Below are 144179 nucleotides of genomic sequence, written 5' to 3'. Positions count from 1 at the left end.
TGCGATCTCCTCAGCCGCACAAGTGTGAACGGGCACTTAAAAAGCTTTGAAATTACCTGGGAAACTGGCATTGTCTGAAACCGGAAGTGACAAACCGGAAGTGACCTCCTTAAAACCGGAAGTGGCATTAAAACACTTTTCTCCTTCACATTTTGGGCTTTAAAGTGTTGTTGTATCCGTTTTGGGGACTTTTGATCCAGTTTTGACACATTTTCTGCCTCCCTCAGCCTTTGGCCAAAGATGTGAACATTTTAAGGGCAAAACCCCCAAAATATGCAAAAATTTAATTTTGGGACCATTTTACCTGTGTTTGCTTCCTTTTACCAAGAAATGACCAGAGAGATGAAAAATGACTGGATTTCAGTCTTAGGCTCGGTTTACACTTGTGCGATGCGGGGACGCTGCGAATATGCAGCGTGTTACCGCATCGCATCCACACATCTAGCAGTTCCCACTGCCATATGCCATACGCAGGGGGTGTCAATTAAAAGTTAACGACACCCCCAGTTTGATTGCATATCGCAATGCGATCTGCAAGAACGCACAGAATCGGATCGCACAAGTGTGAACCACTGTGCGATTTGATTTTGATGCGGCTCAAAAAATGCCTCCTGTGCGTCTTTGGTGCGGATGCAGTGCAAATTCAGCCATACAAAGTGTATGGCTGAAATTCGCACCGCACATGAGATCGCATGTCTTGAAGGAGCAGTGCGCTCCGAATTAAATGCGATCTCCGCAGCCGTACAAGTGTGAACGGGCACTTAAAAAGCTTTGAAATTACCTGGGAAACTGGCATTGTCTGAAACCGGAAGTGACAAACCGGAAGTGACCTCCTTAAAACCGGAAGTGGCATTAAAACACTTTTCTCCTTCACATTTTGGGCTTTAAAGTGTTGTTGTATCTGTTTTGGGGACTTTTGATCCCGTTTTGACACATTTTTCTGCCTCCCTCAGCCTTTGGCCAAAGATGTGAACATTTTAAGGGCAAAACCCCCAAAATATGCAAAAATTTAATTTTGGGACCATTTTACCTGTGTTTGCTTCCTTTTACCAAGAAATGACCAGAGAGATGAAAAATGACTGGATTTCAGTCTTAGGCTCGGTTCACACTTGTGCGATGCGGGGACGCTGCGAATATGCAGCGTGTTACCGCATCGCATCCACACATCTAGCAGTTCCCACTGCCATATGCCATACGCAGGGGGTGTCAATTAAAAGTTAACGACACCCCCAGTTTGATTGCATATCGCAATGCGATCTGCAAGAACGCACAGAATCGGATCGCACAAGTGTGAACCACTGTGCGATTTGATTTTGATGCGGCTCAAAAAATGCCTCCTGTGCGTCTTTGGTGCGGATGCAGTGCGAATTCAGCCATACAAAGTGTATGGCTGAAATTCGCACCGCACATGAGATCTCATGTCATGAAGGAGCAGTGCGCTCTGAATTAAATGCGATCTCCTCAGCCGCACAAGTGTGAACGGGCACTTAAAAAGCTTTGAAATTACCTGGGAAACTGGCAATGTCTGAAATCGGAAGTGATAAACCGGAAGTGACCTCCTTAAAACCGGAAGTGGCATTAAAACACTTTTCTCCTTCACATTTTGGGCTTTAAAGTGTTGTTGTATCCGTTTTGGGGACTTTTGATCCAGTTTTGACACATTTTCTGCCTCCCTCAGCCTTTGGCCAAAGATGTGAACATTTTAAGGGCAAAACCCCCAAAATATGCAAAAATTTAATTTTGGGACCATTTTACCTGTGTTTGCTTCCTTTTACCAAGAAATGACCAGAGAGATGAAAAATGACTGGATTTCAGTCTTAGGCTCGGTTCACACTTGTGCGATGCGGGGACGCTGCGAATATGCAGCGTGTTACCGCATCGCATCCACACATCTAGCAGTTCCCACTGCCATATGCCATACGCAGGGGGTGTCAATTAAAAGTTAACGACACCCCCAGTTTGATTGCATATCGCAATGCGATCTGCAAGAACGCACAGAATCGGATCGCACAAGTGTGAACCACTGTGCGATTTGATTTTGATGCGGCTCAAAAAATGCCTCCTGTGCGTCTTTGGTGCGGATGCAGTGCGAATTCAGCCATACAAAGTGTATCGCTGAAATTCGCACCGCACATGAGATCTCATGTCATGAAGGAGCAGTGCGCTCCGAATTAAATGCGATCTCCGCAGCCGCACAAGTGTGAACGGGCACTTAAAAAGCTTTGAAATTACCTGGGAAACTGGCATTGTCTGAAACCGGAAGTGACAAACCGGAAGTGACCTCCTTAAAACCGGAAGTGGCATTAAAACACTTTTCTCCTTCACATTTTGGGCTTTAAAGTTTTGTTGTATCCGTTTTGGGGACTTTTGATCCCGTTTTGACACATTTTTCTGCCTCCCTCAGCCTTTGGCCAAAGATGTGAACATTTTAAGGGCAAAACCCCCAAAATATGCAAAAATTTAATTTTGGGACCATTTTACCTGTGTTTGCTTCCTTTTACCAAGAAATGACCAGAGAGATGAAAAATGACTGGATTTCAGTCTTAGGCTCGGTTCACACTTGTGCGATGCGGGGACGCTGCGAATATGCAGCGTGTTACCGCATCGCATCCACACATCTAGCAGTTCCCACTGCCATATGCCATACGCAGGGGGTGTCAATTAAAAGTTAACGACACCGCCAGTTTGATTGCATATCGCAATGCGATCTGCAAGAACGCACAGAATCGGATCGCACAAGTGTGAACCACTGTGCGATTTGATTTTGATGCTGCTCAAAAAATGCCTCCTGTGCGTCTTTGGTGCGGATGCAGTGCAAATTCAGCCATACAAAGTGTATGGCTGAAATTCGCACCGCACATGAGATCGCATGTCTTGAAGGAGCAGTGCGCTCCGAATTAAATGCGATCTCCGCAGCCGTACAAGTGTGAACGGGCACTTAAAAAGCTTTGAAATTACCTGGGAAACTGGCATTGTCTGAAACCGGAAGTGACAAACCGGAAGTGACCTCCTTAAAACCGGAAGTGGCATTAAAACACTTTTCTCCTTCACATTTTGGGCTTTAAAGTGTTGTTGTATCTGTTTTGGGGACTTTTGGTCCCGTTTTGACACATTTTTCTGCCTCCCTCAGCCTTTGGCCAAAGATGTGAACATTTTAAGGGCAAAACCCCCAAAATATGCAAAAATTTAATTTTGGGACCATTTTACCTGTGTTTGCTTCCTTTTACCAAGAAATGACCAGAGTAATGAAAAATGACTGGATTTCAGTCTTAGGCTCGGTTCACACTTGTGCGATGCGGGGACGCTGCGAATATGCAGCGTGTTACCGCATCGCATCCACACATCTAGCAGTTCCCACTGCCATATGCCATACGCAGGGGGTGTCAATTAAAAGTTAACGACACCCCCAGTTTGATTGCATATCGCAATGCGATCTGCAAGAACGCACAGAATCGGATCGCACAAGTGTGAACCACTGTGCGATTTGATTTTGATGCGGCTCAAAAAATGCCTCCTGTGCGTCTTTGGTGTGGATGCAGTGCGAATTCAGCCATACAAAGTGTATGGCTGAAATTCACACCGCACATGAGATCTCATGTCATGAAGGAGCAGTGCGCTCTGAATTAAATGCGATCTCCTCAGCCGCACAAGTGTGAACGGGCACTTAAAAAGCTTTGAAATTACCTGGGAAACTGGCATTGTCTGAAACCGGAAGTGACAAACCGGAAGTGACCTCCTTAAAACCGGAAGTGACATTAAAACACTTTTCTCCTTCACATTTTGGGCTTTAAAGTGTTGTTGTATCCGTTTTGGGGACTTTTGATCCAGTTTTGACACATTTTCTGCCTCCCTCAGCCTTTGGCCAAAGATGTGAACATTTTAAGGGCAAAACCCCCAAAATATGCAAAAATTTAATTTTGGGACCATTTTACCTGTGTTTGCTTCCTTTTACCAAGAAATGACCAGAGAGATGAAAAATGACTGGATTTCAGTCTTAGGCTCGGTTTACACTTGTGCGATGCGGGGACGCTGCGAATATGCAGCGTGTTACCGCATCGCATCCACACATCTAGCAGTTCCCACTGCCATATGCCATACGCAGGGGGTGTCAATTAAAAGTTAACGACACCCCCAGTTTGATTGCATATCGCAATGCGATCTGCAAGAACGCACAGAATCGGATTGCACAAGTGTGAACCACTGTGCGATTTGATTTTGATGCGGCTCAAAAAATGCCTCCTGTGCGTCTTTGGTGCGGATGCAGTGCAAATTCAGCCATACAAAGTGTATGGCTGAAATTCGCACCGCACATGAGATCGCATGTCTTGAAGGAGCAGTGCGCTCCGAATTAAATGCGATCTCCGCAGCCGCACAAGTGTGAACGGGCACTTAAAAAGCTTTGAAATTACCTGGGAAACTGGCATTGTCTGAAACCAGAAGTGACAAACCGGAAGTGACCTCCTTAAAACCGGAAGTGGCATTAAAACACTTTTCTCCTTCACATTTTGGGCTTTAAAGTGTTGTTGTATCCGTTTTGGGGACTTTTGATCCCGTTTTGACACATTTTTCTGCCTCCCTCAGCCTTTGGCCAAAGATGTGAACATTTTAAGGGCAAAACCCCCAAAATATGCAAAAATTTAATTTTGGGACCATTTTACCTGTGTTTGCTTCCTTTTACCAAGAAATGACCAGAGAGATGAAAAATGACTGGATTTCAGTCTTAGGCTCAGTTCACACTTGTGCGATGCGGGGACGCTGCGAATATGCAGCGTGTTACCGCATCGCATCCACACATCTAGCAGTTCCCACTGCCATATGCCATACGCAGGGGGTGTCAATTAAAAGTTAACGACACCCCCAGTTTGATTGCATATCGCAGTGCGATCTGCAAGTACGCACAGAATCGGATCGCACAAGTGTGAACCACTGTGCGATTTGATTTTGATGCGGCTCAAAAAATGCCTCCTGTGCGTCTTTGGTGCGGATGCAGTGCAAATTAAGCCATACAAAGTGTATGGCTGAAATTCGCACCGCACATGAGATCTCATGTCATGAAGGAGCAGTGCGCTCTGAATTAAATGCGATCTCCTCAGCCGCACAAGTGTGAACGGGCACTTAAAAAGCTTTGAAATTACCTGGGAAACTGGCATTGTCTGAAACCGGAAGTGACAAACCGGAAGTGACCTCCTTAAAACCGGAAGTGGCATTAAAACACTTTTCTCCTTCACATTTTGGGCTTTAAAGTGTTGTTGTATCCGTTTTGGGGACTTTTGATCCAGTTTTGACACATTTTCTGCCTCCCTCAGCCTTTGGCCAAAGATGTGAACATTTTAAGGGCAAAACCCCCAAAATATGCAAAAATTTAATTTTGGGACCATTTTACCTGTGTTTGCTTCCTTTTACCAAGAAATGACCAGAGAGATGAAAAATGACTGGATTTCAGTCTTAGGCTCGGTTTACACTTGTGCGATGCGGGGACGCTGCGAATATGCAGCGTGTTACCGCATCGCATCCACACATCTAGCAGTTCCCACTGCCATATGCCATACGCAGGGGGTGTCAATTAAAAGTTAACGACACCCCCAGTTTGATTGCATATCGCAATGCGATCTGCAAGAACGCACAGAATCGGATCGCACAAGTGTGAACCACTGTGCGATTTGATTTTGATGCGGCTCAAAAAATGCCTCCTGTGCGTCTTTGGTGCGGATGCAGTGCAAATTCAGCCATACAAAGTGTATGGCTGAAATTCGCACCGCACATGAGATCGCATGTCTTGAAGGAGCAGTGCGCTCCGAATTAAATGCGATCCCCGCAGCCGTACAAGTGTGAACGGGCACTTAAAAAGCTTTGAAATTACCTGGGAAACTGGCATTGTCTGAAACCGGAAGTGACAAACCGGAAGTGACCTCCTTAAAACCGGAAGTGGCATTAAAACACTTTTCTCCTTCACATTTTGGGCTTTAAAGTGTTGTTGTATCTGTTTTGGGGACTTTTGATCCCGTTTTGACACATTTTTCTGCCTCCCTCAGCCTTTGGCCAAAGATGTGAACATTTTAAGGGCAAAACCCCCAAAATATGCAAAAATTTAATTTTGGGACCATTTTACCTGTGTTTGCTTCCTTTTACCAAGAAATGACCAGAGAGATGAAAAATGACTGGATTTCAGTCTTAGGCTCGGTTCACACTTGTGCGATGCGGGGACGCTGCGAATATGCAGCGTGTTACCGCATCGCATCCACACATCTAGCAGTTCCCACTGCCATATGCCATACGCAGGGGGTGTCAATTAAAAGTTAACGACACCCCCAGTTTGATTGCATATCGCAATGCGATCTGCAAGAACGCACAGAATTGGATCGCACAAGTGTGAACCACTGTGCGATTTGATTTTGATGCGGCTCAAAAAATGCCTCCTGTGCGTCTTTGGTGCGGATGCAGTGCGAATTCAGCCATACAAAGTGTATCGCTGAAATTCGCACCGCACATGAGATCTCATGTCATGAAGGAGCAGTGCGCTCTGAATTAAATGCGATCTCCTCAGCCGCACAAGTGTGAACGGGCACTTAAAAAGCTTTGAAATTACCTGGGAAACTGGCAATGTCTGAAATCGGAAGTGATAAACCGGAAGTGACCTCCTTAAAACCGGAAGTGGCATTAAAACACTTTTCTCCTTCACATTTTGGGCTTTAAAGTGTTGTTGTATCCGTTTTGGGGACTTTTGATCCAGTTTTGACACATTTTCTGCCTCCCTCAGCCTTTGGCCAAAGATGTGAACATTTTAAGGGCAAAACCCCCAAAATATGCAAAAATTTAATTTTGGGACCATTTTACCTGTGTTTGCTTCCTTTTACCAAGAAATGACCAGAGAGATGAAAAATGACTGGATTTCAGTCTTAGGCTCGGTTCACACTTGTGCGATGCGGGGACGCTGCGAATATGCAGCGTGTTACCGCATCGCATCCACACATCTAGCAGTTCCCACTGCCATATGCCATACGCAGGGGGTGTCAATTAAAAGTTAACGACACCCCCAGTTTGATTGCATATCGCAATGCGATCTGCAAGAACGCACAGAATCGGATCGCACAAGTGTGAACCACTGTGCGATTTGATTTTGATGCGGCTCAAAAAATGCCTCCTGTGCGTCTTTGGTGCGGATGCAGTGCGAATTCAGCCATACAAAGTGTATCGCTGAAATTCGCACCGCACATGAGATCTCATGTCATGAAGGAGCAGTGCGCTCCGAATTAAATGCGATCTCCGCAGCCGCACAAGTGTGAACGGGCACTTAAAAAGCTTTGAAATTACCTGGGAAACTGGCATTGTCTGAAACCGGAAGTGACAAACCGGAAGTGACCTCCTTAAAACCGGAAGTGGCATTAAAACACTTTTCTCCTTCACATTTTGGGCTTTAAAGTTTTGTTGTATCCGTTTTGGGGACTTTTGATCCCGTTTTGACACATTTTCTGCCTCCCTCAGCCTTTGGCCAAAGATGTGAACATTTTAAGGGCAAAACCCCCAAAATATGCAAAAATTTAATTTTGGGACCATTTTACCTGTGTTTGCTTCCTTTTACCAAGAAATGACCAGAGAGATGAAAAATGACTGGATTTCAGTCTTAGGCTCGGTTCACACTTGTGCGATGCGGGGACGCTGCGAATATGCAGCGTGTTACCGCATCGCATCCACACATCTAGCAGTTCCCACTGCCATATGCCATACGCAGGGGGTGTCAATTAAAAGTTAACGACACCGCCAGTTTGATTGCATATCGCAATGCGATCTGCAAGAACGCACAGAATCGGATCGCACAAGTGTGAACCACTGTGCGATTTGATTTTGATGCTGCTCAAAAAATGCCTCCTGTGCGTCTTTGGTGCGGATGCAGTGCAAATTCAGCCATACAAAGTGTATGGCTGAAATTCGCACCGCACATGAGATCGCATGTCTTGAAGGAGCAGTGCGCTCCGAATTAAATGCGATCTCCGCAGCCGTACAAGTGTGAACGGGCACTTAAAAAGCTTTGAAATTACCTGGGAAACTGGCATTGTCTGAAACCGGAAGTGACAAACCGGAAGTGACCTCCTTAAAACCGGAAGTGGCATTAAAACACTTTTCTCCTTCACATTTTGGGCTTTAAAGTGTTGTTGTATCTGTTTTGGGGACTTTTGGTCCCGTTTTGACACATTTTTCTGCCTCCCTCAGCCTTTGGCCAAAGATGTGAACATTTTAAGGGCAAAACCCCCAAAATATGCAAAAATTTAATTTTGGGACCATTTTACCTGTGTTTGCTTCCTTTTACCAAGAAATGACCAGAGTAATGAAAAATGACTGGATTTCAGTCTTAGGCTCGGTTCACACTTGTGCGATGCGGGGACGCTGCGAATATGCAGCGTGTTACCGCATCGCATCCACACATCTAGCAGTTCCCACTGCCATATGCCATACGCAGGGGGTGTCAATTAAAAGTTAACGACACCCCCAGTTTGATTGCATATCGCAATGCGATCTGCAAGAACGCACAGAATCGGATCGCACAAGTGTGAACCACTGTGCGATTTGATTTTGATGCGGCTCAAAAAATGCCTCCTGTGCGTCTTTGGTGCGGATGCAGTGCGAATTCAGCCATACAAAGTGTATGGCTGAAATTCGCACCGCACATGAGATCTCATGTCATGAAGGAGCAGTGCGCTCTGAATTAAATGCGATCTCCTCAGCCGCACAAGTGTGAACGGGCACTTAAAAAGCTTTGAAATTACCTGGGAAACTGGCAATGTCTGAAATCGGAAGTGATAAACCGGAAGTGACCTCCTTAAAACCGGAAGTGGCATTAAAACACTTTTCTCCTTCACATTTTGGGCTTTAAAGTGTTGTTGTATCCGTTTTGGGGACTTTTGATCCAGTTTTGACACATTTTCTGCCTCCCTCAGCCTTTGGCCAAAGATGTGAACATTTTAAGGGCAAAACCCCCAAAATATGCAAAAATTTAATTTTGGGACCATTTTACCTGTGTTTGCTTCCTTTTACCAAGAAATGACCAGAGAGATGAAAAATGACTGGATTTCAGTCTTAGGCTCGGTTTACACTTGTGCGATGCGGGGACGCTGCGAATATGCAGCGTGTTACCGCATCGCATCCACACATCTAGCAGTTCCCACTGCCATATGCCATACGCAGGGGGTGTCAATTAAAAGTTAACGACACCCCCAGTTTGATTGCATATCGCAATGCGATCTGCAAGAACGCACAGAATCGGATTGCACAAGTGTGAACCACTGTGCGATTTGATTTTGATGCGGCTCAAAAAATGCCTCCTGTGCGTCTTTGGTGCGGATGCAGTGCAAATTCAGCCATACAAAGTGTATGGCTGAAATTCGCACCGCACATGAGATCGCATGTCTTGAAGGAGCAGTGCGCTCCGAATTAAATGCGATCTCCGCAGCCGCACAAGTGTGAACGGGCACTTAAAAAGCTTTGAAATTACCTGGGAAACTGGCATTGTCTGAAACCGGAAGTGACAAACCGGAAGTGACCTCCTTAAAACCGGAAGTGGCATTAAAACACTTTTCTCCTTCACATTTTGGGCTTTAAAGTGTTGTTGTATCCGTTTTGGGGACTTTTGATCCTGTTTTGACACATTTTTCTGCCTCCCTCAGCCTTTGGCCAAAGATGTGAACATTTTAAGGGCAAAACCCCCAAAATATGCAAAAATTTAATTTTGGGACCATTTTACCTGTGTTTGCTTCCTTTTACCAAGAAATGACCAGAGAGATGAAAAATGACTGGATTTCAGTCTTAGGCTCAGTTCACACTTGTGCGATGCGGGGACGCTGCGAATATGCAGCGTGTTACCGCATCGCATCCACACATCTAGCAGTTCCCACTGCCATATGCCATACGCAGGGGGTGTCAATTAAAAGTTAACGACACCCCCAGTTTGATTGCATATCGCAATGCGATCTGCAAGAACGCACAGAATCGGATCGCACAAGTGTGAACCACTGTGCGATTTGATTTTGATGCGGCTCAAAAAATGCCTCCTGTGCGTCTTTGGTGCGGATGCAGTGCAAATTAAGCCATACAAAGTGTATGGCTGAAATTCGCACCGCACATGAGATCTCATGTCATGAAGGAGCAGTGCGCTCTGAATTAAATGCGATCTCCTCAGCCGCACAAGTGTGAACGGGCACTTAAAAAGCTTTGAAATTACCTGGGAAACTGGCATTGTCTGAAACCGGAAGTGACAAACCGGAAGTGACCTCCTTAAAACCGGAAGTGGCATTAAAACACTTTTCTCCTTCACATTTTGGGCTTTAAAGTGTTGTTGTATCCGTTTTGGGGACTTTTGATCCAGTTTTGACACATTTTCTGCCTCCCTCAGCCTTTGGCCAAAGATGTGAACATTTTAAGGGCAAAACCCCCAAAATATGCAAAAATTTAATTTTGGGACCATTTTACCTGTGTTTGCTTCCTTTTACCAAGAAATGACCAGAGAGATGAAAAATGACTGGATTTCAGTCTTAGGCTCGGTTTACACTTGTGCGATGCGGGGACGCTGCGAATATGCAGCGTGTTACCGCATCGCATCCACACATCTAGCAGTTCCCACTGCCATATGCCATACGCAGGGGGTGTCAATTAAAAGTTAACGACACCCCCAGTTTGATTGCATATCGCAATGCGATCTGCAAGAACGCACAGAATCGGATCGCACAAGTGTGAACCACTGTGCGATTTGATTTTGATGCGGCTCAAAAAATGCCTCCTGTGCGTCTTTGGTGCGGATGCAGTGCAAATTCAGCCATACAAAGTGTATGGCTGAAATTCGCACCGCACATGAGATCGCATGTCTTGAAGGAGCAGTGCGCTCCGAATTAAATGCGATCTCCGCAGCCGTACAAGTGTGAACGGGCACTTAAAAAGCTTTGAAATTACCTGGGAAACTGGCATTGTCTGAAACCGGAAGTGACAAACCGGAAGTGACCTCCTTAAAACCGGAAGTGGCATTAAAACACTTTTCTCCTTCACATTTTGGGCTTTAAAGTGTTGTTGTATCTGTTTTGGGGACTTTTGATCCCGTTTTGACACATTTTTCTGCCTCCCTCAGCCTTTGGCCAAAGATGTGAACATTTTAAGGGCAAAACCCCCAAAATATGCAAAAATTTAATTTTGGGACCATTTTACCTGTGTTTGCTTCCTTTTACCAAGAAATGACCAGAGAGATGAAAAATGACTGGATTTCAGTCTTAGGCTCGGTTCACACTTGTGCGATGCGGGGACGCTGCGAATATGCAGCGTGTTACCGCATCGCATCCACACATCTAGCAGTTCCCACTGCCATATGCCATACGCAGGGGGTGTCAATTAAAAGTTAACGACACCCCCAGTTTGATTGCATATCGCAATGCGATCTGCAAGAACGCACAGAATCGGATCGCACAAGTGTGAACCACTGTGCGATTTGATTTTGATGCGGCTCAAAAAATGCCTCCTGTGCGTCTTTGGTGCGGATGCAGTGCGAATTCAGCCATACAAAGTGTATGGCTGAAATTCGCACCGCACATGAGATCTCATGTCATGAAGGAGCAGTGCGCTCTGAATTAAATGCGATCTCCTCAGCCGCACAAGTGTGAACGGGCACTTAAAAAGCTTTGAAATTACCTGGGAAACTGGCAATGTCTGAAATCGGAAGTGATAAACCGGAAGTGACCTCCTTAAAACCGGAAGTGGCATTAAAACACTTTTCTCCTTCACATTTTGGGCTTTAAAGTGTTGTTGTATCCGTTTTGGGGACTTTTGATCCAGTTTTGACACATTTTCTGCCTCCCTCAGCCTTTGGCCAAAGATGTGAACATTTTAAGGGCAAAACCCCCAAAATATGCAAAAATTTAATTTTGGGACCATTTTACCTGTGTTTGCTTCCTTTTACCAAGAAATGACCAGAGAGATGAAAAATGACTGGATTTCAGTCTTAGGCTCGGTTCACACTTGTGCGATGCGGGGACGCTGCGAATATGCAGCGTGTTACCGCATCGCATCCACACATCTAGCAGTTCCCACTGCCATATGCCATACGCAGGGGGTGTCAATTAAAAGTTAACGACACCCCCAGTTTGATTGCATATCGCAATGCGATCTGCAAGAACGCACAGAATCGGATCGCACAAGTGTGAACCACTGTGCGATTTGATTTTGATGCGGCTCAAAAAATGCCTCCTGTGCGTCTTTGGTGCGGATGCAGTGCGAATTCAGCCATACAAAGTGTATCGCTGAAATTCGCACCGCACATGAGATCTCATGTCATGAAGGAGCAGTGCGCTCCGAATTAAATGCGATCTCCGCAGCCGCACAAGTGTGAACGGGCACTTAAAAAGCTTTGAAATTACCTGGGAAACTGGCATTGTCTGAAACCGGAAGTGACAAACCGGAAGTGACCTCCTTAAAACCGGAAGTGGCATTAAAACACTTTTCTCCTTCACATTTTGGGCTTTAAAGTTTTGTTGTATCCGTTTTGGGGACTTTTGATCCCGTTTTGACACATTTTTCTGCCTCCCTCAGCCTTTGGCCAAAGATGTGAACATTTTAAGGGCAAAACCCCCAAAATATGCAAAAATTTAATTTTGGGACCATTTTACCTGTGTTTGCTTCCTTTTACCAAGAAATGACCAGAGAGATGAAAAATGACTGGATTTCAGTCTTAGGCTCGGTTCACACTTGTGCGATGCGGGGACGCTGCGAATATGCAGCGTGTTACCGCATCGCATCCACACATCTAGCAGTTCCCACTGCCATATGCCATACGCAGGGGGTGTCAATTAAAAGTTAACGACACCGCCAGTTTGATTGCATATCGCAATGCGATCTGCAAGAACGCACAGAATCGGATCGCACAAGTGTGAACCACTGTGCGATTTGATTTTGATGCTGCTCAAAAAATGCCTCCTGTGCGTCTTTGGTGCGGATGCAGTGCAAATTCAGCCATACAAAGTGTATGGCTGAAATTCGCACCGCACATGAGATCGCATGTCTTGAAGGAGCAGTGCGCTCCGAATTAAATGCGATCTCCGCAGCCGTACAAGTGTGAACGGGCACTTAAAAAGCTTTGAAATTACCTGGGAAACTGGCATTGTCTGAAACCGGAAGTGACAAACCGGAAGTGACCTCCTTAAAACCGGAAGTGGCATTAAAACACTTTTCTCCTTCACATTTTGGGCTTTAAAGTGTTGTTGTATCTGTTTTGGGGACTTTTGGTCCCGTTTTGACACATTTTTCTGCCTCCCTCAGCCTTTGGCCAAAGATGTGAACATTTTAAGGGCAAAACCCCCAAAATATGCAAAAATTTAATTTTGGGACCATTTTACCTGTGTTTGCTTCCTTTTACCAAGAAATGACCAGAGAGATGAAAAATGACTGGATTTCAGTCTTAGGCTCGGTTTACACTTGTGCGATGCGGGGACGCTGCGAATATGCAGCGTGTTACCGCATCGCATCCACACATCTAGCAGTTCCCACTGCCATATGCCATACGCAGGGGGTGTCAATTAAAAGTTAACGACACCCCCAGTTTGATTGCATATCGCAATGCGATCTGCAAGAACGCACAGAATCGGATTGCACAAGTGTGAACCACTGTGCGATTTGATTTTGATGCGGCTCAAAAAATGCCTCCTGTGCGTCTTTGGTGCGGATGCAGTGCAAATTCAGCCATACAAAGTGTATGGCTGAAATTCGCACCGCACATGAGATCGCATGTCTTGAAGGAGCAGTGCGCTCCGAATTAAATGCGATCTCCGCAGCCGCACAAGTGTGAACGGGCACTTAAAAAGCTTTGAAATTACCTGGGAAACTGGCATTGTCTGAAACCAGAAGTGACAAACCGGAAGTGACCTCCTTAAAACCGGAAGTGGCATTAAAACACTTTTCTCCTTCACATTTTGGGCTTTAAAGTGTTGTTGTATCCGTTTTGGGGACTTTTGATCCCGTTTTGACACATTTTTCTGCCTCCCTCAGCCTTTGGCCAAAGATGTGAACATTTTAAGGGCAAAACCCCCAAAATATGCAAAAATTTAATTTTGGGACCATTTTACCTGTGTTTGCTTCCTTTTACCAAGAAATGACCAGAGAGATGAAAAATGACTGGATTTCAGTCTTAGGCTCAGTTCACACTTGTGCGATGCGGGGACGCTGCGAATATGCAGCGTGTTACCGCATCGCATCCACACATCTAGCAGTTCCCACTGCCATATGCCATACGCAGGGGGTGTCAATTAAAAGTTAACGACACCCCCAGTTTGATTGCATATCGCAGTGCGATCTGCAAGTACGCACAGAATCGGATCGCACAAGTGTGAACCACTGTGCGATTTGATTTTGATGCGGCTCAAAAAATGCCTCCTGTGCGTCTTTGGTGCGGATGCAGTGCAAATTAAGCCATACAAAGTGTATGGCTGAAATTCGCACCGCACATGAGATCTCATGTCATGAAGGAGCAGTGCGCTCTGAATTAAATGCGATCTCCTCAGCCGCACAAGTGTGAACGGGCACTTAAAAAGCTTTGAAATTACCTGGGAAACTGGCATTGTCTGAAACCGGAAGTGACAAACCGGAAGTGACCTCCTTAAAACCGGAAGTGGCATTAAAACACTTTTCTCCTTCACATTTTGGGCTTTAAAGTGTTGTTGTATCCGTTTTGGGGACTTTTGATCCAGTTTTGACACATTTTCTGCCTCCCTCAGCCTTTGGCCAAAGATGTGAACATTTTAAGGGCAAAACCCCCAAAATATGCAAAAATTTAATTTTGGGACCATTTTACCTGTGTTTGCTTCCTTTTACCAAGAAATGACCAGAGAGATGAAAAATGACTGGATTTCAGTCTTAGGCTCAGTTCACACTTGTGCGATGCGGGGACGCTGCGAATATGCAGCGTGTTACCGCATCGCATCCACACATCTAGCAGTTCCCACTGCCATATGCCATACGCAGGGGGTGTCAATTAAAAGTTAACGACACCCCCAGTTTGATTGCATATCGCAGTGCGATCTGCAAGTACGCACAGAATCGGATCGCACAAGTGTGAACCACTGTGCGATTTGATTTTGATGCGGCTCAAAAAATGCCTCCTGTGCGTCTTTGGTGCGGATGCAGTGCAAATTAAGCCATACAAAGTGTATGGCTGAAATTCGCACCGCACATGAGATCTCATGTCATGAAGGAGCAGTGCGCTCTGAATTAAATGCGATCTCCTCAGCCGCACAAGTGTGAACGGGCACTTAAAAAGCTTTGAAATTACCTGGGAAACTGGCATTGTCTGAAACCGGAAGTGACAAACCGGAAGTGACCTCCTTAAAACCGGAAGTGGCATTAAAACACTTTTCTCCTTCACATTTTGGGCTTTAAAGTGTTGTTGTATCCGTTTTGGGGACTTTTGATCCAGTTTTGACACATTTTCTGCCTCCCTCAGCCTTTGGCCAAAGATGTGAACATTTTAAGGGCAAAACCCCCAAAATATGCAAAAATTTAATTTTGGGACCATTTTACCTGTGTTTGCTTCCTTTTACCAAGAAATGACCAGAGAGATGAAAAATGACTGGATTTCAGTCTTAGGCTCGGTTTACACTTGTGCGATGCGGGGACGCTGCGAATATGCAGCGTGTTACCGCATCGCATCCACACATCTAGCAGTTCCCACTGCCATATGCCATACGCAGGGGGTGTCAATTAAAAGTTAACGACACCCCCAGTTTGATTGCATATCGCAATGCGATCTGCAAGAACGCACAGAATCGGATCGCACAAGTGTGAACCACTGTGCGATTTGATTTTGATGCGGCTCAAAAAATGCCTCCTGTGCGTCTTTGGTGCGGATGCAGTGCAAATTCAGCCATACAAAGTGTATGGCTGAAATTCGCACCGCACATGAGATCGCATGTCTTGAAGGAGCAGTGCGCTCCGAATTAAATGCGATCCCCGCAGCCGTACAAGTGTGAACGGGCACTTAAAAAGCTTTGAAATTACCTGGGAAACTGGCATTGTCTGAAACCGGAAGTGACAAACCGGAAGTGACCTCCTTAAAACCGGAAGTGGCATTAAAACACTTTTCTCCTTCACATTTTGGGCTTTAAAGTGTTGTTGTATCTGTTTTGGGGACTTTTGATCCCGTTTTGACACATTTTTCTGCCTCCCTCAGCCTTTGGCCAAAGATGTGAACATTTTAAGGGCAAAACCCCCAAAATATGCAAAAATTTAATTTTGGGACCATTTTACCTGTGTTTGCTTCCTTTTACCAAGAAATGACCAGAGAGATGAAAAATGACTGGATTTCAGTCTTAGGCTCGGTTCACACTTGTGCGATGCGGGGACGCTGCGAATATGCAGCGTGTTACCGCATCGCATCCACACATCTAGCAGTTCCCACTGCCATATGCCATACGCAGGGGGTGTCAATTAAAAGTTAACGACACCCCCAGTTTGATTGCATATCGCAATGCGATCTGCAAGAACGCACAGAATCGGATCGCACAAGTGTGAACCACTGTGCGATTTGATTTTGATGCGGCTCAAAAAATGCCTCCTGTGCGTCTTTGGTGCGGATGCAGTGCGAATTCAGCCATACAAAGTGTATCGCTGAAATTCGCACCGCACATGAGATCTCATGTCATGAAGGAGCAGTGCGCTCTGAATTAAATGCGATCTCCTCAGCCGCACAAGTGTGAACGGGCACTTAAAAAGCTTTGAAATTACCTGGGAAACTGGCAATGTCTGAAATCGGAAGTGATAAACCGGAAGTGACCTCCTTAAAACCGGAAGTGGCATTAAAACACTTTTCTCCTTCACATTTTGGGCTTTAAAGTGTTGTTGTATCCGTTTTGGGGACTTTTGATCCAGTTTTGACACATTTTCTGCCTCCCTCAGCCTTTGGCCAAAGATGTGAACATTTTAAGGGCAAAACCCCCAAAATATGCAAAAATTTAATTTTGGGACCATTTTACCTGTGTTTGCTTCCTTTTACCAAGAAATGACCAGAGAGATGAAAAATGACTGGATTTCAGTCTTAGGCTCGGTTCACACTTGTGCGATGCGGGGACGCTGCGAATATGCAGCGTGTTACCGCATCGCATCCACACATCTAGCAGTTCCCACTGCCATATGCCATACGCAGGGGGTGTCAATTAAAAGTTAACGACACCCCCAGTTTGATTGCATATCGCAATGCGATCTGCAAGAACGCACAGAATCGGATCGCACAAGTGTGAACCACTGTGCGATTTGATTTTGATGCGGCTCAAAAAATGCCTCCTGTGCGTCTTTGGTGCGGATGCAGTGCGAATTCAGCCATACAAAGTGTATCGCTGAAATTCGCACCGCACATGAGATCTCATGTCATGAAGGAGCAGTGCGCTCCGAATTAAATGCGATCTCCGCAGCCGCACAAGTGTGAACGGGCACTTAAAAAGCTTTGAAATTACCTGGGAAATTGGCATTGTCTGAAACCGGAAGTGACAAACCGGAAGTGACCTCCTTAAAACCGGAAGTGGCATTAAAACACTTTTCTCCTTCACATTTTGGGCTTTAAAGTTTTGTTGTATCCGTTTTGGGGACTTTTGATCCCGTTTTGACACATTTTCTGCCTCCCTCAGCCTTTGGCCAAAGATGTGAACATTTTAAGGGCAAAACCCCCAAAATATGCAAAAATTTAATTTTGGGACCATTTTACCTGTGTTTGCTTCCTTTTACCAAGAAATGACCAGAGAGATGAAAAATGACTGGATTTCAGTCTTAGGCTCGGTTCACACTTGTGCGATGCGGGGACGCTGCGAATATGCAGCGTGTTACCGCATCGCATCCACACATCTAGCAGTTCCCACTGCCATATGCCATACGCAGGGGGTGTCAATTAAAAGTTAACGACACCGCCAGTTTGATTGCATATCGCAATGCGATCTGCAAGAACGCACAGAATCGGATCGCACAAGTGTGAACCACTGTGCGATTTGATTTTGATGCTGCTCAAAAAATGCCTCCTGTGCGTCTTTGGTGCGGATGCAGTGCAAATTCAGCCATACAAAGTGTATGGCTGAAATTCGCACCGCACATGAGATCGCATGTCTTGAAGGAGCAGTGCGCTCCGAATTAAATGCGATCTCCGCAGCCGTACAAGTGTGAACGGGCACTTAAAAAGCTTTGAAATTACCTGGGAAACTGGCATTGTCTGAAACCGGAAGTGACAAACCGGAAGTGACCTCCTTAAAACCGGAAGTGGCATTAAAACACTTTTCTCCTTCACATTTTGGGCTTTAAAGTGTTGTTGTATCTGTTTTGGGGACTTTTGGTCCCGTTTTGACACATTTTTCTGCCTCCCTCAGCCTTTGGCCAAAGATGTGAACATTTTAAGGGCAAAACCCCCAAAATATGCAAAAATTTAATTTTGGGACCATTTTACCTGTGTTTGCTTCCTTTTACCAAGAAATGACCAGAGTAATGAAAAATGACTGGATTTCAGTCTTAGGCTCGGTTCACACTTGTGCGATGCGGGGACGCTGCGAATATGCAGCGTGTTACCGCATCGCATCCACACATCTAGCAGTTCCCACTGCCATATGCCATACGCAGGGGGTGTCAATTAAAAGTTAACGACACCCCCAGTTTGATTGCATATCGCAATGCGATCTGCAAGAACGCACAGAATCGGATCGCACAAGTGTGAACCACTGTGCGATTTGATTTTGATGCGGCTCAAAAAATGCCTCCTGTGCGTCTTTGGTGCGGATGCAGTGCGAATTCAGCCATACAAAGTGTATGGCTGAAATTCGCACCGCACATGAGATCTCATGTCATGAAGGAGCAGTGCGCTCTGAATTAAATGCGATCTCCTCAGCCGCACAAGTGTGAACGGGCACTTAAAAAGCTTTGAAATTACCTGGGAAACTGGCAATGTCTGAAATCGGAAGTGATAAACCGGAAGTGACCTCCTTAAAACCGGAAGTGGCATTAAAACACTTTTCTCCTTCACATTTTGGGCTTTAAAGTGTTGTTGTATCCGTTTTGGGGACTTTTGATCCAGTTTTGACACATTTTCTGCCTCCCTCAGCCTTTGGCCAAAGATGTGAACATTTTAAGGGCAAAACCCCCAAAATATGCAAAAATTTAATTTTGGGACCATTTTACCTGTGTTTGCTTCCTTTTACCAAGAAATGACCAGAGAGATGAAAAATGACTGGATTTCAGTCTTAGGCTCGGTTTACACTTGTGCGATGCGGGGACGCTGCGAATATGCAGCGTGTTACCGCATCGCATCCACACATCTAGCAGTTCCCACTGCCATATGCCATACGCAGGGGGTGTCAATTAAAAGTTAACGACACCCCCAGTTTGATTGCATATCGCAATGCGATCTGCAAGAACGCACAGAATCGGATTGCACAAGTGTGAACCACTGTGCGATTTGATTTTGATGCGGCTCAAAAAATGCCTCCTGTGCGTCTTTGGTGCGGATGCAGTGCAAATTCAGCCATACAAAGTGTATGGCTGAAATTCGCACCGCACATGAGATCGCATGTCTTGAAGGAGCAGTGCGCTCCGAATTAAATGCGATCTCCGCAGCCGCACAAGTGTGAACGGGCACTTAAAAAGCTTTGAAATTACCTGGGAAACTGGCATTGTCTGAAACCGGAAGTGACAAACCGGAAGTGACCTCCTTAAAACCGGAAGTGGCATTAAAACACTTTTCTCCTTCACATTTTGGGCTTTAAAGTGTTGTTGTATCCGTTTTGGGGACTTTTGATCCTGTTTTGACACATTTTTCTGCCTCCCTCAGCCTTTGGCCAAAGATGTGAACATTTTAAGGGCAAAACCCCCAAAATATGCAAAAATTTAATTTTGGGACCATTTTACCTGTGTTTGCTTCCTTTTACCAAGAAATGACCAGAGAGATGAAAAATGACTGGATTTCAGTCTTAGGCTCAGTTCACACTTGTGCGATGCGGGGACGCTGCGAATATGCAGCGTGTTACCGCATCGCATCCACACATCTAGCAGTTCCCACTGCCATATGCCATACGCAGGGGGTGTCAATTAAAAGTTAACGACACCCCCAGTTTGATTGCATATCGCAATGCGATCTGCAAGAACGCACAGAATCGGATCGCACAAGTGTGAACCACTGTGCGATTTGATTTTGATGCGGCTCAAAAAATGCCTCCTGTGCGTCTTTGGTGCGGATGCAGTGCAAATTAAGCCATACAAAGTGTATGGCTGAAATTCGCACCGCACATGAGATCTCATGTCATGAAGGAGCAGTGCGCTCTGAATTAAATGCGATCTCCTCAGCCGCACAAGTGTGAACGGGCACTTAAAAAGCTTTGAAATTACCTGGGAAACTGGCATTGTCTGAAACCGGAAGTGACAAACCGGAAGTGACCTCCTTAAAACCGGAAGTGGCATTAAAACACTTTTCTCCTTCACATTTTGGGCTTTAAAGTGTTGTTGTATCCGTTTTGGGGACTTTTGATCCAGTTTTGACACATTTTCTGCCTCCCTCAGCCTTTGGCCAAAGATGTGAACATTTTAAGGGCAAAACCCCCAAAATATGCAAAAATTTAATTTTGGGACCATTTTACCTGTGTTTGCTTCCTTTTACCAAGAAATGACCAGAGAGATGAAAAATGACTGGATTTCAGTCTTAGGCTCGGTTTACACTTGTGCGATGCGGGGACGCTGCGAATATGCAGCGTGTTACCGCATCGCATCCACACATCTAGCAGTTCCCACTGCCATATGCCATACGCAGGGGGTGTCAATTAAAAGTTAACGACACCCCCAGTTTGATTGCATATCGCAATGCGATCTGCAAGAACGCACAGAATCGGATCGCACAAGTGTGAACCACTGTGCGATTTGATTTTGATGCGGCTCAAAAAATGCCTCCTGTGCGTCTTTGGTGCGGATGCAGTGCAAATTCAGCCATACAAAGTGTATGGCTGAAATTCGCACCGCACATGAGATCGCATGTCTTGAAGGAGCAGTGCGCTCCGAATTAAATGCGATCTCCGCAGCCGTACAAGTGTGAACGGGCACTTAAAAAGCTTTGAAATTACCTGGGAAACTGGCATTGTCTGAAACCGGAAGTGACAAACCGGAAGTGACCTCCTTAAAACCGGAAGTGGCATTAAAACACTTTTCTCCTTCACATTTTGGGCTTTAAAGTGTTGTTGTATCTGTTTTGGGGACTTTTGATCCCGTTTTGACACATTTTTCTGCCTCCCTCAGCCTTTGGCCAAAGATGTGAACATTTTAAGGGCAAAACCCCCAAAATATGCAAAAATTTAATTTTGGGACCATTTTACCTGTGTTTGCTTCCTTTTACCAAGAAATGACCAGAGAGATGAAAAATGACTGGATTTCAGTCTTAGGCTCGGTTCACACTTGTGCGATGCGGGGACGCTGCGAATATGCAGCGTGTTACCGCATCGCATCCACACATCTAGCAGTTCCCACTGCCATATGCCATACGCAGGGGGTGTCAATTAAAAGTTAACGACACCCCCAGTTTGATTGCATATCGCAATGCGATCTGCAAGAACGCACAGAATCGGATCGCACAAGTGTGAACCACTGTGCGATTTGATTTTGATGCGGCTCAAAAAATGCCTCCTGTGCGTCTTTGGTGCGGATGCAGTGCGAATTCAGCCATACAAAGTGTATGGCTGAAATTCGCACCGCACATGAGATCTCATGTCATGAAGGAGCAGTGCGCTCTGAATTAAATGCGATCTCCTCAGCCGCACAAGTGTGAACGGGCACTTAAAAAGCTTTGAAATTACCTGGGAAACTGGCAATGTCTGAAATCGGAAGTGATAAACCGGAAGTGACCTCCTTAAAACCGGAAGTGGCATTAAAACACTTTTCTCCTTCACATTTTGGGCTTTAAAGTGTTGTTGTATCCGTTTTGGGGACTTTTGATCCAGTTTTGACACATTTTCTGCCTCCCTCAGCCTTTGGCCAAAGATGTGAACATTTTAAGGGCAAAACCCCCAAAATATGCAAAAATTTAATTTTGGGACCATTTTACCTGTGTTTGCTTCCTTTTACCAAGAAATGACCAGAGAGATGAAAAATGACTGGATTTCAGTCTTAGGCTCGGTTTACACTTGTGCGATGCGGGGACGCTGCGAATATGCAGCGTGTTACCGCATCGCATCCACACATCTAGCAGTTCCCACTGCCATATGCCATACGCAGGGGGTGTCAATTAAAAGTTAACGACACCCCCAGTTTGATTGCATATCGCAATGCGATCTGCAAGAACGCACAGAATCGGATTGCACAAGTGTGAACCACTGTGCGATTTGATTTTGATGCGGCTCAAAAAATGCCTCCTGTGCGTCTTTGGTGCGGATGCAGTGCAAATTCAGCCATACAAAGTGTATGGCTGAAATTCGCACCGCACATGAGATCGCATGTCTTGAAGGAGCAGTGCGCTCCGAATTAAATGCGATCTCCGCAGCCGCACAAGTGTGAACGGGCACTTAAAAAGCTTTGAAATTACCTGGGAAACTGGCATTGTCTGAAACCGGAAGTGACAAACCGGAAGTGACCTCCTTAAAACCGGAAGTGGCATTAAAACACTTTTCTCCTTCACATTTTGGGCTTTAAAGTGTTGTTGTATCCGTTTTGGGGACTTTTGATCCTGTTTTGACACATTTTTCTGCCTCCCTCAGCCTTTGGCCAAAGATGTGAACATTTTAAGGGCAAAACCCCCAAAATATGCAAAAATTTAATTTTGGGACCATTTTACCTGTGTTTGCTTCCTTTTACCAAGAAATGACCAGAGAGATGAAAAATGACTGGATTTCAGTCTTAGGCTCAGTTCACACTTGTGCGATGCGGGGACGCTGCGAATATGCAGCGTGTTACCGCATCGCATCCACACATCTAGCAGTTCCCACTGCCATATGCCATACGCAGGGGGTGTCAATTAAAAGTTAACGACACCCCCAGTTTGATTGCATATCGCAATGCGATCTGCAAGAACGCACAGAATCGGATCGCACAAGTGTGAACCACTGTGCGATTTGATTTTGATGCGGCTCAAAAAATGCCTCCTGTGCGTCTTTGGTGCGGATGCAGTGCAAATTAAGCCATACAAAGTGTATGGCTGAAATTCGCACCGCACATGAGATCTCATGTCATGAAGGAGCAGTGCGCTCTGAATTAAATGCGATCTCCTCAGCCGCACAAGTGTGAACGGGCACTTAAAAAGCTTTGAAATTACCTGGGAAACTGGCATTGTCTGAAACCGGAAGTGACAAACCGGAAGTGACCTCCTTAAAACCGGAAGTGGCATTAAAACACTTTTCTCCTTCACATTTTGGGCTTTAAAGTGTTGTTGTATCCGTTTTGGGGACTTTTGATCCAGTTTTGACACATTTTCTGCCTCCCTCAGCCTTTGGCCAAAGATGTGAACATTTTAAGGGCAAAACCCCCAAAATATGCAAAAATTTAATTTTGGGACCATTTTACCTGTGTTTGCTTCCTTTTACCAAGAAATGACCAGAGAGATGAAAAATGACTGGATTTCAGTCTTAGGCTCGGTTTACACTTGTGCGATGCGGGGACGCTGCGAATATGCAGCGTGTTACCGCATCGCATCCACACATCTAGCAGTTCCCACTGCCATATGCCATACGCAGGGGGTGTCAATTAAAAGTTAACGACACCCCCAGTTTGATTGCATATCGCAATGCGATCTGCAAGAACGCACAGAATCGGATCGCACAAGTGTGAACCACTGTGCGATTTGATTTTGATGCGGCTCAAAAAATGCCTCCTGTGCGTCTTTGGTGCGGATGCAGTGCAAATTCAGCCATACAAAGTGTATGGCTGAAATTCGCACCGCACATGAGATCGCATGTCTTGAAGGAGCAGTGCGCTCCGAATTAAATGCGATCTCCGCAGCCGTACAAGTGTGAACGGGCACTTAAAAAGCTTTGAAATTACCTGGGAAACTGGCATTGTCTGAAACCGGAAGTGACAAACCGGAAGTGACCTCCTTAAAACCGGAAGTGGCATTAAAACACTTTTCTCCTTCACATTTTGGGCTTTAAAGTGTTGTTGTATCTGTTTTGGGGACTTTTGATCCCGTTTTGACACATTTTTCTGCCTCCCTCAGCCTTTGGCCAAAGATGTGAACATTTTAAGGGCAAAACCCCCAAAATATGCAAAAATTTAATTTTGGGACCATTTTACCTGTGTTTGCTTCCTTTTACCAAGAAATGACCAGAGAGATGAAAAATGACTGGATTTCAGTCTTAGGCTCGGTTCACACTTGTGCGATGCGGGGACGCTGCGAATATGCAGCGTGTTACCGCATCGCATCCACACATCTAGCAGTTCCCACTGCCATATGCCATACGCAGGGGGTGTCAATTAAAAGTTAACGACACCCCCAGTTTGATTGCATATCGCAATGCGATCTGCAAGAACGCACAGAATCGGATCGCACAAGTGTGAACCACTGTGCGATTTGATTTTGATGCGGCTCAAAAAATGCCTCCTGTGCGTCTTTGGTGCGGATGCAGTGCGAATTCAGCCATACAAAGTGTATGGCTGAAATTCGCACCGCACATGAGATCTCATGTCATGAAGGAGCAGTGCGCTCTGAATTAAATGCGATCTCCTCAGCCGCACAAGTGTGAACGGGCACTTAAAAAGCTTTGAAATTACCTGGGAAACTGGCAATGTCTGAAATCGGAAGTGATAAACCGGAAGTGACCTCCTTAAAACCGGAAGTGGCATTAAAACACTTTTCTCCTTCACATTTTGGGCTTTAAAGTGTTGTTGTATCCGTTTTGGGGACTTTTGATCCAGTTTTGACACATTTTCTGCCTCCCTCAGCCTTTGGCCAAAGATGTGAACATTTTAAGGGCAAAACCCCCAAAATATGCAAAAATTTAATTTTGGGACCATTTTACCTGTGTTTGCTTCCTTTTACCAAGAAATGACCAGAGAGATGAAAAATGACTGGATTTCAGTCTTAGGCTCGGTTCACACTTGTGCGATGCGGGGACGCTGCGAATATGCAGCGTGTTACCGCATCGCATCCACACATCTAGCAGTTCCCACTGCCATATGCCATACGCAGGGGGTGTCAATTAAAAGTTAACGACACCCCCAGTTTGATTGCATATCGCAATGCGATCTGCAAGAACGCACAGAATCGGATCGCACAAGTGTGAACCACTGTGCGATTTGATTTTGATGCGGCTCAAAAAATGCCTCCTGTGCGTCTTTGGTGCGGATGCAGTGCGAATTCAGCCATACAAAGTGTATCGCTGAAATTCGCACCGCACATGAGATCTCATGTCATGAAGGAGCAGTGCGCTCCGAATTAAATGCGATCTCCGCAGCCGCACAAGTGTGAACGGGCACTTAAAAAGCTTTGAAATTACCTGGGAAACTGGCATTGTCTGAAACCGGAAGTGACAAACCGGAAGTGACCTCCTTAAAACCGGAAGTGGCATTAAAACACTTTTCTCCTTCACATTTTGGGCTTTAAAGTTTTGTTGTATCCGTTTTGGGGACTTTTGATCCCGTTTTGACACATTTTTCTGCCTCCCTCAGCCTTTGGCCAAAGATGTGAACATTTTAAGGGCAAAACCCCCAAAATATGCAAAAATTTAATTTTGGGACCATTTTACCTGTGTTTGCTTCCTTTTACCAAGAAATGACCAGAGAGATGAAAAATGACTGGATTTCAGTCTTAGGCTCGGTTCACACTTGTGCGATGCGGGGACGCTGCGAATATGCAGCGTGTTACCGCATCGCATCCACACATCTAGCAGTTCCCACTGCCATATGCCATACGCAGGGGGTGTCAATTAAAAGTTAACGACACCGCCAGTTTGATTGCATATCGCAATGCGATCTGCAAGAACGCACAGAATCGGATCGCACAAGTGTGAACCACTGTGCGATTTGATTTTGATGCTGCTCAAAAAATGCCTCCTGTGCGTCTTTGGTGCGGATGCAGTGCAAATTCAGCCATACAAAGTGTATGGCTGAAATTCGCACCGCACATGAGATCGCATGTCTTGAAGGAGCAGTGCGCTCCGAATTAAATGCGATCTCCGCAGCCGTACAAGTGTGAACGGGCACTTAAAAAGCTTTGAAATTACCTGGGAAACTGGCATTGTCTGAAACCGGAAGTGACAAACCGGAAGTGACCTCCTTAAAACCGGAAGTGGCATTAAAACACTTTTCTCCTTCACATTTTGGGCTTTAAAGTGTTGTTGTATCTGTTTTGGGGACTTTTGGTCCCGTTTTGACACATTTTTCTGCCTCCCTCAGCCTTTGGCCAAAGATGTGAACATTTTAAGGGCAAAACCCCCAAAATATGCAAAAATTTAATTTTGGGACCATTTTACCTGTGTTTGCTTCCTTTTACCAAGAAATGACCAGAGAGATGAAAAATGACTGGATTTCAGTCTTAGGCTCGGTTTACACTTGTGCGATGCGGGGACGCTGCGAATATGCAGCGTGTTACCGCATCGCATCCACACATCTAGCAGTTCCCACTGCCATATGCCATACGCAGGGGGTGTCAATTAAAAGTTAACGACACCCCCAGTTTGATTGCATATCGCAATGCGATCTGCAAGAACGCACAGAATCGGATTGCACAAGTGTGAACCACTGTGCGATTTGATTTTGATGCGGCTCAAAAAATGCCTCCTGTGCGTCTTTGGTGCGGATGCAGTGCAAATTCAGCCATACAAAGTGTATGGCTGAAATTCGCACCGCACATGAGATCGCATGTCTTGAAGGAGCAGTGCGCTCCGAATTAAATGCGATCTCCGCAGCCGCACAAGTGTGAACGGGCACTTAAAAAGCTTTGAAATTACCTGGGAAACTGGCATTGTCTGAAACCAGAAGTGACAAACCGGAAGTGACCTCCTTAAAACCGGAAGTGGCATTAAAACACTTTTCTCCTTCACATTTTGGGCTTTAAAGTGTTGTTGTATCCGTTTTGGGGACTTTTGATCCCGTTTTGACACATTTTTCTGCCTCCCTCAGCCTTTGGCCAAAGATGTGAACATTTTAAGGGCAAAACCCCCAAAATATGCAAAAATTTAATTTTGGGACCATTTTACCTGTGTTTGCTTCCTTTTACCAAGAAATGACCAGAGAGATGAAAAATGACTGGATTTCAGTCTTAGGCTCAGTTCACACTTGTGCGATGCGGGGACGCTGCGAATATGCAGCGTGTTACCGCATCGCATCCACACATCTAGCAGTTCCCACTGCCATATGCCATACGCAGGGGGTGTCAATTAAAAGTTAACGACACCCCCAGTTTGATTGCATATCGCAGTGCGATCTGCAAGTACGCACAGAATCGGATCGCACAAGTGTGAACCACTGTGCGATTTGATTTTGATGCGGCTCAAAAAATGCCTCCTGTGCGTCTTTGGTGCGGATGCAGTGCAAATTAAGCCATACAAAGTGTATGGCTGAAATTCGCACCGCACATGAGATCTCATGTCATGAAGGAGCAGTGCGCTCTGAATTAAATGCGATCTCCTCAGCCGCACAAGTGTGAACGGGCACTTAAAAAGCTTTGAAATTACCTGGGAAACTGGCATTGTCTGAAACCGGAAGTGACAAACCGGAAGTGACCTCCTTAAAACCGGAAGTGGCATTAAAACACTTTTCTCCTTCACATTTTGGGCTTTAAAGTGTTGTTGTATCCGTTTTGGGGACTTTTGATCCAGTTTTGACACATTTTCTGCCTCCCTCAGCCTTTGGCCAAAGATGTGAACATTTTAAGGGCAAAACCCCCAAAATATGCAAAAATTTAATTTTGGGACCATTTTACCTGTGTTTGCTTCCTTTTACCAAGAAATGACCAGAGAGATGAAAAATGACTGGATTTCAGTCTTAGGCTCAGTTCACACTTGTGCGATGCGGGGACGCTGCGAATATGCAGCGTGTTACCGCATCGCATCCACACATCTAGCAGTTCCCACTGCCATATGCCATACGCAGGGGGTGTCAATTAAAAGTTAACGACACCCCCAGTTTGATTGCATATCGCAGTGCGATCTGCAAGTACGCACAGAATCGGATCGCACAAGTGTGAACCACTGTGCGATTTGATTTTGATGCGGCTCAAAAAATGCCTCCTGTGCGTCTTTGGTGCGGATGCAGTGCAAATTAAGCCATACAAAGTGTATGGCTGAAATTCGCACCGCACATGAGATCTCATGTCATGAAGGAGCAGTGCGCTCTGAATTAAATGCGATCTCCTCAGCCGCACAAGTGTGAACGGGCACTTAAAAAGCTTTGAAATTACCTGGGAAACTGGCATTGTCTGAAACCGGAAGTGACAAACCGGAAGTGACCTCCTTAAAACCGGAAGTGGCATTAAAACACTTTTCTCCTTCACATTTTGGGCTTTAAAGTGTTGTTGTATCCGTTTTGGGGACTTTTGATCCAGTTTTGACACATTTTCTGCCTCCCTCAGCCTTTGGCCAAAGATGTGAACATTTTAAGGGCAAAACCCCCAAAATATGCAAAAATTTAATTTTGGGACCATTTTACCTGTGTTTGCTTCCTTTTACCAAGAAATGACCAGAGAGATGAAAAATGACTGGATTTCAGTCTTAGGCTCGGTTTACACTTGTGCGATGCGGGGACGCTGCGAATATGCAGCGTGTTACCGCATCGCATCCACACATCTAGCAGTTCCCACTGCCATATGCCATACGCAGGGGGTGTCAATTAAAAGTTAACGACACCCCCAGTTTGATTGCATATCGCAATGCGATCTGCAAGAACGCACAGAATCGGATCGCACAAGTGTGAACCACTGTGCGATTTGATTTTGATGCGGCTCAAAAAATGCCTCCTGTGCGTCTTTGGTGCGGATGCAGTGCAAATTCAGCCATACAAAGTGTATGGCTGAAATTCGCACCGCACATGAGATCGCATGTCTTGAAGGAGCAGTGCGCTCCGAATTAAATGCGATCCCCGCAGCCGTACAAGTGTGAACGGGCACTTAAAAAGCTTTGAAATTACCTGGGAAACTGGCATTGTCTGAAACCGGAAGTGACAAACCGGAAGTGACCTCCTTAAAACCGGAAGTGGCATTAAAACACTTTTCTCCTTCACATTTTGGGCTTTAAAGTGTTGTTGTATCTGTTTTGGGGACTTTTGATCCCGTTTTGACACATTTTTCTGCCTCCCTCAGCCTTTGGCCAAAGATGTGAACATTTTAAGGGCAAAACCCCCAAAATATGCAAAAATTTAATTTTGGGACCATTTTACCTGTGTTTGCTTCCTTTTACCAAGAAATGACCAGAGAGATGAAAAATGACTGGATTTCAGTCTTAGGCTCGGTTCACACTTGTGCGATGCGGGGACGCTGCGAATATGCAGCGTGTTACCGCATCGCATCCACACATCTAGCAGTTCCCACTGCCATATGCCATACGCAGGGGGTGTCAATTAAAAGTTAACGACACCCCCAGTTTGATTGCATATCGCAATGCGATCTGCAAGAACGCACAGAATCGGATCGCACAAGTGTGAACCACTGTGCGATTTGATTTTGATGCGGCTCAAAAAATGCCTCCTGTGCGTCTTTGGTGCGGATGCAGTGCGAATTCAGCCATACAAAGTGTATCGCTGAAATTCGCACCGCACATGAGATCTCATGTCATGAAGGAGCAGTGCGCTCTGAATTAAATGCGATCTCCTCAGCCGCACAAGTGTGAACGGGCACTTAAAAAGCTTTGAAATTACCTGGGAAACTGGCAATGTCTGAAATCGGAAGTGATAAACCGGAAGTGACCTCCTTAAAACCGGAAGTGGCATTAAAACACTTTTCTCCTTCACATTTTGGGCTTTAAAGTGTTGTTGTATCCGTTTTGGGGACTTTTGATCCAGTTTTGACACATTTTCTGCCTCCCTCAGCCTTTGGCCAAAGATGTGAACATTTTAAGGGCAAAACCCCCAAAATATGCAAAAATTTAATTTTGGGACCATTTTACCTGTGTTTGCTTCCTTTTACCAAGAAATGACCAGAGAGATGAAAAATGACTGGATTTCAGTCTTAGGCTCGGTTTACACTTGTGCGATGCGGGGACGCTGCGAATATGCAGCGTGTTACCGCATCGCATCCACACATCTAGCAGTTCCCACTGCCATATGCCATACGCAGGGGGTGTCAATTAAAAGTTAACGACACCCCCAGTTTGATTGCATATCGCAATGCGATCTGCAAGAACGCACAGAATCGGATCGCACAAGTGTGAACCACTGTGCGATTTGATTTTGATGCGGCTCAAAAAATGCCTCCTGTGCGTCTTTGGTGCGGATGCAGTGCAAATTCAGCCATACAAAGTGTATGGCTGAAATTCGCACCGCACATGAGATCGCATGTCTTGAAGGAGCAGTGCGCTCCGAATTAAATGCGATCTCCGCAGCCGTACAAGTGTGAACGGGCACTTAAAAAGCTTTGAAATTACCTGGGAAACTGGCATTGTCTGAAACCGGAAGTGACAAACCGGAAGTGACCTCCTTAAAACCGGAAGTGGCATTAAAACACTTTTCTCCTTCACATTTTGGGCTTTAAAGTGTTGTTGTATCTGTTTTGGGGACTTTTGATCCCGTTTTGACACATTTTTCTGCCTCCCTCAGCCTTTGGCCAAAGATGTGAACATTTTAAGGGCAAAACCCCCAAAATATGCAAAAATTTAATTTTGGGACCATTTTACCTGTGTTTGCTTCCTTTTACCAAGAAATGACCAGAGAGATGAAAAATGACTGGATTTCAGTCTTAGGCTCGGTTCACACTTGTGCGATGCGGGGACGCTGCGAATATGCAGCGTGTTACCGCATCGCATCCACACATCTAGCAGTTCCCACTGCCATATGCCATACGCAGGGGGTGTCAATTAAAAGTTAACGACACCCCCAGTTTGATTGCATATCGCAATGCGATCTGCAAGAACGCACAGAATCGGATCGCACAAGTGTGAACCACTGTGCGATTTGATTTTGATGCGGCTCAAAAAATGCCTCCTGTGCGTCTTTGGTGCGGATGCAGTGCGAATTCAGCCATACAAAGTGTATGGCTGAAATTCGCACCGCACATGAGATCTCATGTCATGAAGGAGCAGTGCGCTCTGAATTAAATGCGATCTCCTCAGCCGCACAAGTGTGAACGGGCACTTAAAAAGCTTTGAAATTACCTGGGAAACTGGCAATGTCTGAAATCGGAAGTGATAAACCGGAAGTGACCTCCTTAAAACCGGAAGTGGCATTAAAACACTTTTCTCCTTCACATTTTGGGCTTTAAAGTGTTGTTGTATCCGTTTTGGGGACTTTTGATCCAGTTTTGACACATTTTCTGCCTCCCTCAGCCTTTGGCCAAAGATGTGAACATTTTAAGGGCAAAACCCCCAAAATATGCAAAAATTTAATTTTGGGACCATTTTACCTGTGTTTGCTTCCTTTTACCAAGAAATGACCAGAGAGATGAAAAATGACTGGATTTCAGTCTTAGGCTCGGTTTACACTTGTGCGATGCGGGGACGCTGCGAATATGCAGCGTGTTACCGCATCGCATCCACACATCTAGCAGTTCCCACTGCCATATGCCATACGCAGGGGGTGTCAATTAAAAGTTAACGACACCCCCAGTTTGATTGCATATCGCAATGCGATCTGCAAGAACGCACAGAATCGGATTGCACAAGTGTGAACCACTGTGCGATTTGATTTTGATGCGGCTCAAAAAATGCCTCCTGTGCGTCTTTGGTGCGGATGCAGTGCAAATTCAGCCATACAAAGTGTATGGCTGAAATTCGCACCGCACATGAGATCGCATGTCTTGAAGGAGCAGTGCGCTCCGAATTAAATGCGATCTCCGCAGCCGCACAAGTGTGAACGGGCACTTAAAAAGCTTTGAAATTACCTGGGAAACTGGCATTGTCTGAAACCGGAAGTGACAAACCGGAAGTGACCTCCTTAAAACCGGAAGTGGCATTAAAACACTTTTCTCCTTCACATTTTGGGCTTTAAAGTGTTGTTGTATCCGTTTTGGGGACTTTTGATCCTGTTTTGACACATTTTTCTGCCTCCCTCAGCCTTTGGCCAAAGATGTGAACATTTTAAGGGCAAAACCCCCAAAATATGCAAAAATTTAATTTTGGGACCATTTTACCTGTGTTTGCTTCCTTTTACCAAGAAATGACCAGAGAGATGAAAAATGACTGGATTTCAGTCTTAGGCTCAGTTCACACTTGTGCGATGCGGGGACGCTGCGAATATGCAGCGTGTTACCGCATCGCATCCACACATCTAGCAGTTCCCACTGCCATATGCCATACGCAGGGGGTGTCAATTAAAAGTTAACGACACCCCCAGTTTGATTGCATATCGCAATGCGATCTGCAAGAACGCACAGAATCGGATCGCACAAGTGTGAACCACTGTGCGATTTGATTTTGATGCGGCTCAAAAAATGCCTCCTGTGCGTCTTTGGTGCGGATGCAGTGCAAATTAAGCCATACAAAGTGTATGGCTGAAATTCGCACCGCACATGAGATCTCATGTCATGAAGGAGCAGTGCGCTCTGAATTAAATGCGATCTCCTCAGCCGCACAAGTGTGAACGGGCACTTAAAAAGCTTTGAAATTACCTGGGAAACTGGCATTGTCTGAAACCGGAAGTGACAAACCGGAAGTGACCTCCTTAAAACCGGAAGTGGCATTAAAACACTTTTCTCCTTCACATTTTGGGCTTTAAAGTGTTGTTGTATCCGTTTTGGGGACTTTTGATCCAGTTTTGACACATTTTCTGCCTCCCTCAGCCTTTGGCCAAAGATGTGAACATTTTAAGGGCAAAACCCCCAAAATATGCAAAAATTTAATTTTGGGACCATTTTACCTGTGTTTGCTTCCTTTTACCAAGAAATGACCAGAGAGATGAAAAATGACTGGATTTCAGTCTTAGGCTCGGTTTACACTTGTGCGATGCGGGGACGCTGCGAATATGCAGCGTGTTACCGCATCGCATCCACACATCTAGCAGTTCCCACTGCCATATGCCATACGCAGGGGGTGTCAATTAAAAGTTAACGACACCCCCAGTTTGATTGCATATCGCAATGCGATCTGCAAGAACGCACAGAATCGGATCGCACAAGTGTGAACCACTGTGCGATTTGATTTTGATGCGGCTCAAAAAATGCCTCCTGTGCGTCTTTGGTGCGGATGCAGTGCAAATTCAGCCATACAAAGTGTATGGCTGAAATTCGCACCGCACATGAGATCGCATGTCTTGAAGGAGCAGTGCGCTCCGAATTAAATGCGATCTCCGCAGCCGTACAAGTGTGAACGGGCACTTAAAAAGCTTTGAAATTACCTGGGAAACTGGCATTGTCTGAAACCGGAAGTGACAAACCGGAAGTGACCTCCTTAAAACCGGAAGTGGCATTAAAACACTTTTCTCCTTCACATTTTGGGCTTTAAAGTGTTGTTGTATCTGTTTTGGGGACTTTTGATCCCGTTTTGACACATTTTTCTGCCTCCCTCAGCCTTTGGCCAAAGATGTGAACATTTTAAGGGCAAAACCCCCAAAATATGCAAAAATTTAATTTTGGGACCATTTTACCTGTGTTTGCTTCCTTTTACCAAGAAATGACCAGAGAGATGAAAAATGACTGGATTTCAGTCTTAGGCTCGGTTCACACTTGTGCGATGCGGGGACGCTGCGAATATGCAGCGTGTTACCGCATCGCATCCACACATCTAGCAGTTCCCACTGCCATATGCCATACGCAGGGGGTGTCAATTAAAAGTTAACGACACCCCCAGTTTGATTGCATATCGCAATGCGATCTGCAAGAACGCACAGAATCGGATCGCACAAGTGTGAACCACTGTGCGATTTGATTTTGATGCGGCTCAAAAAATGCCTCCTGTGCGTCTTTGGTGCGGATGCAGTGCGAATTCAGCCATACAAAGTGTATGGCTGAAATTCGCACCGCACATGAGATCTCATGTCATGAAGGAGCAGTGCGCTCTGAATTAAATGCGATCTCCTCAGCCGCACAAGTGTGAACGGGCACTTAAAAAGCTTTGAAATTACCTGGGAAACTGGCAATGTCTGAAATCGGAAGTGATAAACCGGAAGTGACCTCCTTAAAACCGGAAGTGGCATTAAAACACTTTTCTCCTTCACATTTTGGGCTTTAAAGTGTTGTTGTATCCGTTTTGGGGACTTTTGATCCAGTTTTGACACATTTTCTGCCTCCCTCAGCCTTTGGCCAAAGATGTGAACATTTTAAGGGCAAAACCCCCAAAATATGCAAAAATTTAATTTTGGGACCATTTTACCTGTGTTTGCTTCCTTTTACCAAGAAATGACCAGAGAGATGAAAAATGACTGGATTTCAGTCTTAGGCTCGGTTCACACTTGTGCGATGCGGGGACGCTGCGAATATGCAGCGTGTTACCGCATCGCATCCACACATCTAGCAGTTCCCACTGCCATATGCCATACGCAGGGGGTGTCAATTAAAAGTTAACGACACCCCCAGTTTGATTGCATATCGCAATGCGATCTGCAAGAACGCACAGAATCGGATCGCACAAGTGTGAACCACTGTGCGATTTGATTTTGATGCGGCTCAAAAAATGCCTCCTGTGCGTCTTTGGTGCGGATGCAGTGCGAATTCAGCCATACAAAGTGTATCGCTGAAATTCGCACCGCACATGAGATCTCATGTCATGAAGGAGCAGTGCGCTCCGAATTAAATGCGATCTCCGCAGCCGCACAAGTGTGAACGGGCACTTAAAAAGCTTTGAAATTACCTGGGAAACTGGCATTGTCTGAAACCGGAAGTGACAAACCGGAAGTGACCTCCTTAAAACCGGAAGTGGCATTAAAACACTTTTCTCCTTCACATTTTGGGCTTTAAAGTTTTGTTGTATCCGTTTTGGGGACTTTTGATCCCGTTTTGACACATTTTTCTGCCTCCCTCAGCCTTTGGCCAAAGATGTGAACATTTTAAGGGCAAAACCCCCAAAATATGCAAAAATTTAATTTTGGGACCATTTTACCTGTGTTTGCTTCCTTTTACCAAGAAATGACCAGAGAGATGAAAAATGACTGGATTTCAGTCTTAGGCTCGGTTCACACTTGTGCGATGCGGGGACGCTGCGAATATGCAGCGTGTTACCGCATCGCATCCACACATCTAGCAGTTCCCACTGCCATATGCCATACGCAGGGGGTGTCAATTAAAAGTTAACGACACCGCCAGTTTGATTGCATATCGCAATGCGATCTGCAAGAACGCACAGAATCGGATCGCACAAGTGTGAACCACTGTGCGATTTGATTTTGATGCTGCTCAAAAAATGCCTCCTGTGCGTCTTTGGTGCGGATGCAGTGCAAATTCAGCCATACAAAGTGTATGGCTGAAATTCGCACCGCACATGAGATCGCATGTCTTGAAGGAGCAGTGCGCTCCGAATTAAATGCGATCTCCGCAGCCGTACAAGTGTGAACGGGCACTTAAAAAGCTTTGAAATTACCTGGGAAACTGGCATTGTCTGAAACCGGAAGTGACAAACCGGAAGTGACCTCCTTAAAACCGGAAGTGGCATTAAAACACTTTTCTCCTTCACATTTTGGGCTTTAAAGTGTTGTTGTATCTGTTTTGGGGACTTTTGGTCCCGTTTTGACACATTTTTCTGCCTCCCTCAGCCTTTGGCCAAAGATGTGAACATTTTAAGGGCAAAACCCCCAAAATATGCAAAAATTTAATTTTGGGACCATTTTACCTGTGTTTGCTTCCTTTTACCAAGAAATGACCAGAGAGATGAAAAATGACTGGATTTCAGTCTTAGGCTCGGTTTACACTTGTGCGATGCGGGGACGCTGCGAATATGCAGCGTGTTACCGCATCGCATCCACACATCTAGCAGTTCCCACTGCCATATGCCATACGCAGGGGGTGTCAATTAAAAGTTAACGACACCCCCAGTTTGATTGCATATCGCAATGCGATCTGCAAGAACGCACAGAATCGGATTGCACAAGTGTGAACCACTGTGCGATTTGATTTTGATGCGGCTCAAAAAATGCCTCCTGTGCGTCTTTGGTGCGGATGCAGTGCAAATTCAGCCATACAAAGTGTATGGCTGAAATTCGCACCGCACATGAGATCGCATGTCTTGAAGGAGCAGTGCGCTCCGAATTAAATGCGATCTCCGCAGCCGCACAAGTGTGAACGGGCACTTAAAAAGCTTTGAAATTACCTGGGAAACTGGCATTGTCTGAAACCAGAAGTGACAAACCGGAAGTGACCTCCTTAAAACCGGAAGTGGCATTAAAACACTTTTCTCCTTCACATTTTGGGCTTTAAAGTGTTGTTGTATCCGTTTTGGGGACTTTTGATCCCGTTTTGACACATTTTTCTGCCTCCCTCAGCCTTTGGCCAAAGATGTGAACATTTTAAGGGCAAAACCCCCAAAATATGCAAAAATTTAATTTTGGGACCATTTTACCTGTGTTTGCTTCCTTTTACCAAGAAATGACCAGAGAGATGAAAAATGACTGGATTTCAGTCTTAGGCTCAGTTCACACTTGTGCGATGCGGGGACGCTGCGAATATGCAGCGTGTTACCGCATCGCATCCACACATCTAGCAGTTCCCACTGCCATATGCCATACGCAGGGGGTGTCAATTAAAAGTTAACGACACCCCCAGTTTGATTGCATATCGCAGTGCGATCTGCAAGTACGCACAGAATCGGATCGCACAAGTGTGAACCACTGTGCGATTTGATTTTGATGCGGCTCAAAAAATGCCTCCTGTGCGTCTTTGGTGCGGATGCAGTGCAAATTAAGCCATACAAAGTGTATGGCTGAAATTCGCACCGCACATGAGATCTCATGTCATGAAGGAGCAGTGCGCTCTGAATTAAATGCGATCTCCTCAGCCGCACAAGTGTGAACGGGCACTTAAAAAGCTTTGAAATTACCTGGGAAACTGGCATTGTCTGAAACCGGAAGTGACAAACCGGAAGTGACCTCCTTAAAACCGGAAGTGGCATTAAAACACTTTTCTCCTTCACATTTTGGGCTTTAAAGTGTTGTTGTATCCGTTTTGGGGACTTTTGATCCAGTTTTGACACATTTTCTGCCTCCCTCAGCCTTTGGCCAAAGATGTGAACATTTTAAGGGCAAAACCCCCAAAATATGCAAAAATTTAATTTTGGGACCATTTTACCTGTGTTTGCTTCCTTTTACCAAGAAATGACCAGAGAGATGAAAAATGACTGGATTTCAGTCTTAGGCTCAGTTCACACTTGTGCGATGCGGGGACGCTGCGAATATGCAGCGTGTTACCGCATCGCATCCACACATCTAGCAGTTCCCACTGCCATATGCCATACGCAGGGGGTGTCAATTAAAAGTTAACGACACCCCCAGTTTGATTGCATATCGCAGTGCGATCTGCAAGTACGCACAGAATCGGATCGCACAAGTGTGAACCACTGTGCGATTTGATTTTGATGCGGCTCAAAAAATGCCTCCTGTGCGTCTTTGGTGCGGATGCAGTGCAAATTAAGCCATACAAAGTGTATGGCTGAAATTCGCACCGCACATGAGATCTCATGTCATGAAGGAGCAGTGCGCTCTGAATTAAATGCGATCTCCTCAGCCGCACAAGTGTGAACGGGCACTTAAAAAGCTTTGAAATTACCTGGGAAACTGGCATTGTCTGAAACCGGAAGTGACAAACCGGAAGTGACCTCCTTAAAACCGGAAGTGGCATTAAAACACTTTTCTCCTTCACATTTTGGGCTTTAAAGTGTTGTTGTATCCGTTTTGGGGACTTTTGATCCAGTTTTGACACATTTTCTGCCTCCCTCAGCCTTTGGCCAAAGATGTGAACATTTTAAGGGCAAAACCCCCAAAATATGCAAAAATTTAATTTTGGGACCATTTTACCTGTGTTTGCTTCCTTTTACCAAGAAATGACCAGAGAGATGAAAAATGACTGGATTTCAGTCTTAGGCTCGGTTTACACTTGTGCGATGCGGGGACGCTGCGAATATGCAGCGTGTTACCGCATCGCATCCACACATCTAGCAGTTCCCACTGCCATATGCCATACGCAGGGGGTGTCAATTAAAAGTTAACGACACCCCCAGTTTGATTGCATATCGCAATGCGATCTGCAAGAACGCACAGAATCGGATCGCACAAGTGTGAACCACTGTGCGATTTGATTTTGATGCGGCTCAAAAAATGCCTCCTGTGCGTCTTTGGTGCGGATGCAGTGCAAATTCAGCCATACAAAGTGTATGGCTGAAATTCGCACCGCACATGAGATCGCATGTCTTGAAGGAGCAGTGCGCTCCGAATTAAATGCGATCCCCGCAGCCGTACAAGTGTGAACGGGCACTTAAAAAGCTTTGAAATTACCTGGGAAACTGGCATTGTCTGAAACCGGAAGTGACAAACCGGAAGTGACCTCCTTAAAACCGGAAGTGGCATTAAAACACTTTTCTCCTTCACATTTTGGGCTTTAAAGTGTTGTTGTATCTGTTTTGGGGACTTTTGATCCCGTTTTGACACATTTTTCTGCCTCCCTCAGCCTTTGGCCAAAGATGTGAACATTTTAAGGGCAAAACCCCCAAAATATGCAAAAATTTAATTTTGGGACCATTTTACCTGTGTTTGCTTCCTTTTACCAAGAAATGACCAGAGAGATGAAAAATGACTGGATTTCAGTCTTAGGCTCGGTTCACACTTGTGCGATGCGGGGACGCTGCGAATATGCAGCGTGTTACCGCATCGCATCCACACATCTAGCAGTTCCCACTGCCATATGCCATACGCAGGGGGTGTCAATTAAAAGTTAACGACACCCCCAGTTTGATTGCATATCGCAATGCGATCTGCAAGAACGCACAGAATCGGATCGCACAAGTGTGAACCACTGTGCGATTTGATTTTGATGCGGCTCAAAAAATGCCTCCTGTGCGTCTTTGGTGCGGATGCAGTGCGAATTCAGCCATACAAAGTGTATCGCTGAAATTCGCACCGCACATGAGATCTCATGTCATGAAGGAGCAGTGCGCTCTGAATTAAATGCGATCTCCTCAGCCGCACAAGTGTGAACGGGCACTTAAAAAGCTTTGAAATTACCTGGGAAACTGGCAATGTCTGAAATCGGAAGTGATAAACCGGAAGTGACCTCCTTAAAACCGGAAGTGGCATTAAAACACTTTTCTCCTTCACATTTTGGGCTTTAAAGTGTTGTTGTATCCGTTTTGGGGACTTTTGATCCAGTTTTGACACATTTTCTGCCTCCCTCAGCCTTTGGCCAAAGATGTGAACATTTTAAGGGCAAAACCCCCAAAATATGCAAAAATTTAATTTTGGGACCATTTTACCTGTGTTTGCTTCCTTTTACCAAGAAATGACCAGAGAGATGAAAAATGACTGGATTTCAGTCTTAGGCTCGGTTCACACTTGTGCGATGCGGGGACGCTGCGAATATGCAGCGTGTTACCGCATCGCATCCACACATCTAGCAGTTCCCACTGCCATATGCCATACGCAGGGGGTGTCAATTAAAAGTTAACGACACCCCCAGTTTGATTGCATATCGCAATGCGATCTGCAAGAACGCACAGAATCGGATCGCACAAGTGTGAACCACTGTGCGATTTGATTTTGATGCGGCTCAAAAAATGCCTCCTGTGCGTCTTTGGTGCGGATGCAGTGCGAATTCAGCCATACAAAGTGTATCGCTGAAATTCGCACCGCACATGAGATCTCATGTCATGAAGGAGCAGTGCGCTCCGAATTAAATGCGATCTCCGCAGCCGCACAAGTGTGAACGGGCACTTAAAAAGCTTTGAAATTACCTGGGAAACTGGCATTGTCTGAAACCGGAAGTGACAAACCGGAAGTGACCTCCTTAAAACCGGAAGTGGCATTAAAACACTTTTCTCCTTCACATTTTGGGCTTTAAAGTTTTGTTGTATCCGTTTTGGGGACTTTTGATCCCGTTTTGACACATTTTCTGCCTCCCTCAGCCTTTGGCCAAAGATGTGAACATTTTAAGGGCAAAACCCCCAAAATATGCAAAAATTTAATTTTGGGACCATTTTACCTGTGTTTGCTTCCTTTTACCAAGAAATGACCAGAGAGATGAAAAATGACTGGATTTCAGTCTTAGGCTCGGTTCACACTTGTGCGATGCGGGGACGCTGCGAATATGCAGCGTGTTACCGCATCGCATCCACACATCTAGCAGTTCCCACTGCCATATGCCATACGCAGGGGGTGTCAATTAAAAGTTAACGACACCGCCAGTTTGATTGCATATCGCAATGCGATCTGCAAGAACGCACAGAATCGGATCGCACAAGTGTGAACCACTGTGCGATTTGATTTTGATGCTGCTCAAAAAATGCCTCCTGTGCGTCTTTGGTGCGGATGCAGTGCAAATTCAGCCATACAAAGTGTATGGCTGAAATTCGCACCGCACATGAGATCGCATGTCTTGAAGGAGCAGTGCGCTCCGAATTAAATGCGATCTCCGCAGCCGTACAAGTGTGAACGGGCACTTAAAAAGCTTTGAAATTACCTGGGAAACTGGCATTGTCTGAAACCGGAAGTGACAAACCGGAAGTGACCTCCTTAAAACCGGAAGTGGCATTAAAACACTTTTCTCCTTCACATTTTGGGCTTTAAAGTGTTGTTGTATCTGTTTTGGGGACTTTTGGTCCCGTTTTGACACATTTTTCTGCCTCCCTCAGCCTTTGGCCAAAGATGTGAACATTTTAAGGGCAAAACCCCCAAAATATGCAAAAATTTAATTTTGGGACCATTTTACCTGTGTTTGCTTCCTTTTACCAAGAAATGACCAGAGTAATGAAAAATGACTGGATTTCAGTCTTAGGCTCGGTTCACACTTGTGCGATGCGGGGACGCTGCGAATATGCAGCGTGTTACCGCATCGCATCCACACATCTAGCAGTTCCCACTGCCATATGCCATACGCAGGGGGTGTCAATTAAAAGTTAACGACACCCCCAGTTTGATTGCATATCGCAATGCGATCTGCAAGAACGCACAGAATCGGATCGCACAAGTGTGAACCACTGTGCGATTTGATTTTGATGCGGCTCAAAAAATGCCTCCTGTGCGTCTTTGGTGCGGATGCAGTGCGAATTCAGCCATACAAAGTGTATGGCTGAAATTCGCACCGCACATGAGATCTCATGTCATGAAGGAGCAGTGCGCTCTGAATTAAATGCGATCTCCTCAGCCGCACAAGTGTGAACGGGCACTTAAAAAGCTTTGAAATTACCTGGGAAACTGGCAATGTCTGAAATCGGAAGTGATAAACCGGAAGTGACCTCCTTAAAACCGGAAGTGGCATTAAAACACTTTTCTCCTTCACATTTTGGGCTTTAAAGTGTTGTTGTATCCGTTTTGGGGACTTTTGATCCAGTTTTGACACATTTTCTGCCTCCCTCAGCCTTTGGCCAAAGATGTGAACATTTTAAGGGCAAAACCCCCAAAATATGCAAAAATTTAATTTTGGGACCATTTTACCTGTGTTTGCTTCCTTTTACCAAGAAATGACCAGAGAGATGAAAAATGACTGGATTTCAGTCTTAGGCTCGGTTTACACTTGTGCGATGCGGGGACGCTGCGAATATGCAGCGTGTTACCGCATCGCATCCACACATCTAGCAGTTCCCACTGCCATATGCCATACGCAGGGGGTGTCAATTAAAAGTTAACGACACCCCCAGTTTGATTGCATATCGCAATGCGATCTGCAAGAACGCACAGAATCGGATTGCACAAGTGTGAACCACTGTGCGATTTGATTTTGATGCGGCTCAAAAAATGCCTCCTGTGCGTCTTTGGTGCGGATGCAGTGCAAATTCAGCCATACAAAGTGTATGGCTGAAATTCGCACCGCACATGAGATCGCATGTCTTGAAGGAGCAGTGCGCTCCGAATTAAATGCGATCTCCGCAGCCGCACAAGTGTGAACGGGCACTTAAAAAGCTTTGAAATTACCTGGGAAACTGGCATTGTCTGAAACCGGAAGTGACAAACCGGAAGTGACCTCCTTAAAACCGGAAGTGGCATTAAAACACTTTTCTCCTTCACATTTTGGGCTTTAAAGTGTTGTTGTATCCGTTTTGGGGACTTTTGATCCTGTTTTGACACATTTTTCTGCCTCCCTCAGCCTTTGGCCAAAGATGTGAACATTTTAAGGGCAAAACCCCCAAAATATGCAAAAATTTAATTTTGGGACCATTTTACCTGTGTTTGCTTCCTTTTACCAAGAAATGACCAGAGAGATGAAAAATGACTGGATTTCAGTCTTAGGCTCAGTTCACACTTGTGCGATGCGGGGACGCTGCGAATATGCAGCGTGTTACCGCATCGCATCCACACATCTAGCAGTTCCCACTGCCATATGCCATACGCAGGGGGTGTCAATTAAAAGTTAACGACACCCCCAGTTTGATTGCATATCGCAATGCGATCTGCAAGAACGCACAGAATCGGATCGCACAAGTGTGAACCACTGTGCGATTTGATTTTGATGCGGCTCAAAAAATGCCTCCTGTGCGTCTTTGGTGCGGATGCAGTGCAAATTAAGCCATACAAAGTGTATGGCTGAAATTCGCACCGCACATGAGATCTCATGTCATGAAGGAGCAGTGCGCTCTGAATTAAATGCGATCTCCTCAGCCGCACAAGTGTGAACGGGCACTTAAAAAGCTTTGAAATTACCTGGGAAACTGGCATTGTCTGAAACCGGAAGTGACAAACCGGAAGTGACCTCCTTAAAACCGGAAGTGGCATTAAAACACTTTTCTCCTTCACATTTTGGGCTTTAAAGTGTTGTTGTATCCGTTTTGGGGACTTTTGATCCAGTTTTGACACATTTTCTGCCTCCCTCAGCCTTTGGCCAAAGATGTGAACATTTTAAGGGCAAAACCCCCAAAATATGCAAAAATTTAATTTTGGGACCATTTTACCTGTGTTTGCTTCCTTTTACCAAGAAATGACCAGAGAGATGAAAAATGACTGGATTTCAGTCTTAGGCTCGGTTTACACTTGTGCGATGCGGGGACGCTGCGAATATGCAGCGTGTTACCGCATCGCATCCACACATCTAGCAGTTCCCACTGCCATATGCCATACGCAGGGGGTGTCAATTAAAAGTTAACGACACCCCCAGTTTGATTGCATATCGCAATGCGATCTGCAAGAACGCACAGAATCGGATCGCACAAGTGTGAACCACTGTGCGATTTGATTTTGATGCGGCTCAAAAAATGCCTCCTGTGCGTCTTTGGTGCGGATGCAGTGCAAATTCAGCCATACAAAGTGTATGGCTGAAATTCGCACCGCACATGAGATCGCATGTCTTGAAGGAGCAGTGCGCTCCGAATTAAATGCGATCTCCGCAGCCGTACAAGTGTGAACGGGCACTTAAAAAGCTTTGAAATTACCTGGGAAACTGGCATTGTCTGAAACCGGAAGTGACAAACCGGAAGTGACCTCCTTAAAACCGGAAGTGGCATTAAAACACTTTTCTCCTTCACATTTTGGGCTTTAAAGTGTTGTTGTATCTGTTTTGGGGACTTTTGATCCCGTTTTGACACATTTTTCTGCCTCCCTCAGCCTTTGGCCAAAGATGTGAACATTTTAAGGGCAAAACCCCCAAAATATGCAAAAATTTAATTTTGGGACCATTTTACCTGTGTTTGCTTCCTTTTACCAAGAAATGACCAGAGAGATGAAAAATGACTGGATTTCAGTCTTAGGCTCGGTTCACACTTGTGCGATGCGGGGACGCTGCGAATATGCAGCGTGTTACCGCATCGCATCCACACATCTAGCAGTTCCCACTGCCATATGCCATACGCAGGGGGTGTCAATTAAAAGTTAACGACACCCCCAGTTTGATTGCATATCGCAATGCGATCTGCAAGAACGCACAGAATCGGATCGCACAAGTGTGAACCACTGTGCGATTTGATTTTGATGCGGCTCAAAAAATGCCTCCTGTGCGTCTTTGGTGCGGATGCAGTGCGAATTCAGCCATACAAAGTGTATGGCTGAAATTCGCACCGCACATGAGATCTCATGTCATGAAGGAGCAGTGCGCTCTGAATTAAATGCGATCTCCTCAGCCGCACAAGTGTGAACGGGCACTTAAAAAGCTTTGAAATTACCTGGGAAACTGGCAATGTCTGAAATCGGAAGTGATAAACCGGAAGTGACCTCCTTAAAACCGGAAGTGGCATTAAAACACTTTTCTCCTTCACATTTTGGGCTTTAAAGTGTTGTTGTATCCGTTTTGGGGACTTTTGATCCAGTTTTGACACATTTTCTGCCTCCCTCAGCCTTTGGCCAAAGATGTGAACATTTTAAGGGCAAAACCCCCAAAATATGCAAAAATTTAATTTTGGGACCATTTTACCTGTGTTTGCTTCCTTTTACCAAGAAATGACCAGAGAGATGAAAAATGACTGGATTTCAGTCTTAGGCTCGGTTCACACTTGTGCGATGCGGGGACGCTGCGAATATGCAGCGTGTTACCGCATCGCATCCACACATCTAGCAGTTCCCACTGCCATATGCCATACGCAGGGGGTGTCAATTAAAAGTTAACGACACCCCCAGTTTGATTGCATATCGCAATGCGATCTGCAAGAACGCACAGAATCGGATCGCACAAGTGTGAACCACTGTGCGATTTGATTTTGATGCGGCTCAAAAAATGCCTCCTGTGCGTCTTTGGTGCGGATGCAGTGCGAATTCAGCCATACAAAGTGTATCGCTGAAATTCGCACCGCACATGAGATCTCATGTCATGAAGGAGCAGTGCGCTCCGAATTAAATGCGATCTCCGCAGCCGCACAAGTGTGAGCGGGCACTTAAAAAGCTTTGAAATTACCTGGGAAACTGGCATTGTCTGAAACCGGAAGTGACAAACCGGAAGTGACCTCCTTAAAACCGGAAGTGGCATTAAAACACTTTTCTCCTTCACATTTTGGGCTTTAAAGTTTTGTTGTATCCGTTTTGGGGACTTTTGATCCCGTTTTGACACATTTTTCTGCCTCCCTCAGCCTTTGGCCAAAGATGTGAACATTTTAAGGGCAAAACCCCCAAAATATGCAAAAATTTAATTTTGGGACCATTTTACCTGTGTTTGCTTCCTTTTACCAAGAAATGACCAGAGAGATGAAAAATGACTGGATTTCAGTCTTAGGCTCGGTTCACACTTGTGCGATGCGGGGACGCTGCGAATATGCAGCGTGTTACCGCATCGCATCCACACATCTAGCAGTTCCCACTGCCATATGCCATACGCAGGGGGTGTCAATTAAAAGTTAACGACACCGCCAGTTTGATTGCATATCGCAATGCGATCTGCAAGAACGCACAGAATCGGATCGCACAAGTGTGAACCACTGTGCGATTTGATTTTGATGCTGCTCAAAAAATGCCTCCTGTGCGTCTTTGGTGCGGATGCAGTGCAAATTCAGCCATACAAAGTGTATGGCTGAAATTCGCACCGCACATGAGATCGCATGTCTTGAAGGAGCAGTGCGCTCCGAATTAAATGCGATCTCCGCAGCCGTACAAGTGTGAACGGGCACTTAAAAAGCTTTGAAATTACCTGGGAAACTGGCATTGTCTGAAACCGGAAGTGACAAACCGGAAGTGACCTCCTTAAAACCGGAAGTGGCATTAAAACACTTTTCTCCTTCACATTTTGGGCTTTAAAGTGTTGTTGTATCTGTTTTGGGGACTTTTGGTCCCGTTTTGACACATTTTTCTGCCTCCCTCAGCCTTTGGCCAAAGATGTGAACATTTTAAGGGCAAAACCCCCAAAATATGCAAAAATTTAATTTTGGGACCATTTTACCTGTGTTTGCTTCCTTTTACCAAGAAATGACCAGAGAGATGAAAAATGACTGGATTTCAGTCTTAGGCTCGGTTTACACTTGTGCGATGCGGGGACGCTGCGAATATGCAGCGTGTTACCGCATCGCATCCACACATCTAGCAGTTCCCACTGCCATATGCCATACGCAGGGGGTGTCAATTAAAAGTTAACGACACCCCCAGTTTGATTGCATATCGCAATGCGATCTGCAAGAACGCACAGAATCGGATTGCACAAGTGTGAACCACTGTGCGATTTGATTTTGATGCGGCTCAAAAAATGCCTCCTGTGCGTCTTTGGTGCGGATGCAGTGCAAATTCAGCCATACAAAGTGTATGGCTGAAATTCGCACCGCACATGAGATCGCATGTCTTGAAGGAGCAGTGCGCTCCGAATTAAATGCGATCTCCGCAGCCGCACAAGTGTGAACGGGCACTTAAAAAGCTTTGAAATTACCTGGGAAACTGGCATTGTCTGAAACCAGAAGTGACAAACCGGAAGTGACCTCCTTAAAACCGGAAGTGGCATTAAAACACTTTTCTCCTTCACATTTTGGGCTTTAAAGTGTTGTTGTATCCGTTTTGGGGACTTTTGATCCCGTTTTGACACATTTTTCTGCCTCCCTCAGCCTTTGGCCAAAGATGTGAACATTTTAAGGGCAAAACCCCCAAAATATGCAAAAATTTAATTTTGGGACCATTTTACCTGTGTTTGCTTCCTTTTACCAAGAAATGACCAGAGAGATGAAAAATGACTGGATTTCAGTCTTAGGCTCAGTTCACACTTGTGCGATGCGGGGACGCTGCGAATATGCAGCGTGTTACCGCATCGCATCCACACATCTAGCAGTTCCCACTGCCATATGCCATACGCAGGGGGTGTCAATTAAAAGTTAACGACACCCCCAGTTTGATTGCATATCGCAGTGCGATCTGCAAGTACGCACAGAATCGGATCGCACAAGTGTGAACCACTGTGCGATTTGATTTTGATGCGGCTCAAAAAATGCCTCCTGTGCGTCTTTGGTGCGGATGCAGTGCAAATTAAGCCATACAAAGTGTATGGCTGAAATTCGCACCGCACATGAGATCTCATGTCATGAAGGAGCAGTGCGCTCTGAATTAAATGCGATCTCCTCAGCCGCACAAGTGTGAACGGGCACTTAAAAAGCTTTGAAATTACCTGGGAAACTGGCATTGTCTGAAACCGGAAGTGACAAACCGGAAGTGACCTCCTTAAAACCGGAAGTGGCATTAAAACACTTTTCTCCTTCACATTTTGGGCTTTAAAGTGTTGTTGTATCCGTTTTGGGGACTTTTGATCCAGTTTTGACACATTTTCTGCCTCCCTCAGCCTTTGGCCAAAGATGTGAACATTTTAAGGGCAAAACCCCCAAAATATGCAAAAATTTAATTTTGGGACCATTTTACCTGTGTTTGCTTCCTTTTACCAAGAAATGACCAGAGAGATGAAAAATGACTGGATTTCAGTCTTAGGCTCGGTTTACACTTGTGCGATGCGGGGACGCTGCGAATATGCAGCGTGTTACCGCATCGCATCCACACATCTAGCAGTTCCCACTGCCATATGCCATACGCAGGGGGTGTCAATTAAAAGTTAACGACACCCCCAGTTTGATTGCATATCGCAATGCGATCTGCAAGAACGCACAGAATCGGATCGCACAAGTGTGAACCACTGTGCGATTTGATTTTGATGCGGCTCAAAAAATGCCTCCTGTGCGTCTTTGGTGCGGATGCAGTGCGAATTCAGCCATACAAAGTGTATGGCTGAAATTCGCACCGCACATGAGATCTCATGTCATGAAGGAGCAGTGCGCTCTGAATTAAATGCGATCTCCTCAGCCGCACAAGTGTGAACGGGCACTTAAAAAGCTTTGAAATTACCTGGGAAACTGGCAATGTCTGAAATCGGAAGTGATAAACCGGAAGTGACCTCCTTAAAACCGGAAGTGGCATTAAAACACTTTTCTCCTTCACATTTTGGGCTTTAAAGTGTTGTTGTATCCGTTTTGGGGACTTTTGATCCAGTTTTGACACATTTTCTGCCTCCCTCAGCCTTTGGCCAAAGATGTGAACATTTTAAGGGCAAAACCCCCAAAATATGCAAAAATTTAATTTTGGGACCATTTTACCTGTGTTTGCTTCCTTTTACCAAGAAATGACCAGAGAGATGAAAAATGACTGGATTTCAGTCTTAGGCTCGGTTTACACTTGTGCGATGCGGGGACGCTGCGAATATGCAGCGTGTTACCGCATCGCATCCACACATCTAGCAGTTCCCACTGCCATATGCCATACGCAGGGGGTGTCAATTAAAAGTTAACGACACCCCCAGTTTGATTGCATATCGCAATGCGATCTGCAAGAACGCACAGAATCGGATTGCACAAGTGTGAACCACTGTGCGATTTGATTTTGATGCGGCTCAAAAAATGCCTCCTGTGCGTCTTTGGTGCGGATGCAGTGCAAATTCAGCCATACAAAGTGTATGGCTGAAATTCGCACCGCACATGAGATCGCATGTCTTGAAGGAGCAGTGCGCTCCGAATTAAATGCGATCTCCGCAGCCGCACAAGTGTGAACGGGCACTTAAAAAGCTTTGAAATTACCTGGGAAACTGGCATTGTCTGAAACCGGAAGTGACAAACCGGAAGTGACCTCCTTAAAACCGGAAGTGGCATTAAAACACTTTTCTCCTTCACATTTTGGGCTTTAAAGTGTTGTTGTATCCGTTTTGGGGACTTTTGATCCTGTTTTGACACATTTTTCTGCCTCCCTCAGCCTTTGGCCAAAGATGTGAACATTTTAAGGGCAAAACCCCCAAAATATGCAAAAATTTAATTTTGGGACCATTTTACCTGTGTTTGCTTCCTTTTACCAAGAAATGACCAGAGAGATGAAAAATGACTGGATTTCAGTCTTAGGCTCAGTTCACACTTGTGCGATGCGGGGACGCTGCGAATATGCAGCGTGTTACCGCATCGCATCCACACATCTAGCAGTTCCCACTGCCATATGCCATACGCAGGGGGTGTCAATTAAAAGTTAACGACACCCCCAGTTTGATTGCATATCGCAATGCGATCTGCAAGAACGCACAGAATCGGATCGCACAAGTGTGAACCACTGTGCGATTTGATTTTGATGCGGCTCAAAAAATGCCTCCTGTGCGTCTTTGGTGCGGATGCAGTGCAAATTAAGCCATACAAAGTGTATGGCTGAAATTCGCACCGCACATGAGATCTCATGTCATGAAGGAGCAGTGCGCTCTGAATTAAATGCGATCTCCTCAGCCGCACAAGTGTGAACGGGCACTTAAAAAGCTTTGAAATTACCTGGGAAACTGGCATTGTCTGAAACCGGAAGTGACAAACCGGAAGTGACCTCCTTAAAACCGGAAGTGGCATTAAAACACTTTTCTCCTTCACATTTTGGGCTTTAAAGTGTTGTTGTATCCGTTTTGGGGACTTTTGATCCAGTTTTGACACATTTTCTGCCTCCCTCAGCCTTTGGCCAAAGATGTGAACATTTTAAGGGCAAAACCCCCAAAATATGCAAAAATTTAATTTTGGGACCATTTTACCTGTGTTTGCTTCCTTTTACCAAGAAATGACCAGAGAGATGAAAAATGACTGGATTTCAGTCTTAGGCTCGGTTTACACTTGTGCGATGCGGGGACGCTGCGAATATGCAGCGTGTTACCGCATCGCATCCACACATCTAGCAGTTCCCACTGCCATATGCCATACGCAGGGGGTGTCAATTAAAAGTTAACGACACCCCCAGTTTGATTGCATATCGCAATGCGATCTGCAAGAACGCACAGAATCGGATCGCACAAGTGTGAACCACTGTGCGATTTGATTTTGATGCGGCTCAAAAAATGCCTCCTGTGCGTCTTTGGTGCGGATGCAGTGCAAATTCAGCCATACAAAGTGTATGGCTGAAATTCGCACCGCACATGAGATCGCATGTTTTGAAGGAGCAGTGCGCTCCGAATTAAATGCGATCTCCGCAGCCGCACAAGTGTGAACGGGCACTTAAAAAGCTTTGAAATTACCTGGGAAACTGGCATTGTCTGAAACCGGAAGTGACAAACCGGAAGTGACCTCCTTAAAACCGGAAGTGGCATTAAAACACTTTTCTCCTTCACATTTTGGGCTTTAAAGTGTTGTTGTATCTGTTTTGGGGACTTTTGATCCCGTTTTGACACATTTTTCTGCCTCCCTCAGCCTTTGGCCAAAGATGTGAACATTTTAAGGGCAAAACCCCCAAAATATGCAAAAATTTAATTTTGGGACCATTTTACCTGTGTTTGCTTCCTTTTACCAAGAAATGACCAGAGAGATGAAAAATGACTGGATTTCAGTCTTAGGCTCGGTTCACACTTGTGCGATGCGGGGACGCTGCGAATATGCAGCGTGTTACCGCATCGCATCCACACATCTAGCAGTTCCCACTGCCATATGCCATACGCAGGGGGTGTCAATTAAAAGTTAACGACACCCCCAGTTTAATTGCATATCGCAATGCGATCTGCAAGAACGCACAGAATCGGATCGCACAAGTGTGAACCACTGTGCGATTTGATTTTGATGCGGCTCAAAAAATGCCTCCTGTGCGTCTTTGGTGCGGATGCAGTGCGAATTCAGCCATACAAAGTGTATCGCTGAAATTCGCACCGCACATGAGATCTCATGTCATGAAGGAGCAGTGCGCTCTGAATTAAATGCGATCTCCTCAGCCGCACAAGTGTGAACGGGCACTTAAAAAGCTTTGAAATTACCTGGGAAACTGGCAATGTCTGAAATCGGAAGTGATAAACCGGAAGTGACCTCCTTAAAACCGGAAGTGGCATTAAAACACTTTTCTCCTTCACATTTTGGGCTTTAAAGTGTTGTTGTATCCGTTTTGGGGACTTTTGATCCAGTTTTGACACATTTTCTGCCTCCCTCAGCCTTTGGCCAAAGATGTGAACATTTTAAGGGCAAAACCCCCAAAATATGCAAAAATTTAATTTTGGGACCATTTTACCTGTGTTTGCTTCCTTTTACCAAGAAATGACCAGAGAGATGAAAAATGACTGGATTTCAGTCTTAGGCTCGGTTCACACTTGTGCGATGCGGGGACGCTGCGAATATGCAGCGTGTTACCGCATCGCATCCACACATCTAGCAGTTCCCACTGCCATATGCCATACGCAGGGGGTGTCAATTAAAAGTTAACGACACCCCCAGTTTGATTGCATATCGCAATGCGATCTGCAAGAACGCACAGAATCGGATCGCACAAGTGTGAACCACTGTGCGATTTGATTTTGATGCGGCTCAAAAAATGCCTCCTGTGCGTCTTTGGTGCGGATGCAGTGCGAATTCAGCCATACAAAGTGTATCGCTGAAATTCGCACCGCACATGAGATCTCATGTCATGAAGGAGCAGTGCGCTCCGAATTAAATGCGATCTCCGCAGCCGCACAAGTGTGAACGGGCACTTAAAAAGCTTTGAAATTACCTGGGAAACTGGCATTGTCTGAAACCGGAAGTGACAAACCGGAAGTGACCTCCTTAAAACCGGAAGTGGCATTAAAACACTTTTCTCCTTCACATTTTGGGCTTTAAAGTTTTGTTGTATCCGTTTTGGGGACTTTTGATCCCGTTTTGACACATTTTTCTGCCTCCCTCAGCCTTTGGCCAAAGATGTGAACATTTTAAGGGCAAAACCCCCAAAATATGCAAAAATTTAATTTTGGGACCATTTTACCTGTGTTTGCTTCCTTTTACCAAGAAATGACCAGAGAGATGAAAAATGACTGGATTTCAGTCTTAGGCTCGGTTCACACTTGTGCGATGCGGGGACGCTGCGAATATGCAGCGTGTTACCGCATCGCATCCACACATCTAGCAGTTCCCACTGCCATATGCCATACGCAGGGGGTGTCAATTAAAAGTTAACGACACCGCCAGTTTGATTGCATATCGCAATGCGATCTGCAAGAACGCACAGAATCGGATCGCACAAGTGTGAACCACTGTGCGATTTGATTTTGATGCTGCTCAAAAAATGCCTCCTGTGCGTCTTTGGTGCGGATGCAGTGCAAATTCAGCCATACAAAGTGTATGGCTGAAATTCGCACCGCACATGAGATCGCATGTCTTGAAGGAGCAGTGCGCTCCGAATTAAATGCGATCTCCGCAGCCGTACAAGTGTGAACGGGCACTTAAAAAGCTTTGAAATTACCTGGGAAACTGGCATTGTCTGAAACCGGAAGTGACAAACCGGAAGTGACCTCCTTAAAACCGGAAGTGGCATTAAAACACTTTTCTCCTTCACATTTTGGGCTTTAAAGTGTTGTTGTATCCGTTTTGGGGACTTTTGGTCCCGTTTTGACACATTTTTCTGCCTCCCTCAGCCTTTGGCCAAAGATGTGAACATTTTAAGGGCAAAACCCCCAAAATATGCAAAAATTTAATTTTGGGACCATTTTACCTGTGTTTGCTTCCTTTTACCAAGAAATGACCAGAGTAATGAAAAATGACTGGATTTCAGTCTTAGGCTCGGTTCACACTTGTGCGATGCGGGGACGCTGCGAATATGCAGCGTGTTACCGCATCGCATCCACACATCTAGCAGTTCCCACTGCCATATGCCATACGCAGGGGGTGTCAATTAAAAGTTAACGACACCCCCAGTTTGATTGCATATCGCAATGCGATCTGCAAGAACGCACAGAATCAGATCGCACAAGTGTGAACCACTGTGCGATTTGATTTTGATGCGGCTCAAAAAATGCCTCCTGTGCGTCTTTGGTGTGGATGCAGTGCGAATTCAGCCATACAAAGTGTATGGCTGAAATTCACACCGCACATGAGATCTCATGTCATGAAGGAGCAGTGCGCTCTGAATTAAATGCGATCTCCTCAGCCGCACAAGTGTGAACGGGCACTTAAAAAGCTTTGAAATTACCTGGGAAACTGGCATTGTCTGAAACCGGAAGTGACAAACCGGAAGTGACCTCCTTAAAACCGGAAGTGGCATTAAAACACTTTTCTCCTTCACATTTTGGGCTTTAAAGTGTTGTTGTATCCGTTTTGGGGACTTTTGATCCAGTTTTGACACATTTTCTGCCTCCCTCAGCCTTTGGCCAAAGATGTGAACATTTTAAGGGCAAAACCCCCAAAATATGCAAAAATTTAATTTTGGGACCATTTTACCTGTGTTTGCTTCCTTTTACCAAGAAATGACCAGAGAGATGAAAAATGACTGGATTTCAGTCTTAGGCTCGGTTTACACTTGTGCGATGTGGGGACGCTGCGAATATGCAGCGTGTTACCGCATCGCATCCACACATCTAGCAGTTCCCACTGCCATATGCCATACGCAGGGGGTGTCAATTAAAAGTTAACGACACCCCCAGTTTGATTGCATATCGCAATGCGATCTGCAAGAACGCACAAAATCGGATCGCACAAGTGTGAACCACTGTGCGATTTGATTTTTATGCGGCTCAAAAAATGCCTCCTGTGCGTCTTTGGTGCGGATGCAGTGCAAATTCAGCCATACAAAGTGTATGGCTGAAATTCGCACCGCACATGAGATCGCATGTTTTGAAGGAGCAGTGCGCTCCGAATTAAATGCGATCTCCGCAGCCGCACAAGTGTGAACGGGCACTTAAAAAGCTTTGAAATTACCTGGGAAACTGGCATTGTCTGAAACCGGAAGTGACAAACCGGAAGTGACCTCCTTAAAACCGGAAGTGGCATTAAAACACTTTTCTCCTTCACATTTTGGGCTTTAAAGTGTTGTTGTATCCGTTTTGGGGACTTTTGATCCCGTTTTGACACATTTTTCTGCCTCCCTCAGCCTTTGGCCAAAGATGTGAACATTTTAAGGGCAAAACCCCCAAAATATGCAAAAATTTAATTTTGGGACCATTTTACCTGTGTTTGCTTCCTTTTACCAAGAAATGACCAGAGAGATGAAAAATGACTGGATTTCAGTCTTAGGCTCGGTTCACACTTGTGCGATGCGGGGACGCTGCGAATATGCAGCGTGTTACCGCATCGCATCCACACATCTAGCAGTTCCCACTGCCATATGCCATACGCAGGGGGTGTCAATTAAAAGTTAACGACACCCCCAGTTTGATTGCATATCGCAATGCGATCTGCAAGAACGCACAGAATCGGATCGCACAAGTGTGAACCACTGTGCGATTTGATTTTGATGCGGCTCAAAAAATGCCTCCTGTGCGTCTTTGGTGCGGATGCAGTGCGAATTCAGCCATACAAAGTGTATGGCTGAAATTCGCACCGCACATGAGATCTCATGTCATGAAGGAGCAGTGCGCTCTGAATTAAATGCGATCTCCTCAGCCGCACAAGTGTGAACGGGCACTTAAAAAGCTTTGAAATTACCTGGGAAACTGGCAATGTCTGAAATCGGAAGTGATAAACCGGAAGTGACCTCCTTAAAACCGGAAGTGGCATTAAAACACTTTTCTCCTTCACATTTTGGGCTTTAAAGTGTTGTTGTATCCGTTTTGGGGACTTTTGATCCAGTTTTGACACATTTTCTGCCTCCCTCAGCCTTTGGCCAAAGATGTGAACATTTTAAGGGCAAAACCCCCAAAATATGCAAAAATTTAATTTTGGGACCATTTTACCTGTGTTTGCTTCCTTTTACCAAGAAATGACCAGAGAGATGAAAAATGACTGGATTTCAGTCTTAGGCTCGGTTTACACTTGTGCGATGCGGGGACGCTGCGAATATGCAGCGTGTTACCGCATCGCATCCACACATCTAGCAGTTCCCACTGCCATATGCCATACGCAGGGGGTGTCAATTAAAAGTTAACGACACCCCCAGTTTGATTGCATATCGCAATGCGATCTGCAAGAACGCACAGAATCGGATCGCACAAGTGTGAACCACTGTGCGATTTGATTTTGATGCGGCTCAAAAAATGCCTCCTGTGCGTCTTTGGTGCGGATGCAGTGCAAATTCAGCCATACAAAGTGTATGGCTGAAATTCGCACCGCACATGAGATCGCATGTCTTGAAGGAGCAGTGCGCTCCGAATTAAATGCGATCTCCGCAGCCGTACAAGTGTGAACGGGCACTTAAAAAGCTTTGAAATTACCTGGGAAACTGGCATTGTCTGAAACCGGAAGTGACAAACCGGAAGTGACCTCCTTAAAACCGGAAGTGGCATTAAAACACTTTTCTCCTTCACATTTTGGGCTTTAAAGTGTTGTTGTATCTGTTTTGGGGACTTTTGATCCCGTTTTGACACATTTTTCTGCCTCCCTCAGCCTTTGGCCAAAGATGTGAACATTTTAAGGGCAAAACCCCCAAAATATGCAAAAATTTAATTTTGGGACCATTTTACCTGTGTTTGCTTCCTTTTACGAAGAAATGACCAGAGAGATGAAAAATGACTGGATTTCAGTCTTAGGCTCAGTTCACACTTGTGCGATGCGGGGATGCTGCGAATATGCAGCGTGTTACCGCATCGCATCCACACATCTAGCAGTTCCCACTGCCATATGCCATACGCAGGGGGTGTCAATTAAAAGTTAACGACACCCCCAGTTTGATTGCATATCGCAGTGCGATCTGCAAGTACGCACAGAATCGGATCGCACAAGTGTGAACCACTGTGCGATTTGATTTTGATGCGGCTCAAAAAATGCCTCCTGTGCGTCTTTGGTGCGGATGCAGTGCGAATTCAGCCATACAAAGTGTATGGCTGAAATTCGCACCGCACATGAGATCTCATGTCATGAAGGAGCAGTGCGCTCTGAATTAAATGCGATCTCCTCAGCCGCACAAGTGTGAACGGGCACTTAAAAAGCTTTGAAATTACCTGGGAAACTGGCATTGTCTGAAACCGGAAGTGACAAACCGGAAGTGACCTCCTTAAAACCGGAAGTTGCATTAAAACACTTTTCTCCTTCACATTTTGGGCTTTAAAGTGTTGTTTTATCCGTTTTGGGGACTTTGGATCCAGTTTTGACACATTTTCTGCCTCCCTCAGCCTTTGGCCAAAGATGTGAACATTTTAAGGGCAAAACCCCCAAAATATGCAAAAATTTAATTTTGGGACCATTTTACCTGTGTTTGCTTCCTTTTACCAAGAAATGACCAGAGAGATGAAAAATGACTGGATTTCAGTCTTAGGCTCGGTTTACACTTGTGCGATGCGGGGACGCTGTGAATATGCAGCGTGTTACCGCATCGCATCCACACATCTAGCAGTTCCCACTGCCATATGCCATACGCAGGGGGTGTCAATTAAAAGTTAACGACACCCCCAGTTTGATTGCATATCGCAATGCGATCTGAAAGAACGCACAGAATCGGATCGCACAAGTGTGAACCACTGTGCGATTTGATTTTTATGCGGCTCAAAAAATGCCTCCTGTGCGTCTTTGGTGCGGATGCAGTGCAAATTCAGCCATACAAAGTGTATGGCTGAAATTCGCACCGCACATGAGATCGCATGTTTTGAAGGAGCAGTGCGCTCCGAATTAAATGCGATCTCCGCAGCCGCACAAGTGTGAACGGGCACTTAAAAAGCTTTGAAATTACCTGGGAAACTGGCATTGTCTGAAACCGGAAGTGACAAACCGGAAGTGACCTCCTTAAAACCGGAAGTGGCATTAAAACACTTTTCTCCTTCACATTTTGGGCTTTAAAGTTTTGTTGTATCCGTTTTGGGGACTTTTGATCCCGTTTTGACACATTTTTCTGCCTCCCTCAGCCTTTGGCCAAAGATGTGAACATTTTAAGGGCAAAACCCCCAAAATATGCAAAAATTTAATTTTGGGACCATTTTACCTGTGTTTGCTTCCTTTTACCAAGAAATGACCAGAGAGATGAAAAATGACTGGATTTCAGTCTTAGGCTCGGTTCACACTTGTGCGATGCGGGGACGCTGCGAATATGCAGCGTGTTACCGCATCGCATCCACACATCTAGCAGTTCCCACTGCCATATGCCATACGCAGGGGGTGTCAATTAAAAGTTAACGACACCGCCAGTTTGATTGCATATCGCAATGCGATCTGCAAGAACGCACAGAATCGGATCGCACAAGTGTGAACCACGGTGCGATTTGATTTTGATGCTGCTCAAAAAATGCCTCCTGTGCGTCTTTGGTGCGGATGCAGTGCAAATTTAGCCATACAAAGTGTATGGCTGAAATTCGCACCGCACATGAGATCGCATGTCTTGAAGGAGCAGTGCGCTCCGAATTAAATGCGATCTCCGCAGCCGTACAAGTGTGAACGGGCACTTAAAAAGCTTTGAAATTACCTGGGAAACTGGCATTGTCTGAAACCGGAAGTGACAAACCGGAAGTGACCTCCTTAAAACCGGAAGTCACATTAAAACACTTTTCTCCTTCACATTTTGGGCTTTAAAGTGTTGTTGTATCTGTTTTGGGGACTTTTGGTCCCGTTTTGACACATTTTTCTGCCTCCCTCAGCCTTTGGCCAAAGATGTGAACATTTTAAGGGCAAAACCCCCAAAATATGCAAAAATTTAATTTTGGGACCATTTTACCTGTGTTTGCTTCCTTTTACCAAGAAATGACCAGAGAGATGAAAAATGACTGGATTTCAGTCTTAGGCTCGGTTCACACTTGTGCGATGCGGGGACGCTGCGAATATGCAGCGTGTTACCGCATCGCATCCACACATCTAGCAGTTCCCACTGCCATATGCCATACGCAGGGGGTGTCAATTAAAAGTTAACGACACCCCCAGTTTGATTGCATATCGCAATGCAAACTGCAAGAACGCACAGAATCGGATCGCACAAGTGTGAACCACTGTGCGATTTGATTTTGATGCGGCTCAAAAAATGCCTCCTGTGCGTCTTTGGTGTGGATGCAGTGCGAATTCAGCCATACAAAGTGTATGGCTGAAATTCGCACCGCACATGAGATCTCATGTCATGAAGGAGCAGTGCGCTCTGAATTAAATGCGATCTCCTCAGCCGCACAAGTGTGAACGGGCACTTAAAAAGCTTTGAAATTACCTGGGAAACTGGCATTGTCTGAAACCGGAAGTGACAAACCGGAAGTGACCTCCTTAAAACCGGAAGTGGCATTAAAACACTTTTCTCCTTCACATTTTGGGCTTTAAAGTGTTGTTGTATCCGTTTTGGGGACTTTTGATCCAGTTTTGACACATTTTCTGCCTCCCTCAGCCTTTAGCCAAGGATGTGAACATTTTAAGGGCAAAACCCCCAAAATATGCAAAAATTTAATTTTGGGACCATTTTACCTGTGTTTGCTTCCTTTTACCAAGAAATGACCAGAGAGATGAAAAATGACTGGATTTCAGTCTTAGGCTCGGTTTACACTTGTGCGATGCGGGGACGCTGCGAATATGCAGCGTGTTCCCGCATCGCATCCACACATCTAGCAGTTCCCACTGCCATATGCCATACGCAGGGGGTGTCAATTAAAAGTTAACGACACCCCCAGTTTGATTGCATATCGCAATGCGATCTGCAAGAACGCACAGAATCGGATCGCACAAGTGTGAACCACTGTGCGATTTGATTTTTATGCGGCTCAAAAAATGCCTCCTGTGCGTCTTTGGTGCGGATGCAGTGCAAATTCAGCCATACAAAGTGTATGGCTGAAATTCGCACCGCACATGAGATCGCATGTTTTGAAGGAGCAGTGCGCTCCGAATTAAATGCGAACTCCGCAGCCGCACAAGTGTGAACGGGCACTTAAAAAGCTTTGAAATTACCTGGGAAACTGGCATTGTCTGAAACCGGAAGTGACAAACCGGAAGTGACCTCCTTAAAACCGGAAGTGGCATTAAAACACTTTTCTCCTTCACATTTTGGGCTTTAAAGTGTTGTTGTATCCGTTTTGGGGACTTTTGATCCCGTTTTGACACATTTTTCTGCCTCCCTCAGCCTTTGGCCAAAGATGTGAACATTTTAAGGGCAAAACCCCCAAAATATGCAAAAATTTAATTTTGGGACCATTTTACCTGTGTTTGCTTCCTTTTACCAAGAAATGACCAGAGAGATGAAAAATGACTGGATTTCAGTCTTAGGCTCGGTTCACACTTGTGCGATGCGGGGACGCTGCGAATATGCAGCGTGTTACCGCATCGCATCCACACATCTAGCAGTTCCCACTGCCATATGCCATACGCAGGGGGTGTCAATTAAAAGTTAACAACACCCCCAGTTTGATTGCATATCGCAATGCGATCTGCAAGAACGCACAGAATCGGATTGCACAAGTGTGAACCACTGTGCGATTTGATTTTGATGCGGCTCAAAAAATGCCTCCTGTGCGTCTTTGGTGCGGATGCAGTGCAAATTCAGCCATACAAAGTGTATGGCTGAAATTCGCACCGCACATGAGATCGCATGTCTTGAAGGAGCAGTGCGCTCCGAATTAAATGCGATCTCCGCAGCCGCACAAGTGTGAACGGGCACTTAAAAAAGCTTTGAAATTACCTGGGAAACTGGCATTGTCTGAAACCGGAAGTGACAAACCGGAAGTGACCTCCTTAAAACCGGAAGTGGCATTAAAACACTTTTCTCCTTCACATTTTGGGCTTTAAAGTGTTGTTGTATCCGTTTTGGGGACTTTTGATCCCGTTTTGACACATTTTTCTGCCTCCCTCAGCCTTTGGCCAAAGATGTGAACATTTTAAGGGCAAAACCCCCAAAATATGCAAAAATTTAATTTTGGGACCATTTTACCTGTGTTTGCTTCCTTTTACCAAGAAATGACCAGAGAGATGAAAAATCACTGGATTTCAGTCTTAGGCTCAGTTCACACTTGTGCGATGCGGGGACGCTGCGAATATGCAGCGTGTTACCGCATCGCATCCACACATCTAGCAGTTCCCACTGCCATATGCCATACGCAGGGGGTGTCAATTAAAAGTTAACGACACCCCCAGTTTGATTGCATATCGCAGTGCGATCTGCAAGTATGCACAGAATCGGATCGCACAAGTGTGAACCACTGTGCGATTTGATTTTGATGCGGCTCAAAAAATGCCTCCTGTGCGTCTTTGGTGCGGATGCAGTGCGAATTCAGCCATACAAAGTGTATGGCTGAAATTCGCACCGCACATGAGATCTCATGTCATGAAGGAGCAGTGCGCTCTGAATTAAATGCGATCTCCTCAGCCGCACAAGTGTGAACGGGCACTTAAAAAGCTTTGAAATTACCTGGGAAACTGGCATTGTCTGAAACCGGAAGTGACAAACCGGAAGTGACCTCCTTAAAACCGGAAGTGGCATTAAAACACTTTTCTCCTTCACATTTTGGGCTTTAAAGTGTTGTTGTATCCGTTTTGGGGACTTTTGATCCAGTTTTGACACATTTTCTGCCTCCCTCAGCCTTTGGCCAAAGATGTGAACATTTTAAGGGCAAAACCCCCAAAATATGCAAAAATTTAATTTTGGGACCATTTTACCTGTGTTTGCTTCCTTTTACCAAGAAATGACCAGAGAGATGAAAAATGACTGGATTTCAGTCTTAGGCTCGGTTTACACTTGTGCGATGCGGGGACGCTGCGAATATGCAGCGTGTTACCGCATCGCATCCACACATCTAGCAGTTCCCACTGCCATATGCCATACGCAGGGGGTGTCAATTAAAAGTTAACGACACCCCCAGTTTGATTGCATATCGCAATGCGATCTGCAAGAACGCACAGAATCGGATCGCACAAGTGTGAACCACTGTGCGATTTGATTTTGATGCGGCTCAAAAAATGCCTCCTGTGCGTCTTTGGTGCGGATGCAGTGCAAATTCAGCCATACAAAGTGTATGGCTGAAATTCGCACCGCACATGAGATCGCATGTCTTGAAGGAGCAGTGCGCTCCGAATTAAATGCGATCTCCGCAGCCGTACAAGTGTGAACGGGCACTTAAAAAGCTTTGAAATTACCTGGGAAACTGGCATTGTCTGAAACCGGAAGTGACAAACCGGAAGTGACCTCCTTAAAACCGGAAGTGGCATTAAAACACTTTTCTCCTTCACATTTTGGGCTTTAAAGTGTTGTTGTATCTGTTTTGGGGACTTTTGATCCCGTTTTGACACATTTTTCTGCCTCCCTCAGCCTTTGGCCAAAGATGTGAACATTTTAAGGGCAAAACCCCCAAAATATGCAAAAATTTAATTTTGGGACCATTTTACCTGTGTTTGCTTCCATTTACCAAGAAATGACCAGAGAGATGAAAAATGACTGGATTTCAGTCTTAGGCTCGGTTCACACTTGTGCTATGCGGGGACGCTGCGAATATGCAGCGTGTTACCGCATCGCATCCACACATCTAGCAGTTCCCACTGCCATATGCCATACGCAGGGGGTGTCAATTAAAAGTTAACGACACCCCCAGTTTGATTGCATATCGCAATGCGATCTGCAAGAACGCACAGAATCGGATCGCACAAGTGTGAACCACTGTGCGATTTGATTTTGATGCAGCTCAAAAAATGCCTCCTGTGCGTCTTTGGTGCGGATGCAGTGCAAATTCAGCCATACAAAGTGTATGTCTGAAATTCGCACCGCACATGAGATCGCATGTCTTGAAGGAGCAGTGCGCTCCGAATTAAATGCGATCTCCGCAGCCGCACAAGTGTGAACGGGCACTTAAAAAGCTTTGAAATTACCTGGGAAACTGGCATTGTCTGAAACCGGAAGTGACAAACCGGAAGTGACCTCCTTAAAACCGGAAGTGGCATTAAAACACTTTTCTCCTTCACATTTTGGGCTTTAAAGTTTTGTTGTATCCGTTTTGGGGACTTTTGATCCCGTTTTGACACATTTTTCTGCCTCCCTCAGCCTTTGGCCAAAGATGTGAACATTTTAAGGGCAAAACCCCCAAAATATGCAAAAATTTAATTTTGGGACCATTTTACCTGTGTTTGCTTCCTTTTACCAAGAAATGACCAGAGAGATGAAAAATGACTGGATTTCAGTCTTAGGCTCGGTTCACACTTGTGCGATGCGGGGACGCTGCGAATATGCAGCGTGTTACCGCATCGCATCCACACATCTAGCAGTTCCCATTGCCATATGCCATACGCAGGGGGTGTCAATTAAAAGTTAACGACACCGCCAGTTTGATTGCATATCGCAATGCGATCTGCAAGAACGCACAGAATCGGATCGCACAAGTGTGAACCACGGTGCGATTTGATTTTGATGCTGCTCAAAAAATGCCTCCTGTGCGTCTTTGGTGCGGATGCAGTGCAAATTCAGCCATACAAAGTGTATGGCTGAAATTCGCACCGCACATGAGATCGCATGTCTTGAAGGAGCAGTGCGCTCCGAATTAAATGCGATCTCCGCAGCCGTACAAGTGTGAACGGGCACTTAAAAAGCTTTGAAATTACCTGGGAAACTGGCATTGTCTGAAACCGGAAGTGACAAACCGGAAGTGACCTCCTTAAAACCGGAAGTGGCATTAAAACACTTTTCTCCTTCACATTTTGGGCTTTAAAGTGTTGTTGTATCTGTTTTGGGGACTTTTGGTCCCGTTTTGACACATTTTTCTGCCTCCCTCAGCCTTTGGCCAAAGATGTGAACATTTTAAGGGCAAAACCCCCAAAATATGCAAAAATTTAATTTTGGGACCATTTTACCTGTGTTTGCTTCCTTTTACCAAGAAATGACCAGAGAGATGAAAAATGACTGGATTTCAGTCTTAGGCTCGGTTCACACTTGTGCGATGCGGGGACGCTGCGAATATGCAGCGTGTTACCGCATCGCATCCACACATCTAGCAGTTCCCACTGCCATATGCCATACGCAGGGGGTGTCAATTAAAAGTTAACGACACCCCCAGTTTGATTGCATATCGCAATGCGATCTGCAAGAACGCACAGAATCGGATCGCACAAGTGTGAACCACTGTGCGATTTGATTTTGATGCGGCTCAAAAAATGCCTCCTGTGCGTCTTTGGTGTGGATGCAGTGCGAATTCAGCCATACAAAGTGTATGGCTGAAATTCGCACCGCACATGAGATCTCATGTCATGAAGGAGCAGTGCGCTCTGAATTAAATGCGATCTCCTCAGCCACACAAGTGTGAACGGGCACTTAAAAAGCTTTGAAATTACCTGGGAAACTGGCATTGTCTGAAACCGGAAGTGACAAACCGGAAGTGACCTCCTTAAAACCGGAAGTGGCATTAAAACACTTTTCTCCTTCACATTTTGGGCTTTAAAGTGTTGTTGTATCCGTTTTGGGGACTTTTGATCCAGTTTTGACACATTTTCTGCCTCCCTCAGCCTTTGGCCAAAGATGTGAACATTTTAAGGGCAAAACCCCCAAAATATGCAAAAATTTAATTTTGGGACCATTTTACCTGTGTTTGCTTCCTTTTACCAAGAAATGACCAGAGAGATGAAAAATGACTGGATTTCAGTCTTAGGCTCGGTTTACACTTGTGCGATGCGGGGACGCTGCGAATATGCAGCGTGTTACCGCATCGCATCCACACATCTAGCAGTTCCCACTGCCATATGCCATACGCAGGGGGTGTCAATTAAAAGTTAACGACACCCCCAGTTTGATTGCATATCGCAATGCGATCTGCAAGAACGCACAGAATCGGATCGCACAAGTGTGAACCACTGTGCGATTTGATTTTGATGCGGCTCAAAAAATGCCTCCTGTGCGTCTTTGGTGCGGATGCAGTGCAAATTCAGCCATACAAAGTGTATGGCTGAAATTCGCACCGCACGTGAGATCGCATGTCTTGAAGGAGCAGTGCGCTCCGAATTAAATGCGATCTCCGCAGCCGTACAAGTGTGAACGGGCACTTAAAAAGCTTTGAAATTACCTGGGAAACTGGCATTGTCTGAAACCGGAAGTGACAAACCGGAAGTGACCTCCTTAAAACCGGAAGTGGCATTAAAACACTTTTCTCCTTCACATTTTGGGCTTTAAAGTGTTGTTGTATCTGTTTTGGGGACTTTTGATCCCGTTTTGACACATTTTTCTGCCTCCCTCAGCCTTTGGCCAAAGATGTGAACATTTTAAGGGCAAAACCCCCAAAATATGCAAAAATTTAATTTTGGGACCATTTTACCTGTGTTTGCTTCCATTTACCAAGAAATGACCAGAGAGATGAAAAATGACTGGATTTCAGTCTTAGGCTCGGTTCACACTTGTGCGATGCGGGGACGCTGCGAATATGCAGCGTGTTACCGCATCGCATCCACACATCTAGCAGTTCCCACTGCCATATGCCATACGCAGGGGGTGTCAATTAAAAGTTAACGACACCCCCAGTTTGATTGCATATCGCAATGCGATCTGCAAGAACGCACAGAATCGGATCGCACAAGTGTGAACCACTGTGCGATTTGATTTTGATGCAGCTCAAAAAATGCCTCCTGTGCGTCTTTGGTGCGGATGCAGTGCAAATTCAGCCATACAAAGTGTATGTCTGAAATTCGCACCGCACATGAGATCGCATGTCTTGAAGGAGCAGTGCGCTCCGAATTAAATGCGATCTCCGCAGCCGCACAAGTGTGAACGGGCACTTAAAAAGCTTTGAAATTACCTGGGAAACTGGCATTGTCTGAAACCGGAAGTGACAAACCGGAAGTGACCTCCTTAAAACCGGAAGTGGCATTAAAACACTTTTCTCCTTCACATTTTGGGCTTTAAAGTGTTGTTTTATCCGTTTTGGGGACTTTTGATCCAGTTTTGACACATTTTCTGCCTCCCTCAGCCTTTGGCCAAAGATGTGAACATTTTAAGGGCAAAACCCCCAAAATATGCAAAAATTTAATTTTGGGACCATTTTACCTGTGTTTGCTTCCTTTTACCAAGAAATGACCAGAGAGATGAAAAATGACTGGATTTCAGTCTTAGGCTCGGTTTACACTTGTGCGATGCGGGGACGCTGCGAATATGCAGCGTGTTACCGCATCGCATCCACACATCTAGCAGTTCCCACTGCCATATGCCATACGCAGGGGGTGTCAATTAAAAGTTAACGACACCCCCAGTTTGATTGCATATCGCAATGCGATCTGAAAGAACGCACAGAATCGGATCGCACAAGTGTGAACCACTGTGCGATTTGATTTTTATGCGGCTCAAAAAATGCCTCCTGTGCGTCTTTGGTGCGGATGCAGTGCAAATTCAGCCATACAAAGTGTATGGCTGAAATTCGCACCGCACATGAGATCGCATGTCTTGAAGGAGCAGTGCGCTCCGAATTAAATGCGATCTCCGCAGCTGTACAAGTGTGAACGGGCACTTAAAAAGCTTTGAAATTACCTGGGAAACTGGCATTGTCTGAAACCGGAAGTGACAAACCGGAAGTGACCTCCTTAAAACCGGAAGTGGCATTAAAACACTTTTCTCCTTCACATTTTGGGCTTTAAAGTGTTGTTGTATCTGTTTTGGGGACTTTTGGTCCCGTTTTGACACATTTTTCTGCCTCCCTCAGCCTTTGGCCAAAGATGTGAACATTTTAAGGGCAAAACCCCCAAAATATGCAAAAATTTAATTTTGGGACCATTTTACCTGTGTTTGCTTCCTTTTACCAAGAAATGACCAGAGAGATGAAAAATGACTGGATTTCAGTCTTAGGCTCGGTTTACACTTGTGCGATGTGGGGACGCTGCGAATATGCAGCGTGTTACCGCATCGCATCCACACATCTAGCAGTTCCCACTGCCATATGCCATACGCAGGGGGTGTCAATTAAAAGTTAACGACACCCCCAGTTTGATTGCATATCGCAATGCGATCTGCAAGAACGCACAGAATCGGATCGCACAAGTGTGAACCACTGTGCGATTTGATTTTTATGCGGCTCAAAAAATGCCTCCTGTGCGTCTTTGGTGCGGATGCAGTGCAAATTCAGCCATACAAAGTGTATGGCTGAAATTCGCACCGCACATGAGATCGCATGTTTTGAAGGAGCAGTGCGCTCCGAATTAAATGCGAACTCCGCAGCCGCACAAGTGTGAACGGGCACTTAAAAAGCTTTGAAATTACCTGGGAAACTGGCATTGTCTGAAACCGGAAGTGACAAACCGGAAGTGACCTCCTTAAAACCGGAAGTGGCATTAAAACACTTTTCTCCTTCACATTTTGGGCTTTAAAGTGTTGTTGTATCCGTTTTGGGGACTTTTGATCCCGTTTTGACACATTTTTCTGCCTCCCTCAGCCTTTGGCCAAAGATGTGAACATTTTAAGGGCAAAACCCCCAAAATATGCAAAAATTTAATTTTGGGACCATTTTACCTGTGTTTGCTTCCTTTTACCAAGAAATGACCAGAGAGATGAAAAATGACTGGATTTCAGTCTTAGGCTCGGTTCACACTTGTGCGATGCGGGGACGCTGCGAATATGCAGCGTGTTACCGCATCGCATCCACACATCTAGCAGTTCCCACTGCCATATGCCATACGCAGGGGGTGTCAATTAAAAGTTAACAACACCCCCAGTTTGATTGCATATCGCAATGCGATCTGCAAGAACGCACAGAATCGGATTGCACAAGTGTGAACCACTGTGCGATTTGATTTTGATGCGGCTCAAAAAATGCCTCCTGTGCGTCTTTGGTGCGGATGCAGTGCAAATTCAGCCATACAAAGTGTATGGCTGAAATTCGCACCGCACATGAGATCGCATGTTTTGAAGGAGCAGTGCGCTCCGAATTAAATGCGAACTCCGCAGCCGCACAAGTGTGAACGGGCACTTAAAAAGCTTTGAAATTACCTGGGAAACTGGCATTGTCTGAAACCGGAAGTGACAAACCGGAAGTGACCTCCTTAAAACCGGAAGTGGCATTAAAACACTTTTCTCCTTCACATTTTGGGCTTTAAAGTGTTGTTGTATCCGTTTTGGGGACTTTTGATCCCGTTTTGACACATTTTTCTGCCTCCCTCAGCCTTTGGCCAAAGATGTGAACATTTTAAGGGCAAAACCCCCAAAATATGCAAAAATTTAATTTTGGGACCATTTTACCTGTGTTTGCTTCCTTTTACCAAGAAATGACCAGAGAGATGAAAAATGACTGGATTTCAGTCTTAGGCTCGGTTCACACTTGTGCGATGCGGGGACGCTGCGAATATGCAGCGTGTTACCGCATCGCATCCACACATCTAGCAGTTCCCACTGCCATATGCCATACGCAGGGGGTGTCAATTAAAAGTTAACAACACCCCCAGTTTGATTGCATATCGCAATGCGATCTGCAAGAACGCACAGAATCGGATTGCACAAGTGTGAACCACTGTGCGATTTGATTTTGATGCGGCTCAAAAAATGCCTCCTGTGCGTCTTTGGTGCGGATGCAGTGCAAATTCAGCCATACAAAGTGTATGGCTGAAATTCGCACCGCACGTGAGATCGCATGTCTTGAAGGAGCAGTGCGCTCCGAATTAAATGCGATCTCCGCAGCCGTACAAGTGTGAACGGGCACTTAAAAAGCTTTGAAATTACCTGGGAAACTGGCATTGTCTGAAACCGGAAGTGACAAACCGGAAGTGACCTCCTTAAAACCGGAAGTGGCATTAAAACACTTTTCTCCTTCACATTTTGGGCTTTAAAGTGTTGTTGTATCTGTTTTGGGGACTTTTGATCCCGTTTTGACACATTTTTCTGCCTCCCTCAGCCTTTGGCCAAAGATGTGAACATTTTAAGGGCAAAACCCCCAAAATATGCAAAAATTTAATTTTGGGACCATTTTACCTGTGTTTGCTTCCATTTACCAAGAAATGACCAGAGAGATGAAAAATGACTGGATTTCAGTCTTAGGCTCGGTTCACACTTGTGCGATGCGGGGACGCTGCGAATATGCAGCGTGTTACCGCATCGCATCCACACATCTAGCAGTTCCCACTGCCATATGCCATACGCAGGGGGTGTCAATTAAAAGTTAACGACACCCCCAGTTTGATTGCATATCGCAATGCGATCTGCAAGAACGCACAGAATCGGATCGCACAAGTGTGAACCACTGTGCGATTTGATTTTGATGCAGCTCAAAAAATGCCTCCTGTGCGTCTTTGGTGCGGATGCAGTGCAAATTCAGCCATACAAAGTGTATGTCTGAAATTCGCACCGCACATGAGATCGCATGTCTTGAAGGAGCAGTGCGCTCCGAATTAAATGCGATCTCCGCAGCCGCACAAGTGTGAACGGGCACTTAAAAAGCTTTGAAATTACCTGGGAAACTGGCATTGTCTGAAACCGGAAGTGACAAACCGGAAGTGACCTCCTTAAAACCGGAAGTGGCATTAAAACACTTTTCTCCTTCACATTTTGGGCTTTAAAGTGTTGTTTTATCCGTTTTGGGGACTTTTGATCCAGTTTTGACACATTTTCTGCCTCCCTCAGCCTTTGGCCAAAGATGTGAACATTTTAAGGGCAAAACCCCCAAAATATGCAAAAATTTAATTTTGGGACCATTTTACCTGTGTTTGCTTCCTTTTACCAAGAAATGACCAGAGAGATGAAAAATGACTGGATTTCAGTCTTAGGCTCGGTTTACACTTGTGCGATGCGGGGACGCTGCGAATATGCAGCGTGTTACCGCATCGCATCCACACATCTAGCAGTTCCCACTGCCATATGCCATACGCAGGGGGTGTCAATTAAAAGTTAACGACACCCCCAGTTTGATTGCATATCGCAATGCGATCTGAAAGAACGCACAGAATCGGATCGCACAAGTGTGAACCACTGTGCGATTTGATTTTTATGCGGCTCAAAAAATGCCTCCTGTGCGTCTTTGGTGCGGATGCAGTGCAAATTCAGCCATACAAAGTGTATGGCTGAAATTCGCACCGCACATGAGATCGCATGTCTTGAAGGAGCAGTGCGCTCCGAATTAAATGCGATCTCCGCAGCTGTACAAGTGTGAACGGGCACTTAAAAAGCTTTGAAATTACCTGGGAAACTGGCATTGTCTGAAACCGGAAGTGACAAACCGGAAGTGACCTCCTTAAAACCGGAAGTGGCATTAAAACACTTTTCTCCTTCACATTTTGGGCTTTAAAGTGTTGTTGTATCTGTTTTGGGGACTTTTGGTCCCGTTTTGACACATTTTTCTGCCTCCCTCAGCCTTTGGCCAAAGATGTGAACATTTTAAGGGCAAAACCCCCAAAATATGCAAAAATTTAATTTTGGGACCATTTTACCTGTGTTTGCTTCCTTTTACCAAGAAATGACCAGAGAGATGAAAAATGACTGGATTTCAGTCTTAGGCTCGGTTTACACTTGTGCGATGTGGGGACGCTGCGAATATGCAGCGTGTTACCGCATCGCATCCACACATCTAGCAGTTCCCACTGCCATATGCCATACGCAGGGGGTGTCAATTAAAAGTTAACGACACCCCCAGTTTGATTGCATATCGCAATGCGATCTGCAAGAACGCACAGAATCGGATCGCACAAGTGTGAACCACTGTGCGATTTGATTTTTATGCGGCTCAAAAAATGCCTCCTGTGCGTCTTTGGTGCGGATGCAGTGCAAATTCAGCCATACAAAGTGTATGGCTGAAATTCGCACCGCACATGAGATCGCATGTTTTGAAGGAGCAGTGCGCTCCGAATTAAATGCGAACTCCGCAGCCGCACAAGTGTGAACGGGCACTTAAAAAGCTTTGAAATTACCTGGGAAACTGGCATTGTCTGAAACCGGAAGTGACAAACCGGAAGTGACCTCCTTAAAACCGGAAGTGGCATTAAAACACTTTTCTCCTTCACATTTTGGGCTTTAAAGTGTTGTTGTATCCGTTTTGGGGACTTTTGATCCCGTTTTGACACATTTTTCTGCCTCCCTCAGCCTTTGGCCAAAGATGTGAACATTTTAAGGGCAAAACCCCCAAAATATGCAAAAATTTAATTTTGGGACCATTTTACCTGTGTTTGCTTCCTTTTACCAAGAAATGACCAGAGAGATGAAAAATGACTGGATTTCAGTCTTAGGCTCGGTTCACACTTGTGCGATGCGGGGACGCTGCGAATATGCAGCGTGTTACCGCATCGCATCCACACATCTAGCAGTTCCCACTGCCATATGCCATACGCAGGGGGTGTCAATTAAAAGTTAACAACACCCCCAGTTTGATTGCATATCGCAATGCGATCTGCAAGAACGCACAGAATCGGATTGCACAAGTGTGAACCACTGTGCGATTTGATTTTGATGCGGCTCAAAAAATGCCTCCTGTGCGTCTTTGGTGCGGATGCAGTGCAAATTCAGCCATACAAAGTGTATGGCTGAAATTCGCACCGCACATGAGATCGCATGTCTTGAAGGAGCAGTGCGCTCCGAATTAAATGCGATCTCCGCAGCCGCACAAGTGTGAACGGGCACTTAAAAAAGCTTTGAAATTACCTGGGAAACTGGCATTGTCTGAAACCGGAAGTGACAAACCGGAAGTGACCTCCTTAAAACCGGAAGTGGCATTAAAACACTTTTCTCCTTCACATTTTGGGCTTTAAAGTGTTGTTGTATCCGTTTTGGGGACTTTTGATCCCGTTTTGACACATTTTTCTGCCTCCCTCAGCCTTTGGCCAAAGATGTGAACATTTTAAGGGCAAAACCCCCAAAATATGCAAAAATTTAATTTTGGGACCATTTTACCTGTGTTTGCTTCCTTTTACCAAGAAATGACCAGAGAGATGAAAAATCACTGGATTTCAGTCTTAGGCTCAGTTCACACTTGTGCGATGCGGGGACGCTGCGAATATGCAGCGTGTTACCGCATCGCATCCACACATCTAGCAGTTCCCACTGCCATATGCCATACGCAGGGGGTGTCAATTAAAAGTTAACGACACCGCCAGTTTGATTGCATATCGCAATGCGATCTGCAAGAACGCACAGAATCGGATCGCACAAGTGTGAACCACGGTGCGATTTGATTTTGATGCTGCTCAAAAAATGCCTCCTGTGCGTCTTTGGTGCGGATGCAGTGCAAATTCAGCCATACAAAGTGTATGGCTGAAATTCGCACCGCACATGAGATCGCATGTCTTGAAGGAGCAGTGCGCTCCGAATTAAATGCGATCTCCGCAGCCGTACAAGTGTGAACGGGCACTTAAAAAGCTTTGAAATTACCTGGGAAACTGGCATTGTCTGAAACCGGAAGTGACAAACCGGAAGTGACCTCCTTAAAACCGGAAGTGGCATTAAAACACTTTTCTCCTTCACATTTTGGGCTTTAAAGTGTTGTTGTATCTGTTTTGGGGACTTTTGGTCCCGTTTTGACACATTTTTCTGCCTCCCTCAGCCTTTGGCCAAAGATGTGAACATTTTAAGGGCAAAACCCCCAAAATATGCAAAAATTTAATTTTGGGACCATTTTACCTGTGTTTGCTTCCTTTTACCAAGAAATGACCAGAGAGATGAAAAATGACTGGATTTCAGTCTTAGGCTCGGTTCACACTTGTGCGATGCGGGGACGCTGCGAATATGCAGCGTGTTACCGCATCGCATCCACACATCTAGCAGTTCCCACTGCCATATGCCATACGCAGGGGGTGTCAATTAAAAGTTAACGACACCCCCAGTTTGATTGCATATCGCAATGCGATCTGCAAGAACGCACAGAATCGGATCGCACAAGTGTGAACCACTGTGCGATTTGATTTTGATGCGGCTCAAAAAATGCCTCCTGTGCGTCTTTGGTGTGGATGCAGTGCGAATTCAGCCATACAAAGTGTATGGCTGAAATTCGCACCGCACATGAGATCTCATGTCATGAAGGAGCAGTGCGCTCTGAATTAAATGCGATCTCCTCAGCCGCACAAGTGTGAACGGGCACTTAAAAAGCTTTGAAATTACCTGGGAAACTGGCATTGTCTGAAACCGGAAGTGACAAACCGGAAGTGACCTCCTTAAAACCGGAAGTGGCATTAAAACACTTTTCTCCTTCACATTTTGGGCTTTAAAGTGTTGTTGTATCCGTTTTGGGGACTTTTGATCCAGTTTTGACACATTTTCTGCCTCCCTCAGCCTTTGGCCAAAGATGTGAACATTTTAAGGGCAAAACCCCCAAAATATGCAAAAATTTAATTTTGGGACCATTTTACCTGTGTTTGCTTCCTTTTACCAAGAAATGACCAGAGAGATGAAAAATGACTGGATTTCAGTCTTAGGCTCGGTTTACACTTGTGCGATGCGGGGACGCTGCGAATATGCAGCGTGTTACCGCATCGCATCCACACATCTAGCAGTTCCCACTGCCATATGCCATACGCAGGGGGTGTCAATTAAAAGTTAACGACACCCCCAGTTTGATTGCATATCGCAATGCGATCTGCAAGAACGCACAGAATCGGATCGCACAAGTGTGAACCACTGTGCGATTTGATTTTGATGCGGCTCAAAAAATGCCTCCTGTGCGTCTTTGGTGCGGATGCAGTGCAAATTCAGCCATACAAAGTGTATGGCTGAAATTCGCACCGCACGTGAGATCGCATGTCTTGAAGGAGCAGTGCGCTCCGAATTAAATGCGATCTCCGCAGCCGTACAAGTGTGAACGGGCACTTAAAAAGCTTTGAAATTACCTGGGAAACTGGCATTGTCTGAAACCGGAAGTGACAAACCGGAAGTGACCTCCTTAAAACCGGAAGTGGCATTAAAACACTTTTCTCCTTCACATTTTGGGCTTTAAAGTGTTGTTGTATCTGTTTTGGGGACTTTTGATCCCGTTTTGACACATTTTTCTGCCTCCCTCAGCCTTTGGCCAAAGATGTGAACATTTTAAGGGCAAAACCCCCAAAATATGCAAAAATTTAATTTTGGGACCATTTTACCTGTGTTTGCTTCCATTTACCAAGAAATGACCAGAGAGATGAAAAATGACTGGATTTCAGTCTTAGGCTCGGTTCACACTTGTGCGATGCGGGGACGCTGCGAATATGCAGCGTGTTACCGCATCGCATCCACACATCTAGCAGTTCCCACTGCCATATGCCATACGCAGGGGGTGTCAATTAAAAGTTAACGACACCCCCAGTTTGATTGCATATCGCAATGCGATCTGCAAGAACGCACAGAATCGGATCGCACAAGTGTGAACCACTGTGCGATTTGATTTTGATGCAGCTCAAAAAATGCCTCCTGTGCGTCTTTGGTGCGGATGCAGTGCAAATTCAGCCATACAAAGTGTATGTCTGAAATTCGCACCGCACATGAGATCGCATGTCTTGAAGGAGCAGTGCGCTCCGAATTAAATGCGATCTCCGCAGCCGCACAAGTGTGAACGGGCACTTAAAAAGCTTTGAAATTACCTGGGAAACTGGCATTGTCTGAAACCGGAAGTGACAAACCGGAAGTGACCTCCTTAAAACCGGAAGTGGCATTAAAACACTTTTCTCCTTCACATTTTGGGCTTTAAAGTGTTGTTTTATCCGTTTTGGGGACTTTTGATCCAGTTTTGACACATTTTCTGCCTCCCTCAGCCTTTGGCCAAAGATGTGAACATTTTAAGGGCAAAACCCCCAAAATATGCAAAAATTTAATTTTGGGACCATTTTACCTGTGTTTGCTTCCTTTTACCAAGAAATGACCAGAGAGATGAAAAATGACTGGATTTCAGTCTTAGGCTCGGTTTACACTTGTGCGATGCGGGGACGCTGCGAATATGCAGCGTGTTACCGCATCGCATCCACACATCTAGCAGTTCCCACTGCCATATGCCATACGCAGGGGGTGTCAATTAAAAGTTAACGACACCCCCAGTTTGATTGCATATCGCAATGCGATCTGAAAGAACGCACAGAATCGGATCGCACAAGTGTGAACCACTGTGCGATTTGATTTTTATGCGGCTCAAAAAATGCCTCCTGTGCGTCTTTGGTGCGGATGCAGTGCAAATTCAGCCATACAAAGTGTATGGCTGAAATTCGCACCGCACATGAGATCGCATGTCTTGAAGGAGCAGTGCGCTCCGAATTAAATGCGATCTCCGCAGCTGTACAAGTGTGAACGGGCACTTAAAAAGCTTTGAAATTACCTGGGAAACTGGCATTGTCTGAAACCGGAAGTGACAAACCGGAAGTGACCTCCTTAAAACCGGAAGTGGCATTAAAACACTTTTCTCCTTCACATTTTGGGCTTTAAAGTGTTGTTGTATCTGTTTTGGGGACTTTTGGTCCCGTTTTGACACATTTTTCTGCCTCCCTCAGCCTTTGGCCAAAGATGTGAACATTTTAAGGGCAAAACCCCCAAAATATGCAAAAATTTAATTTTGGGACCATTTTACCTGTGTTTGCTTCCTTTTACCAAGAAATGACCAGAGAGATGAAAAATGACTGGATTTCAGTCTTAGGCTCGGTTTACACTTGTGCGATGTGGGGACGCTGCGAATATGCAGCGTGTTACCGCATCGCATCCACACATCTAGCAGTTCCCACTGCCATATGCCATACGCAGGGGGTGTCAATTAAAAGTTAACGACACCCCCAGTTTGATTGCATATCGCAATGCGATCTGCAAGAACGCACAGAATCGGATCGCACAAGTGTGAACCACTGTGCGATTTGATTTTTATGCGGCTCAAAAAATGCCTCCTGTGCGTCTTTGGTGCGGATGCAGTGCAAATTCAGCCATACAAAGTGTATGGCTGAAATTCGCACCGCACATGAGATCGCATGTTTTGAAGGAGCAGTGCGCTCCGAATTAAATGCGAACTCCGCAGCCGCACAAGTGTGAACGGGCACTTAAAAAGCTTTGAAATTACCTGGGAAACTGGCATTGTCTGAAACCGGAAGTGACAAACCGGAAGTGACCTCCTTAAAACCGGAAGTGGCATTAAAACACTTTTCTCCTTCACATTTTGGGCTTTAAAGTGTTGTTGTATCCGTTTTGGGGACTTTTGATCCCGTTTTGACACATTTTTCTGCCTCCCTCAGCCTTTGGCCAAAGATGTGAACATTTTAAGGGCAAAACCCCCAAAATATGCAAAAATTTAATTTTGGGACCATTTTACCTGTGTTTGCTTCCTTTTACCAAGAAATGACCAGAGAGATGAAAAATGACTGGATTTCAGTCTTAGGCTCGGTTCACACTTGTGCGATGCGGGGACGCTGCGAATATGCAGCGTGTTACCGCATCGCATCCACACATCTAGCAGTTCCCACTGCCATATGCCATACGCAGGGGGTGTCAATTAAAAGTTAACAACACCCCCAGTTTGATTGCATATCGCAATGCGATCTGCAAGAACGCACAGAATCGGATTGCACAAGTGTGAACCACTGTGCGATTTGATTTTGATGCGGCTCAAAAAATGCCTCCTGTGCGTCTTTGGTGCGGATGCAGTGCAAATTCAGCCATACAAAGTGTATGGCTGAAATTCGCACCGCACATGAGATCGCATGTCTTGAAGGAGCAGTGCGCTCCGAATTAAATGCGATCTCCGCAGCCGCACAAGTGTGAACGGGCACTTAAAAAAGCTTTGAAATTACCTGGGAAACTGGCATTGTCTGAAACCGGAAGTGACAAACCGGAAGTGACCTCCTTAAAACCGGAAGTGGCATTAAAACACTTTTCTCCTTCACATTTTGGGCTTTAAAGTGTTGTTGTATCCGTTTTGGGGACTTTTGATCCCGTTTTGACACATTTTTCTGCCTCCCTCAGCCTTTGGCCAAAGATGTGAACATTTTAAGGGCAAAACCCCCAAAATATGCAAAAATTTAATTTTGGGACCATTTTACCTGTGTTTGCTTCCTTTTACCAAGAAATGACCAGAGAGATGAAAAATCACTGGATTTCAGTCTTAGGCTCAGTTCACACTTGTGCGATGCGGGGACGCTGCGAATATGCAGCGTGTTACCGCATCGCATCCACACATCTAGCAGTTCCCACTGCCATATGCCATACGCAGGGGGTGTCAATTAAAAGTTAACGACACCGCCAGTTTGATTGCATATCGCAATGCGATCTGCAAGAACGCACAGAATCGGATCGCACAAGTGTGAACCACGGTGCGATTTGATTTTGATGCTGCTCAAAAAATGCCTCCTGTGCGTCTTTGGTGCGGATGCAGTGCAAATTCAGCCATACAAAGTGTATGGCTGAAATTCGCACCGCACATGAGATCGCATGTCTTGAAGGAGCAGTGCGCTCCGAATTAAATGCGATCTCCGCAGCCGTACAAGTGTGAACGGGCACTTAAAAAGCTTTGAAATTACCTGGGAAACTGGCATTGTCTGAAACCGGAAGTGACAAACCGGAAGTGACCTCCTTAAAACCGGAAGTGGCATTAAAACACTTTTCTCCTTCACATTTTGGGCTTTAAAGTGTTGTTGTATCTGTTTTGGGGACTTTTGGTCCCGTTTTGACACATTTTTCTGCCTCCCTCAGCCTTTGGCCAAAGATGTGAACATTTTAAGGGCAAAACCCCCAAAATATGCAAAAATTTAATTTTGGGACCATTTTACCTGTGTTTGCTTCCTTTTACCAAGAAATGACCAGAGAGATGAAAAATGACTGGATTTCAGTCTTAGGCTCGGTTCACACTTGTGCGATGCGGGGACGCTGCGAATATGCAGCGTGTTACCGCATCGCATCCACACATCTAGCAGTTCCCACTGCCATATGCCATACGCAGGGGGTGTCAATTAAAAGTTAACGACACCCCCAGTTTGATTGCATATCGCAATGCGATCTGCAAGAACGCACAGAATCGGATCGCACAAGTGTGAACCACTGTGCGATTTGATTTTGATGCGGCTCAAAAAATGCCTCCTGTGCGTCTTTGGTGTGGATGCAGTGCGAATTCAGCCATACAAAGTGTATGGCTGAAATTCGCACCGCACATGAGATCTCATGTCATGAAGGAGCAGTGCGCTCTGAATTAAATGTGATCTCCTCAGCCGCACAAGTGTGAACGGGCACTTAAAAAGCTTTGAAATTACCTGGGAAACTGGCATTGTCTGAAACCGGAAGTGACAAACCGGAAGTGACCTCCTTAAAACCGGAAGTGGCATTAAAACACTTTTCTCCTTCACATTTTGGGCTTTAAAGTGTTGTTGTATCCGTTTTGGGGACTTTTGATCCAGTTTTGACACATTTTCTGCCTCCCTCAGCCTTTGGCCAAAGATGTGAACATTTTAAGGGCAAAACCCCCAAAATATGCAAAAATTTAATTTTGGGACCATTTTACCTGTGTTTGCTTCCTTTTACCAAGAAATGACCAGAGAGATGAAAAATGACTGGATTTCAGTCTTAGGCTCGGTTTACACTTGTGCGATGCGGGGACGCTGCGAATATGCAGCGTGTTACCGCATCGCATCCACACATCTAGCAGTTCCCACTGCCATATGCCATACGCAGGGGGTGTCAATTAAAAGTTAACGACACCCCCAGTTTGATTGCATATCGCAATGCGATCTGCAAGAACGCACAGAATCGGATCGCACAAGTGTGAACCACTGTGCGATTTGATTTTGATGCGGCTCAAAAAATGCCTCCTGTGCGTCTTTGGTGCGGATGCAGTGCAAATTCAGCCATACAAAGTGTATGGCTGAAATTCGCACCGCACATGAGATCGCATGTCTTGAAGGAGCAGTGCGCTCCGAATTAAATGCGATCTCCGCAGCCGTACAAGTGTGAACGGGCACTTAAAAAGCTTTGAAATTACCTGGGAAACTGGCATTGTCTGAAACCGGAAGTGACAAACCGGAAGTGACCTCCTTAAAACCGGAAGTGGCATTAAAACACTTTTCTCCTTCACATTTTGGGCTTTAAAGTGTTGTTGTATCTGTTTTGGGGACTTTTGATCCCGTTTTGACACATTTTTCTGCCTCCCTCAGCCTTTGGCCAAAGATGTGAACATTTTAAGGGCAAAACCCCCAAAATATGCAAAAATTTAATTTTGGGACCATTTTACCTGTGTTTGCTTCCATTTACCAAGAAATGACCAGAGAGATGAAAAATGACTGGATTTCAGTCTTAGGCTCGGTTCACACTTGTGCGATGCGGGGACGCTGCGAATATGCAGCGTGTTACCGCATCGCATCCACACATCTAGCAGTTCCCACTGCCATATGCCATACGCAGGGGGTGTCAATTAAAAGTTAACGACACCCCCAGTTTGATTGCATATCGCAATGCGATCTGCAAGAACGCACAGAATCGGATCGCACAAGTGTGAACCACTGTGCGATTTGATTTTGATGCAGCTCAAAAAATGCCTCCTGTGCGTCTTTGGTGCGGATGCAGTGCAAATTCAGCCATACAAAGTGTATGTCTGAAATTCGCACCGCACATGAGATCGCATGTCTTGAAGGAGCAGTGCGCTCCGAATTAAATGCGATCTCCGCAGCCGCACAAGTGTGAACGGGCACTTAAAAAGCTTTGAAATTACCTGGGAAACTGGCATTGTCTGAAACCGGAAGTGACAAACCGGAAGTGACCTCCTTAAAACCGGAAGTGGCATTAAAACACTTTTCTCCTTCACATTTTGGGCTTTAAAGTGTTGTTTTATCCGTTTTGGGGACTTTTGATCCAGTTTTGACACATTTTCTGCCTCCCTCAGCCTTTGGCCAAAGATGTGAACATTTTAAGGGCAAAACCCCCAAAATATGCAAAAATTTAATTTTGGGACCATTTTACCTGTGTTTGCTTCCTTTTACCAAGAAATGACCAGAGAGATGAAAAATGACTGGATTTCAGTCTTAGGCTCGGTTTACACTTGTGCGATGCGGGGACGCTGCGAATATGCAGCGTGTTACCGCATCGCATCCACACATCTAGCAGTTCCCACTGCCATATGCCATACGCAGGGGGTGTCAATTAAAAGTTAACGACACCCCCAGTTTGATTGCATATCGCAATGCGATCTGAAAGAACGCACAGAATCGGATCGCACAAGTGTGAACCACTGTGCGATTTGATTTTTATGCGGCTCAAAAAATGCCTCCTGTGCGTCTTTGGTGCGGATGCAGTGCAAATTCAGCCATACAAAGTGTATGGCTGAAATTCGCACCGCACATGAGATCGCATGTCTTGAAGGAGCAGTGCGCTCCGAATTAAATGCGATCTCCGCAGCTGTACAAGTGTGAACGGGCACTTAAAAAGCTTTGAAATTACCTGGGAAACTGGCATTGTCTGAAACCGGAAGTGACAAACCGGAAGTGACCTCCTTAAAACCGGAAGTGGCATTAAAACACTTTTCTCCTTCACATTTTGGGCTTTAAAGTGTTGTTGTATCTGTTTTGGGGACTTTTGGTCCCGTTTTGACACATTTTTCTGCCTCCCTCAGCCTTTGGCCAAAGATGTGAACATTTTAAGGGCAAAACCCCCAAAATATGCAAAAATTTAATTTTGGGACCATTTTACCTGTGTTTGCTTCCTTTTACCAAGAAATGACCAGAGAGATGAAAAATGACTGGATTTCAGTCTTAGGCTCGGTTTACACTTGTGCGATGTGGGGACGCTGCGAATATGCAGCGTGTTACCGCATCGCATCCACACATCTAGCAGTTCCCACTGCCATATGCCATACGCAGGGGGTGTCAATTAAAAGTTAACGACACCCCCAGTTTGATTGCATATCGCAATGCGATCTGCAAGAACGCACAGAATCGGATCGCACAAGTGTGAACCACTGTGCGATTTGATTTTTATGCGGCTCAAAAAATGCCTCCTGTGCGTCTTTGGTGCGGATGCAGTGCAAATTCAGCCATACAAAGTGTATGGCTGAAATTCGCACCGCACATGAGATCGCATGTTTTGAAGGAGCAGTGCGCTCCGAATTAAATGCGAACTCCGCAGCCGCACAAGTGTGAACGGGCACTTAAAAAGCTTTGAAATTACCTGGGAAACTGGCATTGTCTGAAACCGGAAGTGACAAACCGGAAGTGACCTCCTTAAAACCGGAAGTGGCATTAAAACACTTTTCTCCTTCACATTTTGGGCTTTAAAGTGTTGTTGTATCCGTTTTGGGGACTTTTGATCCCGTTTTGACACATTTTTCTGCCTCCCTCAGCCTTTGGCCAAAGATGTGAACATTTTAAGGGCAAAACCCCCAAAATATGCAAAAATTTAATTTTGGGACCATTTTACCTGTGTTTGCTTCCTTTTACCAAGAAATGACCAGAGAGATGAAAAATGACTGGATTTCAGTCTTAGGCTCGGTTCACACTTGTGCGATGCGGGGACGCTGCGAATATGCAGCGTGTTACCGCATCGCATCCACACATCTAGCAGTTCCCACTGCCATATGCCATATGCAGGGGGTGTCAATTAAAAGTTAACAACACCCCCAGTTTGATTGCATATCGCAATGCGATCTGCAAGAACGCACAGAATCGGATTGCACAAGTGTGAACCACTGTGCGATTTGATTTTGATGCGGCTCAAAAAATGCCTCCTGTGCGTCTTTGGTGCGGATGCAGTGCAAATTCAGCCATACAAAGTGTATGGCTGAAATTCGCACCGCACATGAGATCGCATGTCTTGAAGGAGCAGTGCGCTCCGAATTAAATGCGATCTCCGCAGCCGCACAAGTGTGAACGGGCACTTAAAAAAGCTTTGAAATTACCTGGGAAACTGGCATTGTCTGAAACCGGAAGTGACAAACCGGAAGTGACCTCCTTAAAACCGGAAGTGGCATTAAAACACTTTTCTCCTTCACATTTTGGGCTTTAAAGTGTTGTTGTATCCGTTTTGGGGACTTTTGATCCCGTTTTGACACATTTTTCTGCCTCCCTCAGCCTTTGGCCAAAGATGTGAACATTTTAAGGGCAAAACCCCCAAAATATGCAAAAATTTAATTTTGGGACCATTTTACCTGTGTTTGCTTCCTTTTACCAAGAAATGACCAGAGAGATGAAAAATCACTGGATTTCAGTCTTAGGCTCAGTTCACACTTGTGCGATGCGGGGACGCTGCGAATATGCAGCGTGTTACCGCATCGCATCCACACATCTAGCAGTTCCCACTGCCATATGCCATACGCAGGGGGTGTCAATTAAAAGTTAACGACACCCCCAGTTTGATTGCATATCGCAGTGCGATCTGCAAGTATGCACAGAATCGGATCGCACAAGTGTGAACCACTGTGCGATTTGATTTTGATGCGGCTCAAAAAATGCCTCCTGTGCGTCTTTGGTGCGGATGCAGTGCGAATTCAGCCATACAAAGTGTATGGCTGAAATTCGCACCGCACATGAGATCTCATGTCATGAAGGAGCAGTGCGCTCTGAATTAAATGCGATCTCCTCAGCCGCACAAGTGTGAACGGGCACTTAAAAAGCTTTGAAATTACCTGGGAAACTGGCATTGTCTGAAACCGGAAGTGACAAACCGGAAGTGACCTCCTTAAAACCGGAAGTGGCATTAAAACACTTTTCTCCTTCACATTTTGGGCTTTAAAGTGTTGTTGTATCCGTTTTGGGGACTTTTGATCCAGTTTTGACACATTTTCTGCCTCCCTCAGCCTTTGGCCAAAGATGTGAACATTTTAAGGGCAAAACCCCCAAAATATGCAAAAATTTAATTTTGGGACCATTTTACCTGTGTTTGCTTCCTTTTACCAAGAAATGACCAGAGAGATGAAAAATGACTGGATTTCAGTCTTAGGCTCGGTTTACACTTGTGCGATGCGGGGACGCTGCGAATATGCAGCGTGTTACCGCATCGCATCCACACATCTAGCAGTTCCCACTGCCATATGCCATACGCAGGGGGTGTCAATTAAAAGTTAACGACACCCCCAGTTTGATTGCATATCGCAATGCGATCTGCAAGAACGCACAGAATCGGATCGCACAAGTGTGAACCACTGTGCGATTTGATTTTGATGCGGCTCAAAAAATGCCTCCTGTGCGTCTTTGGTGCGGATGCAGTGCAAATTCAGCCATACAAAGTGTATGGCTGAAATTCGCACCGCACATGAGATCGCATGTCTTGAAGGAGCAGTGCGCTCCGAATTAAATGCGATCTCCGCAGCCGTACAAGTGTGAACGGGCACTTAAAAAGCTTTGAAATTACCTGGGAAACTGGCATTGTCTGAAACCGGAAGTGACAAACCGGAAGTGACCTCCTTAAAACCGGAAGTGGCATTAAAACACTTTTCTCCTTCACATTTTGGGCTTTAAAGTGTTGTTGTATCTGTTTTGGGGACTTTTGATCCCGTTTTGACACATTTTTCTGCCTCCCTCAGCCTTTGGCCAAAGATGTGAACATTTTAAGGGCAAAACCCCCAAAATATGCAAAAATTTAATTTTGGGACCATTTTACCTGTGTTTGCTTCCATTTACCAAGAAATGACCAGAGAGATGAAAAATGACTGGATTTCAGTCTTAGGCTCGGTTCACACTTGTGCTATGCGGGGACGCTGCGAATATGCAGCGTGTTACCGCATCGCATCCACACATCTAGCAGTTCCCACTGCCATATGCCATACGCAGGGGGTGTCAATTAAAAGTTAACGACACCCCCAGTTTGATTGCATATCGCAATGCGATCTGCAAGAACGCACAGAATCGGATCGCACAAGTGTGAACCACTGTGCGATTTGATTTTGATGCAGCTCAAAAAATGCCTCCTGTGCGTCTTTGGTGCGGATGCAGTGCAAATTCAGCCATACAAAGTGTATGTCTGAAATTCGCACCGCACATGAGATCGCATGTCTTGAAGGAGCAGTGCGCTCCGAATTAAATGCGATCTCCGCAGCCGCACAAGTGTGAACGGGCACTTAAAAAGCTTTGAAATTACCTGGGAAACTGGCATTGTCTGAAACCGGAAGTGACAAACCGGAAGTGACCTCCTTAAAACCGGAAGTGGCATTAAAACACTTTTCTCCTTCACATTTTGGGCTTTAAAGTTTTGTTGTATCCGTTTTGGGGACTTTTGATCCCGTTTTGACACATTTTTCTGCCTCCCTCAGCCTTTGGCCAAAGATGTGAACATTTTAAGGGCAAAACCCCCAAAATATGCAAAAATTTAATTTTGGGACCATTTTACCTGTGTTTGCTTCCTTTTACCAAGAAATGACCAGAGAGATGAAAAATGACTGGATTTCAGTCTTAGGCTCGGTTCACACTTGTGCGATGCGGGGACGCTGCGAATATGCAGCGTGTTACCGCATCGCATCCACACATCTAGCAGTTCCCATTGCCATATGCCATACGCAGGGGGTGTCAATTAAAAGTTAACGACACCGCCAGTTTGATTGCATATCGCAATGCGATCTGCAAGAACGCACAGAATCGGATCGCACAAGTGTGAACCACGGTGCGATTTGATTTTGATGCTGCTCAAAAAATGCCTCCTGTGCGTCTTTGGTGCGGATGCAGTGCAAATTCAGCCATACAAAGTGTATGGCTGAAATTCGCACCGCACATGAGATCGCATGTCTTGAAGGAGCAGTGCGCTCCGAATTAAATGCGATCTCCGCAGCCGTACAAGTGTGAACGGGCACTTAAAAAGCTTTGAAATTACCTGGGAAACTGGCATTGTCTGAAACCGGAAGTGACAAACCGGAAGTGACCTCCTTAAAACCGGAAGTGGCATTAAAACACTTTTCTCCTTCACATTTTGGGCTTTAAAGTGTTGTTGTATCTGTTTTGGGGACTTTTGGTCCCGTTTTGACACATTTTTCTGCCTCCCTCAGCCTTTGGCCAAAGATGTGAACATTTTAAGGGCAAAACCCCCAAAATATGCAAAAATTTAATTTTGGGACCATTTTACCTGTGTTTGCTTCCTTTTACCAAGAAATGACCAGAGAGATGAAAAATGACTGGATTTCAGTCTTAGGCTCGGTTCACACTTGTGCGATGCGGGGACGCTGCGAATATGCAGCGTGTTACCGCATCGCATCCACACATCTAGCAGTTCCCACTGCCATATGCCATACGCAGGGGGTGTCAATTAAAAGTTAACGACACCCCCAGTTTGATTGCATATCGCAATGCGATCTGCAAGAACGCACAGAATCGGATCGCACAAGTGTGAACCACTGTGCGATTTGATTTTGATGCGGCTCAAAAAATGCCTCCTGTGCGTCTTTGGTGTGGATGCAGTGCGAATTCAGCCATACAAAGTGTATGGCTGAAATTCGCACCGCACATGAGATCTCATGTCATGAAGGAGCAGTGCGCTCTGAATTAAATGCGATCTCCTCAGCCGCACAAGTGTGAACGGGCACTTAAAAAGCTTTGAAATTACCTGGGAAACTGGCATTGTCTGAAACCGGAAGTGACAAACCGGAAGTGACCTCCTTAAAACCGGAAGTGGCATTAAAACACTTTTCTCCTTCACATTTTGGGCTTTAAAGTGTTGTTGTATCTGTTTTGGGGACTTTTGATCCCGTTTTGACACATTTTTCTGCCTCCCTCAGCCTTTGGCCAAAGATGTGAACATTTTAAGGGCAAAACCCCCAAAATATGCAAAAATTTAATTTTGGGACCATTTTACCTGTGTTTGCTTCCATTTACCAAGAAATGACCAGAGAGATGAAAAATGACTGGATTTCAGTCTTAGGCTCGGTTCACACTTGTGCGATGCGGGGACGCTGCGAATATGCAGCGTGTTACCGCATCGCATCCACACATCTAGCAGTTCCCACTGCCATATGCCATACGCAGGGGGTGTCAATTAAAAGTTAACGACACCCCCAGTTTGATTGCATATCGCAATGCGATCTGCAAGAACGCACAGAATCGGATCGCACAAGTGTGAACCACTGTGCGATTTGATTTTGATGCAGCTCAAAAAATGCCTCCTGTGCGTCTTTGGTGCGGATGCAGTGCAAATTCAGCCATACAAAGTGTATGTCTGAAATTCGCACCGCACATGAGATCGCATGTCTTGAAGGAGCAGTGCGCTCCGAATTAAATGCGATCTCCGCAGCCGCACAAGTGTGAACGGGCACTTAAAAAGCTTTGAAATTACCTGGGAAACTGGCATTGTCTGAAACCGGAAGTGACAAACCGGAAGTGACCTCCTTAAAACCGGAAGTGGCATTAAAACACTTTTCTCCTTCACATTTTGGGCTTTAAAGTGTTGTTTTATCCGTTTTGGGGACTTTTGATCCAGTTTTGACACATTTTCTGCCTCCCTCAGCCTTTGGCCAAAGATGTGAACATTTTAAGGGCAAAACCCCCAAAATATGCAAAAATTTAATTTTGGGACCATTTTACCTGTGTTTGCTTCCTTTTACCAAGAAATGACCAGAGAGATGAAAAATGACTGGATTTCAGTCTTAGGCTCGGTTTACACTTGTGCGATGCGGGGACGCTGCGAATATGCAGCGTGTTACCGCATCGCATCCACACATCTAGCAGTTCCCACTGCCATATGCCATACGCAGGGGGTGTCAATTAAAAGTTAACGACACCCCCAGTTTGATTGCATATCGCAATGCGATCTGAAAGAACGCACAGAATCGGATCGCACAAGTGTGAACCACTGTGCGATTTGATTTTTATGCGGCTCAAAAAATGCCTCCTGTGCGTCTTTGGTGCGGATGCAGTGCAAATTCAGCCATACAAAGTGTATGGCTGAAATTCGCACCGCACATGAGATCGCATGTCTTGAAGGAGCAGTGCGCTCCGAATTAAATGCGATCTCCGCAGCTGTACAAGTGTGAACGGGCACTTAAAAAGCTTTGAAATTACCTGGGAAACTGGCATTGTCTGAAACCGGAAGTGACAAACCGGAAGTGACCTCCTTAAAACCGGAAGTGGCATTAAAACACTTTTCTCCTTCACATTTTGGGCTTTAAAGTGTTGTTGTATCTGTTTTGGGGACTTTTGGTCCCGTTTTGACACATTTTTCTGCCTCCCTCAGCCTTTGGCCAAAGATGTGAACATTTTAAGGGCAAAACCCCCAAAATATGCAAAAATTTAATTTTGGGACCATTTTACCTGTGTTTGCTTCCTTTTACCAAGAAATGACCAGAGAGATGAAAAATGACTGGATTTCAGTCTTAGGCTCGGTTTACACTTGTGCGATGTGGGGACGCTGCGAATATGCAGCGTGTTACCGCATCGCATCCACACATCTAGCAGTTCCCACTGCCATATGCCATACGCAGGGGGTGTCAATTAAAAGTTAACGACACCCCCAGTTTGATTGCATATCGCAATGCGATCTGCAAGAACGCACAGAATCGGATCGCACAAGTGTGAACCACTGTGCGATTTGATTTTTATGCGGCTCAAAAAATGCCTCCTGTGCGTCTTTGGTGCGGATGCAGTGCAAATTCAGCCATACAAAGTGTATGGCTGAAATTCGCACCGCACATGAGATCGCATGTTTTGAAGGAGCAGTGCGCTCCGAATTAAATGCGATCTCCGCAGCCGCACAAGTGTGAACGGGCACTTAAAAAGCTTTGAAATTACCTGGGAAACTGGCATTGTCTGAAACCGGAAGTGACAAACCGGAAGTGACCTCCTTAAAACCGGAAGTGGCATTAAAACACTTTTCTCCTTCACATTTTGGGCTTTAAAGTGTTGTTGTATCCGTTTTGGGGACTTTTGATCCCGTTTTGACACATTTTTCTGCCTCCCTCAGCCTTTGGCCAAAGATGTGAACATTTTAAGGGCAAAACCCCCAAAATATGCAAAAATTTAATTTTGGGACCATTTTACCTGTGTTTGCTTCCTTTTACCAAGAAATGACCAGAGAGATGAAAAATGACTGGATTTCAGTCTTAGGCTCGGTTTACACTTGTGCGATGCGGGGACGCTGCGAATATGCAGCGTGTTACCGCATCGCATCCACACATCTAGCAGTTCCCACTGCCATATGCCATACGCAGGGGGTGTCAATTAAAAGTTAACGACACCCCCAGTTTGATTGCATATCGCAATGCGATCTGCAAGAACGCACAGAATCGGATCGCACAAGTGTGAACCACTGTGCGATTTGATTTTGATGCGGCTCAAAAAATGCCTCCTGTGCGTCTTTGGTGCGGATGCAGTGCGAATTCAGCCATACAAAGTGTATGGCTGAAATTCGCACCGCACATGAGATCTCATGTCATGAAGGAGCAGTGCGCTCTGAATTAAATGCGATCTCCTCAGCCGCACAAGTGTGAACGGGCACTTAAAAAGCTTTGAAATTACCTGGGAAACTGGCAATGTCTGAAATCGGAAGTGATAAACCGGAAGTGACCTCCTTAAAACCGGAAGTGGCATTAAAACACTTTTCTCCTTCACATTTTGGGCTTTAAAGTGTTGTTGTATCCGTTTTGGGGACTTTTGATCCAGTTTTGACACATTTTCTGCCTCCCTCAGCCTTTGGCCAAAGATGTGAACATTTTAAGGGCAAAACCCCCAAAATATGCAAAAATTTAATTTTGGGACCATTTTACCTGTGTTTGCTTCCTTTTACCAAGAAATGACCAGAGAGATGAAAAATGACTGGATTTCAGTCTTAGGCTCGGTTTACACTTGTGCGATGCGGGGACGCTGCGAATATGCAGCGTGTTACCGCATCGCATCCACACATCTAGCAGTTCCCACTGCCATATGCCATACGCAGGGGGTGTCAATTAAAAGTTAACGACACCCCCAGTTTGATTGCATATCGCAATGCGATCTGCAAGAACGCACAGAATCGGATTGCACAAGTGTGAACCACTGTGCGATTTGATTTTGATGCGGCTCAAAAAATGCCTCCTGTGCGTCTTTGGTGCGGATGCAGTGCAAATTCAGCCATACAAAGTGTATGGCTGAAATTCGCACCGCACATGAGATCGCATGTCTTGAAGGAGCAGTGCGCTCCGAATTAAATGCGATCTCCGCAGCCGTACAAGTGTGAACGGGCACTTAAAAAGCTTTGAAATTACCTGGGAAACTGGCATTGTCTGAAACCGGAAGTGACAAACCGGAAGTGACCTCCTTAAAACCGGAAGTGGCATTAAAACACTTTTCTCCTTCACATTTTGGGCTTTAAAGTGTTGTTGTATCTGTTTTGGGGACTTTTGATCCCGTTTTGACACATTTTTCTGCCTCCCTCAGCCTTTGGCCAAAGATGTGAACATTTTAAGGGCAAAACCCCCAAAATATGCAAAAATTTAATTTTGGGACCATTTTACCTGTGTTTGCTTCCATTTACCAAGAAATGACCAGAGAGATGAAAAATGACTGGATTTCAGTCTTAGGCTCGGTTCACACTTGTGCTATGCGGGGACGCTGCGAATATGCAGCGTGTTACCGCATCGCATCCACACATCTAGCAGTTCCCACTGCCATATGCCATACGCAGGGGGTGTCAATTAAAAGTTAACGACACCCCCAGTTTGATTGCATATCGCAATGCGATCTGCAAGAACGCACAGAATCGGATCGCACAAGTGTGAACCACTGTGCGATTTGATTTTGATGCAGCTCAAAAAATGCCTCCTGTGCGTCTTTGGTGCGGATGCAGTGCAAATTCAGCCATACAAAGTGTATGTCTGAAATTCGCACCGCACATGAGATCGCATGTCTTGAAGGAGCAGTGCGCTCCGAATTAAATGCGATCTCCGCAGCCGCACAAGTGTGAACGGGCACTTAAAAAGCTTTGAAATTACCTGGGAAACTGGCATTGTCTGAAACCGGAAGTGACAAACCGGAAGTGACCTCCTTAAAACCGGAAGTGGCATTAAAACACTTTTCTCCTTCACATTTTGGGCTTTAAAGTTTTGTTGTATCCGTTTTGGGGACTTTTGATCCCGTTTTGACACATTTTTCTGCCTCCCTCAGCCTTTGGCCAAAGATGTGAACATTTTAAGGGCAAAACCCCCAAAATATGCAAAAATTTAATTTTGGGACCATTTTACCTGTGTTTGCTTCCTTTTACCAAGAAATGACCAGAGAGATGAAAAATGACTGGATTTCAGTCTTAGGCTCGGTTCACACTTGTGCGATGCGGGGACGCTGCGAATATGCAGCGTGTTACCGCATCGCATCCACACATCTAGCAGTTCCCATTGCCATATGCCATACGCAGGGGGTGTCAATTAAAAGTTAACGACACCGCCAGTTTGATTGCATATCGCAATGCGATCTGCAAGAACGCACAGAATCGGATCGCACAAGTGTGAACCACGGTGCGATTTGATTTTGATGCTGCTCAAAAAATGCCTCCTGTGCGTCTTTGGTGCGGATGCAGTGCAAATTCAGCCATACAAAGTGTATGGCTGAAATTCGCACCGCACATGAGATCGCATGTCTTGAAGGAGCAGTGCGCTCCGAATTAAATGCGATCTCCGCAGCCGTACAAGTGTGAACGGGCACTTAAAAAGCTTTGAAATTACCTGGGAAACTGGCATTGTCTGAAACCGGAAGTGACAAACCGGAAGTGACCTCCTTAAAACCGGAAGTGGCATTAAAACACTTTTCTCCTTCACATTTTGGGCTTTAAAGTGTTGTTGTATCTGTTTTGGGGACTTTTGGTCCCGTTTTGACACATTTTTCTGCCTCCCTCAGCCTTTGGCCAAAGATGTGAACATTTTAAGGGCAAAACCCCCAAAATATGCAAAAATTTAATTTTGGGACCATTTTACCTGTGTTTGCTTCCTTTTACCAAGAAATGACCAGAGAGATGAAAAATGACTGGATTTCAGTCTTAGGCTCGGTTCACACTTGTGCGATGCGGGGACGCTGCGAATATGCAGCGTGTTACCGCATCGCATCCACACATCTAGCAGTTCCCACTGCCATATGCCATACGCAGGGGGTGTCAATTAAAAGTTAACGACACCCCCAGTTTGATTGCATATCGCAATGCGATCTGCAAGAACGCACAGAATCGGATCGCACAAGTGTGAACCACTGTGCGATTTGATTTTGATGCGGCTCAAAAAATGCCTCCTGTGCGTCTTTGGTGTGGATGCAGTGCGAATTCAGCCATACAAAGTGTATGGCTGAAATTCGCACCGCACATGAGATCTCATGTCATGAAGGAGCAGTGCGCTCTGAATTAAATGCGATCTCCTCAGCCGCACAAGTGTGAACGGGCACTTAAAAAGCTTTGAAATTACCTGGGAAACTGGCATTGTCTGAAACCGGAAGTGACAAACCGGAAGTGACCTCCTTAAAACCGGAAGTGGCATTAAAACACTTTTCTCCTTCACATTTTGGGCTTTAAAGTGTTGTTGTATCTGTTTTGGGGACTTTTGATCCCGTTTTGACACATTTTTCTGCCTCCCTCAGCCTTTGGCCAAAGATGTGAACATTTTAAGGGCAAAACCCCCAAAATATGCAAAAATTTAATTTTGGGACCATTTTACCTGTGTTTGCTTCCATTTACCAAGAAATGACCAGAGAGATGAAAAATGACTGGATTTCAGTCTTAGGCTCGGTTCACACTTGTGCGATGCGGGGACGCTGCGAATATGCAGCGTGTTACCGCATCGCATCCACACATCTAGCAGTTCCCACTGCCATATGCCATACGCAGGGGGTGTCAATTAAAAGTTAACGACACCCCCAGTTTGATTGCATATCGCAATGCGATCTGCAAGAACGCACAGAATCGGATCGCACAAGTGTGAACCACTGTGCGATTTGATTTTGATGCAGCTCAAAAAATGCCTCCTGTGCGTCTTTGGTGCGGATGCAGTGCAAATTCAGCCATACAAAGTGTATGTCTGAAATTCGCACCGCACATGAGATCGCATGTCTTGAAGGAGCAGTGCGCTCCGAATTAAATGCGATCTCCGCAGCCGCACAAGTGTGAACGGGCACTTAAAAAGCTTTGAAATTACCTGGGAAACTGGCATTGTCTGAAACCGGAAGTGACAAACCGGAAGTGACCTCCTTAAAACCGGAAGTGGCATTAAAACACTTTTCTCCTTCACATTTTGGGCTTTAAAGTGTTGTTTTATCCGTTTTGGGGACTTTTGATCCAGTTTTGACACATTTTCTGCCTCCCTCAGCCTTTGGCCAAAGATGTGAACATTTTAAGGGCAAAACCCCCAAAATATGCAAAAATTTAATTTTGGGACCATTTTACCTGTGTTTGCTTCCTTTTACCAAGAAATGACCAGAGAGATGAAAAATGACTGGATTTCAGTCTTAGGCTCGGTTTACACTTGTGCGATGCGGGGACGCTGCGAATATGCAGCGTGTTACCGCATCGCATCCACACATCTAGCAGTTCCCACTGCCATATGCCATACGCAGGGGGTGTCAATTAAAAGTTAACGACACCCCCAGTTTGATTGCATATCGCAATGCGATCTGAAAGAACGCACAGAATCGGATCGCACAAGTGTGAACCACTGTGCGATTTGATTTTTATGCGGCTCAAAAAATGCCTCCTGTGCGTCTTTGGTGCGGATGCAGTGCAAATTCAGCCATACAAAGTGTATGGCTGAAATTCGCACCGCACATGAGATCGCATGTCTTGAAGGAGCAGTGCGCTCCGAATTAAATGCGATCTCCGCAGCTGTACAAGTGTGAACGGGCACTTAAAAAGCTTTGAAATTACCTGGGAAACTGGCATTGTCTGAAACCGGAAGTGACAAACCGGAAGTGACCTCCTTAAAACCGGAAGTGGCATTAAAACACTTTTCTCCTTCACATTTTGGGCTTTAAAGTGTTGTTGTATCTGTTTTGGGGACTTTTGGTCCCGTTTTGACACATTTTTCTGCCTCCCTCAGCCTTTGGCCAAAGATGTGAACATTTTAAGGGCAAAACCCCCAAAATATGCAAAAATTTAATTTTGGGACCATTTTACCTGTGTTTGCTTCCTTTTACCAAGAAATGACCAGAGAGATGAAAAATGACTGGATTTCAGTCTTAGGCTCGGTTTACACTTGTGCGATGTGGGGACGCTGCGAATATGCAGCGTGTTACCGCATCGCATCCACACATCTAGCAGTTCCCACTGCCATATGCCATACGCAGGGGGTGTCAATTAAAAGTTAACGACACCCCCAGTTTGATTGCATATCGCAATGCGATCTGCAAGAACGCACAGAATCGGATCGCACAAGTGTGAACCACTGTGCGATTTGATTTTTATGCGGCTCAAAAAATGCCTCCTGTGCGTCTTTGGTGCGGATGCAGTGCAAATTCAGCCATACAAAGTGTATGGCTGAAATTCGCACCGCACATGAGATCGCATGTTTTGAAGGAGCAGTGCGCTCCGAATTAAATGCGATCTCCGCAGCCGCACAAGTGTGAACGGGCACTTAAAAAGCTTTGAAATTACCTGGGAAACTGGCATTGTCTGAAACCGGAAGTGACAAACCGGAAGTGACCTCCTTAAAACCGGAAGTGGCATTAAAACACTTTTCTCCTTCACATTTTGGGCTTTAAAGTGTTGTTGTATCCGTTTTGGGGACTTTTGATCCCGTTTTGACACATTTTTCTGCCTCCCTCAGCCTTTGGCCAAAGATGTGAACATTTTAAGGGCAAAACCCCCAAAATATGCAAAAATTTAATTTTGGGACCATTTTACCTGTGTTTGCTTCCTTTTACCAAGAAATGACCAGAGAGATGAAAAATGACTGGATTTCAGTCTTAGGCTCGGTTTACACTTGTGCGATGCGGGGACGCTGCGAATATGCAGCGTGTTACCGCATCGCATCCACACATCTAGCAGTTCCCACTGCCATATGCCATACGCAGGGGGTGTCAATTAAAAGTTAACGACACCCCCAGTTTGATTGCATATCGCAATGCGATCTGCAAGAACGCACAGAATCGGATCGCACAAGTGTGAACCACTGTGCGATTTGATTTTGATGCGGCTCAAAAAATGCCTCCTGTGCGTCTTTGGTGCGGATGCAGTGCGAATTCAGCCATACAAAGTGTATGGCTGAAATTCGCACCGCACATGAGATCTCATGTCATGAAGGAGCAGTGCGCTCTGAATTAAATGCGATCTCCTCAGCCGCACAAGTGTGAACGGGCACTTAAAAAGCTTTGAAATTACCTGGGAAACTGGCAATGTCTGAAATCGGAAGTGATAAACCGGAAGTGACCTCCTTAAAACCGGAAGTGGCATTAAAACACTTTTCTCCTTCACATTTTGGGCTTTAAAGTGTTGTTGTATCCGTTTTGGGGACTTTTGATCCAGTTTTGACACATTTTCTGCCTCCCTCAGCCTTTGGCCAAAGATGTGAACATTTTAAGGGCAAAACCCCCAAAATATGCAAAAATTTAATTTTGGGACCATTTTACCTGTGTTTGCTTCCTTTTACCAAGAAATGACCAGAGAGATGAAAAATGACTGGATTTCAGTCTTAGGCTCGGTTTACACTTGTGCGATGCGGGGACGCTGCGAATATGCAGCGTGTTACCGCATCGCATCCACACATCTAGCAGTTCCCACTGCCATATGCCATACGCAGGGGGTGTCAATTAAAAGTTAACGACACCCCCAGTTTGATTGCATATCGCAATGCGATCTGCAAGAACGCACAGAATCGGATTGCACAAGTGTGAACCACTGTGCGATTTGATTTTGATGCGGCTCAAAAAATGCCTCCTGTGCGTCTTTGGTGCGGATGCAGTGCAAATTCAGCCATACAAAGTGTATGGCTGAAATTCGCACCGCACATGAGATCGCATGTCTTGAAGGAGCAGTGCGCTCCGAATTAAATGCGATCTCCGCAGCCGCACAAGTGTGAACGGGCACTTAAAAAGCTTTGAAATTACCTGGGAAACTGGCATTGTCTGAAACCGGAAGTGACAAACCGGAAGTGACCTCCTTAAAACCGGAAGTGGCATTAAAACACTTTTCTCCTTCACATTTTGGGCTTTAAAGTGTTGTTGTATCCGTTTTGGGGACTTTTGATCCCGTTTTGACACATTTTTCTGCCTCCCTCAGCCTTTGGCCAAAGATGTGAACATTTTAAGGGCAAAACCCCCAAAATATGCAAAAATTTAATTTTGGGACCATTTTACCTGTGTTTGCTTCCTTTTACCAAGAAATGACCAGAGAGATGAAAAATGACTGGATTTCAGTCTTAGGCTCAGTTCACACTTGTGCGATGCGGGGACGCTGCGAATATGCAGCGTGTTACCGCATCGCATCCACACATCTAGCAGTTCCCACTGCCATATGCCATACGCAGGGGGTGTCAATTAAAAGTTAACGACACCCCCAGTTTGATTGCATATCGCAATGCGATCTGCAAGAACGCACAGAATCGGATCGCACAAGTGTGAACCACTGTGCGATTTGATTTTGATGCAGCTCAAAAAATGCCTCCTGTGCGTCTTTGGTGCGGATGCAGTGCAAATTCAGCCATACAAAGTGTATGTCTGAAATTCGCACCGCACATGAGATCGCATGTCTTGAAGGAGCAGTGCGCTCCGAATTAAATGCGATCTCCGCAGCCGCACAAGTGTGAACGGGCACTTAAAAAGCTTTGAAATTACCTGGGAAACTGGCATTGTCTGAAACCGGAAGTGACAAACCGGAAGTGACCTCCTTAAAACCGGAAGTGGCATTAAAACACTTTTCTCCTTCACATTTTGGGCTTTAAAGTGTTGTTTTATCCGTTTTGGGGACTTTTGATCCAGTTTTGACACATTTTCTGCCTCCCTCAGCCTTTGGCCAAAGATGTGAACATTTTAAGGGCAAAACCCCCAAAATATGCAAAAATTTAATTTTGGGACCATTTTACCTGTGTTTGCTTCCTTTTACCAAGAAATGACCAGAGAGATGAAAAATGACTGGATTTCAGTCTTAGGCTCGGTTTACACTTGTGCGATGCGGGGACGCTGCGAATATGCAGCGTGTTACCGCATCGCATCCACACATCTAGCAGTTCCCACTGCCATATGCCATACGCAGGGGGTGTCAATTAAAAGTTAACGACACCCCCAGTTTGATTGCATATCGCAATGCGATCTGAAAGAACGCACAGAATCGGATCGCACAAGTGTGAACCACTGTGCGATTTGATTTTTATGCGGCTCAAAAAATGCCTCCTGTGCGTCTTTGGTGCGGATGCAGTGCAAATTCAGCCATACAAAGTGTATGGCTGAAATTCGCACCGCACATGAGATCGCATGTCTTGAAGGAGCAGTGCGCTCCGAATTAAATGCGATCTCCGCAGCTGTACAAGTGTGAACGGGCACTTAAAAAGCTTTGAAATTACCTGGGAAACTGGCATTGTCTGAAACCGGAAGTGACAAACCGGAAGTGACCTCCTTAAAACCGGAAGTGGCATTAAAACACTTTTCTCCTTCACATTTTGGGCTTTAAAGTGTTGTTGTATCTGTTTTGGGGACTTTTGGTCCCGTTTTGACACATTTTTCTGCCTCCCTCAGCCTTTGGCCAAAGATGTGAACATTTTAAGGGCAAAACCCCCAAAATATGCAAAAATTTAATTTTGGGACCATTTTACCTGTGTTTGCTTCCTTTTACCAAGAAATGACCAGAGAGATGAAAAATGACTGGATTTCAGTCTTAGGCTCGGTTTACACTTGTGCGATGTGGGGACGCTGCGAATATGCAGCGTGTTACCGCATCGCATCCACACATCTAGCAGTTCCCACTGCCATATGCCATACGCAGGGGGTGTCAATTAAAAGTTAACGACACCCCCAGTTTGATTGCATATCGCAATGCGATCTGCAAGAACGCACAGAATCGGATCGCACAAGTGTGAACCACTGTGCGATTTGATTTTTATGCGGCTCAAAAAATGCCTCCTGTGCGTCTTTGGTGCGGATGCAGTGCAAATTCAGCCATACAAAGTGTATGGCTGAAATTCGCACCGCACATGAGATCGCATGTTTTGAAGGAGCAGTGCGCTCCGAATTAAATGCGAACTCCGCAGCCGCACAAGTGTGAACGGGCACTTAAAAAGCTTTGAAATTACCTGGGAAACTGGCATTGTCTGAAACCGGAAGTGACAAACCGGAAGTGACCTCCTTAAAACCGGAAGTGGCATTAAAACACTTTTCTCCTTCACATTTTGGGCTTTAAAGTGTTGTTGTATCCGTTTTGGGGACTTTTGATCCCGTTTTGACACATTTTTCTGCCTCCCTCAGCCTTTGGCCAAAGATGTGAACATTTTAAGGGCAAAACCCCCAAAATATGCAAAAATTTAATTTTGGGACCATTTTACCTGTGTTTGCTTCCTTTTACCAAGAAATGACCAGAGAGATGAAAAATGACTGGATTTCAGTCTTAGGCTCGGTTCACACTTGTGCGATGCGGGGACGCTGCGAATATGCAGCGTGTTACCGCATCGCATCCACACATCTAGCAGTTCCCACTGCCATATGCCATATGCAGGGGGTGTCAATTAAAAGTTAACAACACCCCCAGTTTGATTGCATATCGCAATGCGATCTGCAAGAACGCACAGAATCGGATTGCACAAGTGTGAACCACTGTGCGATTTGATTTTGATGCGGCTCAAAAAATGCCTCCTGTGCGTCTTTGGTGCGGATGCAGTGCAAATTCAGCCATACAAAGTGTATGGCTGAAATTCGCACCGCACATGAGATCGCATGTCTTGAAGGAGCAGTGCGCTCCGAATTAAATGCGATCTCCGCAGCCGCACAAGTGTGAACGGGCACTTAAAAAAGCTTTGAAATTACCTGGGAAACTGGCATTGTCTGAAACCGGAAGTGACAAACCGGAAGTGACCTCCTTAAAACCGGAAGTGGCATTAAAACACTTTTCTCCTTCACATTTTGGGCTTTAAAGTGTTGTTGTATCCGTTTTGGGGACTTTTGATCCCGTTTTGACACATTTTTCTGCCTCCCTCAGCCTTTGGCCAAAGATGTGAACATTTTAAGGGCAAAACCCCCAAAATATGCAAAAATTTAATTTTGGGACCATTTTACCTGTGTTTGCTTCCTTTTACCAAGAAATGACCAGAGAGATGAAAAATCACTGGATTTCAGTCTTAGGCTCAGTTCACACTTGTGCGATGCGGGGACGCTGCGAATATGCAGCGTGTTACCGCATCGCATCCACACATCTAGCAGTTCCCACTGCCATATGCCATACGCAGGGGGTGTCAATTAAAAGTTAACGACACCCCCAGTTTGATTGCATATCGCAGTGCGATCTGCAAGTATGCACAGAATCGGATCGCACAAGTGTGAACCACTGTGCGATTTGATTTTGATGCGGCTCAAAAAATGCCTCCTGTGCGTCTTTGGTGCGGATGCAGTGCGAATTCAGCCATACAAAGTGTATGGCTGAAATTCGCACCGCACATGAGATCTCATGTCATGAAGGAGCAGTGCGCTCTGAATTAAATGCGATCTCCTCAGCCGCACAAGTGTGAACGGGCACTTAAAAAGCTTTGAAATTACCTGGGAAACTGGCATTGTCTGAAACCGGAAGTGACAAACCGGAAGTGACCTCCTTAAAACCGGAAGTGGCATTAAAACACTTTTCTCCTTCACATTTTGGGCTTTAAAGTGTTGTTGTATCCGTTTTGGGGACTTTTGATCCAGTTTTGACACATTTTCTGCCTCCCTCAGCCTTTGGCCAAAGATGTGAACATTTTAAGGGCAAAACCCCCAAAATATGCAAAAATTTAATTTTGGGACCATTTTACCTGTGTTTGCTTCCTTTTACCAAGAAATGACCAGAGAGATGAAAAATGACTGGATTTCAGTCTTAGGCTCGGTTTACACTTGTGCGATGCGGGGACGCTGCGAATATGCAGCGTGTTACCGCATCGCATCCACACATCTAGCAGTTCCCACTGCCATATGCCATACGCAGGGGGTGTCAATTAAAAGTTAACGACACCCCCAGTTTGATTGCATATCGCAATGCGATCTGCAAGAACGCACAGAATCGGATCGCACAAGTGTGAACCACTGTGCGATTTGATTTTGATGCGGCTCAAAAAATGCCTCCTGTGCGTCTTTGGTGCGGATGCAGTGCAAATTCAGCCATACAAAGTGTATGGCTGAAATTCGCACCGCACATGAGATCGCATGTCTTGAAGGAGCAGTGCGCTCCGAATTAAATGCGATCTCCGCAGCCGTACAAGTGTGAACGGGCACTTAAAAAGCTTTGAAATTACCTGGGAAACTGGCATTGTCTGAAACCGGAAGTGACAAACCGGAAGTGACCTCCTTAAAACCGGAAGTGGCATTAAAACACTTTTCTCCTTCACATTTTGGGCTTTAAAGTGTTGTTGTATCTGTTTTGGGGACTTTTGATCCCGTTTTGACACATTTTTCTGCCTCCCTCAGCCTTTGGCCAAAGATGTGAACATTTTAAGGGCAAAACCCCCAAAATATGCAAAAATTTAATTTTGGGACCATTTTACCTGTGTTTGCTTCCATTTACCAAGAAATGACCAGAGAGATGAAAAATGACTGGATTTCAGTCTTAGGCTCGGTTCACACTTGTGCTATGCGGGGACGCTGCGAATATGCAGCGTGTTACCGCATCGCATCCACACATCTAGCAGTTCCCACTGCCATATGCCATACGCAGGGGGTGTCAATTAAAAGTTAACGACACCCCCAGTTTGATTGCATATCGCAATGCGATCTGCAAGAACGCACAGAATCGGATCGCACAAGTGTGAACCACTGTGCGATTTGATTTTGATGCAGCTCAAAAAATGCCTCCTGTGCGTCTTTGGTGCGGATGCAGTGCAAATTCAGCCATACAAAGTGTATGTCTGAAATTCGCACCGCACATGAGATCGCATGTCTTGAAGGAGCAGTGCGCTCCGAATTAAATGCGATCTCCGCAGCCGCACAAGTGTGAACGGGCACTTAAAAAGCTTTGAAATTACCTGGGAAACTGGCATTGTCTGAAACCGGAAGTGACAAACCGGAAGTGACCTCCTTAAAACCGGAAGTGGCATTAAAACACTTTTCTCCTTCACATTTTGGGCTTTAAAGTTTTGTTGTATCCGTTTTGGGGACTTTTGATCCCGTTTTGACACATTTTTCTGCCTCCCTCAGCCTTTGGCCAAAGATGTGAACATTTTAAGGGCAAAACCCCCAAAATATGCAAAAATTTAATTTTGGGACCATTTTACCTGTGTTTGCTTCCTTTTACCAAGAAATGACCAGAGAGATGAAAAATGACTGGATTTCAGTCTTAGGCTCGGTTCACACTTGTGCGATGCGGGGACGCTGCGAATATGCAGCGTGTTACCGCATCGCATCCACACATCTAGCAGTTCCCATTGCCATATGCCATACGCAGGGGGTGTCAATTAAAAGTTAACGACACCGCCAGTTTGATTGCATATCGCAATGCGATCTGCAAGAACGCACAGAATCGGATCGCACAAGTGTGAACCACGGTGCGATTTGATTTTGATGCTGCTCAAAAAATGCCTCCTGTGCGTCTTTGGTGCGGATGCAGTGCAAATTCAGCCATACAAAGTGTATGGCTGAAATTCGCACCGCACATGAGATCGCATGTCTTGAAGGAGCAGTGCGCTCCGAATTAAATGCGATCTCCGCAGCCGTACAAGTGTGAACGGGCACTTAAAAAGCTTTGAAATTACCTGGGAAACTGGCATTGTCTGAAACCGGAAGTGACAAACCGGAAGTGACCTCCTTAAAACCGGAAGTGGCATTAAAACACTTTTCTCCTTCACATTTTGGGCTTTAAAGTGTTGTTGTATCTGTTTTGGGGACTTTTGGTCCCGTTTTGACACATTTTTCTGCCTCCCTCAGCCTTTGGCCAAAGATGTGAACATTTTAAGGGCAAAACCCCCAAAATATGCAAAAATTTAATTTTGGGACCATTTTACCTGTGTTTGCTTCCTTTTACCAAGAAATGACCAGAGAGATGAAAAATGACTGGATTTCAGTCTTAGGCTCGGTTCACACTTGTGCGATGCGGGGACGCTGCGAATATGCAGCGTGTTACCGCATCGCATCCACACATCTAGCAGTTCCCACTGCCATATGCCATACGCAGGGGGTGTCAATTAAAAGTTAACGACACCCCCAGTTTGATTGCATATCGCAATGCGATCTGCAAGAACGCACAGAATCGGATCGCACAAGTGTGAACCACTGTGCGATTTGATTTTGATGCGGCTCAAAAAATGCCTCCTGTGCGTCTTTGGTGTGGATGCAGTGCGAATTCAGCCATACAAAGTGTATGGCTGAAATTCGCACCGCACATGAGATCTCATGTCATGAAGGAGCAGTGCGCTCTGAATTAAATGCGATCTCCTCAGCCGCACAAGTGTGAACGGGCACTTAAAAAGCTTTGAAATTACCTGGGAAACTGGCATTGTCTGAAACCGGAAGTGACAAACCGGAAGTGACCTCCTTAAAACCGGAAGTGGCATTAAAACACTTTTCTCCTTCACATTTTGGGCTTTAAAGTGTTGTTGTATCTGTTTTGGGGACTTTTGATCCCGTTTTGACACATTTTTCTGCCTCCCTCAGCCTTTGGCCAAAGATGTGAACATTTTAAGGGCAAAACCCCCAAAATATGCAAAAATTTAATTTTGGGACCATTTTACCTGTGTTTGCTTCCATTTACCAAGAAATGACCAGAGAGATGAAAAATGACTGGATTTCAGTCTTAGGCTCGGTTCACACTTGTGCGATGCGGGGACGCTGCGAATATGCAGCGTGTTACCGCATCGCATCCACACATCTAGCAGTTCCCACTGCCATATGCCATACGCAGGGGGTGTCAATTAAAAGTTAACGACACCCCCAGTTTGATTGCATATCGCAATGCGATCTGCAAGAACGCACAGAATCGGATCGCACAAGTGTGAACCACTGTGCGATTTGATTTTGATGCAGCTCAAAAAATGCCTCCTGTGCGTCTTTGGTGCGGATGCAGTGCAAATTCAGCCATACAAAGTGTATGTCTGAAATTCGCACCGCACATGAGATCGCATGTCTTGAAGGAGCAGTGCGCTCCGAATTAAATGCGATCTCCGCAGCCGCACAAGTGTGAACGGGCACTTAAAAAGCTTTGAAATTACCTGGGAAACTGGCATTGTCTGAAACCGGAAGTGACAAACCGGAAGTGACCTCCTTAAAACCGGAAGTGGCATTAAAACACTTTTCTCCTTCACATTTTGGGCTTTAAAGTGTTGTTTTATCCGTTTTGGGGACTTTTGATCCAGTTTTGACACATTTTCTGCCTCCCTCAGCCTTTGGCCAAAGATGTGAACATTTTAAGGGCAAAACCCCCAAAATATGCAAAAATTTAATTTTGGGACCATTTTACCTGTGTTTGCTTCCTTTTACCAAGAAATGACCAGAGAGATGAAAAATGACTGGATTTCAGTCTTAGGCTCGGTTTACACTTGTGCGATGCGGGGACGCTGCGAATATGCAGCGTGTTACCGCATCGCATCCACACATCTAGCAGTTCCCACTGCCATATGCCATACGCAGGGGGTGTCAATTAAAAGTTAACGACACCCCCAGTTTGATTGCATATCGCAATGCGATCTGAAAGAACGCACAGAATCGGATCGCACAAGTGTGAACCACTGTGCGATTTGATTTTTATGCGGCTCAAAAAATGCCTCCTGTGCGTCTTTGGTGCGGATGCAGTGCAAATTCAGCCATACAAAGTGTATGGCTGAAATTCGCACCGCACATGAGATCGCATGTCTTGAAGGAGCAGTGCGCTCCGAATTAAATGCGATCTCCGCAGCTGTACAAGTGTGAACGGGCACTTAAAAAGCTTTGAAATTACCTGGGAAACTGGCATTGTCTGAAACCGGAAGTGACAAACCGGAAGTGACCTCCTTAAAACCGGAAGTGGCATTAAAACACTTTTCTCCTTCACATTTTGGGCTTTAAAGTGTTGTTGTATCTGTTTTGGGGACTTTTGGTCCCGTTTTGACACATTTTTCTGCCTCCCTCAGCCTTTGGCCAAAGATGTGAACATTTTAAGGGCAAAACCCCCAAAATATGCAAAAATTTAATTTTGGGACCATTTTACCTGTGTTTGCTTCCTTTTACCAAGAAATGACCAGAGAGATGAAAAATGACTGGATTTCAGTCTTAGGCTCGGTTTACACTTGTGCGATGTGGGGACGCTGCGAATATGCAGCGTGTTACCGCATCGCATCCACACATCTAGCAGTTCCCACTGCCATATGCCATACGCAGGGGGTGTCAATTAAAAGTTAACGACACCCCCAGTTTGATTGCATATCGCAATGCGATCTGCAAGAACGCACAGAATCGGATCGCACAAGTGTGAACCACTGTGCGATTTGATTTTTATGCGGCTCAAAAAATGCCTCCTGTGCGTCTTTGGTGCGGATGCAGTGCAAATTCAGCCATACAAAGTGTATGGCTGAAATTCGCACCGCACATGAGATCGCATGTTTTGAAGGAGCAGTGCGCTCCGAATTAAATGCGATCTCCGCAGCCGCACAAGTGTGAACGGGCACTTAAAAAGCTTTGAAATTACCTGGGAAACTGGCATTGTCTGAAACCGGAAGTGACAAACCGGAAGTGACCTCCTTAAAACCGGAAGTGGCATTAAAACACTTTTCTCCTTCACATTTTGGGCTTTAAAGTGTTGTTGTATCCGTTTTGGGGACTTTTGATCCCGTTTTGACACATTTTTCTGCCTCCCTCAGCCTTTGGCCAAAGATGTGAACATTTTAAGGGCAAAACCCCCAAAATATGCAAAAATTTAATTTTGGGACCATTTTACCTGTGTTTGCTTCCTTTTACCAAGAAATGACCAGAGAGATGAAAAATGACTGGATTTCAGTCTTAGGCTCGGTTTACACTTGTGCGATGCGGGGACGCTGCGAATATGCAGCGTGTTACCGCATCGCATCCACACATCTAGCAGTTCCCACTGCCATATGCCATACGCAGGGGGTGTCAATTAAAAGTTAACGACACCCCCAGTTTGATTGCATATCGCAATGCGATCTGCAAGAACGCACAGAATCGGATCGCACAAGTGTGAACCACTGTGCGATTTGATTTTGATGCGGCTCAAAAAATGCCTCCTGTGCGTCTTTGGTGCGGATGCAGTGCGAATTCAGCCATACAAAGTGTATGGCTGAAATTCGCACCGCACATGAGATCTCATGTCATGAAGGAGCAGTGCGCTCTGAATTAAATGCGATCTCCTCAGCCGCACAAGTGTGAACGGGCACTTAAAAAGCTTTGAAATTACCTGGGAAACTGGCAATGTCTGAAATCGGAAGTGATAAACCGGAAGTGACCTCCTTAAAACCGGAAGTGGCATTAAAACACTTTTCTCCTTCACATTTTGGGCTTTAAAGTGTTGTTGTATCCGTTTTGGGGACTTTTGATCCAGTTTTGACACATTTTCTGCCTCCCTCAGCCTTTGGCCAAAGATGTGAACATTTTAAGGGCAAAACCCCCAAAATATGCAAAAATTTAATTTTGGGACCATTTTACCTGTGTTTGCTTCCTTTTACCAAGAAATGACCAGAGAGATGAAAAATGACTGGATTTCAGTCTTAGGCTCGGTTTACACTTGTGCGATGCGGGGACGCTGCGAATATGCAGCGTGTTACCGCATCGCATCCACACATCTAGCAGTTCCCACTGCCATATGCCATACGCAGGGGGTGTCAATTAAAAGTTAACGACACCCCCAGTTTGATTGCATATCGCAATGCGATCTGCAAGAACGCACAGAATCGGATTGCACAAGTGTGAACCACTGTGCGATTTGATTTTGATGCGGCTCAAAAAATGCCTCCTGTGCGTCTTTGGTGCGGATGCAGTGCAAATTCAGCCATACAAAGTGTATGGCTGAAATTCGCACCGCACATGAGATCGCATGTCTTGAAGGAGCAGTGCGCTCCGAATTAAATGCGATCTCCGCAGCCGCACAAGTGTGAACGGGCACTTAAAAAGCTTTGAAATTACCTGGGAAACTGGCAATGTCTGAAATCGGAAGTGATAAACCGGAAGTGACCTCCTTAAAACCGGAAGTGGCATTAAAACACTTTTCTCCTTCACATTTTGGGCTTTAAAGTGTTGTTGTATCCGTTTTGGGGACTTTTGATCCAGTTTTGACACATTTTCTGCCTCCCTCAGCCTTTGGCCAAAGATGTGAACATTTTAAGGGCAAAACCCCCAAAATATGCAAAAATTTAATTTTGGGACCATTTTACCTGTGTTTGCTTCCTTTTACCAAGAAATGACCAGAGAGATGAAAAATGACTGGATTTCAGTCTTAGGCTCGGTTTACACTTGTGCGATGCGGGGACGCTGCGAATATGCAGCGTGTTACCGCATCGCATCCACACATCTAGCAGTTCCCACTGCCATATGCCATACGCAGGGGGTGTCAATTAAAAGTTAACGACACCCCCAGTTTGATTGCATATCGCAATGCGATCTGCAAGAACGCACAGAATCGGATTGCACAAGTGTGAACCACTGTGCGATTTGATTTTGATGCGGCTCAAAAAATGCCTCCTGTGCGTCTTTGGTGCGGATGCAGTGCAAATTCAGCCATACAAAGTGTATGGCTGAAATTCGCACCGCACATGAGATCGCATGTCTTGAAGGAGCAGTGCGCTCCGAATTAAATGCGATCTCCGCAGCCGCACAAGTGTGAACGGGCACTTAAAAAGCTTTGAAATTACCTGGGAAACTGGCATTGTCTGAAACCGGAAGTGACAAACCGGAAGTGACCTCCTTAAAACCGGAAGTGGCATTAAAACACTTTTCTCCTTCACATTTTGGGCTTTAAAGTGTTGTTGTATCCGTTTTGGGGACTTTTGATCCCGTTTTGACACATTTTTCTGCCTCCCTCAGCCTTTGGCCAAAGATGTGAACATTTTAAGGGCAAAACCCCCAAAATATGCAAAAATTTAATTTTGGGACCATTTTACCTGTGTTTGCTTCCTTTTACCAAGAAATGACCAGAGAGATGAAAAATGACTGGATTTCAGTCTTAGGCTCAGTTCACACTTGTGCGATGCGGGGACGCTGCGAATATGCAGCGTGTTACCGCATCGCATCCACACATCTAGCAGTTCCCACTGCCATATGCCATACGCAGGGGGTGTCAATTAAAAGTTAACGACACCCCCAGTTTGATTGCATATCGCAGTGCGATCTGCAAGTACGCACAGAATCGGATCGCACAAGTGTGAACCACTGTGCGATTTGATTTTGATGCGGCTCAAAAAATGCCTCCTGTGCGTCTTTGGTGCGGATGCAGTGCAAATTAAGCCATACAAAGTGTATGGCTGAAATTCGCACCGCACATGAGATCTCATGTCATGAAGGAGCAGTGCGCTCTGAATTAAATGCGATCTCCTCAGCCGCACAAGTGTGAACGGGCACTTAAAAAGCTTTGAAATTACCTGGGAAACTGGCATTGTCTGAAACCGGAAGTGACAAACCGGAAGTGACCTCCTTAAAACCGGAAGTGGCATTAAAACACTTTTCTCCTTCACATTTTGGGCTTTAAAGTGTTGTTGTATCTGTTTTGGGGACTTTTGATCCCGTTTTGACACATTTTTCTGCCTCCCTCAGCCTTTGGCCAAAGATGTGAACATTTTAAGGGCAAAACCCCCAAAATATGCAAAAATTTAATTTTGGGACCATTTTACCTGTGTTTGCTTCCATTTACCAAGAAATGACCAGAGAGATGAAAAATGACTGGATTTCAGTCTTAGGCTCGGTTCACACTTGTGCGATGCGGGGACGCTGCGAATATGCAGCGTGTTACCGCATCGCATCCACACATCTAGCAGTTCCCACTGCCATATGCCATACGCAGGGGGTGTCAATTAAAAGTTAACGACACCCCCAGTTTGATTGCATATCGCAATGCGATCTGCAAGAACGCACAGAATCGGATCGCACAAGTGTGAACCACTGTGCGATTTGATTTTGATGCAGCTCAAAAAATGCCTCCTGTGCGTCTTTGGTGCGGATGCAGTGCAAATTCAGCCATACAAAGTGTATGTCTGAAATTCGCACCGCACATGAGATCGCATGTCTTGAAGGAGCAGTGCGCTCCGAATTAAATGCGATCTCCGCAGCCGCACAAGTGTGAACGGGCACTTAAAAAGCTTTGAAATTACCTGGGAAACTGGCATTGTCTGAAACCGGAAGTGACAAACCGGAAGTGACCTCCTTAAAACCGGAAGTGGCATTAAAACACTTTTCTCCTTCACATTTTGGGCTTTAAAGTGTTGTTTTATCCGTTTTGGGGACTTTTGATCCAGTTTTGACACATTTTCTGCCTCCCTCAGCCTTTGGCCAAAGATGTGAACATTTTAAGGGCAAAACCCCCAAAATATGCAAAAATTTAATTTTGGGACCATTTTACCTGTGTTTGCTTCCTTTTACCAAGAAATGACCAGAGAGATGAAAAATGACTGGATTTCAGTCTTAGGCTCGGTTTACACTTGTGCGATGCGGGGACGCTGCGAATATGCAGCGTGTTACCGCATCGCATCCACACATCTAGCAGTTCCCACTGCCATATGCCATACGCAGGGGGTGTCAATTAAAAGTTAACGACACCCCCAGTTTGATTGCATATCGCAATGCGATCTGAAAGAACGCACAGAATCGGATCGCACAAGTGTGAACCACTGTGCGATTTGATTTTTATGCGGCTCAAAAAATGCCTCCTGTGCGTCTTTGGTGCGGATGCAGTGCAAATTCAGCCATACAAAGTGTATGGCTGAAATTCGCACCGCACATGAGATCGCATGTCTTGAAGGAGCAGTGCGCTCCGAATTAAATGCGATCTCCGCAGCTGTACAAGTGTGAACGGGCACTTAAAAAGCTTTGAAATTACCTGGGAAACTGGCATTGTCTGAAACCGGAAGTGACAAACCGGAAGTGACCTCCTTAAAACCGGAAGTGGCATTAAAACACTTTTCTCCTTCACATTTTGGGCTTTAAAGTGTTGTTGTATCTGTTTTGGGGACTTTTGGTCCCGTTTTGACACATTTTTCTGCCTCCCTCAGCCTTTGGCCAAAGATGTGAACATTTTAAGGGCAAAACCCCCAAAATATGCAAAAATTTAATTTTGGGACCATTTTACCTGTGTTTGCTTCCTTTTACCAAGAAATGACCAGAGAGATGAAAAATGACTGGATTTCAGTCTTAGGCTCGGTTTACACTTGTGCGATGTGGGGACGCTGCGAATATGCAGCGTGTTACCGCATCGCATCCACACATCTAGCAGTTCCCACTGCCATATGCCATACGCAGGGGGTGTCAATTAAAAGTTAACGACACCCCCAGTTTGATTGCATATCGCAATGCGATCTGCAAGAACGCACAGAATCGGATCGCACAAGTGTGAACCACTGTGCGATTTGATTTTTATGCGGCTCAAAAAATGCCTCCTGTGCGTCTTTGGTGCGGATGCAGTGCAAATTCAGCCATACAAAGTGTATGGCTGAAATTCGCACCGCACATGAGATCGCATGTTTTGAAGGAGCAGTGCGCTCCGAATTAAATGCGATCTCCGCAGCCGCACAAGTGTGAACGGGCACTTAAAAAGCTTTGAAATTACCTGGGAAACTGGCATTGTCTGAAACCGGAAGTGACAAACCGGAAGTGACCTCCTTAAAACCGGAAGTGGCATTAAAACACTTTTCTCCTTCACATTTTGGGCTTTAAAGTGTTGTTGTATCTGTTTTGGGGACTTTTGGTCCCGTTTTGACACATTTTTCTGCCTCCCTCAGCCTTTGGCCAAAGATGTGAACATTTTAAGGGCAAAACCCCCAAAATATGCAAAAATTTAATTTTGGGACCATTTTACCTGTGTTTGCTTCCTTTTACCAAGAAATGACCAGAGAGATGAAAAATGACTGGATTTCAGTCTTAGGCTCGGTTTACACTTGTGCGATGTGGGGACGCTGCGAATATGCAGCGTGTTACCGCATCGCATCCACACATCTAGCAGTTCCCACTGCCATATGCCATACGCAGGGGGTGTCAATTAAAAGTTAACGACACCCCCAGTTTGATTGCATATCGCAATGCGATCTGCAAGAACGCACAGAATCGGATCGCACAAGTGTGAACCACTGTGCGATTTGATTTTTATGCGGCTCAAAAAATGCCTCCTGTGCGTCTTTGGTGCGGATGCAGTGCAAATTCAGCCATACAAAGTGTATGGCTGAAATTCGCACCGCACATGAGATCGCATGTTTTGAAGGAGCAGTGCGCTCCGAATTAAATGCGATCTCCGCAGCCGCACAAGTGTGAACGGGCACTTAAAAAGCTTTGAAATTACCTGGGAAACTGGCATTGTCTGAAACCGGAAGTGACAAACCGGAAGTGACCTCCTTAAAACCGGAAGTGGCATTAAAACACTTTTCTCCTTCACATTTTGGGCTTTAAAGTGTTGTTGTATCCGTTTTGGGGACTTTTGATCCCGTTTTGACACATTTTTCTGCCTCCCTCAGCCTTTGGCCAAAGATGTGAACATTTTAAGGGCAAAACCCCCAAAATATGCAAAAATTTAATTTTGGGACCATTTTACCTGTGTTTGCTTCCTTTTACCAAGAAATGACCAGAGAGATGAAAAATGACTGGATTTCAGTCTTAGGCTCGGTTTACACTTGTGCGATGCGGGGACGCTGCGAATATGCAGCGTGTTACCGCATCGCATCCACACATCTAGCAGTTCCCACTGCCATATGCCATACGCAGGGGGTGTCAATTAAAAGTTAACGACACCCCCAGTTTGATTGCATATCGCAATGCGATCTGCAAGAACGCACAGAATCGGATCGCACAAGTGTGAACCACTGTGCGATTTGATTTTGATGCGGCTCAAAAAATGCCTCCTGTGCGTCTTTGGTGCGGATGCAGTGCGAATTCAGCCATACAAAGTGTATGGCTGAAATTCGCACCGCACATGAGATCTCATGTCATGAAGGAGCAGTGCGCTCTGAATTAAATGCGATCTCCTCAGCCGCACAAGTGTGAACGGGCACTTAAAAAGCTTTGAAATTACCTGGGAAACTGGCAATGTCTGAAATCGGAAGTGATAAACCGGAAGTGACCTCCTTAAAACCGGAAGTGGCATTAAAACACTTTTCTCCTTCACATTTTGGGCTTTAAAGTGTTGTTGTATCCGTTTTGGGGACTTTTGATCCAGTTTTGACACATTTTCTGCCTCCCTCAGCCTTTGGCCAAAGATGTGAACATTTTAAGGGCAAAACCCCCAAAATATGCAAAAATTTAATTTTGGGACCATTTTACCTGTGTTTGCTTCCTTTTACCAAGAAATGACCAGAGAGATGAAAAATGACTGGATTTCAGTCTTAGGCTCGGTTTACACTTGTGCGATGCGGGGACGCTGCGAATATGCAGCGTGTTACCGCATCGCATCCACACATCTAGCAGTTCCCACTGCCATATGCCATACGCAGGGGGTGTCAATTAAAAGTTAACGACACCCCCAGTTTGATTGCATATCGCAATGCGATCTGCAAGAACGCACAGAATCGGATTGCACAAGTGTGAACCACTGTGCGATTTGATTTTGATGCGGCTCAAAAAATGCCTCCTGTGCGTCTTTGGTGCGGATGCAGTGCAAATTCAGCCATACAAAGTGTATGGCTGAAATTTGCACCGCACATGAGATCGCATGTCTTGAAGGAGCAGTGCGCTCCGAATTAAATGCGATCTCCGCAGCCGCACAAGTGTGAACGGGCACTTAAAAAGCTTTGAAATTACCTGGGAAACTGGCATTGTCTGAAACCGGAAGTGACAAACCGGAAGTGACCTCCTTAAAACCGGAAGTGGCATTAAAACACTTTTCTCCTTCACATTTTGGGCTTTAAAGTGTTGTTGTATCCGTTTTGGGGACTTTTGATCCCGTTTTGACACATTTTTCTGCCTCCCTCAGCCTTTGGCCAAAGATGTGAACATTTTAAGGGCAAAACCCCCAAAATATGCAAAAATTTAATTTTGGGACCATTTTACCTGTGTTTGCTTCCTTTTACCAAGAAATGACCAGAGAGATGAAAAATGACTGGATTTCAGTCTTAGGCTCAGTTCACACTTGTGCGATGCGGGGACGCTGCGAATATGCAGCGTGTTACCGCATCGCATCCACACATCTAGCAGTTCCCACTGCCATATGCCATACGCAGGGGGTGTCAATTAAAAGTTAACGACACCCCCAGTTTGATTGCATATCGCAGTGCGATCTGCAAGTACGCACAGAATCGGATCGCACAAGTGTGAACCACTGTGCGATTTGATTTTGATGCGGCTCAAAAAATGCCTCCTGTGCGTCTTTGGTGCGGATGCAGTGCAAATTAAGCCATACAAAGTGTATGGCTGAAATTCGCACCGCACATGAGATCTCATGTCATGAAGGAGCAGTGCGCTCTGAATTAAATGCGATCTCCTCAGCCGCACAAGTGTGAACGGGCACTTAAAAAGCTTTGAAATTACCTGGGAAACTGGCATTGTCTGAAACCGGAAGTGACAAACCGGAAGTGACCTCCTTAAAACCGGAAGTGGCATTAAAACACTTTTCTCCTTCACATTTTGGGCTTTAAAGTGTTGTTGTATCCGTTTTGGGGACTTTTGATCCAGTTTTGACACATTTTCTGCCTCCCTCAGCCTTTGGCCAAAGATGTGAACATTTTAAGGGCAAAACCCCCAAAATATGCAAAAATTTAATTTTGGGACCATTTTACCTGTGTTTGATTCCTTTTACCAAGAAATGACCAGAGAGATGAAAAATGACTGGATTTCAGTCTTAGGCTCGGTTTACACTTGTGCGATGCGGGGACGCTGCGAATATGCAGCGTGTTACCGCATCGCATCCACACATCTAGCAGTTCCCACTGCCATATGCCATACGCAGGGGGTGTCAATTAAAAGTTAACGACACCCCCAGTTTGATTGCATATCGCAATGCGATCTGCAAGAACGCACAGAATCGGATCGCACAAGTGTGAACCACTGTGCGATTTGATTTTGATGCGGCTCAAAAAATGCCTCCTGTGCGTCTTTGGTGCGGATGCAGTGCAAATTCAGCCATACAAAGTGTATGGCTGAAATTCGCACCGCACATGAGATCGCATGTCTTGAAGGAGCAGTGCGCTCCGAATTAAATGCGATCTCCGCAGCCGTACAAGTGTGAACGGGCACTTAAAAAGCTTTGAAATTACCTGGGAAACTGGCATTGTCTGAAACCGGAAGTGACAAACCGGAAGTGACCTCCTTAAAACCGGAAGTGGCATTAAAACACTTTTCTCCTTCACATTTTGGGCTTTAAAGTGTTGTTGTATCTGTTTTGGGGACTTTTGATCCCGTTTTGACACATTTTTCTGCCTCCCTCAGCCTTTGGCCAAAGATGTGAACATTTTAAGGGCAAAACCCCCAAAATATGCAAAAATTTAATTTTGGGACCATTTTACCTGTGTTTGCTTCCTTTTACCAAGAAATGACCAGAGAGATGAAAAATGACTGGATTTCAGTCTTAGGCTCGGTTCACACTTGTGCGATGCGGGGACGCTGCGAATATGCAGCGTGTTACCGCATCGCATCCACACATCTAGCAGTTCCCACTGCCATATGCCATACGCAGGGGGTGTCAATTAAAAGTTAACGACACCCCCAGTTTGATTGCATATCGCAATGCGATCTGCAAGAACGCACAGAATCGGATCGCACAAGTGTGAACCACTGTGCGATTTGATTTTGATGCAGCTCAAAAAATGCCTCCTGTGCGTCTTTGGTGCGGATGCAGTGCAAATTCAGCCATACAAAGTGTATGTCTGAAATTCGCACCGCACATGAGATCGCATGTCTTGAAGGAGCAGTGCGCTCCGAATTAAATGCGATCTCCGCAGCCGCACAAGTGTGAACGGGCACTTAAAAAGCTTTGAAATTACCTGGGAAACTGGCATTGTCTGAAACCGGAAGTGACAAACCGGAAGTGACCTCCTTAAAACCGGAAGTGGCATTAAAACACTTTTCTCCTTCACATTTTGGGCTTTAAAGTGTTGTTGTATCTGTTTTGGGGACTTTTGATCCCGTTTTGACACATTTTTCTGCCTCCCTCAGCCTTTGGCCAAAGATGTGAACATTTTAAGGGCAAAACCCCCAAAATATGCAAAAATTTAATTTTGGGACCATTTTACCTGTGTTTGCTTCCTTTTACGAAGAAATGACCAGAGAGATGAAAAATGACTGGATTTCAGTCTTAGGCTCAGTTCACACTTGTGCGATGCGGGGATGCTGCGAATATGCAGCGTGTTACCGCATCGCATCCACACATCTAGCAGTTCCCACTGCCATATGCCATACGCAGGGGGTGTCAATTAAAAGTTAACGACACCCCCAGTTTGATTGCATATCGCAGTGCGATCTGCAAGTACGCACAGAATCGGATCGCACAAGTGTGAACCACTGTGCGATTTGATTTTGATGCGGCTCAAAAAATGCCTCCTGTGCGTCTTTGGTGCGGATGCAGTGCGAATTCAGCCATACAAAGTGTATGGCTGAAATTCGCACCGCACATGAGATCTTATGTCATGAAGGAGCAGTGCGCTCTGAATTAAATGCGATCTCCTCAGCCGCACAAGTGTGAACGGGCACTTAAAAAGCTTTGAAATTACCTGGGAAACTGGCATTGTCTGAAACCGGAAGTGACAAACCGGAAGTGACCTCCTTAAAACCGGAAGTGGCATTAAAACACTTTTCTCCTTCACATTTTGGGCTTTAAAGTGTTGTTTTATCCGTTTTGGGGACTTTGGATCCAGTTTTGACACATTTTCTGCCTCCCTCAGCCTTTGGCCAAAGATGTGAACATTTTAAGGGCAAAACCCCCAAAATATGCAAAAATTTAATTTTGGGACCATTTTACCTGTGTTTGCTTCCTTTTACCAAGAAATGACCAGAGAGATGAAAAATGACTGGATTTCAGTCTTAGGCTCGGTTTACACTTGTGCGATGCGGGGACGCTGTGAATATGCAGCGTGTTACCGCATCGCATCCACACATCTAGCAGTTCCCACTGCCATATGCCATACGCAGGGGGTGTCAATTAAAAGTTAACGACACCCCCAGTTTGATTGCATATCGCAATGCGATCTGAAAGAACGCACAGAATCGGATCGCACAAGTGTGAACCACTGTGCGATTTGATTTTTATGCGGCTCAAAAAATGCCTCCTGTGCGTCTTTGGTGCGGATGCAGTGCAAATTCAGCCATACAAAGTGTATGGCTGAAATTCGCACCGCACATGAGATCGCATGTTTTGAAGGAGCAGTGCGCTCCGAATTAAATGCGATCTCCGCAGCCGCACAAGTGTGAACGGGCACTTAAAAAGCTTTGAAATTACCTGGGAAACTGGCATTGTCTGAAACCGGAAGTGACAAACCGGAAGTGACCTCCTTAAAACCGGAAGTGGCATTAAAACACTTTTCTCCTTCACATTTTGGGCTTTAAAGTTTTGTTGTATCCGTTTTGGGGACTTTTGATCCCGTTTTGACACATTTTTCTGCCTCCCTCAGCCTTTGGCCAAAGATGTGAACATTTTAAGGGCAAAACCCCCAAAATATGCAAAAATTTAATTTTGGGACCATTTTACCTGTGTTTGCTTCCTTTTACCAAGAAATGACCAGAGAGATGAAAAATGACTGGATTTCAGTCTTAGGCTCGGTTCACACTTGTGCGATGCGGGGACGCTGCGAATATGCAGCGTGTTACCGCATCGCATCCACACATCTAGCAGTTCCCACTGCCATATGCCATACGCAGGGGGTGTCAATTAAAAGTTAACGACACCGCCAGTTTGATTGCATATCGCAATGCGATCTGCAAGAACGCACAGAATCGGATCGCACAAGTGTGAACCACGGTGCGATTTGATTTTGATGCTGCTCAAAAAATGCCTCCTGTGCGTCTTTGGTGCGGATGCAGTGCAAATTCAGCCATACAAAGTGTATGGCTGAAATTCGCACCGCACATGAGATCGCATGTCTTGAAGGAGCAGTGCGCTCCGAATTAAATGCGATCTCCGCAGCCGTACAAGTGTGAACGGGCACTTAAAAAGCTTTGAAATTACCTGGGAAACTGGCATTGTCTGAAACCGGAAGTGACAAACCTGAAGTGACCTCCTTAAAACCGGAAGTCGCATTAAAACACTTTTCTCCTTCACATTTTGGGCTTTAAAGTGTTGTTGTATCTGTTTTGGGGACTTTTGGTCCCGTTTTGACACATTTTTCTGCCTCCCTCAGCCTTTGGCCAAAGATGTGAACATTTTAAGGGCAAAACCCCCAAAATATGCAAAAATTTAATTTTGGGACCATTTTACCTGTGTTTGCTTCCTTTTACGAAGAAATGACCAGAGAGATGAAAAATGACTGGATTTCAGTCTTAGGCTCGGTTCACACTTGTGCGATGCGGGGACGCTGCGAATATGCAGCGTGTTACCGCATCGCATCCACACATCTAGCAGTTCCCACTGCCATATGCCATACGCAGGGGGTGTCAATTAAAAGTTAACGACACCCCCAGTTTGATTGCATATCGCAATGCAAACTGCAAGAACGCACAGAATCGGATCGCACAAGTGTGAACCACTGTGCGATTTGATTTTGATGCGGCTCAAAAAATGCCTCCTGTGCGTCTTTGGTGTGGATGCAGTGCGAATTCAGCCATACAAAGTGTATGGCTGAAATTCGCACCGCACATGAGATCTCATGTCATGAAGGAGCAGTGCGCTCTGAATTAAATGCGATCTCCTCAGCCGCACAAGTGTGAACGGGCACTTAAAAAGCTTTGAAATTACCTGGGAAACTGGCATTGTCTGAAACCGGAAGTGACAAACCGGAAGTGACCTCCTTAAAACCGGAAGTGGCATTAAAACACTTTTCTCCTTCACATTTTGGGCTTTAAAGTGTTGTTGTATCCGTTTTGGGGACTTTTGATCCAGTTTTGACACATTTTCTGCCTCCCTCAGCCTTTAGCCAAGGATGTGAACATTTTAAGGGCAAAACCCCCAAAATATGCAAAAATTTAATTTTGGGACCATTTTACCTGTGTTTGCTTCCTTTTACCAAGAAATGACCAGAGAGATGAAAAATGACTGGATTTCAGTCTTAGGCTCGGTTTACACTTGTGCGATGCGGGGACGCTGCGAATATGCAGCGTGTTCCCGCATCGCATCCACACATCTAGCAGTTCCCACTGCCATATGCCATACGCAGGGGGTGTCAATTAAAAGTTAACGACACCCCCAGTTTGATTGCATATCGCAATGCGATCTGCAAGAACGCACAGAATCGGATCGCACAAGTGTGAACCACTGTGCGATTTGATTTTTATGCGGCTCAAAAAATGCCTCCTGTGCGTCTTTGGTGCGGATGCAGTGCAAATTCAGCCATACAAAGTGTATGGCTGAAATTCGCACCGCACATGAGATCGCATGTTTTGAAGGAGCAGTGCGCTCCGAATTAAATGCGATCTCCGCAGCCGCACAAGTGTGAACGGGCACTTAAAAAGCTTTGAAATTACCTGGGAAACTGGCATTGTCTGAAACCGGAAGTGACAAACCGGAAGTGACCTCCTTAAAACCGGAAGTGGCATTAAAACACTTTTCTCCTTCACATTTTGGGCTTTAAAGTGTTGTTGTATCCGTTTTGGGGACTTTTGATCCCGTTTTGACACATTTTTCTGCCTCCCTCAGCCTTTGGCCAAAGATGTGAACATTTTAAGGGCAAAACCCCCAAAATATGCAAAAATTTAATTTTGGGACCATTTTACCTGTGTTTGCTTCCTTTTACCAAGAAATGACCAGAGAGATGAAAAATGACTGGATTTCAGTCTTAGGCTCGGTTCACACTTGTGCGATGCGGGGACGCTGCGAATATGCAGCGTGTTACCGCATCGCATCCACACATCTAGCAGTTCCCACTGCCATATGCCATACGCAGGGGGTGTCAATTAAAAGTTAACGACACCCCCAGTTTGATTGCATATCGCAATGCGATCTGCAAGAACGCACAGAATCGGATTGCACAAGTGTGAACCACTGTGCGATTTGATTTTGATGCGGCTCAAAAAATGCCTCCTGTGCGTCTTTGGTGCGGATGCAGTGCAAATTCAGCCATACAAAGTGTATGGCTGAAATTCGCACCGCACATGAGATCGCATGTCTTGAAGGAGCAGTGCGCTCCGAATTAAATGCGATCTCCGCAGCCGCACAAGTGTGAACGGGCACTTAAAAAAGCTTTGAAATTACCTGGGAAACTGGCATTGTCTGAAACCGGAAGTGACAAACCGGAAGTGACCTCCTTAAAACCGGAAGTGGCATTAAAACACTTTTCTCCTTCACATTTTGGGCTTTAAAGTGTTGTTGTATCCGTTTTGGGGACTTTTGATCCCGTTTTGACACATTTTTCTGCCTCCCTCAGCCTTTGGCCAAAGATGTGAACATTTTAAGGGCAAAACCCCCAAAATATGCAAAAATTTAATTTTGGGACCATTTTACCTGTGTTTGCTTCCTTTTACCAAGAAATGACCAGAGAGATGAAAAATCACTGGATTTCAGTCTTAGGCTCAGTTCACACTTGTGCGATGCGGGGACGCTGCGAATATGCAGCGTGTTACCGCATCGCATCCACACATCTAGCAGTTCCCACTGCCATATGCCATACGCAGGGGGTGTCAATTAAAAGTTAACGACACCCCCAGTTTGATTGCATATCGCAATGCGATCTGCAAGAACGCACAGAATCGGATCGCACAAGTGTGAACCACTGTGCGATTTGATTTTTATGCGGCTCAAAAAATGCCTCCTGTGCGTCTTTGGTGCGGATGCAGTGCAAATTCAGCCATACAAAGTGTATGGCTGAAATTCGCACCGCACATGAGATCGCATGTTTTGAAGGAGCAGTGCGCTCCGAATTAAATGCGATCTCCGCAGCCGCACAAGTGTGAACGGGCACTTAAAAAGCTTTGAAATTACCTGGGAAACTGGCATTGTCTGAAACCGGAAGTGACAAACCGGAAGTGACCTCCTTAAAACCGGAAGTGGCATTAAAACACTTTTCTCCTTCACATTTTGGGCTTTAAAGTGTTGTTGTATCCGTTTTGGGGACTTTTGATCCCGTTTTGACACATTTTTCTGCCTCCCTCAGCCTTTGGCCAAAGATGTGAACATTTTAAGGGCAAAACCCCCAAAATATGCAAAAATTTAATTTTGGGACCATTTTACCTGTGTTTGCTTCCTTTTACCAAGAAATGACCAGAGAGATGAAAAATGACTGGATTTCAGTCTTAGGCTCGGTTTACACTTGTGCGATGCGGGGACGCTGTGAATATGCAGCGTGTTACCGCATCGCATCCACACATCTAGCAGTTCCCACTGCCATATGCCATACGCAGGGGGTGTCAATTAAAAGTTAACGACACCCCCAGTTTGATTGCATATCGCAATGCGATCTGAAAGAACGCACAGAATCGGATCGCACAAGTGTGAACCACTGTGCGATTTGATTTTTATGCGGCTCAAAAAATGCCTCCTGTGCGTCTTTGGTGCGGATGCAGTGCAAATTCAGCCATACAAAGTGTATGGCTGAAATTCGCACCGCACATGAGATCGCATGTTTTGAAGGAGCAGTGCGCTCCGAATTAAATGCGATCTCCGCAGCCGCACAAGTGTGAACGGGCACTTAAAAAGCTTTGAAATTACCTGGGAAACTGGCATTGTCTGAAACCGGAAGTGACAAACCGGAAGTGACCTCCTTAAAACCGGAAGTGGCATTAAAACACTTTTCTCCTTCACATTTTGGGCTTTAAAGTTTTGTTGTATCCGTTTTGGGGACTTTTGATCCCGTTTTGACACATTTTTCTGCCTCCCTCAGCCTTTGGCCAAAGATGTGAACATTTTAAGGGCAAAACCCCCAAAATATGCAAAAATTTAATTTTGGGACCATTTTACCTGTGTTTGCTTCCTTTTACCAAGAAATGACCAGAGAGATGAAAAATGACTGGATTTCAGTCTTAGGCTCGGTTCACACTTGTGCGATGCGGGGACGCTGCGAATATGCAGCGTGTTACCGCATCGCATCCACACATCTAGCAGTTCCCACTGCCATATGCCATACGCAGGGGGTGTCAATTAAAAGTTAACGACACCGCCAGTTTGATTGCATATCGCAATGCGATCTGCAAGAACGCACAGAATCGGATCGCACAAGTGTGAACCACGGTGCGATTTGATTTTGATGCTGCTCAAAAAATGCCTCCTGTGCGTCTTTGGTGCGGATGCAGTGCAAATTCAGCCATACAAAGTGTATGGCTGAAATTCGCACCGCACATGAGATCGCATGTCTTGAAGGAGCAGTGCGCTCCGAATTAAATGCGATCTCCGCAGCCGTACAAGTGTGAACGGGCACTTAAAAAGCTTTGAAATTACCTGGGAAACTGGCATTGTCTGAAACCGGAAGTGACAAACCTGAAGTGACCTCCTTAAAACCGGAAGTCGCATTAAAACACTTTTCTCCTTCACATTTTGGGCTTTAAAGTGTTGTTGTATCTGTTTTGGGGACTTTTGGTCCCGTTTTGACACATTTTTCTGCCTCCCTCAGCCTTTGGCCAAAGATGTGAACATTTTAAGGGCAAAACCCCCAAAATATGCAAAAATTTAATTTTGGGACCATTTTACCTGTGTTTGCTTCCTTTTACGAAGAAATGACCAGAGAGATGAAAAATGACTGGATTTCAGTCTTAGGCTCGGTTCACACTTGTGCGATGCGGGGACGCTGCGAATATGCAGCGTGTTACCGCATCGCATCCACACATCTAGCAGTTCCCACTGCCATATGCCATACGCAGGGGGTGTCAATTAAAAGTTAACGACACCCCCAGTTTGATTGCATATCGCAATGCGATCTGCAAGAACGCACAGAATCGGATCGCACAAGTGTGAACCACTGTGCGATTTGATTTTGATGCGGCTCAAAAAATGCCTCCTGTGCGTCTTTGGTGCGGATGCAGTGCAAATTCAGCCATACAAAGTGTATGGCTGAAATTCGCACCGCACATGAGATCGCATGTCTTGAAGGAGCAGTGCGCTCCGAATTAAATGCGATCTCCGCAGCCGTACAAGTGTGAACGGGCACTTAAAAAGCTTTGAAATTACCTGGGAAACTGGCATTGTCTGAAACCGGAAGTGACAAACCGGAAGTGACCTCCTTAAAACCGGAAGTGGCATTAAAACACTTTTCTCCTTCACATTTTGGGCTTTAAAGTGTTGTTGTATCTGTTTTGGGGACTTTTGATCCCGTTTTGACACATTTTTCTGCCTCCCTCAGCCTTTGGCCAAAGATGTGAACATTTTAAGGGCAAAACCCCCAAAATATGCAAAAATTTAATTTTGGGACCATTTTACCTGTGTTTGCTTCCTTTTACCAAGAAATGACCAGAGAGATGAAAAATGACTGGATTTCAGTCTTAGGCTCGGTTCACACTTGTGCGATGCGGGGACGCTGCGAATATGCAGCGTGTTACCGCATCGCATCCACACATCTAGCAGTTCCCACTGCCATATGCCATACGCAGGGGGTGTCAATTAAAAGTTAACGACACCCCCAGTTTGATTGCATATCGCAATGCGATCTGCAAGAACGCACAGAATCGGATCGCACAAGTGTGAACCACTGTGCGATTTGATTTTGATGCAGCTCAAAAAATGCCTCCTGTGCGTCTTTGGTGCGGATGCAGTGCAAATTCAGCCATACAAAGTGTATGTCTGAAATTCGCACCGCACATGAGATCGCATGTCTTGAAGGAGCAGTGCGCTCCGAATTAAATGCGATCTCCGCAGCCGCACAAGTGTGAACGGGCACTTAAAAAGCTTTGAAATTACCTGGGAAACTGGCATTGTCTGAAACCGGAAGTGACAAACCGGAAGTGACCTCCTTAAAACCGGAAGTGGCATTAAAACACTTTTCTCCTTCACATTTTGGGCTTTAAAGTGTTGTTGTATCTGTTTTGGGGACTTTTGATCCCGTTTTGACACATTTTTCTGCCTCCCTCAGCCTTTGGCCAAAGATGTGAACATTTTAAGGGCAAAACCCCCAAAATATGCAAAAATTTAATTTTGGGACCATTTTACCTGTGTTTGCTTCCTTTTACGAAGAAATGACCAGAGAGATGAAAAATGACTGGATTTCAGTCTTAGGCTCAGTTCACACTTGTGCGATGCGGGGATGCTGCGAATATGCAGCGTGTTACCGCATCGCATCCACACATCTAGCAGTTCCCACTGCCATATGCCATACGCAGGGGGTGTCAATTAAAAGTTAACGACACCCCCAGTTTGATTGCATATCGCAGTGCGATCTGCAAGTACGCACAGAATCGGATCGCACAAGTGTGAACCACTGTGCGATTTGATTTTGATGCGGCTCAAAAAATGCCTCCTGTGCGTCTTTGGTGCGGATGCAGTGCGAATTCAGCCATACAAAGTGTATGGCTGAAATTCGCACCGCACATGAGATCTCATGTCATGAAGGAGCAGTGCGCTCTGAATTAAATGCGATCTCCTCAGCCGCACAAGTGTGAACGGGCACTTAAAAAGCTTTGAAATTACCTGGGAAACTGGCATTGTCTGAAACCGGAAGTGACAAACCGGAAGTGACCTCCTTAAAACCGGAAGTGGCATTAAAACACTTTTCTCCTTCACATTTTGGGCTTTAAAGTGTTGTTTTATCCGTTTTGGGGACTTTGGATCCAGTTTTGACACATTTTCTGCCTCCCTCAGCCTTTGGCCAAAGATGTGAACATTTTAAGGGCAAAACCCCCAAAATATGCAAAAATTTAATTTTGGGACCATTTTACCTGTGTTTGCTTCCTTTTACCAAGAAATGACCAGAGAGATGAAAAATGACTGGATTTCAGTCTTAGGCTCGGTTTACACTTGTGCGATGCGGGGACGCTGTGAATATGCAGCGTGTTACCGCATCGCATCCACACATCTAGCAGTTCCCACTGCCATATGCCATACGCAGGGGGTGTCAATTAAAAGTTAACGACACCCCCAGTTTGATTGCATATCGCAATGCGATCTGAAAGAACGCACAGAATCGGATCGCACAAGTGTGAACCACTGTGCGATTTGATTTTTATGCGGCTCAAAAAATGCCTCCTGTGCGTCTTTGGTGCGGATGCAGTGCAAATTCAGCCATACAAAGTGTATGGCTGAAATTCGCACCGCACATGAGATCGCATGTTTTGAAGGAGCAGTGCGCTCCGAATTAAATGCGATCTCCGCAGCCGCACAAGTGTGAACGGGCACTTAAAAAGCTTTGAAATTACCTGGGAAACTGGCATTGTCTGAAACCGGAAGTGACAAACCGGAAGTGACCTCCTTAAAACCGGAAGTGGCATTAAAACACTTTTCTCCTTCACATTTTGGGCTTTAAAGTTTTGTTGTATCCGTTTTGGGGACTTTTGATCCCGTTTTGACACATTTTTCTGCCTCCCTCAGCCTTTGGCCAAAGATGTGAACATTTTAAGGGCAAAACCCCCAAAATATGCAAAAATTTAATTTTGGGACCATTTTACCTGTGTTTGCTTCCTTTTACCAAGAAATGACCAGAGAGATGAAAAATGACTGGATTTCAGTCTTAGGCTCGGTTCACACTTGTGCGATGCGGGGACGCTGCGAATATGCAGCGTGTTACCGCATCGCATCCACACATCTAGCAGTTCCCACTGCCATATGCCATACGCAGGGGGTGTCAATTAAAAGTTAACGACACCGCCAGTTTGATTGCATATCGCAATGCGATCTGCAAGAACGCACAGAATCGGATCGCACAAGTGTGAACCACGGTGCGATTTGATTTTGATGCTGCTCAAAAAATGCCTCCTGTGCGTCTTTGGTGCGGATGCAGTGCAAATTCAGCCATACAAAGTGTATGGCTGAAATTCGCACCGCACATGAGATCGCATGTCTTGAAGGAGCAGTGCGCTCCGAATTAAATGCGATCTCCGCAGCCGTACAAGTGTGAACGGGCACTTAAAAAGCTTTGAAATTACCTGGGAAACTGGCATTGTCTGAAACCGGAAGTGACAAACCTGAAGTGACCTCCTTAAAACCGGAAGTCGCATTAAAACACTTTTCTCCTTCACATTTTGGGCTTTAAAGTGTTGTTGTATCTGTTTTGGGGACTTTTGGTCCCGTTTTGACACATTTTTCTGCCTCCCTCAGCCTTTGGCCAAAGATGTGAACATTTTAAGGGCAAAACCCCCAAAATATGCAAAAATTTAATTTTGGGACCATTTTACCTGTGTTTGCTTCCTTTTACGAAGAAATGACCAGAGAGATGAAAAATGACTGGATTTCAGTCTTAGGCTCGGTTCACACTTGTGCGATGCGGGGACGCTGCGAATATGCAGCGTGTTACCGCATCGCATCCACACATCTAGCAGTTCCCACTGCCATATGCCATACGCAGGGGGTGTCAATTAAAAGTTAACGACACCCCCAGTTTGATTGCATATCGCAATGCAAACTGCAAGAACGCACAGAATCGGATCGCACAAGTGTGAACCACTGTGCGATTTGATTTTGATGCGGCTCAAAAAATGCCTCCTGTGCGTCTTTGGTGTGGATGCAGTGCGAATTCAGCCATACAAAGTGTATGGCTGAAATTCGCACCGCACATGAGATCTCATGTCATGAAGGAGCAGTGCGCTCTGAATTAAATGCGATCTCCTCAGCCGCACAAGTGTGAACGGGCACTTAAAAAGCTTTGAAATTACCTGGGAAACTGGCATTGTCTGAAACCGGAAGTGACAAACCGGAAGTGACCTCCTTAAAACCGGAAGTGGCATTAAAACACTTTTCTCCTTCACATTTTGGGCTTTAAAGTGTTGTTGTATCCGTTTTGGGGACTTTTGATCCAGTTTTGACACATTTTCTGCCTCCCTCAGCCTTTAGCCAAGGATGTGAACATTTTAAGGGCAAAACCCCCAAAATATGCAAAAATTTAATTTTGGGACCATTTTACCTGTGTTTGCTTCCTTTTACCAAGAAATGACCAGAGAGATGAAAAATGACTGGATTTCAGTCTTAGGCTCGGTTTACACTTGTGCGATGCGGGGACGCTGCGAATATGCAGCGTGTTCCCGCATCGCATCCACACATCTAGCAGTTCCCACTGCCATATGCCATACGCAGGGGGTGTCAATTAAAAGTTAACGACACCCCCAGTTTGATTGCATATCGCAATGCGATCTGCAAGAACGCACAGAATCGGATCGCACAAGTGTGAACCACTGTGCGATTTGATTTTTATGCGGCTCAAAAAATGCCTCCTGTGCGTCTTTGGTGCGGATGCAGTGCAAATTCAGCCATACAAAGTGTATGGCTGAAATTCGCACCGCACATGAGATCGCATGTTTTGAAGGAGCAGTGCGCTCCGAATTAAATGCGATCTCCGCAGCCGCACAAGTGTGAACGGGCACTTAAAAAGCTTTGAAATTACCTGGGAAACTGGCATTGTCTGAAACCGGAAGTGACAAACCGGAAGTGACCTCCTTAAAACCGGAAGTGGCATTAAAACACTTTTCTCCTTCACATTTTGGGCTTTAAAGTGTTGTTGTATCCGTTTTGGGGACTTTTGATCCCGTTTTGACACATTTTTCTGCCTCCCTCAGCCTTTGGCCAAAGATGTGAACATTTTAAGGGCAAAACCCCCAAAATATGCAAAAATTTAATTTTGGGACCATTTTACCTGTGTTTGCTTCCTTTTACCAAGAAATGACCAGAGAGATGAAAAATGACTGGATTTCAGTCTTAGGCTCGGTTCACACTTGTGCGATGCGGGGACGCTGCGAATATGCAGCGTGTTACCGCATCGCATCCACACATCTAGCAGTTCCCACTGCCATATGCCATACGCAGGGGGTGTCAATTAAAAGTTAACGACACCCCCAGTTTGATTGCATATCGCAATGCGATCTGCAAGAACGCACAGAATCGGATTGCACAAGTGTGAACCACTGTGCGATTTGATTTTGATGCGGCTCAAAAAATGCCTCCTGTGCGTCTTTGGTGCGGATGCAGTGCAAATTCAGCCATACAAAGTGTATGGCTGAAATTCGCACCGCACATGAGATCGCATGTCTTGAAGGAGCAGTGCGCTCCGAATTAAATGCGATCTCCGCAGCCGCACAAGTGTGAACGGGCACTTAAAAAAGCTTTGAAATTACCTGGGAAACTGGCATTGTCTGAAACCGGAAGTGACAAACCGGAAGTGACCTCCTTAAAACCGGAAGTGGCATTAAAACACTTTTCTCCTTCACATTTTGGGCTTTAAAGTGTTGTTGTATCCGTTTTGGGGACTTTTGATCCCGTTTTGACACATTTTTCTGCCTCCCTCAGCCTTTGGCCAAAGATGTGAACATTTTAAGGGCAAAACCCCCAAAATATGCAAAAATTTAATTTTGGGACCATTTTACCTGTGTTTGCTTCCTTTTACCAAGAAATGACCAGAGAGATGAAAAATCACTGGATTTCAGTCTTAGGCTCAGTTCACACTTGTGCGATGCGGGGACGCTGCGAATATGCAGCGTGTTACCGCATCGCATCCACACATCTAGCAGTTCCCACTGCCATATGCCATACGCAGGGGGTGTCAATTAAAAGTTAACGACACCCCCAGTTTGATTGCATATCGCAATGCGATCTGCAAGAACGCACAGAATCGGATCGCACAAGTGTGAACCACTGTGCGATTTGATTTTTATGCGGCTCAAAAAATGCCTCCTGTGCGTCTTTGGTGCGGATGCAGTGCAAATTCAGCCATACAAAGTGTATGGCTGAAATTCGCACCGCACATGAGATCGCATGTTTTGAAGGAGCAGTGCGCTCCGAATTAAATGCGATCTCCGCAGCCGCACAAGTGTGAACGGGCACTTAAAAAGCTTTGAAATTACCTGGGAAACTGGCATTGTCTGAAACCGGAAGTGACAAACCGGAAGTGACCTCCTTAAAACCGGAAGTGGCATTAAAACACTTTTCTCCTTCACATTTTGGGCTTTAAAGTGTTGTTGTATCCGTTTTGGGGACTTTTGATCCCGTTTTGACACATTTTTCTGCCTCCCTCAGCCTTTGGCCAAAGATGTGAACATTTTAAGGGCAAAACCCCCAAAATATGCAAAAATTTAATTTTGGGACCATTTTACCTGTGTTTGCTTCCTTTTACCAAGAAATGACCAGAGAGATGAAAAATGACTGGATTTCAGTCTTAGGCTCGGTTTACACTTGTGCGATGCGGGGACGCTGTGAATATGCAGCGTGTTACCGCATCGCATCCACACATCTAGCAGTTCCCACTGCCATATGCCATACGCAGGGGGTGTCAATTAAAAGTTAACGACACCCCCAGTTTGATTGCATATCGCAATGCGATCTGCAAGAACGCACAGAATCGGATCGCACAAGTGTGAACCACTGTGCGATTTGATTTTGATGCAGCTCAAAAAATGCCTCCTGTGCGTCTTTGGTGCGGATGCAGTGCAAATTCAGCCATACAAAGTGTATGTCTGAAATTCGCACCGCACATGAGATCGCATGTCTTGAAGGAGCAGTGCGCTCCGAATTAAATGCGATCTCCGCAGCCGCACAAGTGTGAACGGGCACTTAAAAAGCTTTGAAATTACCTGGGAAACTGGCATTGTCTGAAACCGGAAGTGACAAACCGGAAGTGACCTCCTTAAAACCGGAAGTGGCATTAAAACACTTTTCTCCTTCACATTTTGGGCTTTAAAGTGTTGTTGTATCTGTTTTGGGGACTTTTGATCCCGTTTTGACACATTTTTCTGCCTCCCTCAGCCTTTGGCCAAAGATGTGAACATTTTAAGGGCAAAACCCCCAAAATATGCAAAAATTTAATTTTGGGACCATTTTACCTGTGTGTGCTTCCTTTTACGAAGAAATGACCAGAGAGATGAAAAATGACTGGATTTCAGTCTTAGGCTCAGTTCACACTTGTGCGATGCGGGGATGCTGCGAATATGCAGCGTGTTACCGCATCGCATCCACACATCTAGCAGTTCCCACTGCCATATGCCATACGCAGGGGGTGTCAATTAAAAGTTAACGACACCCCCAGTTTGATTGCATATCGCAGTGCGATCTGCAAGTACGCACAGAATCGGATCGCACAAGTGTGAACCACTGTGCGATTTGATTTTGATGCGGCTCAAAAAATGCCTCCTGTGCGTCTTTGGTGCGGATGCAGTGCGAATTCAGCCATACAAAGTGTATGGCTGAAATTCGCACCGCACATGAGATCTCATGTCATGAAGGAGCAGTGCGCTCTGAATTAAATGCGATCTCCTCAGCCGCACAAGTGTGAACGGGCACTTAAAAAGCTTTGAAATTACCTGGGAAACTGGCATTGTCTGAAACCGGAAGTGACAAACCGGAAGTGACCTCCTTAAAACCGGAAGTGGCATTAAAACACTTTTCTCCTTCACATTTTGGGCTTTAAAGTGTTGTTTTATCCGTTTTGGGGACTTTGGATCCAGTTTTGACACATTTTCTGCCTCCCTCAGCCTTTGGCCAAAGATGTGAACATTTTAAGGGCAAAACCCCCAAAATATGCAAAAATTTAATTTTGGGACCATTTTACCTGTGTTTGCTTCCTTTTACCAAGAAATGACCAGAGAGATGAAAAATGACTGGATTTCAGTCTTAGGCTCGGTTTACACTTGTGCGATGCGGGGACGCTGTGAATATGCAGCGTGTTACCGCATCGCATCCACACATCTAGCAGTTCCCACTGCCATATGCCATACGCAGGGGGTGTCAATTAAAAGTTAACGACACCCCCAGTTTGATTGCATATCGCAATGCGATCTGAAAGAACGCACAGAATCGGATCGCACAAGTGTGAACCACTGTGCGATTTGATTTTTATGCGGCTCAAAAAATGCCTCCTGTGCGTCTTTGGTGCGGATGCAGTGCAAATTCAGCCATACAAAGTGTATGGCTGAAATTCGCACCGCACATGAGATCGCATGTTTTGAAGGAGCAGTGCGCTCCGAATTAAATGCGATCTCCGCAGCCGCACAAGTGTGAACGGGCACTTAAAAAGCTTTGAAATTACCTGGGAAACTGGCATTGTCTGAAACCAGAAGTGACAAACCGGAAGTGACCTCCTTAAAACCGGAAGTGGCATTAAAACACTTTTCTCCTTCACATTTTGGGCTTTAAAGTTTTGTTGTATCCGTTTTGGGGACTTTTGATCCCGTTTTGACACATTTTTCTGCCTCCCTCAGCCTTTGGCCAAAGATGTGAACATTTTAAGGGCAAAACCCCCAAAATATGCAAAAATTTAATTTTGGGACCATTTTACCTGTGTTTGCTTCCTTTTACCAAGAAATGACCAGAGAGATGAAAAATGACTGGATTTCAGTCTTAGGCTCGGTTCACACTTGTGCGATGCGGGGACGCTGCGAATATGCAGCGTGTTACCGCATCGCATCCACACATCTAGCAGTTCCCACTGCCATATGCCATACGCAGGGGGTGTCAATTAAAAGTTAACGACACCGCCAGTTTGATTGCATATCGCAATGCGATCTGCAAGAACGCACAGAATCGGATCGCACAAGTGTGAACCACGGTGCGATTTGATTTTGATGCTGCTCAAAAAATGCCTCCTGTGCGTCTTTGGTGCGGATGCAGTGCAAATTCAGCCATACAAAGTGTATGGCTGAAATTCGCACCGCACATGAGATCGCATGTCTTGAAGGAGCAGTGCGCTCCGAATTAAATGCGATCTCCGCAGCCGTACAAGTGTGAACGGGCACTTAAAAAGCTTTGAAATTACCTGGGAAACTGGCATTGTCTGAAACCGGAAGTGACAAACCTGAAGTGACCTCCTTAAAACCGGAAGTCGCATTAAAACACTTTTCTCCTTCACATTTTGGGCTTTAAAGTGTTGTTGTATCTGTTTTGGGGACTTTTGGTCCCGTTTTGACACATTTTTCTGCCTCCCTCAGCCTTTGGCCAAAGATGTGAACATTTTAAGGGCAAAACCCCCAAAATATGCAAAAATTTAATTTTGGGACCATTTTACCTGTGTTTGCTTCCTTTTACGAAGAAATGACCAGAGAGATGAAAAATGACTGGATTTCAGTCTTAGGCTCGGTTCACACTTGTGCGATGCGGGGACGCTGCGAATATGCAGCGTGTTACCGCATCGCATCCACACATCTAGCAGTTCCCACTGCCATATGCCATACGCAGGGGGTGTCAATTAAAAGTTAACGACACCCCCAGTTTGATTGCATATCGCAATGCAAACTGCAAGAACGCACAGAATCGGATCGCACAAGTGTGAACCACTGTGCGATTTGATTTTGATGCGGCTCAAAAAATGCCTCCTGTGCGTCTTTGGTGTGGATGCAGTGCGAATTCAGCCATACAAAGTGTATGGCTGAAATTCGCACCGCACATGAGATCTCATGTCATGAAGGAGCAGTGCGCTCTGAATTAAATGCGATCTCCTCAGCCGCACAAGTGTGAACGGGCACTTAAAAAGCTTTGAAATTACCTGGGAAACTGGCATTGTCTGAAACCGGAAGTGACAAACCGGAAGTGACCTCCTTAAAACCGGAAGTGGCATTAAAACACTTTTCTCCTTCACATTTTGGGCTTTAAAGTGTTGTTGTATCCGTTTTGGGGACTTTTGATCCAGTTTTGACACATTTTCTGCCTCCCTCAGCCTTTAGCCAAGGATGTGAACATTTTAAGGGCAAAACCCCCAAAATATGCAAAAATTTAATTTTGGGACCATTTTACCTGTGTTTGCTTCCTTTTACCAAGAAATGACCAGAGAGATGAAAAATGACTGGATTTCAGTCTTAGGCTCGGTTTACACTTGTGCGATGCGGGGACGCTGCGAATATGCAGCGTGTTCCCGCATCGCATCCACACATCTAGCAGTTCCCACTGCCATATGCCATACGCAGGGGGTGTCAATTAAAAGTTAACGACACCCCCAGTTTGATTGCATATCGCAATGCGATCTGCAAGAACGCACAGAATCGGATCGCACAAGTGTGAACCACTGTGCGATTTGATTTTTATGCGGCTCAAAAAATGCCTCCTGTGCGTCTTTGGTGCGGATGCAGTGCAAATTCAGCCATACAAAGTGTATGGCTGAAATTCGCACCGCACATGAGATCGCATGTTTTGAAGGAGCAGTGCGCTCCGAATTAAATGCGATCTCCGCAGCCGCACAAGTGTGAACGGGCACTTAAAAAGCTTTGAAATTACCTGGGAAACTGGCATTGTCTGAAACCGGAAGTGACAAACCGGAAGTGACCTCCTTAAAACCGGAAGTGGCATTAAAACACTTTTCTCCTTCACATTTTGGGCTTTAAAGTGTTGTTGTATCCGTTTTGGGGACTTTTGATCCCGTTTTGACACATTTTTCTGCCTCCCTCAGCCTTTGGCCAAAGATGTGAACATTTTAAGGGCAAAACCCCCAAAATATGCAAAAATTTAATTTTGGGACCATTTTACCTGTGTTTGCTTCCTTTTACCAAGAAATGACCAGAGAGATGAAAAATGACTGGATTTCAGTCTTAGGCTCGGTTCACACTTGTGCGATGCGGGGACGCTGCGAATATGCAGCGTGTTACCGCATCGCATCCACACATCTAGCAGTTCCCACTGCCATATGCCATACGCAGGGGGTGTCAATTAAAAGTTAACGACACCCCCAGTTTGATTGCATATCGCAATGCGATCTGCAAGAACGCACAGAATCGGATTGCACAAGTGTGAACCACTGTGCGATTTGATTTTGATGCGGCTCAAAAAATGCCTCCTGTGCGTCTTTGGTGCGGATGCAGTGCAAATTCAGCCATACAAAGTGTATGGCTGAAATTCGCACCGCACATGAGATCGCATGTCTTGAAGGAGCAGTGCGCTCCGAATTAAATGCGATCTCCGCAGCCGCACAAGTGTGAACGGGCACTTAAAAAAGCTTTGAAATTACCTGGGAAACTGGCATTGTCTGAAACCGGAAGTGACAAACCGGAAGTGACCTCCTTAAAACCGGAAGTGGCATTAAAACACTTTTCTCCTTCACATTTTGGGCTTTAAAGTGTTGTTGTATCCGTTTTGGGGACTTTTGATCCCGTTTTGACACATTTTTCTGCCTCCCTCAGCCTTTGGCCAAAGATGTGAACATTTTAAGGGCAAAACCCCCAAAATATGCAAAAATTTAATTTTGGGACCATTTTACCTGTGTTTGCTTCCTTTTACCAAGAAATGACCAGAGAGATGAAAAATCACTGGATTTCAGTCTTAGGCTCAGTTCACACTTGTGCGATGCGGGGACGCTGCGAATATGCAGCGTGTTACCGCATCGCATCCACACATCTAGCAGTTCCCACTGCCATATGCCATACGCAGGGGGTGTCAATTAAAAGTTAACGACACCCCCAGTTTGATTGCATATCGCAATGCGATCTGCAAGAACGCACAGAATCGGATCGCACAAGTGTGAACCACTGTGCGATTTGATTTTTATGCGGCTCAAAAAATGCCTCCTGTGCGTCTTTGGTGCGGATGCAGTGCAAATTCAGCCATACAAAGTGTATGGCTGAAATTCGCACCGCACATGAGATCGCATGTTTTGAAGGAGCAGTGCGCTCCGAATTAAATGCGATCTCCGCAGCCGCACAAGTGTGAACGGGCACTTAAAAAGCTTTGAAATTACCTGGGAAACTGGCATTGTCTGAAACCGGAAGTGACAAACCGGAAGTGACCTCCTTAAAACCGGAAGTGGCATTAAAACACTTTTCTCCTTCACATTTTGGGCTTTAAAGTGTTGTTGTATCCGTTTTGGGGACTTTTGATCCCGTTTTGACACATTTTTCTGCCTCCCTCAGCCTTTGGCCAAAGATGTGAACATTTTAAGGGCAAAACCCCCAAAATATGCAAAAATTTAATTTTGGGACCATTTTACCTGTGTTTGCTTCCTTTTACCAAGAAATGACCAGAGAGATGAAAAATGACTGGATTTCAGTCTTAGGCTCGGTTTACACTTGTGCGATGCGGGGACGCTGTGAATATGCAGCGTGTTACCGCATCGCATCCACACATCTAGCAGTTCCCACTGCCATATGCCATACGCAGGGGGTGTCAATTAAAAGTTAACGACACCCCCAGTTTGATTGCATATCGCAATGCGATCTGAAAGAACGCACAGAATCGGATCGCACAAGTGTGAACCACTGTGCGATTTGATTTTTATGCGGCTCAAAAAATGCCTCCTGTGCGTCTTTGGTGCGGATGCAGTGCAAATTCAGCCATACAAAGTGTATGGCTGAAATTCGCACCGCACATGAGATCGCATGTTTTGAAGGAGCAGTGCGCTCCGAATTAAATGCGATCTCCGCAGCCGCACAAGTGTGAACGGGCACTTAAAAAGCTTTGAAATTACCTGGGAAACTGGCATTGTCTGAAACCGGAAGTGACAAACCGGAAGTGACCTCCTTAAAACCGGAAGTGGCATTAAAACACTTTTCTCCTTCACATTTTGGGCTTTAAAGTTTTGTTGTATCCGTTTTGGGGACTTTTGATCCCGTTTTGACACATTTTTCTGCCTCCCTCAGCCTTTGGCCAAAGATGTGAACATTTTAAGGGCAAAACCCCCAAAATATGCAAAAATTTAATTTTGGGACCATTTTACCTGTGTTTGCTTCCTTTTACCAAGAAATGACCAGAGAGATGAAAAATGACTGGATTTCAGTCTTAGGCTCGGTTCACACTTGTGCGATGCGGGGACGCTGCGAATATGCAGCGTGTTACCGCATCGCATCCACACATCTAGCAGTTCCCACTGCCATATGCCATACGCAGGGGGTGTCAATTAAAAGTTAACGACACCGCCAGTTTGATTGCATATCGCAATGCGATCTGCAAGAACGCACAGAATCGGATCGCACAAGTGTGAACCACGGTGCGATTTGATTTTGATGCTGCTCAAAAAATGCCTCCTGTGCGTCTTTGGTGCGGATGCAGTGCAAATTCAGCCATACAAAGTGTATGGCTGAAATTCGCACCGCACATGAGATCGCATGTCTTGAAGGAGCAGTGCGCTCCGAATTAAATGCGATCTCCGCAGCCGTACAAGTGTGAACGGGCACTTAAAAAGCTTTGAAATTACCTGGGAAACTGGCATTGTCTGAAACCGGAAGTGACAAACCTGAAGTGACCTCCTTAAAACCGGAAGTCGCATTAAAACACTTTTCTCCTTCACATTTTGGGCTTTAAAGTGTTGTTGTATCTGTTTTGGGGACTTTTGGTCCCGTTTTGACACATTTTTCTGCCTCCCTCAGCCTTTGGCCAAAGATGTGAACATTTTAAGGGCAAAACCCCCAAAATATGCAAAAATTTAATTTTGGGACCATTTTACCTGTGTTTGCTTCCTTTTACGAAGAAATGACCAGAGAGATGAAAAATGACTGGATTTCAGTCTTAGGCTCGGTTCACACTTGTGCGATGCGGGGACGCTGCGAATATGCAGCGTGTTACCGCATCGCATCCACACATCTAGCAGTTCCCACTGCCATATGCCATACGCAGGGGGTGTCAATTAAAAGTTAACGACACCCCCAGTTTGATTGCATATCGCAATGCAAACTGCAAGAACGCACAGAATCGGATCGCACAAGTGTGAACCACTGTGCGATTTGATTTTGATGCGGCTCAAAAAATGCCTCCTGTGCGTCTTTGGTGTGGATGCAGTGCGAATTCAGCCATACAAAGTGTATGGCTGAAATTCGCACCGCACATGAGATCTCATGTCATGAAGGAGCAGTGCGCTCTGAATTAAATGCGATCTCCTCAGCCGCACAAGTGTGAACGGGCACTTAAAAAGCTTTGAAATTACCTGGGAAACTGGCATTGTCTGAAACCGGAAGTGACAAACCGGAAGTGACCTCCTTAAAACCGGAAGTGGCATTAAAACACTTTTCTCCTTCACATTTTGGGCTTTAAAGTGTTGTTGTATCCGTTTTGGGGACTTTTGATCCAGTTTTGACACATTTTCTGCCTCCCTCAGCCTTTAGCCAAGGATGTGAACATTTTAAGGGCAAAACCCCCAAAATATGCAAAAATTTAATTTTGGGACCATTTTACCTGTGTTTGCTTCCTTTTACCAAGAAATGACCAGAGAGATGAAAAATGACTGGATTTCAGTCTTAGGCTCGGTTTACACTTGTGCGATGCGGGGACGCTGCGAATATGCAGCGTGTTCCCGCATCGCATCCACACATCTAGCAGTTCCCACTGCCATATGCCATACGCAGGGGGTGTCAATTAAAAGTTAACGACACCCCCAGTTTGATTGCATATCGCAATGCGATCTGCAAGAACGCACAGAATCGGATCGCACAAGTGTGAACCACTGTGCGATTTGATTTTTATGCGGCTCAAAAAATGCCTCCTGTGCGTCTTTGGTGCGGATGCAGTGCAAATTCAGCCATACAAAGTGTATGGCTGAAATTCGCACCGCACATGAGATCGCATGTTTTGAAGGAGCAGTGCGCTCCGAATTAAATGCGATCTCCGCAGCCGCACAAGTGTGAACGGGCACTTAAAAAGCTTTGAAATTACCTGGGAAACTGGCATTGTCTGAAACCGGAAGTGACAAACCGGAAGTGACCTCCTTAAAACCGGAAGTGGCATTAAAACACTTTTCTCCTTCACATTTTGGGCTTTAAAGTGTTGTTGTATCCGTTTTGGGGACTTTTGATCCCGTTTTGACACATTTTTCTGCCTCCCTCAGCCTTTGGCCAAAGATGTGAACATTTTAAGGGCAAAACCCCCAAAATATGCAAAAATTTAATTTTGGGACCATTTTACCTGTGTTTGCTTCCTTTTACCAAGAAATGACCAGAGAGATGAAAAATGACTGGATTTCAGTCTTAGGCTCGGTTCACACTTGTGCGATGCGGGGACGCTGCGAATATGCAGCGTGTTACCGCATCGCATCCACACATCTAGCAGTTCCCACTGCCATATGCCATACGCAGGGGGTGTCAATTAAAAGTTAACGACACCCCCAGTTTGATTGCATATCGCAATGCGATCTGCAAGAACGCACAGAATCGGATTGCACAAGTGTGAACCACTGTGCGATTTGATTTTGATGCGGCTCAAAAAATGCCTCCTGTGCGTCTTTGGTGCGGATGCAGTGCAAATTCAGCCATACAAAGTGTATGGCTGAAATTCGCACCGCACATGAGATCGCATGTCTTGAAGGAGCAGTGCGCTCCGAATTAAATGCGATCTCCGCAGCCGCACAAGTGTGAACGGGCACTTAAAAAAGCTTTGAAATTACCTGGGAAACTGGCATTGTCTGAAACCGGAAGTGACAAACCGGAAGTGACCTCCTTAAAACCGGAAGTGGCATTAAAACACTTTTCTCCTTCACATTTTGGGCTTTAAAGTGTTGTTGTATCCGTTTTGGGGACTTTTGATCCCGTTTTGACACATTTTTCTGCCTCCCTCAGCCTTTGGCCAAAGATGTGAACATTTTAAGGGCAAAACCCCCAAAATATGCAAAAATTTAATTTTGGGACCATTTTACCTGTGTTTGCTTCCTTTTACCAAGAAATGACCAGAGAGATGAAAAATCACTGGATTTCAGTCTTAGGCTCAGTTCACACTTGTGCGATGCGGGGACGCTGCGAATATGCAGCGTGTTACCGCATCGCATCCACACATCTAGCAGTTCCCACTGCCATATGCCATACGCAGGGGGTGTCAATTAAAAGTTAACGACACCCCCAGTTTGATTGCATATCGCAATGCGATCTGCAAGAACGCACAGAATCGGATCGCACAAGTGTGAACCACTGTGCGATTTGATTTTTATGCGGCTCAAAAAATGCCTCCTGTGCGTCTTTGGTGCGGATGCAGTGCAAATTCAGCCATACAAAGTGTATGGCTGAAATTCGCACCGCACATGAGATCGCATGTTTTGAAGGAGCAGTGCGCTCCGAATTAAATGCGATCTCCGCAGCCGCACAAGTGTGAACGGGCACTTAAAAAGCTTTGAAATTACCTGGGAAACTGGCATTGTCTGAAACCGGAAGTGACAAACCGGAAGTGACCTCCTTAAAACCGGAAGTGGCATTAAAACACTTTTCTCCTTCACATTTTGGGCTTTAAAGTGTTGTTGTATCCGTTTTGGGGACTTTTGATCCCGTTTTGACACATTTTTCTGCCTCCCTCAGCCTTTGGCCAAAGATGTGAACATTTTAAGGGCAAAACCCCCAAAATATGCAAAAATTTAATTTTGGGACCATTTTACCTGTGTTTGCTTCCTTTTACCAAGAAATGACCAGAGAGATGAAAAATGACTGGATTTCAGTCTTAGGCTCGGTTCACACTTGTGCGATGCGGGGACGCTGCGAATATGCAGCGTGTTACCGCATCGCATCCACACATCTAGCAGTTCCCACTGCCATATGCCATACGCAGGGGGTGTCAATTAAAAGTTAACGACACCCCCAGTTTGATTGCATATCGCAATGCGATCTGCAAGAACGCACAGAATCGGATTGCACAAGTGTGAACCACTGTGCGATTTGATTTTGATGCGGCTCAAAAAATGCCTCCTGTGCGTCTTTGGTGCGGATGCAGTGCAAATTCAGCCATACAAAGTGTATGGCTGAAATTCGCACCGCACATGAGATCGCATGTCTTGAAGGAGCAGTGCGCTCCGAATTAAATGCGATCTCCGCAGCCGCACAAGTGTGAACGGGCACTTAAAAAAGCTTTGAAATTACCTGGGAAACTGGCATTGTCTGAAACCGGAAGTGACAAACCGGAAGTGACCTCCTTAAAACCGGAAGTGGCATTAAAACACTTTTCTCCTTCACATTTTGGGCTTTAAAGTGTTGTTGTATCCGTTTTGGGGACTTTTGATCCCGTTTTGACACATTTTTCTGCCTCCCTCAGCCTTTGGCCAAAGATGTGAACATTTTAAGGGCAAAACCCCCAAAATATGCAAAAATTTAATTTTGGGACCATTTTACCTGTGTTTGCTTCCTTTTACCAAGAAATGACCAGAGAGATGAAAAATCACTGGATTTCAGTCTTAGGCTCAGTTCACACTTGTGCGATGCGGGGACGCTGCGAATATGCAGCGTGTTACCGCATCGCATCCACACATCTAGCAGTTCCCACTGCCATATGCCATACGCAGGGGGTGTCAATTAAAAGTTAACGACACCCCCAGTTTGATTGCATATCGCAGTGCGATCTGCAAGTATGCACAGAATCGGATCGCACAAGTGTGAACCACTGTGCGATTTGATTTTGATGCGGCTCAAAAAATGCCTCCTGTGCGTCTTTGGTGCGGATGCAGTGCGAATTCAGCCATACAAAGTGTATGGCTGAAATTCGCACCGCACATGAGATCTCATGTCATGAAGGAGCAGTGCGCTCTGAATTAAATGCGATCTCCTCAGCCGCACAAGTGTGAACGGGCACTTAAAAAGCTTTGAAATTACCTGGGAAACTGGCATTGTCTGAAACCGGAAGTGACAAACCGGAAGTGACCTCCTTAAAACCGGAAGTGGCATTAAAACACTTTTCTCCTTCACATTTTGGGCTTTAAAGTGTTGTTGTATCCGTTTTGGGGACTTTTGATCCAGTTTTGACACATTTTCTGCCTCCCTCAGCCTTTGGCCAAAGATGTGAACATTTTAAGGGCAAAACCCCCAAAATATGCAAAAATTTAATTTTGGGACCATTTTACCTGTGTTTGCTTCCTTTTACCAAGAAATGACCAGAGAGATGAAAAATGACTGGATTTCAGTCTTAGGCTCGGTTTACACTTGTGCGATGCGGGGACGCTGCGAATATGCAGCGTGTTACCGCATCGCATCCACACATCTAGCAGTTCCCACTGCCATATGCCATACGCAGGGGGTGTCAATTAAAAGTTAACGACACCCCCAGTTTGATTGCATATCGCAATGCGATCTGCAAGAACGCACAGAATCGGATCGCACAAGTGTGAACCACTGTGCGATTTGATTTTGATGCGGCTCAAAAAATGCCTCCTGTGCGTCTTTGGTGCGGATGCAGTGCAAATTCAGCCATACAAAGTGTATGGCTGAAATTCGCACCGCACATGAGATCGCATGTCTTGAAGGAGCAGTGCGCTCCGAATTAAATGCGATCTCCGCAGCCGCACAAGTGTGAACGGGCACTTAAAAAGCTTTGAAATTACCTGGGAAACTGGCATTGTCTGAAACCGGAAGTGACAAACCGGAAGTGACCTCCTTAAAACCGGAAGTGGCATTAAAACACTTTTCTCCTTCACATTTTGGGCTTTAAAGTGTTGTTGTATCTGTTTTGGGGACTTTTGATCCCGTTTTGACACATTTTTCTGCCTCCCTCAGCCTTTGGCCAAAGATGTGAACATTTTAAGGGCAAAACCCCCAAAATATGCAAAAATTTAATTTTGGGACCATTTTACCTGTGTTTGCTTCCATTTACCAAGAAATGACCAGAGAGATGAAAAATGACTGGATTTCAGTCTTAGGCTCGGTTTACACTTGTGCGATGCGGGGACGCTGCGAATATGCAGCGTGTTACCGCATCGCATCCACACATCTAGCAGTTCCCACTGCCATATGCCATACGCAGGGGGTGTCAATTAAAAGTTAACGACACCCCCAGTTTGATTGCATATCGCAATGCGATCTGCAAGAACGCACAGAATCGGATTGCACAAGTGTGAACCACTGTGCGATTTGATTTTGATGCGGCTCAAAAAATGCCTCCTGTGCGTCTTTGGTGCGGATGCAGTGCAAATTCAGCCATACAAAGTGTATGGCTGAAATTCGCACCGCACATGAGATCGCATGTCTTGAAGGAGCAGTGCGCTCCGAATTAAATGCGATCTCCGCAGCCGCACAAGTGTGAACGGGCACTTAAAAAGCTTTGAAATTACCTGGGAAACTGGCATTGTCTGAAACCGGAAGTGACAAACCGGAAGTGACCTCCTTAAAACCGGAAGTGGCATTAAAACACTTTTCTCCTTCACATTTTGGGCTTTAAAGTGTTGTTGTATCCGTTTTGGGGACTTTTGATCCCGTTTTGACACATTTTTCTGCCTCCCTCAGCCTTTGGCCAAAGATGTGAACATTTTAAGGGCAAAACCCCCAAAATATGCAAAAATTTAATTTTGGGACCATTTTACCTGTGTTTGCTTCCTTTTACCAAGAAATGACCAGAGAGATGAAAAATGACTGGATTTCAGTCTTAGGCTCAGTTCACACTTGTGCGATGCGGGGACGCTGCGAATATGCAGCGTGTTACCGCATCGCATCCACACATCTAGCAGTTCCCACTGCCATATGCCATACGCAGGGGGTGTCAATTAAAAGTTAACGACACCCCCAGTTTGATTGCATATCGCAGTGCGATCTGCAAGTACGCACAGAATCGGATCGCACAAGTGTGAACCACTGTGCGATTTGATTTTGATGCGGCTCAAAAAATGCCTCCTGTGCGTCTTTGGTGCGGATGCAGTGCAAATTAAGCCATACAAAGTGTATGGCTGAAATTCGCACCGCACATGAGATCTCATGTCATGAAGGAGCAGTGCGCTCTGAATTAAATGCGATCTCCTCAGCCGCACAAGTGTGAACGGGCACTTAAAAAGCTTTGAAATTACCTGGGAAACTGGCATTGTCTGAAACCGGAAGTGACAAACCGGAAGTGACCTCCTTAAAACCGGAAGTGGCATTAAAACACTTTTCTCCTTCACATTTTGGGCTTTAAAGTGTTGTTGTATCCGTTTTGGGGACTTTTGATCCAGTTTTGACACATTTTCTGCCTCCCTCAGCCTTTGGCCAAAGATGTGAACATTTTAAGGGCAAAACCCCCAAAATATGCAAAAATTTAATTTTGGGACCATTTTACCTGTGTTTGCTTCCTTTTACCAAGAAATGACCAGAGAGATGAAAAATGACTGGATTTCAGTCTTAGGCTCGGTTTACACTTGTGCGATGCGGGGACGCTGCGAATATGCAGCGTGTTACCGCATCGCATCCACACATCTAGCAGTTCCCACTGCCATATGCCATACGCAGGGGGTGTCAATTAAAAGTTAACGACACCCCCAGTTTGATTGCATATCGCAATGCGATCTGCAAGAACGCACAGAATCGGATCGCACAAGTGTGAACCACTGTGCGATTTGATTTTGATGCGGCTCAAAAAATGCCTCCTGTGCGTCTTTGGTGCGGATGCAGTGCAAATTCAGCCATACAAAGTGTATGGCTGAAATTCGCACCGCACATGAGATCGCATGTCTTGAAGGAGCAGTGCGCTCCGAATTAAATGCGATCTCCGCAGCCGTACAAGTGTGAACGGGCACTTAAAAAGCTTTGAAATTACCTGGGAAACTGGCATTGTCTGAAACCGGAAGTGACAAACCGGAAGTGACCTCCTTAAAACCGGAAGTGGCATTAAAACACTTTTCTCCTTCACATTTTGGGCTTTAAAGTGTTGTTGTATCTGTTTTGGGGACTTTTGATCCCGTTTTGACACATTTTTCTGCCTCCCTCAGCCTTTGGCCAAAGATGTGAACATTTTAAGGGCAAAACCCCCAAAATATGCAAAAATTTAATTTTGGGACCATTTTACCTGTGTTTGCTTCCTTTTACCAAGAAATGACCAGAGAGATGAAAAATGACTGGATTTCAGTCTTAGGCTCGGTTCACACTTGTGCGATGCGGGGACGCTGCGAATATGCAGCGTGTTACCGCATCGCATCCACACATCTAGCAGTTCCCACTGCCATATGCCATACGCAGGGGGTGTCAATTAAAAGTTAACGACACCCCCAGTTTGATTGCATATCGCAATGCGATCTGCAAGAACGCACAGAATCGGATCGCACAAGTGTGAACCACTGTGCGATTTGATTTTGATGCAGCTCAAAAAATGCCTCCTGTGCGTCTTTGGTGCGGATGCAGTGCAAATTCAGCCATACAAAGTGTATGTCTGAAATTCGCACCGCACATGAGATCGCATGTCTTGAAGGAGCAGTGCGCTCCGAATTAAATGCGATCTCCGCAGCCGCACAAGTGTGAACGGGCACTTAAAAAGCTTTGAAATTACCTGGGAAACTGGCATTGTCTGAAACCGGAAGTGACAAACCGGAAGTGACCTCCTTAAAACCGGAAGTGGCATTAAAACACTTTTCTCCTTCACATTTTGGGCTTTAAAGTGTTGTTGTATCTGTTTTGGGGACTTTTGATCCCGTTTTGACACATTTTTCTGCCTCCCTCAGCCTTTGGCCAAAGATGTGAACATTTTAAGGGCAAAACCCCCAAAATATGCAAAAATTTAATTTTGGGACCATTTTACCTGTGTTTGCTTCCTTTTACGAAGAAATGACCAGAGAGATGAAAAATGACTGGATTTCAGTCTTAGGCTCAGTTCACACTTGTGCGATGCGGGGATGCTGCGAATATGCAGCGTGTTACCGCATCGCATCCACACATCTAGCAGTTCCCACTGCCATATGCCATACGCAGGGGGTGTCAATTAAAAGTTAACGACACCCCCAGTTTGATTGCATATCGCAGTGCGATCTGCAAGTACGCACAGAATCGGATCGCACAAGTGTGAACCACTGTGCGATTTGATTTTGATGCGGCTCAAAAAATGCCTCCTGTGCGTCTTTGGTGCGGATGCAGTGCGAATTCAGCCATACAAAGTGTATGGCTGAAATTCGCACCGCACATGAGATCTCATGTCATGAAGGAGCAGTGCGCTCTGAATTAAATGCGATCTCCTCAGCCGCACAAGTGTGAACGGGCACTTAAAAAGCTTTGAAATTACCTGGGAAACTGGCATTGTCTGAAACCGGAAGTGACAAACCGGAAGTGACCTCCTTAAAACCGGAAGTGGCATTAAAACACTTTTCTCCTTCACATTTTGGGCTTTAAAGTGTTGTTTTATCCGTTTTGGGGACTTTGGATCCAGTTTTGACACATTTTCTGCCTCCCTCAGCCTTTGGCCAAAGATGTGAACATTTTAAGGGCAAAACCCCCAAAATATGCAAAAATTTAATTTTGGGACCATTTTACCTGTGTTTGCTTCCTTTTACCAAGAAATGACCAGAGAGATGAAAAATGACTGGATTTCAGTCTTAGGCTCGGTTTACACTTGTGCGATGCGGGGACGCTGTGAATATGCAGCGTGTTACCGCATCGCATCCACACATCTAGCAGTTCCCACTGCCATATGCCATACGCAGGGGGTGTCAATTAAAAGTTAACGACACCCCCAGTTTGATTGCATATCGCAATGCGATCTGAAAGAACGCACAGAATCGGATCGCACAAGTGTGAACCACTGTGCGATTTGATTTTTATGCGGCTCAAAAAATGCCTCCTGTGCGTCTTTGGTGCGGATGCAGTGCAAATTCAGCCATACAAAGTGTATGGCTGAAATTCGCACCGCACATGAGATCGCATGTTTTGAAGGAGCAGTGCGCTCCGAATTAAATGCGATCTCCGCAGCCGCACAAGTGTGAACGGGCACTTAAAAAGCTTTGAAATTACCTGGGAAACTGGCATTGTCTGAAACCGGAAGTGACAAACCGGAAGTGACCTCCTTAAAACCGGAAGTGGCATTAAAACACTTTTCTCCTTCACATTTTGGGCTTTAAAGTTTTGTTGTATCCGTTTTGGGGACTTTTGATCCCGTTTTGACACATTTTTCTGCCTCCCTCAGCCTTTGGCCAAAGATGTGAACATTTTAAGGGCAAAACCCCCAAAATATGCAAAAATTTAATTTTGGGACCATTTTACCTGTGTTTGCTTCCTTTTACCAAGAAATGACCAGAGAGATGAAAAATGACTGGATTTCAGTCTTAGGCTCGGTTCACACTTGTGCGATGCGGGGACGCTGCGAATATGCAGCGTGTTACCGCATCGCATCCACACATCTAGCAGTTCCCACTGCCATATGCCATACGCAGGGGGTGTCAATTAAAAGTTAACGACACCGCCAGTTTGATTGCATATCGCAATGCGATCTGCAAGAACGCACAGAATCGGATCGCACAAGTGTGAACCACGGTGCGATTTGATTTTGATGCTGCTCAAAAAATGCCTCCTGTGCGTCTTTGGTGCGGATGCAGTGCAAATTCAGCCATACAAAGTGTATGGCTGAAATTCGCACCGCACATGAGATCGCATGTCTTGAAGGAGCAGTGCGCTCCGAATTAAATGCGATCTCCGCAGCCGTACAAGTGTGAACGGGCACTTAAAAAGCTTTGAAATTACCTGGGAAACTGGCATTGTCTGAAACCGGAAGTGACAAACCTGAAGTGACCTCCTTAAAACCGGAAGTCGCATTAAAACACTTTTCTCCTTCACATTTTGGGCTTTAAAGTGTTGTTGTATCTGTTTTGGGGACTTTTGGTCCCGTTTTGACACATTTTTCTGCCTCCCTCAGCCTTTGGCCAAAGATGTGAACATTTTAAGGGCAAAACCCCCAAAATATGCAAAAATTTAATTTTGGGACCATTTTACCTGTGTTTGCTTCCTTTTACGAAGAAATGACCAGAGAGATGAAAAATGACTGGATTTCAGTCTTAGGCTCGGTTCACACTTGTGCGATGCGGGGACGCTGCGAATATGCAGCGTGTTACCGCATCGCATCCACACATCTAGCAGTTCCCACTGCCATATGCCATACGCAGGGGGTGTCAATTAAAAGTTAACGACACCCCCAGTTTGATTGCATATCGCAATGCAAACTGCAAGAACGCACAGAATCGGATCGCACAAGTGTGAACCACTGTGCGATTTGATTTTGATGCGGCTCAAAAAATGCCTCCTGTGCGTCTTTGGTGTGGATGCAGTGCGAATTCAGCCATACAAAGTGTATGGCTGAAATTCGCACCGCACATGAGATCTCATGTCATGAAGGAGCAGTGCGCTCTGAATTAAATGCGATCTCCTCAGCCGCACAAGTGTGAACGGGCACTTAAAAAGCTTTGAAATTACCTGGGAAACTGGCATTGTCTGAAACCGGAAGTGACAAACCGGAAGTGACCTCCTTAAAACCGGAAGTGGCATTAAAACACTTTTCTCCTTCACATTTTGGGCTTTAAAGTGTTGTTGTATCCGTTTTGGGGACTTTTGATCCAGTTTTGACACATTTTCTGCCTCCCTCAGCCTTTAGCCAAGGATGTGAACATTTTAAGGGCAAAACCCCCAAAATATGCAAAAATTTAATTTTGGGACCATTTTACCTGTGTTTGCTTCCTTTTACCAAGAAATGACCAGAGAGATGAAAAATGACTGGATTTCAGTCTTAGGCTCGGTTTACACTTGTGCGATGCGGGGACGCTGCGAATATGCAGCGTGTTCCCGCATCGCATCCACACATCTAGCAGTTCCCACTGCCATATGCCATACGCAGGGGGTGTCAATTAAAAGTTAACGACACCCCCAGTTTGATTGCATATCGCAATGCGATCTGCAAGAACGCACAGAATCGGATCGCACAAGTGTGAACCACTGTGCGATTTGATTTTTATGCGGCTCAAAAAATGCCTCCTGTGCGTCTTTGGTGCGGATGCAGTGCAAATTCAGCCATACAAAGTGTATGGCTGAAATTCGCACCGCACATGAGATCGCATGTTTTGAAGGAGCAGTGCGCTCCGAATTAAATGCGATCTCCGCAGCCGCACAAGTGTGAACGGGCACTTAAAAAGCTTTGAAATTACCTGGGAAACTGGCATTGTCTGAAACCGGAAGTGACAAACCGGAAGTGACCTCCTTAAAACCGGAAGTGGCATTAAAACACTTTTCTCCTTCACATTTTGGGCTTTAAAGTGTTGTTGTATCCGTTTTGGGGACTTTTGATCCCGTTTTGACACATTTTTCTGCCTCCCTCAGCCTTTGGCCAAAGATGTGAACATTTTAAGGGCAAAACCCCCAAAATATGCAAAAATTTAATTTTGGGACCATTTTACCTGTGTTTGCTTCCTTTTACCAAGAAATGACCAGAGAGATGAAAAATGACTGGATTTCAGTCTTAGGCTCGGTTCACACTTGTGCGATGCGGGGACGCTGCGAATATGCAGCGTGTTACCGCATCGCATCCACACATCTAGCAGTTCCCACTGCCATATGCCATACGCAGGGGGTGTCAATTAAAAG

This window comes from Pelophylax lessonae, assembly GCF_965119305.1.
Source record: "Pelophylax lessonae genome assembly, chromosome: 11".
NCBI lineage: Eukaryota > Metazoa > Chordata > Amphibia > Anura > Ranidae > Pelophylax > Pelophylax lessonae.
This window is presented reverse-complemented; position numbering follows the sequence as displayed.